A 121,896-nucleotide genomic window follows, 5' to 3' on the forward strand; every position below is an offset into this window, starting at 1 on the left:
TATGCCAATAAACTGGACAACCTAGAATAAATAAATAAATATCTAGAAACACACAATCTACCAAGATTGAATCATGAAAAAGAAAATCTGAAAGGACTGCTCACTAATGAGGAGATTGAATTAGTAATCAAAAACCTCCTAATAAAAGTCAAGGACTAGATGACTTCACAGGTTAATTCTACTAAACATTTAAATAAGAATTAGTACCAAATTCTTCTCAAACTCTTCCAAACTATAGAAAAGGAGGTAACTCTTCCAAAATCATTTTATCAGGCCAGCATTACCCTGATACTAAAACCAAACAAGGATGTAGAGGGCTCTCTGGGAAGGCTCATGGGCATTCCTTAATTATTGTCAGCTGAACCCAGTGGCGTCGGCAAAGCCACGCTGGGAACATGCCTTGCTAAAAGGGCAAGGGTGTTGTCAGCTTGACCTTCGTTTCAGCCCGTGGTGTGGGGAAGTGGTTTTGATATCTAAATCCAGCCTAGCACCAGGAATGCTCAGGGCCTACTCAAGAATGCATATAATCTCCTTTTGTCTTGCCTTTTGGTGAAACTTCCTGGTATTTGGGATATAAAATAAACTCGCTGGATTGGCTCTGGGTCACTGTCCCTGTCTCTCCATCAGAAGAGGACGGTGGTTCCACCCAGTCCCAGCTTTTTCCTTCTATCTCTGTGTCTTGTCTCTTTCTTTTATTTCTCAATCCCCAGCCGCCCCTACTCAGAAACTGGACCTGCTCTCTAGCCGCGCTGGACGCGGAAAGAGAAAAATACCTACACAAGGAAACCACAAGAAAAGAAAATAAGCCCTGGCCAGGTAGCTCAGTTGGTTAGCGCATCATCCTGATACACCACAGTTGTGGGGTTTGATCCCCCGTCAGGGCACATAGGAGAATCAACCAATGAATGCATAATTATATAAATGGAACAACAAATTGATCTCTCTCTCTCTCCAAAAAGAGAGATAATAAAAAGAAAAGGACAGGCCAGTATCCCTTATGTACTAGTATAGATGCAAAAATCCTCAACAAAATTTTAGCAAACTAAATTCATCAATATATTAAAAGGCTCATACACCATGATCAAATGGGATTTATTCCAGGGATGCAACATTGGTTTCACATCCACAAATCAATCAGTGTGATGCATCACATTAACAAAATGAAGCATAACAATCATATGTTCACCGTAGATGATTTGATGAACAAAATTCATTTGACAAAATTAAATATACTAGTACATTTATAATAAAAACTGTCAGCAAAGTGAGCACAGAGGAAACGTACCTCAATATAACAAAGGCCATACCTGGTATATGACAAGCCCATGGCTAACATTATACTTAGTGAAATGTTGAAAGCTTTTCCTCTAAGATCAGGAATAAGACAAGGATGCCCATTCTCACCACTTTTATTCAACACAGTCTTGAAAGTCCTAGCCAGAGCAAGAGGTACATGGAAAAGAAATAAAAGACATCCAGATAAGCAAGGAAGAAATAAAACATTTGCTACTTGCAGATGAGATGATATTATATATAGAAAACCCTAAAAACTCCACAAAAGATTGTTAAAAATTGTATTGAACTCAGTAGAGTTGCAGAATTTAAAATCAATCTACAAAAATCTGTTGCTTTTCTATACACTAATAAAATATTTTCAAATGGAGCAATTAAGGTTCTGGCAGGTATGGCTCAGTTGGTTGGACATCTTCCGGTGCACTGAAAGGTCGCCAGTTCGATTCCAGGTCAGGGCATGTGCCTGGGTTGCAGGCTCGATCCCTGGAGGCAGCCAATCCATGTTGTGCTCTCACATTGATGTTTCTCTTTCTCCCTCTCCCTTCCTCTCTCTAAAAAACTCTTTTTCCAGCTTCTCTAAAATCCTTTTGCTAAGTCCCAAAAATTAGAGGGAAAGGGTCAAACTCTTAACTCAAGATGTAAAATAGGACATGAGCTAGTGAGATAAGTCTTGTATACAGTGAATGGGAGAAGGATATATGAAACAAAGGAGGTTGAAAAAAACTCACCGTTAGGGTATGTGACATTATTATTAGAGTACAGATAAATTTAATTAAACATTTAGGATACCAATTATTACATTATTTATTTTCTGAAGGAAAGACTTAGTGGCTTAAATCAACATACATTTATTATCTTTAGTTTTTGTAGGTCAGAAATCTGGGTGAGACTTAGCCGAGTCCTCTGGTTCAGTTTCACTGAGAAGGTTGCAGTGATCTGGGGAGGGTCTGCTTCCATATTCACTCATGTGGTTATTAGTAGGAATCAGGTGCTCCTGGGTTGTTGGACTGAGGGCCTCAGTTCCTTGCTGACTATTGGCTGGACACCTTCCTTAGTTCCTTGCTATGTAGGCCTCTCCATGGGGTCACTCACAGCAGGCAGCCTGCTTCCCTCTGAGCAAGCAGGGAAGAGAGGAAGACAACAAGCAAGTCAGGAGTGTAACTGCACAGAAACCTTATTTTCTTTATTGTGACCTTTTATTTTGATTTTTTTTCCCCCTTGACTCAAACTGGCCTCACCTAGTTCCCTGACTCATCAACTCCCTCTCCCTTGCTGAGTCATTAAGCCCTCAGGACAATGAGGTTCTGGTCAGCACCCAGTAGTTGACCATAGAGAAAGAGATCCAGTCAAATCAGAGATAACACCTAAGCCTCAGTTGTGTTTCAGCTCCAGATTGACCCCACTGACCACATCTTTTTTTTTTTTTAATTTATTGTCTAAAGTTTTACATGTCTCCTTTTTCCCCAATTGACCCCCCACCCCCAGCCATTCCCACCCCGGGCAAGCCCCGACCGCCCCAGTCCGACCACATCCTTATGAAACCAGACGAAGCAACCTGATGTCAGGACCAGATGCAGTGATCAGCTACTCCCTACTCTAGTACTAACCAATCAGTGAAGACCACAACCCTGACCTTGACCCCTAACTCTCTTAGTCACTGGGATTCATTATTTTTCCCCTATGTAACCCATCTTCTTGAGGCCATCCCAGAGCCAGGTCTTTGAGCATGAGCTAGCTACCTGTGACTCTGGGCATGGTGCCATCTTTTAATAAATCCTTATTTTCTTGATTACAAACTCCTGTTTGTGTCTTAGTGGGCTTTAATGCGCCCAGGCAAACGGTTCCCTTTATTCTAGGGAACCAGGAACCAGAATTCCTTTTGACAACCCATCATTTCTGCCATATTCTGTCTGGTAGAAGGAAGAACCCAGGTCTAACCCACACTCAAGGTGAGTATTAACAGGGCACAAACACCAGGGGGCAGGCTCATTGGTGCCGTCTTAAAAGCTGCCTACCACGTGCAGCATAACCAGGGACCAACTTTCAAAATCAGAAATGTTTGGCAGATAAATGTTAATATCCAATATTAAGGAGGGTGTACATTTTTTTTTACCTCACCAGCACGTATTGAGTGTTTTTAAAAATTAAATTTATTGGGCTGACATGGTCAACATGAACATATAGGTTTCAGGTGTGGGTTTCCTTGTTATAAGATCTGTATATTGCACTGTGTGCCCACCACCCAACATTTGTATTGTGCTATGCTACAAAAAAATGGAAAGGGTCTTTAAAAATTGAAAAGATGATCTATGAAAAGTATATGGTGAAGGAGGGAAAAGATTGTAAAATAAAAACCAAGGACAAAGAAAAGAATGAGAAAATATCATACAAGGAAGGTACATGACTATAGAGTAGAATTTCCACTTAAGCATTAAAATGTTCTCAAAAGACCCAGGAGATAGGATGAGACAAATGAAATAGTTGCCATGATAAATGGCTTCTTAAAAACAAGTTACATTGTTTAATACATTTGACTGACCCATCTACCAAACAATACTTGCTAAGGGGACAAAGTAGTATCTAATACCTGAATGTGCCATTGTAAGGAACTTCTAGAGACAATTGGCCAAAGCTCCTTTATATTTCAAATGAGCAAACTGTATATTCAATAACTTTATTTTCTTAAAAGGAGGAGTCTAAATGGGAGAAGAAAAATCACAACCTTGGGGTAAATACTTTAGAAAAGGCTTTTTCCTAATCTAGGCAGGACCTGTGGTCTGGCTTCATCCTGTCTCTCAGGTCTCCTCTCTCGTCACTCACTGCTGGGCACATACTGCTTCAGCCACACTGGCCTCCAGGTCAGCAGAACACCAGTCCCGCCCCAAACCTCATTTCATCAGTTCCCGGTTCAAATGGACTTCCTTGACTGCTATCTATAATAGCAGAGACCTGCCCCTTCCTCTTACCTTGATTTTATTTTTCTTCATGGTAGTTACCACTTTCTGAAATTATATTATGCCTTTTCTTTTTGTTTTTTAATCATCACCCGAGGATATTTTTTCACATTGATAATTATTTACTTATTTTTAAATGTATTTTTACTAATGAGAGAGAATCATTGAGTTGGCTCCCTCCTGTATGCCTCCTACTGGGGATAGAGCCTACAACCCAGGCATGTATCCTGACGGGATAGGGAATCAAACCGTGACCTCCTGGTTCACAGGTAGATGCTCAACCATTAGAGAGAGTGTAAGGGCGGGAGTAGGAAAGGGAGAGAGAGAGAGAGAGAGAGAGAGAAACATCGAGGTGAGAGAGACCCATTGATTGGTTGCCTCCCATAAAGGCAGGACCAGGGCAGGGGAGGTAAGCGCCCTTGACCAGGAATGGGACCTGCGATGCTCTAACCACTGGGCTACCGGCCTGACTCCTCCACTGAGACAAAAGCTCTATGAATTAAAGGCCTTTAGCTAAGGGGACAAAGTAGTATCTGCTCTAGGACCTGGAAAAGCAAACCATTGCCTCTGGTCAATAGTATCCTTGAGTGAATGAAAGAGAAAATATAATAAGGGAAGCCCATAAAAACATGTCAGCAGCAATGCATAACAAAAAGGGCGAAAATGTGAAGAATAAGCAGTGACAATTGGGTAGAACTGTGCTAATACAAACTCGTGTAAATGGAGAGTTTTTATACTTATGTATAATATGTAATTCATTTTTAAAAAATCCTGAAAGACTCAAATGAGCGAATTTACTTGAAAATAGGACAATATACAAATCTTCCATCAACTCCCTTTTGCTCTAGATGCCGTGTGCTAACTTTTTGTGGAGTATTCACAGGGAGCCTGAGCTCATCCTCCTCCTTTTATAAAAAGGTATTCTTGTCGCTATTCGATTGGCTGTCCCTCCGAGAAACCCTATTTTCATTGGCCCCAACACCGGCCGTCACCGACTCGAGCACTCCCTCCATTGGTTCGCTCCGCAGACAGCTGCTGCCGGCCTGCTTTCCGGCTGGAGGCGTTTCCCCGATGACGTCAATGGCACCGCCCGCCCACATTCCAAAACCTGGGCCGACTGTCTGCGGCCCCAGCCTTTGGGGGGCGGGACGGGCGGAGAAAAAGACTTCTGATTGGGTAGGGAAGGCGAGATGCGTATCCTATTGGTCACTGCCCTGGAGGGAGGTGGAGTCGTAGGTGGGTCCTGGAGTCGAGCTGAGGAGCTCTGGGGAGACTCAAAGTTTGTGTCTGGAGCAGGAGTGGGAAGTGGGCTTATTGAGGAGGGGTTTTTCTGGCGTTGAGAGCCGTTCTCCTCCCTTCACTTTGGATGTACACCCAGCTTTAACCCCTTCAGCCTGCGGCCTGATCCCTCGGCTGCCTGTCTCCCCCGGGGGTTTTCAGATCTCCGAGCACACGGGACGGGAGCCCTGGGCAGTCCTCTCGGGCGGGGGAGCGGACGTTTCCTTCCTCAGTGCACAAGCTACACGCACACACGCCACACGCACTCACGCGCGCGGAGCCGGATCGCCCCCCGAGGCGCCCCAGCCAGCTCCCTCCTGCGCTCAGCATCCCCGGCCCGGCGCGCCTCGGACCACCATGGAGGTGCTGGAGAGCGGGGAGCAGAGCGCCCTGCAGTGGGACCGCAAGCTGAGCGAGCTGTCAGAGCCGGGGGACACCGAGGCTCTCATGTATCCCACGGTGAGGACGCGGCGGGGCAGGGAGGGCGGCCAAGGAGGGGGAGTGTTGTCATCGGAGGAACAGCTGGGGACCGGGCACTGGGATGGACATATTTGGGAAGAGGCTTGCCCAGAATGAAGAGATCTGGGGAGAGGCGTGGTGTGTGTGTGTGTGTGTGTGTGTGTGTGTGTGTGTGTGTGTGTGTGTTTTATCTGAACAGATAAAGGTGGTGGGCAGCTGGCCCTTTTAAACTTTCAATAGTAGTGATGACACTGTTGCTTTAGCAATTTGTACCACTCCCTCCCCAGGCCTTTTCACATCTGTAGTATGATTTCCTATTGCCATCAGTATTGTAAAGCGGGAGAAGGGTAAGGCGTTTTGAGGATAATGTACCTCTGTTTCAGTTAGATTTTTGTGGGAAGGTTTTTAAAATCTAGACAAAATAAAGTAGTGTTTCCTTTCCTTCGGTGTCATATTCTCTCTTTTCCTTTACTTATTAATATTTCAACAGGTACGTGTGTGTGTGTGTGTGTGTGTGTGTGTGTGTGTGTGTTGGAAAGGCCCTTGGCATTAGGAGAAAGATTGCTTTATTTGGCTCCTGCAACTGGACAGCCAAGAACTCTGCTTCCTCCCTCTTCAGAGGAAAGATCAGCGGAGGAGGGTGGAAAGTCTGAGGCAGTGGCATATTTCAGAAAGTCTTTGGAGAAGGTGGGACAACTCACCAGCTCCTGCCTCAGAGACCCCTTTGGGGATTAAGCTGTCACAGAACAAAGACATTCTTTGAAAGTTTTCAATTTTTTGGTATTAAATTTGAAAAATGAAATTTTGTTTTTAGCAGCCAACACTGGGACTTTTTGTGAGATCTTTGTTTTTTTATAAACACAGAAGTTTGTAATAGAGAAGGGAGAAGGGGAGAGGGGGAGAGGGGGAGAGGGGGAGAGGGGGAGAGAGAGAGAGAGAGAGAGAGAGAGAGAGAGAGAGAGAGAGAGAGAGAAAACAACACTAATGAGAAAATGAGAGGCTTGGTTATTTCCCCTTCATGATTCTTTTAATGGGGTCAGTGCCAGGATATTTGAAACTTTTGCAAAATGGCCTGTAGGCTCCACCTCTTTGGCCTTTGCCTCTGCCTGACATTATTTTGGGAAAAGGGACGAGGACTCCCTATGATTCCCACCAAAGCCTTAGTGGTGGCTGAGAATGACTTGTTTAAAAAATGCAGAGTGCAGGGCTGAGAAGGAATGGTAGCTCACAAGCCAGATGTGTAGTGTGGCCTGCCAGACAGCTCACCGAGCCGGTCCCTAGGAGACAGCGTGGGCCGCATTTGGATTGGGGGCCCAGATGTGCTTCCTGTTATCAGTACAGAACTTGGAGCACATTAGCCCTCAAAAATCTTCTGATAATTGGATGCTCCAGATGTTTCTCCTACATGGGCTGCATTTTAACCATTTGCGGAGGGTAGCTCTTCTCTTTTGTTCTTAAACTCACTGAAAATGTCTCATCCAGCAACTATAATGCCACAGCGCTGAGGTTGCCTTGAACTGCTGGGTGAATTCTGCACAGGCCTCCATATTTCCTTTCTTGGGCCCTGTGGCTTGCAATTGTGAGATCTCAGGCCAGGTTTTGAGATGCTCCCTGTGACTGTAACATTCAATCCGGGCAGCGCAGCTTAGACTGCCTCTAGCATCTTCATGCACTGTTTCAGGGACAGAGGCCCTTACATTCCTTTTGGTATTAAGGGCTCCATTTTCCTCTTCATTGTTATGAAGCAGTGATGTGTGATTATTTTTCTTCTGATTTCATTTTTTAAATGATTGGATGTCCACCACTGAAGGACACATCTCTCTTCTGGGGAGCTCACTCATATAAAATGCCACTCACGATTGCCTCAAGTCTTTGGCAACAAACCATGTATATGAATTAGTGTTGAAAGAGGTGTTGGATTTACTAGCACAGAGGACTGGATTATATTCCTTCTAAACTAAGGGGACTTTGGCAGAGATTTGAAAAGAGATAACTCCCTATCTGTTTCTTGAACTCTGTTGGGTATCCAGTTGCAGAGCTGGTTATTACGGCCATTTGTCTATAATGTGGAATGGACTGACCTCCAGGTAGAAGTAGGATGGCCTGATTATGCATTCATTCAAAGGTTTACTTGTTTTTTTTAATTAACAGTTACTGAATGTCTTCTGCATGCCAACACTGTTCTAAACAGTTTCGATACATCAGTGAATAAAAGGAGGCAATAAATTACTGATCTTGAGAAGCTTACATTCCAGTGTGTGTGTGTGTGTGTGTGTGTGTGTGTGTGTGTGTGTGTGTGTGTGTAGGGGAAGATAAACAAGTGACAGACATAATAAGTAAGTGAAATAGCATGTTTGGCAATATACGTACTATGGAAAAAGTAAAAGTAGAACAAGGTGAGGGAGATGGAGGAAGGGCAAAATATGATATTGAATTGAGCAATCAGAATAAGTGTCAGATATGAGGGGATCTGAACAAAGGCTTGAAGGAGGGAGAAAGTTATTTCAGTAGGATGAAGAGCAGAGCAAGGGCCCTAAGGTGGGAGTGCACCTGGTGTGAGCTTATGGTAACATCATTTTCTATTTTAGATTCCCCCCATTTTGGTCAATTATTTTCCCTGTTACGTGCAGGTAACTTCTGAGACACAGTGCCTGTGTTTGGAATGACCCAGTAAAACTCTTCAAGTTGAGTGGATTGGGCATTATACGTATAGGGATAGGAGAGCCTGCAGGGAGGGTAAGACAGATATAAATTAGGAAAGTGGCAAGATATGATAATAGCTACCATCTATTGAGTATTTATTATCTTAAAGGGAGGGCTGGCTTCGTGAGCCTGCTACCTGTGCAGCCCCACAGGCCCCTGCACCTGGTTTATGCTCTGCTGTCACTATCTTGCAATCCTTCATAGTTTCTGAATAACTTTCCATTTTGCATTGGGTCCCACAGATCATGAAGCTGGTTCTACTGAAAGGCATTGTATGCAATGCTTTTCAAAACATTATACCATTGAACCCTCTTAATGACCCAGTGAAAGAGTCATTTTTTGTTATTTTCATTTCACAATAAAGAAAACTGAGGCTTAGTGAGCTTAAGCGACTTGGTGAAAGGTCCCACAGCTAATTATTGACAGACCAGAATTTCAATTCAGGTCTGCCTGCCTTCAAATCCCAAGTTCTTGCTTACCATTTCATAGGAAGGAAGGGTCCAGAGTTAAACAGAAAGAACAGAGTCAGAGAGGTTGGGAGAAGATGCTGAGCCCAAACGCTGCTAATGTTTAACTGAGGTGGCGGTGCCAGTCACGAAGCCTTCCTAGCGTGATCACTCTGTTTGCTCTAAATAGGGATTTACTTACCACATGCATGATTGCTAATGCCCTGTTTTAGCAAACCCGTGACCAATCTGATTTTAAAAACATAGAAGGTTTAAGTTGCCTGAGGCTGGGGGTTTAAGGTCTCTCGGGCCTTCTGTGAGCCATCAGAAACGATGCTTTTCTCAATCATTTAGTCATGGAGAAGACTTCTTGGTCCAGGAAGGACATAGGCCCAAAGTCTACAAAATAATGAAGCACGAATAGAGTGAAAATGGACTTGCTTGTTGGATCCTGAATTATTAGGGATTTGGCCTTCCTCTTAAAGCTTAAAAAATAGTTACCTATACAGATGATGAAATATAGTACTTTTATGAACGTTACTTGGGGGCCCAGAGGTCAAGAGAGGGCGGGAGGGAGAAGGAGTTATGTACACTCTACCCCTTTGTACTGTTCAGGTTTTTAACCCCTGAATGGATTTAGAAAAGGACAAATGACAATTAAAAGGCACTACATAAAACTGGACTAGAGGTAATTTTAGCCTGAATTTCCTTGAGGGCAGAGGGAGATCTGGTGTGGTATTTACACTCAATACCACTCCAGTTGAGGGAGGCCGTGGGTGAAGAATAGAGAAGCAGGAGTGCTTGGTGGTGGGCTGGAGTCCTCAAGTGGGTTTGTATGATCAACTTCCTGATCTTGATAACTTTCTTATATCTAAGTTTAATGATCTGGAAACAGGAATTTTGTCAATTATTTTATTTTATTTTTTAAAGTATACAACAGGAACTACCAAGTCTTTGTAAAGATAATGACAAGTTCTGCTTGTTTTAAGTGCAAAATTCCTATGAGTCCAGTTCTTCGTAAAATGACTTAGTTGTTATACTACTTAAATTTTGCATCCAATTGGATCTTAAAGGGAAATGACTGATCCCAGGCGGTGCTAGGTGGGGGGGTTAAGGGGATGGTCAGCCTTCCTGGTGTCCGGATGTGAAGGTCATCTGGTTTCCACATCTATCACTGATTGCCAGGATGGAGGTGGCTCAGCTCACAGGCTGATGGTTTCCCCTTCCTCTCCGCTGGTCCCGAGACGGATAGGGCCCCAGTGGGACACTGAAGCTAGTCATTTGTTGTTTGTCTCCTGTTGTTGGCCCCTGGCGAGGTTCTGGGGGAAACCTGGGTCCTTGTGGCTTGAGAATATCATCACTTCTGGTCACCTGACCTCCCCAAACTGAATAGAGGTAACGATTTCCAGTAGGAGACAAAACTCGGAAGTGTAATTTGTCTTCAAGGCCCTCCTTTCACCTTTTTTCACCTTCATCTCTTCTGTGTTTCCTTTGTTTCTTGGACCCCAAGTGCTCACTGTAATAATGTTCTCTTTCCAATATTTCCTCTTAATTTTGCTCTCAGGAAATATTTGATAAGCTTACACTATTTAACAATTATTACTTCAAATCAAAAGGTTGAACCTCTAAATGGAGAATTTAAGGCACTAGTCAGGTAACAGGGGAGAAATATTTGGGGAGTTGGTGACGAACCCTCACGACCCCTCTTCTATTCCATACATGAGGCTGTTATCCATAAAGTAGTCTTTCACATGTGTTGCTTATTTATCTGTGTTCTAGAGGATTTTTATTGGCTTGGTGAGAAACCTGTGACCTATTATATTATTGTCTCTGAAATTGTTCTTATGCTGTTAACACGAGTTGGGGAAAGGTGGACTTGGGCACAGTCCTGAAAGATGGGAATATGGTACTTGCCTTCTTTCTTGAAAGATCCTGAGTGATAATATTCTATGCAGCTCTGATATGAAGTTGTTCTTGCAAGAGAAAGAAGACATTGCATGTTGATTAATAATTGAATTAAATTACAATGCTTGTAGCTGCAAGTAACTGAAAACTGATTGAGATTGCTTATATAGTAAGTAAATTATTATGTCATATTGCAAGAGGCCTAGAAGTATATCTACTTGTTTGGTCGATTCAACAACTCCTTAGTATCATCATGGACTCAGATTCCATCCATCTATATGCAAATGCCATTTTGGGGGCAACCTGAAGGCATCTCATATCCATGTAAGTTACAGGTGTTCAACTCAAAATGACAATATCCAGAGGAAAAGAGGTTGTATCTTCCTTGTGTTCCTTCTTATGGTGGAAGAAACTTTTTTCCGAAGCCCACCAGCTGATTTCTCTTTGAGCTTTATTGTCAAGGATTGGATCACATGACCATTCCTTAATCAATGACTGGAAAGGGATTTACATGATTGGCTTAGTCACATAGGGATGGAGGAGATATTGGAGGTTCAATCACCATGACCATTTATGATGACTATTAGTAAAATAGTCTGAGTTGGCAGGTTTTTTTTATTTTATTATTAAACTAAAAGATAGTGTTTGTTTAACCAATGGCTTTTTTATCATAAAGACGGGTAGCAAATAGAAAATATTTTAAAATCCACAATTAGCCTTAGGAGCAAATACTGTGCCACTTGCAAAGCTCTGATAACATTATTTAGCTGTGCTGATAGTATCCAATGAAAGAAGACTATAGAGAGGGCAATAGTCTCTGAAATGCATGCAAAGGTTATCCTGAAGGGAGTACTGCTGTGTTCCAATTCACTCACTAGGAAATCTAAAATTAACAATATTATCTGAACTCTGCATCAGAGCTGGAGGTAGCTAGCTGAGCCTGTCATCGTGCTCACCATGCAAGACAAGAGTGACTTGTACTGTTCCAGGTTTACACAAGCTCACATCAGCTGGTGGAAAGCTGAATGTCATTTTTCAAAGAAGCTGTTTTTCCAGTTGCTTATGGCTATTCAGATATTGAGAAGGGTGTGCCTCTTTGCAGGATGGCTCTGAGCTGTCTGCTGATTGCCTTGGGAAGATGGCCCTAGGCCTTCCTGGGCAGTTAGTAGGCGAAAGGGTATGTGTGAATGATTTTGTGAATGATGGAGTAGTGTCCACAGTCCCTGCCTCTGTAGAGTTACAATTGAAAAGAAATGATGAGACCCACCATGTTTGTGTCAACCTTGCGCCTATTGCTCCATCTCCGTGCTCACCACATGCTCACAGGCTCTTTCAAGTGAAATCCCAAGTGACCTCAAATTTTCCCTGAGTGGAATTGTCTAGGTTATCCATGAGGTACATAGGAGGTGATGAACCGTTTTATCTATGGAAAACCTGAAGCCCAGAGCAATAAAGAGGTTTGCTCAGCTGGAACACAAGTTCTTCTAGGACAGGAGACATGACCTTGTCTTTTCTATATTCCCACAATGCTTAACCAGGCACAGGGTGCTCAGAGATACATCATAACTGCTCGGTGCACTTTAAGTTGAGTGAGACAGTCTTGGAAAATGGATAACCTCGATGGCCTTTTTTATTAATATAGTTTTTAAACTGCATTCTTGTAACTGTTTCTGCAAATCTGAAATTTTAGTGACTTGGGTAATTCCATGTCAGAATCTTTCCTTGTTTAGTTGAGAGAACAAGTTCTCTGATGATCTTGGGCATATTGCCTCACCACTTTGCATCTCAGTTTCTTCACATGTCACTGTCTGGCCCATAGTAGACACACTTTTCTACCCTCTCCCCCAAGTCAGGTGTCTTTTCTCTGGGACCTCAGGAGTCTGACATCATTCAGAAAGCACAGGGACCTATAATTATTCTCTCTCGTGTATCTTCATTTCCTCTCCGCCCCAACTTCTACCTTCTGCTATAAACACAGGTCTCTGCCTTGAACACATGTTTGCCAGATGCCATTACTCCTTCTTGCTCATTTTTTCTCTCTTGTTTACTGCTAGCTTTCCTCAAACAAGTGGTCAATAGCTACAGCCTTCATTTCCTCACTTTCTACTTACTCCTGCATCCTGTTTTCTGGTTTCTACTGCTGCCAGAGGTGCTCCAACTTCTCCCTAACCGCCCAGTCCAGTCTTTTCTCTGTCCTTGCCTGCTAGGCCTCATGGAAATATTTGGCGATGCTGACCACCAGGTCACCTTGTAACTCATTCTTTGTCTTCCGTGACAATCTGGTGGGTTTAATTTTTCCTCCTTCACTGGCTTCCTGACCACCTGTTCAAATGTGAGCACTTGGTACTTGGCCTTCTGTAATCTCTGTACGCTCCCCTGGGCCCCTCTATCAACTTTAATGCAGGTGGTTCTCAGATCTTTATATCTATTATTTTCAGTTGATGGACAGTGGGAGATCTTTGGATCCAAGATTATATGACCCAAGATTCCTCTGGGCCCTCATTAGCTGCAGAACAGCTCTGGTTGTGTAACCCTTGAAACTTCATGATGCGTCACTCAGACTAAGAAGAGCTGTGGTACACTTTGATCCTCCTTATCACTGCACCCCATCTATCTCAAGGAATGTTAAATGACTCAGCTTTCCTGCAGTGTAAACCTGTGAGGAGCTCACGGGTCATTACTGGGACACAGCTGTTTCTAGAGTCAATGTCACCCATCAGATGCAGACTGTGTTTTGTCTGGCCTTGTGCTTATTCTTCGGCTGGGGAAACCCATTGTGCTGTTCCCCAGAGATATGTCTCATTTTTTCCCAGGACTATGAAGGTCAATGCAAAAGTCAGACATAACTTCTTAGATCATGTGCCATATATTCCTCTGGCGCGTTAACTGCTGGTGAGCTCAGTCACAATCGCCTCACTCTCTGAATTGCATGCATTTGAATTGCTCTATTCTGGAGTAATGTGTTAATCTAAACTTTACTGACATTACTTTCATTTTTTTTTTTTTAAGAATTGAGATGGGTTACTCTGAGCTACCCAAGTTTCTATGCCTGCTTCTTGTTAGTGGCTCTTGGAAGAGAGTTTTTCTTTAGAGAATAAAGCATTTTGATGTATGAGCTCATTATAGTACAAGTTACTTCATGTCCCCGGTCTCAGTGTCTCCATCTGTAAAATGCAGCATTTACATTACACAGTCCCAAAGGTCCTCTCACTCCCAGTTCCTGGTTGAGTTGTCATGCTCCTCTCCTGGAAAGTCTCTCATCTTAAAAAAAAAGGGCGATTTAAAACAACTGGATTCTGTTGATTGCCTATTTCATTGGGCAACTAATTGGCAGCTGTAGTTTTGCATTTTGCAGCTTCTGTTTTCTGACTTAAAACTGTGCCTCAGTAAAACCCAGACAAAATAAAGAATGGAAAAACAGAGAGGCACAGAGGTAGGAAACATATTTTTAACATCAGGGAAAAAAAAAAATCCCTTTTCAGACTTCTTGGCAAATAAGAGGAGTCTGGGGGGGGGGGGGGGGGAGAGGGGGTGGGGGGAAGTCCACAAACAGTTTCCTAGTTGTCTGAGTGGAAAATCCTGGTTTTGAATATTTCATATCTTGGAAATGTCTGAATAGTTTTTGTTTAAAGGGAAATTCCTTTTGGCTGAGAAAGAGCCTGCAGGATTCAAACTGATAGGGCGATGTTTTTAGAAAGCGTGGAGGAAATAAGGCTTTGTGGTAAAGGCTTCTCACTGGCCAATGGTATTAAACAGAAATTTAAATCCATGTTTACCAATCACAGTGTTTTAATGGTTCAGCCTTTAACTCCGGCGTTCTCGCTTCCTGTCTGTGCATCCTAGGGAAGCATCTCCCACCGCGGGTCTTTCCTCCAGTTTGAGAAACGTAATGAACGGCTTTTCCAAGCCTAGACATGGTCAAGGCAGGCAAATATACATTCTTGACCTTGTGGCTCTCCCAGTGGAGTGGGAAGGAAGATATGTAAACAAGCCATTAAATTATAATCATTAAATACCTGGTATACATTTCGCATTAGAGCGGTATTCAGAGTATTTCTGGAGCACAGAGAATGGAATGACAATTCTGAAGGAGATGGAGAATTGGGGAATACTTCACAAAGGAAGTGATATTTGCAGTGGGTCCTGAGGTTTAGATAGGAGTTCTCTAGGAAGTGGGAACAGCAGGTACAGAGTAGGAATGTCTAAAATATCTTGGTTGAGTCTGGAAAAATCCAAGTAGTTTTATGCAGGTAGAGAGCAGTGTGCTCTGTGGGGAGTTTTGGGAGACAGAACAAGATCAGAAAAAGTTTGCATGCTTTGTTAACCATTTGGACATTCTTTTGTGAGGAGTAGGGTGGAAGGCTTTTAAAGGGAGCGGGATGGGAGAAGAAATATGTTTTAGAAAGCAAACCCTAGTGGTTATGAAGGATGGATTGGAGGGCAGAATTAATGGCAACAAGATTATCTGCTGGTTGTTTCATCTGTGGAGTAGATACCAAGAAGGCCTGAACAAACAGGGAGGAGCACAGGAGCACAAGGAAGGGGTAAGGACTAGACTTGGAGGCTTAGTGACCCCAGGGGGGATGATCCAGAGATATGGGAGACTTCCTGTTTTTTGGCTTGGTAACTGAGCTGATGGTGCTGCCATAGACCTAGGGAGGAAATATTTAGAGGAGGAATGGGTTTGATGGGGGAAGATAATGAGTTCAGTTTTGGACATGGGGATTCTGATGTGTTCATCGAACATTCTGGTACCTAAAAGGCATTTGGAAATTTGTGTCTGGAGTTCTGGAGAAAGATCTGAACTGGAGATGTAGATTTGGGTGTTGCGAAGCTAATATCTCATACTAGAGGCCCGGTGCACGAAATTCGTGCACGGGCGTCCCTCAGCCCAACCAGCACCCTCTATAATCCAGGAGCTCTCAGGGGATGTCCTACTGATGGATTAGGCCCACTCCCTGTGCTTCTCTGCTCTCTGTGGGGCCTGGGGGCGTCGCCAACACCGACACACTAAGGAAGCCCCAAGCCCTGCTGTCTGGGCTCTGTCTGCGGGGCCTGGGGGTGTTCCCACCGCCACTGCCCACTAAGGAAGCCCCCAAGCCCTGCTGTCCAGGCTCTGTCTGCTGGTCCTGGGTCTTTCCCGCCGCCGCTGCCGCGCTAAGGAAGCCCCCATGCCCGGCTGTCTGGGCTCTGTCTGCTGGGCCTGGGGGTGTTCCCACTGCCTCTACACTAAAGAAGCTCCCAAACCCTGCTGTCCGGGCTCTGACTGCCGGGCCTGTGTGTGTCTTCCCTGCTACCGCTGTGCTAAGGAATCCCCCAAGCCCTGCTGTCCGGGATTTGTCTGCTGTGTCTGGGGGCGGTTCCAGCCTTGCTGCTTGGTCCCCACGAACCCCGGCGGGGCTGACAGGCCCAGACACTGCAAGAAGTAGTGGAGCAGGGAGGCTGGATCCGCCCCCTCTGGAGGCAGATCCAGCCTCGCTGCTCCAGCGGACAGGCCAGACACTCCAGCAGCAGGACTGAGGGGCCTGGGCGCCACCATCTTGTGGCTATGGGCGCCGACATTTTTTGTCGTGGTGTGATGGTTAATTTGCATATTACTCTATTATTAGATAGGATAAGATGGACCTGGGAGGTCAGGTTGAGAGTGAAGAGTGTGACAGAAAGGCTGAGGACTGAGCCCTGGGGGCACTTGAGGGGTTAGCTGGGGAATTGGAATCTGCAGATGGCCCTCAGAAAGAAACAGCTGGGAAGTCTGGATACTGAGATAGTATCAGGTGGACCCACTGGCCGCCAAAGATGAGTTTGATCACAGAGCCATCAACACTATTCAAATGACAGAAAAACAGGAAAAAACTCATTGGCCCTGTTTTTGTAAGACATACTAATGGGGGCAGGTAAGGACAAATGGTTGTGTAATAAGAATATGAGTCTGAGGATGTTCCAATGGAAGGAGCATTCAAATAAATGGTTTCAAAGAAAATGTGTAGCTACAAGCAGGACTTACAAAGGGGCCTCTGGTCAAGCCCCCTGCAGGCCTCCCCATACCCCCTGCGTGCTGGTGCTGGCTTCCACCTTTGCTCTCTGCTGCCCTGTCCCTGGGATGTTGCTTTTATCTCAAGTTTGCTCTGGCCCTGGGAGGTCAGGGACGGGCATAAGAGGAGGAGCTCTGCAGCCAGGGCTGAAGTGAGGGCCTAGGAAAGGGAGCTGGAGCGTAAGGAGAATGCTGCTTCCTGTCTGCCCAGGGAGGAGGCAGCTTCACCCCTGCGGTTCTGCTGTAGTGTTGGTTTTGTGATCTCTTGGCTGCCTGGAAATTAGGTTATTTCTTATCACATTATCCTATATAATAAAAGCCTAATATGCAAATTGTCTCCTTGGGTGGTCGTTCGACCGCTCACTATGACGTGCGCTGACCACCAGGGGGTGGCGCAGAACGTGGCATGTGTCGGTGACATGCTGCGACCTCTTGTTGGCTTCCTGGGGGTGGGGGTGACGGGGACGGAGGTGTGGTGAGAATGTGGGGTGTTCACCGAGCTCACTCTCACTCCCCCTGCTACCCTCCCCTGAGACGCCAGGGCTCGCGCGCTGGGGAAGCCCCGGTGCTCAGGTGCCAGGTGCCCACGAGGAGCCTGCCCCGCACCCGCGCGGCCTCTTTTGGGTGAGCCGGGCCTCTGCTGCCAGGACCACAGGGGCCGGTCGGGCTCCCCCTGGGTTCGTGCAGGAGCTGGTCTGTGAGGCCGGCCGGGAGAGAGCACGCTGCCTGCCCGGCTTTCATGTGGCACCGCTGGGTGGCCCAGAGGTCCATGCTGGACCCTGGCCCACAGCATCTGGCCGTGCTCACCGCATCTCCATGTGGTGACTCGGACGCTATGACTCAGGCGGAGTGGGGCGCATGGGAACCGGGGGCCCTGGTGCTGCCTGGGGCCCAGAGGTTAGCTGGGACCTGCCCTTCCACGCCAGATGCTCGTGCTTCGATTGCCGGCCAGGCCTCGGGACTGTACCCGTGTACCAATTTTGTGCACCGGGCCTCTAGTTTCAGTAATAAAATGTCTTGGGAGGTTGAAGCACCTATGTTACAAGCTTATAAATAAACTAGAGGCCCAGTGCATGAAATTCGTGCACTTAGGGGATCCCTCAGCCCGGCCTGTGCCCTCTCACAGTCCGGGAGCCCTCGAGTGATGTCCAACTGATGGCTTAGTACAGTGGTCGGCAAACTGCGGCTTGAGAGCCACATGTAGCTCGCGAGCCACGGTTTGCCGCTCTGTTGACTAATGAGTTTGCCGACCACTGGGATAGGGGCTTAATCACAAGGAACAACAACAGCCTGTAATTATTGGAATTGAGAGTCTAGGTCAGTGGTTGGCAAACTCATTAGTCAACAGAGCGGCAAACCGTGGCTCGCGAGCTGCATGTGGCTCACGAGCCGCAGTTTGCCGACCACTGGCTTAGTCAGTCAGACATCCTTAGCGCTGTTCCAGAGGTAGGAGAGGCTCCTGCCACCACCGCTGTGCTCTGCAGCTCTGAGCCTGGCTTCTGGCTGAGCGGTGCTCCCCCTGTGGGATTGGGCCGAAACCGGCTCTCCGACATTCCCTGAGGGGTCCTGGATTTCAAGAAAGTGCAGGCCACACCGAGGGACCCCACTGATGCATGATCAGAGCCAGGGAGAGACACGGCATGTTGGCCAGCCGCGGAGGCATTGTGGTAGGGCTCCAGGGCGTGTCCAGCCCGCTTCGCTCAGTCCTGATCTGCGGACCCCAGCAGTAAGCTAACCTACCAGTCGGAGCGTCTGCCCCCTGGTGGTCAGTGCACATCATAGTGACTAGTGGACCTGTGGACTATCTGCCCCCATTGAGCGGCCTTAGCATATCATTAGCATATTACGCTTTGATTGGTTGAACGGCCGACCAGTTGACTGGACACTTAACATATTAGACTTTTATTATTTAGGATAGACTTAATTTTTTAGAACAGTGTTAGGTTCACAGTGTTAGGTTAGAGCAGAATGGACAGAAAGTGTTCCCACGCGCTCCTTGTTCTCTCCTCTCCATGCACAGCCTCCTCCACCGGCTACATGCCACTGTTATACACTTTTGAGTTGTGGATTCATCAACTGGGGTTACCTGTGGCAGCTTTTGGTTTTAACTTTGCTTTTAAAAATTAGTCACAGACAAGCTTCCTTTTGTAGTCCAAGAAGACAAATTGGCCCACCAGTCTTAAACATATGTTTGTGTGTATAGGATTTTTTTTGTCTTGTTTTAATAAAAACTTATTTAAAACAATTTAGGAGCAGACCTATAGATTTCAGTAGAATACCATTAAAATGTTGAAATTTGGTGTAACTACCCCTCACCCTTGCTTTCCATTTACAAATGGCTTAGGCACTGGGCACTGTCCTTGGAAAGAAATGGATCAAGGGAGGGAAACGCTATATTTTTTGTAACCAAAGAACCCGAAGCCCATCTCTGTAGCTAGGACTTTTAACTTCCCAGCCTGAGACGGTATTCATTTCTGAGGCACTGCCAGGAGTTGTTTTTCTGGTTCTGCTCTGGATTTGCAAGTTTTCTTTCCAGGGTTCTCCTACAGCCCTGACCTACATTTGGGAGCAGCTGGAAAGCCTGGAGCTGCTTCGGGGCTGAGGGGGCCCCCCTGAGGGAACCACAACCATACTCAGAGGGAGTCAAACCCACAGGGCTTGGGCTCCAGGACATTGTGTCCTAACATGAGGCACCCAGCGACCCCAAGAATCAGTGCATTTTCATGTGTGATGGGTAAGACCCTGAGAATCAGTACATTTTCATGTGTGATGGGTAAGAGAGGCAGAAAAAAAGCAGCAAGTAAACCATTTGGTCTTTCAGCTGTGTTTACACAATAGAAACTTGAGGTGGGTTGAGACCAGCGTTTGCTTTTGATTTAAATACAGACTTCTAGGAGGAAACTGAAATTAAGCCAGGCCCAGCTGAGAGGTGGGTTGGTTGAGTGGATTGAGCATGATGAGTGTTTAGCTTTCTTATTCCGACCCTTCCTATTTCTGGTGTGGGAATCTGAATGTCCTGTGGTCTGCTGATGGCTCACTCACTGGGGGAGAGGGTTGGTAGTGAAAGGAATTTTAGAGACAAAAGAGGCAGCTTTAGGGAGTCTTAGAAATAAAGAGGGTCCATGGGAAAGAACAGGTTTTTCCTATTTGGAGGCCCCTTTCCAGGGGTCCCATTTGGGGACACCCTGCCCAGATGGAGTTTGTATATGCTTCCAATAAACGTCTACATTTTTATTAAAGAAATCTGTTAGTCCACGAATTTATTCTTCATCTTCCTTGGACAAGGACTCATGAGAAGAAGTCTGCACCCCCAAACCCTATGTTTCAGTAGGAAAGGCAGGCATTTTGGAGTCAGCACAAACTTCATAGGCCTTATTACTACGGCACATTATTTGTTCAGTGCTTTCCCAGCTCTGTCGGCATGGCACTCTTAGCAAATAATGATGTCTGCCTGGTGCACTGAAGTAACGGATGAGGCTGATCACAGCTCAGGGGCCCCGTTGGCTCCAGCCTCCACTGGGAGCACCCCATAGGCACACCCGGAAAGCTACCAGAAAAGTGCCATGCACATCATAAGTATCCAATAAAATATTTGATGTATGGCCCAGCCAGCGTGGCTCAGTGGTTGAGCGCCTACCTATGAACCAGGAGGTCACAGTTCGATTCCGTGATCAAGGCACATGCCTGGGTTGTAGGCTCGATCTCCAATATGGGGCCTGCAGGAGGCAGCTGATCAATGATTCTCTCTCATCATTGATATTTCTACCTCTCTCTCCCTCTCTCTTCTTCTCTGAAATCTATCTATCTATCTATCTATCTATCTATCTATCTATCTATCTATCTATCTATCATCTATCTATCTATCTATATTTTAATTTGATGAATGAATGGATGAATGGAACTCTGGGTTTACAATATGGTTCTGGCACTCCCTACTCTGGGTATCTTTCTGAGACTATTTCACAAGGCTGTGATAGAGGGCGAGTGACATGATGTAAATAGAGTGTCTGTCTCCATGTCTTGTCTATGGTCACTACCTAGGCGATATTAGGTCACTGCCCTCCGTTTTTCTACATCAGTAATTTCAGGGAAGCATATGAAGAAAATCCTTGCTGGATTCTAAACTTCAAGAAAAAAATTAGTGCTAGAATAAAGCCTCTCTAATTGTTTGTATTTATTTATTTTCTCCTGTTTTATTGAGATATAATTGACATATATCACAAATGGACAACATAATGATTTGATATTTGTGTATATTGTAAAATGATCACCACAATAAGTTTAGTTAATATCCACCACCTCACATAGTTATAATTTTTTCCGAATGATGAGAATTTTTAAGATCTGTTGTCTTAGAAGCTTCTAAATATGCAACACAGTGTTGTTAACCATAGTCATCATGTTATACATTTCACCCATAGGACTGATTTATCTTATAACTGGAAGTTTGTACCTTTTGACCACCCTAATTGTGACCAGACATTTAGGAGGGAAAATACCCCAAAAGTTCCCTTAGTTCCTCCCTGAATCTTTTTAGGTTTAAGGCCCGGTATTGATTTGCATGACCGGATTCACACTTCCATGTTTCAGGCACCTGCTTCTGCAGAATTGACATTCTTTGTAGGTTTTGACGGGGTGGGTTGGTGGCAGGTGTCACCAAGTCACAAGAGGGAAGGCAAAAAGAGGCAGCCTTTTCCCTGACCCTGTCATTCCCCGAAATAACCGTGTATGACTGGACATTGAGATCATTTACAGTGTTGTTCTAATATACATAGCATTTCTGGGGGTGACTGTGATAGGACTCCATTAACACAGGGGAGTGGGGAAGGAACTGTAAGTGAGGCCAGGACCAGCCCCAGTGGGCCCTCCCCACAGCATCCGGGAGAAGTGTGGAGGGCTCACTCTCGTCTGCTGTGACGCTCCCGTCCCCTGGGCCTTTCCAGCAGAGTAGCGTTGAGTGCTATTGATAGGCTGGAGCAAAAGGCACTTAACCCACAACACCCTCTCCTTCTGACCCATTCCCTGAACTACATTCAGCTTTTGACTTTCCAAAGTAGTCGATGTAAGTAGAGTTCAGTGAGACAACTACCCTGAGTCTGCTTTCTTGGGAAGCAGGGTTCTAAGTTGGTCTTCTCTGCCTTCCTTTTATCTGGACCAACCAGCATTCTATCTGCAGAAATTTCAGGAGTTCTAGCATGAGAATGGACCCCCTCCCATAATGCCTTCTGATTATTTTGGCAATTTCAGTTGGGGTTTGGGAGGGCACTGCTAGAAACCTGTGCCCAAATCTCCATCTTCTCCAGAAGTTGTGCATTATATTTCAAACAACAACAACAACAAAAAATCATTGCTGGTAATAGGATTGATTGTGAAAGAGACCTCCTTAGTGACAGAGGCTAACGAATTTGAATGTGTTACCCGGTCCTTCTCTATTAGCTACATTACTGCAAAACAGCTGGCAGCTCGGGGGACTGGTTAGCCCTTCATTGGTTTTTCATGAAATGCAGACGACTTCCCATGAAGTTTGTTCTATGATATTTGCCAACCAAAATAAAAGTATCCTGGTGGGTAGATTTTTTTTTTCTTCTCATTGCCCTTTTGAGAAACTGTTACCTGAACCAAATATGCTATTAGGAAAAAAAAAAAATCAAAACCAAGAACAAGAGTTTCAAGATTGCAAGTGTATATGTCACTTAGCTTGAAGTACAGTAATGGAAGCATTTAAGGACCTCCTTATCTTCTGAACCAAGAAGTCCTGAGCGGGGCCTCCCAAGACTGGTGTAGTGGTTGAACAGTGCCAGTGGGGCCCAGGATTGTCCCACCTTTTCATTCTGCCATCTTTAGCAGGTAGACCCTTGTCCTCATGGGCATTGCCTCATGACTGCAAAATGACTGCTTCACCTCCAGCATAACATCAGACTCCCCGGTACAAAGAAAGTGGGAGGGCAAAGCAGAGGGGGGTGGTACCTGTATTAGGAAAGCCAAGGCTTGCTCTGAGGTCCCCAGCAGAATTCCCCGTAGGTTTCACTGCTCACCCCTTGCCCCAAGAGAGGCCAGGAAGGCAGGTGTTTTAGCTGGATACTCTGCTACCCTGAACAAGATTGGCATATCTGAGAGTGAGGAGGGAGGGCAAGATGAATATGGAGTGGTCAAGCAGCAGTGTCTGCCACATTACAGAATACCATTTTCCCAAACTGGGAGAGCCATAGGTCAGGTGAGGACCTCAGAGATGGCCAAGCACAACCCATTCATATCACAGATAAGGGAACTATTTATTTCTTTTTACTTCTGCGCAGTGTGTCAAAACCCCAGTTGTACTTTTCAGCACTCCGGGGCTGGGCTGCTCATCCCCTGTGCCTGGAATGTGAGTGGGTTATAAGGAGGTCCCTTTCATTGGAGAGGAGCGTGGCAGGGACACAGGTGCTGTGTATATGGGAATCAAAAGGTCTGATTATGCTTTCTCAGGAAAAGCCGCTGGCCAACAATAATTCCTGGGCCGCCTCTGAGTTCAGAACCTGGAATCCGGCCTCCTGGAATGATCACAAAGGCTGTAGAAGGAAAACAGCCCTGCCCTTGAGGAGCCAAGCCTGGCAAGGCTGCCAGGACAATCGCATGCACGAGACAAAGCCGAGCCGCACGCAAACGGTGAAGAACGTCCAGGGCAGGCCCAGGAGCCAGGCTTGGAGGAATTGGCTTTGAGCAGGGATTTGTGAAGGTCTGTTATTTGGTGGAGAGCGATGGTGTTTAAAAGTTTGAGAGTAAGCAGCTTTGCTTGGTTGGAGCCGTTTAATAATACTGCCCTGAAACCTGGTGTGTTTTCTGTAGAAGAGCAGCCTAGAGCCGACCGTGTTAATGGACTCTTTGCTGTGTGCAGTGGAGGTATTACGTGAGCTGGCGTTCCTGGAACATGCCTGGACGACCACCAGCTCTGCACCAGCTTTCCCTTTGACCTTTTGATTTCAATCCTCTTATCCCCTCCCCTCATGTTCTAGGGTTGCCTGGAGCCCCGGCATTTTGTTTCTGTCCTTGCTTCTCGATCCTTCGTTGGGGGTCCAGCGGTCTCCTCAGTGCTGGCCCTGTGTGCCCGATAGCACTCTGAGGGCATTCTCCATCCTTGGCTCCGGGCCATGTGGTAGAAGAGGCAAAATTGAGGGGACCCTTGTCTCAGAGGCTCTTATACCTCACAGTGGACCAGGTGGAGATGTTTGATGGTGACAGTATCTAGGTGGCTTGGTTGGCTTGGGCTGCTTTCACAAAATATAAATTGGGTGGCCTAACAACAGACTTCTATTCCTGAGAGTGTGGAGACTGGGAAGTCCAAGATCAAAGTGCAGCAAATTCTGTTCCTGGTGAGAGCGCTCTTCCAGGCTTCTTGCTGTGTCCTCACATTGTGGGAAGAGAGAGAACAAGAGTGAGAGCGAGAGTGAGAGCAAGAGAGGACAAGCAAGCTCTGGTCTCTCTTCCTCTTCCATTAAGGGCACTAATCCTATCATGAGGGTCCCACCATTGTGACCTCATCTAATCCTAATGACCTCCCAAAGGTCCCATCTTTAAATACCATCCCATTGGGGATTAGGGTATTAACATATGAATTTTGGGGTGACACAATTCAGTTCATATCACTGGGTGTTCACTAGAGTTTCATGAGGCTTTCAAGGGACAAGTGGTAGTGGCCAGGGCAGTGTGCTTTCTGCTGGAAGAAACTGTGAGACTTGGAACCCTGTAGAGTGGTAGCTCTTATGCTGTGTCTGTGGATTCATGGGGGTCTGGGAACCCCCTGAAATGCTCTCCAGGATACTGACATGCAGAGCATGTGTGCATTTTCCTTACATTTTCAAAAGGTATTCATGGCCCCGAAGTGTTAAGAGGTAATGTCCTGGAGAGTGAACTTGTAACGTGGAGGCTGAGAGGGATCAGTTCTAAGCTGAGAGGGATCAGGTCTGTGCACAGTGGTGTCCACTGTGCGCATGAACAAGAACCCCCACCGGGGTGCTGTCCAACCCCCAGAGCATTCCAGAGAAGGCCTGCTCCCTCCTGCACTGGGCACTAACTACCCCCTGACCACTGACAGGTGAGCTTACACCTCCAAACTAAAGGGAGGGTTTCACTGGGATGCTGCCCCATGTGTCTCATAACCCTTTGTCTTTGTTTTTTTGTTGTTGTTTTTTGTTTGTTTGTTTTTTTAAACAAGCCCCTATTTTGGAGAATGCCTAAAAAATGAGTGGCTTACATCATAAGTCAAGAAACCATCTTGCTTATTAAAGACATTTCACAGTATTCTCAAGATTCTTATTCAAAGTAGGAAAAAGTTAAAGCCGTCTTCTCTTATCATTAGTGGAGGGCTCTGGTCCTCATGTTCATTCACAATAACAGCCAGGACTAAAGGGAAGCTCTCGCCCTGATTTTTCTACTACCTGGTCCTCCCACGTCAAGCATTTTGCTCTCCATCCATTTTGAATTTTCTTTGACCTTTAAATTATTTTTGAAACATAGAAAATATAAATTTTAAAAACATTGACCCTCCTAGAATCTGGGCTTAGCCTAGAGCTGGCCCACTCCTGACCCAGGCCCAGTCCCTAAAGGACCCAGAGCCATTTGCCAGGGTTCCGTTCCACTTTCCCACCGGGCCTTCCTTCTGGTCTTTTTCCTTTCCCTCCTTTTCCGTTCTGTCTTTTCACTCTCCTTCATCCTTCTTCTCGCCTGGGCCTTTCCCTTCCTCTCTGGCTGTGCTCTAACTCTGCCACTCTTTCTAGAGCTTTGCTCAGCCCTCAGTGTGAAGACTCCTAGACTCAGGGTTTGGAATCTGTTCTTAGATTCTCCTGCCTCTTTGCAAGGACTTGAGGTCCCCAGCCAATGATGGCATCCTGGAGGATGTCATATTAGGAGTGTGTGTTGCTAAGGGTCTTGGGAGGAGGGGGAGGGTTGGAAACTGCAGAATTTACTTTCCAAATGTAGGGAGTAGCTGGGGACTGAGGAGCATTCCCATTGGGCCAGCATGAAACACTGAGGACTTCTAGCCTCTTGTTTTACCAGTTCTGGAGTCTGCATGAGCCTGGTCCACTGGTTGGGGAAATCTAGATCTAGGTTTGTATGTACATGGGGTAAGCCCTGGGCACCAGCAACCCTTCCCGCCCCCTTTCTGCAGTCATGTTTCTCCAGAACTAGGGGTGTGACCCACCAGCCTGAGACCGTAACTGGGCATCTGGTCCCCTTCTTGGCTGACCCCAACCTCGAGTTGCTTTGGGCCAGATGAAACTCCTGGTACTCTGAAGGCACCTGCTGTGACCATCCCCAATGCCAAGAGCAATGGTTCTTAATCTTGGCTGCACATTATAATTACCGGGGAGCATAAGAAATATTGCTGCCTGGGTCCCAGCCCAAGAGGTTCTGATCTAATTGGTTCTGTGCCAGAAACAAATCAGTTTCACTAAAAGAGAGATGTTGACAGGAAGCCAGGAAGGCTGGTCAACAACCTTAATTGCTCTAACCACTCACCCTTTAGTTGTTTACATTGTTAGCTGAAGCAGCCTCCACCTTTGTTTGTCCCATGTAAGTTTCTGTTATTTCCTGCCTAAGGGCTACATGTATATTTCTGTTATCTTGACTAAGATGTTTTTCCCCAAAGCCTCAATAAAAGGGATGGCAGAGCCAGAGCAGTGAGTAGTTCTCCCACTAGAGGTGGACTACCGCCTGGCCCCCCATTTCGCCAAATTGAATTTCTTCAAGTCTCCATTCATTTGCGTGCGGCCCTTCTCCAGAACTCGAACCCTGAACTGGAACCCTGGACCACGCGGGACGTGGAAAGGGATTCCTACAGTTCTGGGATGAGGGCTGGGCAGCAGGAATTTTTAAGAGCTCCCCTAGTACTTCTAAAATGAAAACAAGCAGTGGGGGGATGAGGGGGCAATCAGGAGATAAGGACATGTGTAATACCTTAATCAATAAAGAAAAAAAATAAAAAAAATAAAATGAAAACAAGCTTGAAAACTACTGGCTTGGAGCTTTGCTACTCAGAGTGTGGTCCATGGACTGGCAACATCAGCATGCCTGGGAGTTGGTCACCGATGCAGAATCTCAGGCCCTACTCTCTCCAGACTATCTGAATAACAATCTGAAGATTAATAGCTCCCCCGCTGATTCCCAGGCACATTGAAGTTTGAGAAACACTGGTTGGGTGTCCTAGTGCCCATCCCATGAGGCTGATAGGACCCAATCCTGTCACACCTCACCAAGCACTGATGCCAGGTCAAGCTAGATGGAGCCCAAGAATCTGACTTCGCCCATGAATCCTTCTTGGAGGCCAGTTCTACATCTGATTAGGCTCCCTGCTCCCTCCCATTTTGGTCTAATCCCTCTAATATCTGTCTACTCGGAAGTCCCAGCATGTTTCGATGCCAGGATGTAAGGATCTGGGCAACCATCCTATTCTGTAAGCAGTGGCACTGGCAACAACTTGTGCTTTGGGATATCTTGGCCTGATGGCCTGACCTCGTAGTGCTTTGCCTAATCTTGACCCTGCAGTGTGGAAGTAGGAAAATCAGCTTAAAAACAAATTGTCATGAAAGATAGTTAATAAAACATGCTAGAGCTGGAACTCCTGGACCAGAGATGACAGGTGCAGAGTGTGGTGGTGTTCCTCCCTGCCCTCACCTGTAACAGACACCTCACTTTGAACCCAGCTCTCTCACCTTCTGAGCTCACACTGGACCCTACTTCCTCTCCCAATAGGGCACTCCAGGCAGACATTGCCAACTTGCTCAGCCTTTGTGCTTAAAGTACAACTTTTTTTTATTTATTTTCTTTTTTCCAGAGTAGCATCAGTTACTACTCATATTGTGATTCTAAAATTTTGTCGCAAAATTTCTGAGTTACCAAATAACTTCTGAGATGCCATCAGTGACATTGACCTCATTTCCCACTCCTGTACCTTTAGGCCCTCACAGGAACTGGTGAAATGAGCACACATGTCGCTGAGATTGTTATGCATTCTCCATTCCACAGGGAGTTCTCGAGCGACTTTAGGGGTCACAACTGAGTGGGGACCCAGCCCCTGCCTCCACTGATTCACCCTTGCTGCCCATCACTCAATGGCAATAATACTGGACTAATTCAGCTTCCTGTTCCCCAGTGTCACTGCCTGACCAGTGTCCTACACTCTTTTCCACTCTCCCTTATTGGAAAACAATGTGACCTGATTTACTATCTTAATGTAGCATCATGGCTGACCACTACCACCTTCCTAGACCACCTGCCTTCATGGCGACTTGAGCAGGCAGGTAAACCATAGGGAGGAGGAGGGACTGGAGAGACTGGGAGAGGTCAGGACCTGATTAGAGGAAGTAGCAGCCACTTGCTCAGCTGCAACAGACTCACCAGACAGGGATCTGACCCAGTGTTGGCAGATGATCTGGCTTTGAAAGATTTTGATGTAGATCTCTTGCTTTTAAAAGTTGCCTCCTAATGCCCCACCAATAAATTAAAGAATTAAAACATAAAGTTAGGTATCTTTATTTATAGCTAAATCGTGCTGTCCCCAAATTCACAGAAATCCAACAAATGCTCCAACCCACATAAGCTGTGCTGAGATTGTCCAGACTGAGGCATGGCTTTTCCGGGTTGTAGTTTATCTCTGTTTCATAAACACAGTGCTGCTTCTCCACCCGTCTGAAATGCTTCTGGAATTAGAACCAGAAATGGCACCAGGACATTTTTTTTTGCTTTGTCCTGACTGCTTTACAAGCTCATCTTTTCCATTGTTTAGTCAGTGTGAAGAGAGATTCTTCTCTCCAGCTTTGCCAGCTGTGAAGTGCTGCCTGATTATAAAAATGTGGCCAGAACATAGGTCATTTACATTCTTGGGGTTCCTTGAGCACAATGGTCTCTGATTTAAGTTTATGTACCCTGGCCTCATTTGCTTCATTTGTAAAGTGGAATGATAATACTCATTGATTTCAAGGAGTTACTATGAGGGTTAAATGAGGTTATTTATGTGGAATCACTTTAGAGAAAGTCAAGGGTCCTCCCTAATTGTAAAGTGTTACCTTCAAATTAAAAGGCACTGCTGGCCACTTCTTCTACATTTCTTAAAGAAAACAAAACAAGGTTTATTAGTGTTATTTCATATCATCTATCATCTCCCTATCTATCTATCTATCTATCTATCTATCTATCTATCTATCTATCTATCTATCATCTATCGTCTATCATCTTCAGCAAGAAATTAATACCCAGGCTTTTCTAATACTGATCCTAATTATTTGATTAGATACCCAGTGAGTCATTCCAAGGTTCTTCCCATAGTCACTATTTGCCATTCTTTTTCTGAACTGTAGGTGTTATCTGTCCCCACAACTTTATTTTGAAATTGTTGTGTTGTTGCATAACCATCATGTGTGTGCTCTGGGTCTCTGTGGGAACAGAAATGGACATGCTGCTGCCACTGACACATTCTGCTTCTGGATCTTCTGCCTTGAAAAAGCTAGGCCAGGTTTATTGCTAATCCTCCTCTTGCGAGGTTTGAGAAGACCGGCGAGGCCATTTCAGTGCAGCGTTCCACAGGAGATTGGCGGCAGTGTCATGGGGAGAAGGGAACTAAAGAGGATGGAGGGAGGCAGCTGGGCAGGGCCATGGACCAGTGTGCAAGCTCAGGGAGTGTCTAGATCTGAATCTCCCCTGCTGCAGCCTCGGTTCTGAAGGAATGAAGGCAAATCTTTCCAAGACCCGCCCTGCATCCTTTGCCCTTTGTGTTTGTGGGTGGTTGGTTGTGTGTTGGTATGCCTGCTGCATAGCTGTGGCATTCTTGCGTCCCCACCTTCTGACCTCTCCCACTCCCATTGGTCAGGGCTCTGGGAAGGAGGTGTATTCTCACCTATCCCTTTGCCTACACATTTGAATTACCTGCAGAGGCTTTTTTAAAGTACTGATGCTTGAGTCCCAGTCAAGACTGACTAAATCAAGATTTCTGGAGGTGGGGCAGAAGAATTTTTAAAATAGTCACCAGATTAGATTTGTACTTATAGGCTAGGTCTGGAATTTACTATGTAACACCTAAAAAAATAACACGGAGTAATGGATGGTTCGACAGATGGATGGCTTTGTGACAAGGCAAGAACAGTAGAATGTTAATGGTAGAATCGAGGTGGTTAGCATATAGTATTCATTATACTGTTCATCTTTGCTTTGATTTACATTTTTCAAATTAAAATGTTGGCCAAAAAACCCACACACACTTCTCCAGATGATTAATTTGGGGCTGACGCCATCTAAGGCTTAATGGTAGAGATGAATGGAGAGAGATGGCATCTGTACGGGAAAAGAGTGTCAGGTCAGCAGGTTTTAGCACATGCCTGGTGGCTGGGTGGCCATTGTATATTTAGGAAAAGGGGCCCCAAGAAAGCCCCAGAGAGAACGTGGGTGAGAGCAAACTCGTGGCTGATGAAATATCCACGTTAAACCCAAAACGTGATTAATTGGAATTCTGAATGCCATTCCTGTACATATTAGCACAGAAAAAAAAAAATAGATGTTTTTGAAAGACTGATTCTTTTGGAGAAACATCTGGTTATGACACATGGGAGCAGAATCTTGGGGCTGGAGAAACCACCGAGGGTCATCCAGTGCAGCCTCCCACTCATTGTCTTTCCCAGTGGCCTGCGCGAAGCTGTGCTTGATTTGTGCAGCTGGACAGAATGAGTCTAAGGTCACTGTTTTGAGGGTGACATCACTTTTCATTCCAGCTTATGAAGGGGTTTCCTAAGAGAAAAAAAAAAAAAGAAAAAGAAAAAAAAAGCTTGTTTGTGCAAGGCTTGATTGCCTTTCTTTTTCCTGCTATTTTAGAAGGGGTGTTGAAGCAATGGGAGATGAGGAGTGAGTGCCTCCAAGTAGTGTGTTGTATAGTTCTTACGCTTTTACTTCTCACTGAGCCACGCGGGTGTTGGTCCTGCCCGAAATGTGCAGAATGAAGTCTCTTTCTAACTTTCCTGCTCCCCAAAGTCTGTCTTGCTTTTAAGGAGTACCGAAGCAAAGAGCCTTCTGTCCTGCTTGCAGCTCTGGGGAACAAACGACAAAGGCCCTTTAAGGGAGGAAGAAGGATCAAGAGTCCTGCAGATGTGAGGTTCCAGTGTGTCAGCCAGGCCCCTGGGAGCTGCAGCCGGCTTGCTGCAGAGGCCTCGGCACAGGACTCATTTGTGGGTTCTCAAAAGGAAATACCCCGATTATGAGTAACTCGAAGCCCACTTCCCGGAGCTTCTTGGGCTCACAGAGAACTTACACAGTCTGTTCTTCTGAGTTTTTGGAGCTTTGATATAGATCAAACTTTTGCCTATTCTTTTCTCTTAAAACTAATACCCTTGTTGATCTTGATCTGCAACTTTTCTTTCAGTTTCTACATCTATAAAATGTGGAGAACTATCTCAGCCATTTCAGCTCTTATAATAACTGATTTATATAGTACTTTGCAGTTAACAAATTCCACTCATATTCATTATCTCCTTTGAGTTATACAATCTGAAAGGGTTTGAATATCTCAGGGCTGGATGCTGAAATGTCATCTCTTCTCATTCTGTAACCTTTCCTTGGGCAACTTCCTATAACTTCAATTACCATCTGCATTATGATAGGCCTATAATTTATATCTTTAGCCTGCATCCCTCTCAAAAACCTGATTATCCAGTTGCCATCTTGCTATCTCAATGAAATATATCAATGACTGAGCTTGTGATGTTTCTCTCTCCCAGGATCCACCCCAAACCTGTTCCCTCTCTCAGCGAATGGTGTAGTCATCCATCTATCCGGCCAGGTCAGGCACCTAGGAGCCATTCTTGACATCATCTTCTCCTTAAACTCTCATGTCTAATAAGTCACTCAGTCTTATGGACCTTTCTGCCTAAATATCTTGATTCTACCTACTTCTTTCCATCTTCTTGGCTGCCTCATTAGGACAAAGCTACCCCCATCTTTTGCCAAGACTACTGCAGTAACCTCCATCTCTTTTGTCCTCTTTCTCCTTACCATCATTCTCAAATTTGGGAGAAATCTTTTCAAAGTGCAAATCTGATTAGGTTACTGTCCTTCTTTAAATATCTCGATGGCTTTATATTGTTGTTATGAGAAAAACAGTCTCTGACAAGACCTACAGCTCCCCCTCTGGTTTGATCTTTATATCTGCTTCATCCATAAGAACTCCTTTTCCCTTTTATAAGGTCTTTAAATATATTCCTTCCTGCCACAGGGCCTTTGCATATGCTATTCCCTCTATCTGGAACTCGTTTCTTCCCCTCTCTCCTTTGTTGCTTACCCTTTAGATTGACTCAAGCCTTAAGGAAACTCTTCTTGCTCTTAGAAATCTGGGTACTTTTATTTCAGAGGGGTTATAACATTTTATATTTTATGTTTATTATTTTGTTTGATGGGCATTTTCTTTCCCTGTTAGTATAAGTTCCAACTGAGCAAGGATCTGCTTTTCACTACCGTTTTACCCCAGTACCCAGCACTCAGAAAAATTTGTTCCATGAATTAACCCAATGGGGTTTGGCAGGACTAGTCTTTTTATTCACATTTTTTTTTTTTTTACACAAGGATATTTTTATTTTAGGAAGGCAGATACTTGACATGATTTATTCATTATTTTGTACTGCAGATATTTCTCCCTCTAATTAGTTCCTTCTTTCACCATTTCTCATTCCCAATTGATTCCAACTTTGCAGCCAGAGTTAATAGCAGATGTTCTATAGTCAAGAAAGTAGTAGCATAGGCCCATTTGGCACCAGATATATTACTATGTCCGGAGGCTCAATATGATATACCTGAGACACCAGAATTGTCCGGTTATTTTTCCTAAAGCCATGCAGACAAAAAGTGAGCATGGCAAGACCCACATTCATTGTTAATCAATTATTCATACAGAGCTTCTAATTAATGACTCTTCTATCCATATACACAGTTAAACTCTCCAGTAGTTAACTATGCAAGTTTTCACAAGATTATCTAGCAATATAAAAACATTTAATGAGCTGGCATTATATGTTTGAAGGAGCACATCCGAACCATTGACTGTGCTGTCTAAAACTATTTATACAAGAGGTGCGCGCGCGCACACACACACACACACACACACACACACACCAACAGAAAACTGAAGAAACAGGCTAGTATGAAAGACTAAGATGGTTTGAAATCCCTCAACTAATGAGGGACTCAGTCATAGAGATCCCTATTCTCATTCATTTGTGTGTAGAAGACTTGGATTCTAAGGGGTGGAGACCCTGGCTATTTGAATCCACAAGCTCCCAGTGTGTGTATGCTCAAAGTTGATAAGCTTTGACTAATCAGTTAATACTGCTGCAAGGCACAGACAACAGTTTCCTAGACAGTGACCCACAGGTGCCTCTTCTCTTTACCACAGTGGATATCCATGTGTTCCTTGGGAGCCAGAAGGAAGCACAGCTAGACTAAGTTAGTTGACTGCATTCCCCAGAGCAAATAAGCAGCCAGAGGTCCTGGAGCCAGCCTCTGTCCTTTGTTGGTATTTGGGGTCGTTCCCCAAATCAAACAGGAGGACTCTGTTGCCAGAGTATCCATATGGGAGCGAGGTGGTGTAAAAACACTCCCTGTGTTGGCTGAGCCACAATGTATTTATTGATGACTGTTACGATACCTGGTTTTTAGTTCCATTAGATGACTATGGAATTCAGAACAAGAAATCTGCTCTTATTCTAGATTCATTGTTTGTTTTCTTATTAAGAAAAAAACTGTTATTACAGTATTGTTCATTACAAGAAGAATATTATCCCATTACAGAAACTGAAAAACTCACTATAACTGTTGTTAATTCCTGTTGCATTAGCATATACTTTTCTATGAAATTTCTTTTATTAGCCATCATTCATAGTTTTTATATCTTTTATGATAGACATTTTTCTTATTTTAATACTTATCTATTACTTTTTAATGCCAATACATTATTCATTTTGTGTATGTTTTATATGTCTTAACTAATATCCAAGTGTTAGAATTTTAGGTTATATTCCTTTTCTCTTTTAAATTGGTTGGCTTAAGTTTTAATTAATAATTTTAGAAAGGTAAAAAGAGCCAGAATATGCATAATAAGCATTCTGTGGCTCTTTGTGACTATCCAGGGAAGTCCAGATGAAGAGCAGAGGAACATATGATAAGCTGGTCTGCAATGGGAAGGAAGGAGACCTGAAGCAAGGTACTCTTATCAGAGAGACAGGCCTTGAGTTCTGTGAACATCCACTGGTGACAGCATTGCCACAGAGAGCGAGCTCCACGTGTCCACAGTCCCCTTATGTTCCCTGTAACAACTTATATGTTTTCCTTTAACTTTTTTATCTGTAAGTCAAATTCTGGGAATAAGTGGGCAACTTTAGGCTGTGTAGACTTGATTATTTTCTTTTAAATTTGTGTGCGTCACAGTGTTCCTGTTAATGTAATTCAGGAGCCACGATCATGCTGATATTAGAAGCATGCCATCCATGCGACTTTTGAAAGAGTATAAAGTAAGGGCAGTGTAGGTAGATGCATAACAGGTCTCCTATAAGCTGGAGAAATAGCCAGAGGAGGAATCTGTTCTTAGAACAAGGCACATGCTGCTGCTTCCAGACATTCTTTCTTGCTGGAGGATACAAAAGTGGTGTTTAACGGCCGCTGGCCCCACGCCTGCTCTCCAGCCTGTGGAATGTGCTCTGTCTGGGCCACACTCCCAGTCTTCAAGGCACTTACTGTGGGGAGGGGAGAAGCCAGCCCTCCAGGTCCTTGGCCGGAGCTTTTCCTGCCAGAAGAAGGAGTCTGTTTTGACTTTGGACTTCTCACCGAGCCCTACCCAGCTCCGTGAACTGTCCTGCTTACAGAAGGAGGCTCCTTTTTCTTTCTTACAGTTGCTGTTTCTTCTTTGAAAGTGCATCGGCCTGAGTGTGAAGTTAAGAATACAAAGTTTATTTATAAGAAACTTTGTTTGATGGAGAGGCATCACCCTGTCCTCCTGTTAAAGATGTGATGTGTATGGATTAGTTTCAATTTCTGTGGTTTCTGGCACATGCCAGCTGAGGTTGCCTCTCTGTGTTTTACGTAAGAAGAAGAGAGAGAAAAAATTTTAGAACAAAATATCTTACATTTTGGGATTCTATTTGGGCAGTTGAAGTGGGAATGTGTTCTTCTGTCCTCATATCAATACTACTACTACTACTAATAATAATAACTTTTGTGAATTGTTCCCTTTAACTCTCTGAGTTAGGTACTGTGCTATCTTTGGCCCCATTTTGCAGGTGAGGAAACTGAGCTTGAAGGTGTTAAGTAACTTGTTCTGTTCATCAGTGATAGATGTCCCAGCGAAGGCAGCCTGAATCCAGAGCTGGATGAGCCTTTAATGCCCACATGATAGTGCCTTCAGGGGCAGTTGGAGGAACTTATTAGGTAAATGGGGATGTCCAAAGGTTTATGGGCATTTTACTTCTTAGGTTGTGGCTAGTTTGTAATCTCCGCCCCCCCCCCCCCGCCCTGACCTTTTTCTTTTGAAAAATTTCAGACTTGGAAGAAGTTGTAAAAGTAGTATAATGAAGACATATCCTTCATTGAAATTCACCAATTGTTAATATTTTACCATATTAGCTTATTTCTCTCTTTCTGTGTGTGTTTTGTTTTGCTGACCCTTTAAAAGTTAGTCGAGACATGACATTTAATCTCTAAACACTTTAGCTAGTATCCTTGAAGAATAAATACATAATCCTGAATGACCTCAATAAAAGTCATATTGCTCAAAAATATTTAACATTGATGCACTGCTATTTTCGAATATGTCCCTGTTCAAATTGCCCCAGTTGTCCCTAAAATGCCCTTTGTAGCCGTATTTTAAAAAATCCAGTATCCGGTGAAAGAGCAAACATTGTTTTTATGATTTGGGATCATGATAGCATGCACATTCTCTCTCAGACTAAGAACAGTTTGCTTTGGCTTAACAAGGAAGACCAGGGATCTTGCTGTGGTTCCAGATTTTCCTTTCCCTCCTCACTAAGCAGCCCCACAAATGTCCTTATTTGACACATTGTTTTACCGGGCACCATATAGTCTTTCTTCCTTCTCACTCTTCCACTCTACTTTTTTCTTGTTTCTTGTTTCTCCTTTTTTCTTTCCTCATTCTCTTTTTTCCCTTCTCCTTTCTCCCTACTCCCCCCCTCCCCCCCAACTGTCTCCCTGTAATATACACAGGCATGTTCTCATACACGGTAATTATTTTATGCTTTAACTTGGAAACCGATGGTATGGCAGGTGGCAGCTGCCAGGTTGGATTCATTTATGGGTTGGGACAGAGACCATGTGATGGGGTTGAGAGGGATGTATGGGGGGACTGACCTAATGTAAATCCTGTTGAAGGAGGCTCAGAGAAACCAATAAATTTCTGTTGTTTATAAGCTACTCTATGTTATTTTTTTATCGCTGCCCAAGTGGACTGAGACCGTGCTAAAGGTTAAGACTTCCTGCCCTAGGCTAGGAGGCTAGATTCAGTGGCTTGATCTCCCAATTGCCAATTTGGCATAAATATCAGCACTTTCCAGGAATATGTTTCTGCTGAAAATAGATTGTGATAAATTCTTATTTTGCTCTTCCTCAGATCAGATCATGTTAAGTGGAGTGAGACTTATGGTCAGTTCACTTGACCTTAGAAGAGAGCAGACTTGTGCCCAGGCTTCGCATCTTTCAGATGGGAACCCCTGGCTTCCTGTTCTGCTCTTTGCTCCTGGTATGGGCCATGCTCCATCTCTAAGACTGTTTAATCTGTGCTTTCTGGGGCCAGGGTTCTTTGTATGGTGGCCTAAGGAAGTATTCCAGAAGAACCACTAACCTTGGCCTCATGGATGTTTAGTCTCAATACACCTGTGTGTTTGTTACAGGTACAATGTTCTTGTGCCTGATGCTTCAGAAGAAAGTTCAGTATTCAGTACGTCAGAGTTTGGCACAAGGAAAGGTTTATTGATCAAGAAGGCCCAGCTTGAGAAGACAGGAGACCTAATCCTCCAATGTATCTTAAGAGAGTCTGGAATTCAGGTGTCTTTTATTGTCAAGGGAAGGGAGAAGCGACAAGGCAAGGGATGGGTGTGAGCCTAAGACAGGTAGGTGTCAGAAAGAGATTCAAGCTGGAATTTCTAAATCCCTTTGTTCTTGGTTGGTCCTTGACCCCTGATGATCTGAGTTCAGTTCTGGAGACTCCTGTAAATCTTTGAAAAACAGCCATTACTTTGTGCATGTTTCCCCACCTCTTTGCTGACAAGGGTTGCTCAAGCTCAAGCAAAATTTCACTAGTTAATTAGCATATCTATAGCAGGAGTTATCCGTTGCAGGGTATCAGAAAAAAAGCATTTCTATTACAGGTTCTCTTAATATTTTAATAATAATATTCTAATAGTTCAGAAGTAGATCCCAAAGCCTCAAAGTTAGGTGGCTTTGATAGTTGATTTCATTTAATTTTTCTAGAGAGGGGGAAATCAAATGCTTAAACTGGCAGAACTCCACATTTTTTCTCTTTTTTAGCTTTTGTCTCTTGTAATGAGTGTAAGTAGGTTTGTGTGTATGATGTGTGTTTGAGAGAGGGAGGGAGGAGAATGGAATTTCTACTTATAGGAAAACTGTTAGTTACTTGAAGGAGGGTGATTATTGCAGTTGGCAGCTGTTTGAATAGTTGTGGGCACTGCCCACCATTGTGCCTCTTGACCTAACTGGTTTTGGAGATCTCTGGATTTCAAGTGTCTTTACATGGGCAGTTTCCTCATCTATCTTGTTTCCCCCATTGGACAGTCTCTGTAATAGACATAGACCTGTAGTGGAACTAAAATCACTAGTGGTTTGTGATTTTCTATGATCTGAAGTAAAGGGTAGGATTTGAAGAATTTGGAAGCAGTTTGTCCAGAGAATTCAGGTCTGGCTACTTTGCACATCACAGCTGTCAACCTCCTTCCCTCCCTGCAGGTAGGAAGCTCAGAGAAAACCTTTACCCAAGTGATCTGGTTTTTCTTGATGGCTTAAAATTCTTGTATTTGATGGATCCATAGCCTCAGGTGCTTCAGACCTGTGCTGAGTGTGGGAAAGTAAACATCTGAGGAAAACATTCCCCTCTCAAAAAGCATGATTGATTTGTTGTGACAAGTGTTTGGGAAGCCAGGGTATAGATTTGTTGGTAGATTAAGTGAAGGTTGGTTTTTTTTTAACTAGAGGCCCAGTGCACGAAATTTGTGCACGGGGGTGGGGGGTAGGGGGGGGGGGCGGCGGGTGTGTCTCTCAGCCCAGCCTGCACCCTCTCCAGTGTGGGACCCCTCGGGGGATGTCTGACTGCTGGTTTAGTCTCACAATCTGGGACTGCTGGCTCATAACCGCTTGCCTGCCTGCCTGCCTCATTGCCCCTAACTGCTTCTGCCTGCTAGTCTGATCACCCCCTAACCACTCCCCTGCCAGCCTGATTGATGCCTAACTGCTCCCCTGCCAGCCCGATTGCCCCTAACTACCCTCCCCTGCCGGCCTGGTCGCCCCCAACTGTGCTCCCCTGCAGGCCTGGTCCCCCACAACTGCCCTCCCCTGCAGGCCTGGTCACCCCCAACTGTCCTCCCCTGCAGGCCTGGTCACCCCAACTGCCCTCTTCTGCCAGCCTGGTCACCCCTAACTGCCCTCCCCTGCTGGCCTGATCGCCCACAACTGCCCTCCCCTGCTGGCCATCTTGTGACCATCTTGTGTCCACATGGGGGCAGTCATCTTGTGTGTTGGAATGATGGTCAATTTGCATATTACCTCTTTATTATATAGGATATTGTAATTTTAAAGGAGATAAGGGGGACTATGTTTCTGCTGAAAATAGATTGTGATAAGTTCTTATTTTGGTGTTACCATTTTTCTTTCCTTTTGTTTCTTCAACAGATATGCCAAACACTGAATAAAATAGGCTTAAAAAAACAAACCAAACAAAATAACCCCAAAACACCAAGGGTTATAAAACAAATCAAGTAACACCTAAACATAATTATTCTTGTATCAGAAATTTAGGTAGGAGGATTTTAAATGATCCAGGGAAAAATCTAGGTAAGCTCCATGGCCAAAGACTCTAATATAAATACAGGAGTGGGCAAAAGTAGATTTCCAGTTGTAAGTATGTGAAACATTGAATTTATCCTTGTATTATTATTTATTAATTATTGAATTATTTTCCATATGAACAACTATAAACCTACTTTCGCCCATCTCTGTGTAGTTCATGAAGCAGGAAGTTAGGAAAAAAAATAAATTCAATCTATAAAGAACAGGAAAAATAACACAAAGATAGGGAAAGCGACACCAGAGAGTGACTGGAAAATTCTCTGGTATGCTCAGATTTCAAAAGAATGTATCCGATGATAGAAGGATTGATACTTATTGTAAGACAAGTACAAAAAGTCTCACGAGTTGTTAAAGTATAAGGAATATCAAAGTGAAGTATGGGTTACCAGAAAAGTAGAGTGAGGTGAGTACAGTATAGATATTTGAAAAGTGAAAAATTTTACACGAATACCTGGTAAATGTCTAGAAGTGATTATTACACACATCCTTTGTGGGAGGAAGCAAGCAGTGCTGGCTAAGTGGTAGCATGGGTTTGCCAAGACGTAGACGAGACAATGTGAGTCTGGTTTAGAGCCAAAGGAGAGGGCAGGCTTTAGGAGGGCTGATTCTGTCATCTTTCTTATCAGCAAATTGGAAGGTGACATGGACCATGTACGCACCAAGGCTTTTGTTGGGGTGGAAAGTTCTGGATTAAGAAGGAGAGTAAAGGAGGTGGTGGTGTGAAAGGGGCAGGAAGGAAAGAGAAATGGAGGAATTGAAGATTCAAGGCTGAGTGGGGTGGGCATTCATATGTCAGAATTAGTCTTCAAATCCCCTTGCTAGCTAGGATCATGAGGTGAGAGCATATATGTAATGTATGTGAGTGCTGGTGGATGTTGAGGGTGGAAGGGGGTGAGAATTCACTTATTGAATAGATATTTATGGAGTACCTGCTTTGTGCCAGCTACTATATTCCGGGTGCTGGAGCTGACATGCTGGTGAGGGAGATGGAAAACAAACACACATGGATGAAATTTCTCAGGAGATGACTGTTATAGAGAGTAGTAAAACTGGTGGATGGCTCAAGGACTTAGGATGGTCAGGGAAGTCATCTGCTGTTGTGGCATTTACACCTGAAGGCAGTGTAGGTGACGGAGCACGCACCCAGATGTGTGTGTGTTTGTTGGGGGGGAGGCGGGGGGAAGTGGCTCCGGAAGTGTGTGCTGGTGCATGGGGAGCAGTAGGAGGCCAGGAGTGCCTCATGCCTGGAGCAGAGTGAGCGAGGGAAAGAGGGGACACATGAAGCTAGAAGAAGGTCGAGGGTAGAGGGCAGAGCAAGGAGGGTCTGGGAGCCAGCTGCTCACCGGATGAGATTCGGGATTTTAAGCAGAGGAGCAACATGATCTGAGAATACTCAAGGTCCTTCTTTATGGCAGTCTTCAGAGAAGTTCCAGAGTCAGTACCGCAGTCATCCAGCCAAAGTGATAAGGGGACAGCTTGTAGTGTCCCTATGTTGAGCCTGGTTTTGAATTTTAAAACCTTCAAGTTCCCTTTCAATGTGGGCATTCTCTGATTCTTCCCCCTGGGAGGACAAGAGTTTCCTGACTTGGGCCCTGACTCTCGGTGGGATGGCAGATGGGGAAAGAGAGCAGGGTGTGGATGTGAGTGGGGGCAACAGGGAGGACAAATGGAGGGCTGGAGGCAGGTTCACAGAGACATGGGAACAGTTTGAGTTCCCAGGAAAGGGATTCTGTGGTTCAGAAAAGTTAGGGAGTCAGGCATAGAGGGGAGGGCCAGCTGAGCAGTGGGGCAGGAGGAGGGTAGCATCATAAGATCAGGTGACAGAGTCTTGGACCGTGTACTGGGGAAGTGGGAGTTGGGAGGGGGTCCTTTAGCAAAGGCTGAGCCTGAGAATTTCCAGCGACAGAGTAGAGACAGTGGTCAAGGTGATCATTGACAGGCCTGTGAAGTGTGCCCCTGGGCAAGATAAGAAAGAGCTTCAAATGAACAACATAGACTGATGAACAAGAACAGACCCAGAAACAAGGAGGCATGGATCAGACTGTCGGGCCTCAGAGGGAGGGTAGGGGAGGGTGGGGGTAAAGGGGAGAGATCAACCAAAGGACTTGTGTGCATGCATATGAGCCTAACCAGTGGTTAAGGACAACAGGGGGGTGGGGGCATGCGTGGGGAGGGGGGTGGGATGGGAATGGGAGGATGAGGACAAATATGTGATACCTTAATCAATAAAAAAATAAATTAATTAAAGAAAAAAAGAGCTGGAGCTCAGGAGAATTGGAAACAGCTATGTTTAAGGAAAGCCAGTTGTCAACTGCACAGCAACATTGCTCTGGCACATACTTGCGGTTCATTCTGTTCTGGTGAAAATGTGAGAGATGTGACCTCTGTCCTGACAACAGATTACTGGTTCACTGAGTCTTCTGTGTGTGTTGCAATTTATGTTAAATTAATCTAAAGAGGATAATAAAGGTTTATGTGTGTGAGGAAGGAAGGAAGGAAGGAAGGAAGGAAGGAAGGAAGGAAGGAAGGAAGGAAGGAAGGAAGGAAGGAAGGAAGGAAGGAAGGAAGGAAGGAAGGAAGGAAGGAAGGAAGGAAGGAAGGAAGGAAGGAAGGAAGGAAGGAAGGAAGGAAGGAAGGAAGGAAGGAAGGAAGGAAGGAAGGAAGGAAGGAAGGAAGGAAGGAAGGAAGGAAGGAAGGGCTTCATTTCTCCAGGGACCAGCATACCCAGGGGTCTGGTGCAGCGAGGGGGAGATGTGGTAATGGGACTGGGGAGTGACTTAGGAACACCATAGCAAGAGTGGGGGCCTGCTTCCCAGAAGGGGGTGCCCTGAGTGTCCTGTTATTGTGGAGGGGGGAAAAAAGACCTCCCCCAGAGCGGGAAAAGAGGGGAAAGGCTGAGATTCCTCCAGTTTTGGGGCCCATGAGTGAGGGAATGACAGTTGACTCAACCAGAGAGAATCAGACTCAGCTTTGCTTTGGCTGTAAGGGAGGGTCCCCGTGGGGTGTTTCCCCCGGTTGTAATTCACAGAACACGCACTTTTCCCCAGATTGCTGCTTCCTGATACCCTGGCCTGATCTCAGGGACACTGCACTCATTCACTTAAACTGTGAACACTGGAGTCCAAAATGTTAAAAATGTCTTATCTCTCCTCTCCAGTTTATAAATAATTTGGAAGAAGGAAGTGAATTTAATACAGAACATAAAGATTTAATGTAAAAATGGAAGTTTCTTACTAAAACAGATTTTAAGGCCACATTTTTTTTTTGAGTAAAAGAAAATATTCAAGTTTAGGTTTAAAATAATGAATAAGATTATATTTATTGTTAATTTGAATAGAACACATTTGACTTTAGTAGAGGTTGTGTTGTGGTAAAACTCTTTGCAAGTATACACAATTAGCCCGTGGCACTTTTGTGAATTTCCGATGGTTCCCCTCCGAATGTCTTCAGGTGTGCTTCAGGGTTAGAGATAATTGGTCCAATTATGACTTTAATTGGATAATTCCAGGCTAATGTACCACTAATCCTAAGCATCTTATATTCCTGCTTCTCTCTTCTTCCTCTACGTCATGGAAAAGCTTTGGCCAAAATTAATAAAATTCCAGTTTTTTGTGCAGACTTGCAAGTTTGCACAAGTCTCTTTTATTCTTTTTCACACACTGTCCCCCCCCATACATATGTATATTTATTTATATCCACTGTATTTTAAGCTTGCAATCTCGTGAGAAGTCTATGTTATGAGCTCAGCACTTATTATTCTATTTCATAGAGACAGTGCTATGTAATGGGAAATTCATAAACTTATGTGATCACACCGATGGTGGTTTAAATTCTAGCTCCAGCACCTTCAAATCATGTGACCTTGGCAAGTTACTTAACCTCTCTGAGCCTCAGTGTACTGCTGTATAAAATGGGTCTAATCATACTCACTAATGTGGTTGGAGAATTCACAATATAATGTGTATAAAGAACCTGGTAAAGTGCCTTTACAAGTGGAGGTTCATCTTCCTGTTGTTTTTGTTAGAGAACTACAATTGGGATATGAAATAATGGGAATTTTAAAAACTAGGGAAGAGGAACATGGAAGAGAAAGAAAGAGAAGGGAGTTAAAGTGAAAAATTATTGAACTAAGTGAGTATTTTATCATTCAATTTTCTGTTGTGTGATAAAATATTGGCAAGCTTGGTAATAAAATTTCTTTAAATTTTCTAAATATCATACTCTCTTTCCTCATTGGATGGTAAAGGATGTAATTTACCTAGAATAATTTAAGTTGGTCTTTATGACTTTGATTTTCATCATGATTTCATTTACCTTACTTAGTTTGTAGACTGTTTGAGAAATCATTGGTCTAATTCCCTGTCTTCAAGGAATTAAATGTCATTCAGACATATGATCACCAAAAAGTTTTTGAAAATGGTGTATGAGTTTTTGCTGACAAATTAATGACTTTAATTAAAACATACAACCATTTATTTATTTATGTAGCCCACAATTCTATGGACCAGCAATGTGAAAGCAGCTCAGATGGATCCTACTTCTGCTGGGTTCACTCATGAGTCTGTGGCCAGTTGTTGGTTAGCTAGAAAGCTCTTCTTCTGGAGGATGGCTGGCGATCAGCTGGAGTGAAAGAGGAAGGGAGTGGTTGGGGTGCTGGACCTCGGGTCTCTCATCATCCAACAGGCCAGCCCTGGCTTGTTCACAGAGTAGCTCAAGTTTCTCAGAGGAAGATTGGAAGTGCCAGACTCTTGAGTCAAGTCCATTTTCAGAACTTGGACAGTGTCACTTCCACCACATTCTCTTGGTCAAAGCAACTCAAAAGGCCATCCCAGAATCAGAGAGCAGAGAATTGGAGACCATCTCTTCATGGGAGGAACTGCATAGTACTTAGGATGTTTTTTGCAACCTTCCCAGATGAGGACTATACAATCTTCATTGATAAGTCAATTCTAGTTCTTGATGTCTAGTTCCTTTCTCAAGTCTGCCATAGTGCTTTAATTTTGTCCCCATCACCCGCCCATGAATTGCTGTTCTGAAGACTGAAAAGAGGTGTTAAAGGTATTACTTCCATTATATTGTAGCCAGAGCTCAAGTTTGTAAAGTGCAGGCACTAAAAGTTAACCCTGACCTGCTGGACTTTCCTTGGATTTCACCCCTGACCAGATCCACTCACCCGTATCTAAGCAGTGGCCAGGCAGAGTGGGGAAGTGTCAGCTGGATGACCTTGCTGGAGGCTGCTCAGGTGGCCTCAGCTCAAGAGCTGCTCTTTTATTGTCGTCTGACACAGAAGGTGTGTGGGAAAAAGAGCCCCCCTCCTCGCCCCCTTAATGAACTGGATCACTTGGAACATTGCATTGTAGCACATGCTAAGCAGAAGAGTTAGTTCCTTAAATAGAATTATTTTGTACTCTTTTTAGTCCATCAGATGGTCTCAAGCTGCTGGGTTTGTTTAAGTAGCTAAGGATTTTTTTCTGATCATTTTGAGGGAGTGGAAATTTCAATCATTTCCCCCAGATACCAGATTTGCGATCTCAGTGGTTTGTCTCTAAGTCCCAAACTCAATGGGATTCTTTTTTAAAAAACATGCATGCTCTTCTAGCTGTTAGTCTGTTAGCCATACCCTTGGCCTTGTATGCCTGGGTAACAGGAACTCCCTGAAGTGTCTTTTGGCCTATAAATTCTAAACTCAACTATATTCCCACTAACCCCAGGGAACTGCATGAGCAAGGAAGGAAGAGGAGGGGTCAGGGAACTGCCTACTTCCCTTAGTGACCATGGAGGGTAGGTACAGTGATGGCCTGGGTTTAGGAAAAAACTAGAAAGTGATTGTTCAATTTAGCAGACCTCAAAACTTCAGTGAGTCAGGTCTAGTATGCAAGATGCTAGACATGATGCCTCCACCTTCGGGGAGGAGATGCTGTACTTTGATGATTATTTCACCCCAGGTGACAGCAAAAATCAGTAAGGGCTTATCTGAAGTATTTTTGCTTATTGACAAATTAATACCTTGGCAGAGTCAAGAGGTACAGGCCCCTGCATTTACCACTCTTCTTTTATACCTGATCGTCTTTCTACAGGTATGTTCTTGGAGAAAACTTGAGGAACAGGTAAATTGAATGGAGGGAGTAGGAATTATTTGAATTAGCAAAATATTCTTCACATTATAAAAATGAAGAAAAAATATCCATCTTCTCTTGAGTCTAAGGGTTCTTTATTAGTTGAGGGAATGGCTTGGCTGTTTCGGTTGCAGGTGCTGTATTTTTTTTTCTGGTGGGAGGTAGTCAGCGCTGAATTGAGATTTCAGTGTGAAGGGTGACCTGCAGTCCTGTAACTAAACTAAGGTGACCAGATCGTCCCAAGAATAGGGACTTTTTAAAAACGCTGTGGGACGCGGGACAAATTGTTAAAAAATCGGGACTGTCCCACCAAAAGCGGGACGATCTGGTCACCTTAAACTAGGCAGCCCTGTGGATGGACAGGATACTGTGCAGAGGGCAGAGAAAGCGACGGGGCGTGCCTTTCACCTATGTATACAGCATATACTCGGCTTCTGCAGTGTGTAGGTACTGTGTTAAATCCTGTGTCACATCCCTGAAGAGCAGGAAATAGACAGATAAAAATGCACCAAGTAAGTGATAAAGGCAGTCATAGAAGTAATAATCAGGGGCTCCGGGTGCATTTTGGGTATATAGCGAGCGAGATGACTTACTAGGTGAGTGGGAAAAGGCCCGATAGGAAGTTTTCTAGGTGGAAAAGGCAGAAAAATGGAATTCTGGGCTGTAAGCCTCTTGTGTCTAAAGACAGGGACGTGTGATGAGCACTGTCTGCTTGGGGAAGTCCACGTGGCTATGTCTGGCTAGACAACAGTTGGAGCTGTGTGAGTGCAGAAGGAGGAAGAAAGGAAGACAGAACATTTTGAGAATTTTAATGTACATCAGGGGGCACTGGATTAAATTCACACACTGTGTTTTGAGAACGGCCTCTGTTTTACAAATGAAGCGTTGTTCATAAAACAGCTTTTCACAACTGGGTTAATTGAAATTTGCCATTTTCCTGCAAACCACAGATTCCTTTTCCTAGAAAAAGGTGAACAGATTCACTGAGCCCTGGGGAATGTTGTTCCACCTGTTTGAATGGTCTGAAAATGGTCTGTGTGTACGGATCATAACATTCAGAATCTGGATTGTGAGATGCTGGTTAAAATAAAATAACTAGCATGGTTATTTGGAGCTGTTTCAATATGGCATTTCTGGGCTTTGGCTTCTCAAAAAATATTCAGCCCGGCACTCTGATGGATTCTCAGGGCCCCAGAGATGGAAAATGTAGAGTGAAATGGCAGTCGGAAAGGGGCGAGGTGGGCTTGAGAGAGCTCAGTTTTGATTTGGAGGAAATTTGAAAGATGTTTTATATGAAAAACTAGAGGCCCGATGCCTGATATTTGTGCAAGAGTAGCCCCTTCCTTCCCCCGGTTGCCGGCACCGGCTTACTTCGCAGTCCTGGCTTCGTCCGGAAAGTCGTCCAGAAGGATGTCCGGTCTAATTAAAATATTATGCTTTTATTATTATAGATGTCAATTATATAGAAATTGTACTCTACTAGTTGTACATTACACATTTGACACAATCACTGCCTTTTAATTTCATTTCCACTTACTTACAAACAAGAAACAACTACTTATAAAATAATTATAAGGCCTTTTGGGTCTTTTCTGATTTGAAGTTTTACATTCCCAAGGGGAATTGACTATTCAGTCTTGCCAACAAATACACGACATCTGTTAGCATTTGGTGGCAGCAGAATCTGAGTCCTGGAATCATATGTTTGGTTAGTATTTGAAGTATCAAATGAGGAATGATTTCAAGTGGACTCTAAGGAACCCAGTGAAAGAAGAGAAATTTTACTTGCAACAAGAATAACTAAGGTTTGAATTCCTAGAAACACTCCCTGTGTGACCTTGGGGATGTTATTTAATCTTTCTAAAATTTCAGTTTCTACCTTCCTCTGGTACCTGCCGCTTTGAGTGGGGTTTCAGTTTTATCTGTCACATTTCAGTTCTTTTTTTGAAAATCTGAGGCCAACATAGCAGGTTTACATTGTAAGAGTCTGGGTCGTGGGCTCAAGGCTATCTGTTAAATTATTTTCTGAATTAATCTTTAGTTCAGATTTTTTCCAATTAGGACAACTTTTTCTTTTGTTAATTCTTACCCAAGGATATTTTTTCCATTGATATTTAGAGAGAGTGGAAGGGAGGGGGAGAGATGTGAGAGACACATGGATTGGTTGCCTTCTGCTCGCACCCCAAACTGGGCCGGGGATCGAACCTGCAACCCAGATACAGGCCCTTAACCAGGAATTGAAGCCTTGACTCTTCAGTGGGTGGGCCCATGCTGTAACCACTGACCAAGACCGGCCAGGGCTAGAACAACATTTTAATCACAACTTATAACAAAGGGCCAGGTGCCCTTACACAGATTTCTGGGCTCGGTGAGTATTTTTGAACCTGATGTTTGTGTTGGCTTGAGGGGCTAAATGGGAAATGAGTGAGGTGGCAGTCCTGAGAACGAATCATAGACTCACCATTGTCACACTTATCCTGTGGTCCTTAGCAAACCAGGCTTCACCCTGTTTCTCTCCGCCAGACCTCTGCTGCTTGCTTCTGAAAGGAAATGTCTGTGAAAGCACGCTTTTTCCATGGCTGTCTGATGGCTTCCTACTCTATGAAGGTGGAAAATGGGCAGGGACTTCTAGAGGATTTCTAATGATGGAGGGGCAGTGTGAGTGCCAGTCTCTTACAAAAGGCTCTGCTGGGACAGTAGAGGTAGGAAGGTGATTTATTATGGCCATCGATTATGTTCCTCTAAATGTAGGTGAAAACGCTGGAGGAATGGTGTCTCTGCCTGTGGCTGTGTCAGAAGAAGGCTGCGTTTTAGGGTTCTTTTTATGTGAAACAAGAGCCCAGGTCCCAGTGGAGAGAGCAGGGTGGGAGGCTCCACATCACCGTTGCTGGCTCACTGCAGTTTTAGAGCGGGACACCTCGGAGCAGGGTTGCCAAGTCTGGACTCTCCGTGACTAAGTGTTGACTGACTAAGTATGCCTGTGCTTAGGCAATGTCTGCAATTTTCTTCCTCCTCTTTTGTAGGTTGAGCAATAGTCCTGGCCTGCTTAAGACTGAGGTGTTTTTCTAAATGCAGGACTTTCAGTGCTAAAACATCCGAGGCAAACTGGGGCACTTGGTCCCCCCCCCTTCCAGCCCCACTGCCTGTCTCTTCTCTCTCTTGCCTCCTCCCCACAGCAAGGTGCACATCCCAAACTCCTTTATTCACGGTTCCAGGTAAACCCTACTTGGTGGATCTGGGAGCTTGGCAAAACAAAACAATCGGGTTCTAAAGATAGGGGTTGCTCCTTAAGTAGCTCAGACCTGAGGTATAACTGTCCTTGTAGCGGGTGACACCACCCTGCAAGGCCCCTGATTATTCCCTTTGCTGAACGTTTGTGAGACTAGAAAGCAGGGGCATTGCAGTTAGAACAGGGAGTAAAGAGGCACCTCTGAGATGACGGAGCCACAGCCCCTCCTGGCTCCACTCCCACTTCCCCTGGGTAGCTGGGCTGTTCTACCTGGAGGAGCAGGCATCTTGTGAACTGTGGATTATGCTCCTTGATTGATTACTGGTCTTTTCAGGAAAAATGACATACGATTGTAGTAAAATGAAATAAACATGGAAATCTTACACTTTCATCCCCAGTGATCCTTAAATGCTATGGGTCATTTCACAATTTTAGTTATCATGGTCAACATAAGAAACATCCAAAATCTGTAGAAAATTGTCATATATATATATATATATATATATATATATATATATATATATAATATGCTAAGTGTCCGACCGGCCGCTATGATGTGCACTGACCACCGGGGGCAGATGCTCAACGCAGGAGCTGCCGTGAAGTATACTGGCCATTTACAGAGAAACGGCACCACAGACCTGGCACCCACAAAGCAACATTTGGCTTCCTCCAGGTGGGACACAGGCCCTGCCACCACCCTGGAGCGACACCCCACCAAATTGCAGGTGATGCTGATGCTGCTGAGACCCCATTGCACAAAATGTGGCCCACAGCCCAGCCCAGCCAGGAAACGGTCCCTGTGGGTGCTGGTAATGATGCCTAGCGACTAGCCTCCTTGGAGTTTCTTCAGCCCAGGAACACGACTTGCTTTATAGCCAGGTGCAAACATTTCACACTTTAACCAAATGTCTGTGAAGTGTTTTCCCGTGCCTCATCTCATTTGATCCTCACAGAAGTCCTGGAGTTGGTAGATAGGAGACTCGGTGGAATCCTATTTTCTTTTCATTAGCTGGAAAATGCAGATTTAGAAAGTTTAGAAACTTGACCCGACTGAAAAGAACTAAGAAATGGTGGACCTTGAAAATGACTTCAGGTTTTCTCACTGCGCAGAATATAGTCAAACACAGCTGCAGTTAAATATTTTACCCTTTGTTCTCCCTGCGTGAGCTACAATAAAATGTGCTTTGTTTTGATATTTACTGCTGTATTGCCGACAGTTATCTGAAAAAGAAGTTGGGGTGCTTCACTGGGCTGGAAAAAGTTTAGCTACATCAGAAAGCAGGTCTACTTAAGCAAGTTTATCTATATATATAAAGCTCTTGCTGGTGTCAATTGCACGCGTGTGTTTCCATCTGTCATTGTCGATCGTGAATTTGGTTGACACTTCTATTATGGAGAAAGGGTGAATAGTGATATTAAAATATTTCTTCTAATTAATTTCCTTTCAATGTGCACAAATTCGTGCACCGGGCCTCTAGTAAGATTATGAGTTTATTTGAGCCAAATTGGTGAGATTGCTGGAATAACAGTTTTGCAGTTTCTGTTAAGCATTTGGAATTAAAGATGGAATTATGGAAGATTACATGAAGGTGGGAGAAAACAAGGCAGGGATTGGATTACAGGAAAGTTAACAAGATTATGTTTTTTGTTTTAAATTATCTTTATTCTTTCTTGTGCTTTTTTGAGGGTGATTACACCTTTGAGGGGTATTACTTCTGGCATTTCAAAGGTATGTCTAACCTAGATGCACAAGAGCAATAGACAGGGCTGGCTTAAAAACCTTTCACTAATGAAGTTATAGGTCTGGGGCTTGACCACCCACCATGATCTGACCAGGGAGGAATTTATGATCAGATCATGCTGTGAAGTTACTTTCCCTAGAACTCCTTTTTGTCCACATCGGTTTAGTTATCCCTCATGCACAGCGAGAACAAATCCAACTTGTATCTCAAGATCAAAGGGCAGAATTCCAGGTATGCCTGTGGAACTTCAGAATCCCAGACAGAACCCTGTGCCAGGGCCACTCAAGGTTTTGATTTTCTCTCTATTAAGAGTGACTAGATTTTTTTTCTCCTTACGATTCATCATAAAAAGTTTCATTTATTCTTCCCTCTTTGCTGTTCACAAGTCCCTGCTCCTTTTTCCTCCGGGCAAAGTTACAAGACTGTGTGATATTGCTGGGCTGTGTGAAAACTCATGATCATATCAGCATCAAGGGGTTGCCTGGAAACCATCATGAAAACAGGATTAAGTAAAGCATGTTTTTCTCTATTACAGCTGCTTTCTGATGAAGACGTGATGTTAGAAATAGCTCAGTGTCCTTCATGGCTTAAAACACACAGGTGAAGAAAGCATTTTACAACAGAGAGAAAATGATTTATCCATAGTCACTTTCCCAGATGGTCATCACCAACCCAAATGTCTGCTCCTCCATAGCTGCACACACCTCCCTTTCAGGAGGGTCATGTGTTGGGGATTTCTGGCCCTTTTTAAGAACATTAACATAAACCAACAGCAAACCTCAGACATTATTATTCATCCATCAATCCAGGAGGACTTCAGCGAGACTGGAGTGTGTGTAGAGAAGTTAGAAGACTGTCGCAGTAATTTGGTCATGAAGAAGGAATGTGGAGTTGCAATTAGCTAAGTGATAAGCAGGTTTCCAACAAAACACCACCAGGGCTAGTCTCACTGTAAATCAACTGCAGTGAGTTCCAGAAAACTAAATCTCTAATTCTGAACCTTGTTGTCTCCCAGAAATATATCAGTATGGAGTCATCAGGAAGTATAAATTGTGCCCTAGTCAGTTTGGCTTAGTGGGTAGAGTGTCAGCCTGTGGACTGAAGGGTTCCGGGTTTGATTCTGGTCAAGGGCACATGCCCGGGTTGCTGGCTCGATTCCTAGTAGGGGGTGTGTAGGAGGCAGCCAATCAATGATTCTCTCTCATCATTGATGTTTCTATCTCTCTCCCTCTCCCTTCCTCTCTGAAATCAATAAAAATATATTTTTAAAAAAGTACAAATTGAGAGGACATATTCCATGATTGACATATTATTAAACTCCTCCTAGAATAAGACAGATAGGTAAATGAACGATTACGGCTGGTTTGGGGCCAGAGGAGAAAAAGGAATCAGGAACACCTAAGAGTCAGTAAGTCAGCAAAAATACTTACTGACTATTTCGGCCTCCTAGGTGTGGTGGTGGGCGGGGTGGGGTGAGGTGGCTGTGGAACAATGAGCCAGATGACAGTCCCAGTATAGTCCAGTGAGGGGGCCAGAGGTCAGGCAATTAAAGGTGGAACAGATAAATAATTTCAGATAATAGTAAATGCCATGAAGGTTATAAAATAGGGTCCATGACTAGAGTTGGAAACATAGGCACTGCCTTTCTGAGGTGAGGGGCTGAGAATCGGAGGGCCTGGGAGTGACGTCATACCAGTGTGGGGAAGTAGGGGAAGGAGGCTGAGTACATGATAGTGGAAATCAAAACAGGAAAGGACCTTTAGTATTGGATGGTACATCAGATCCATATTAGGGAGTTCACTTTCAAGTTTCTCAGAAAAGTGAATCAAACCTCATTAGTCCTCCCGGTAGTTTTAATTACCTTTGGGCTGGTTGCCAACATAGCTTTAGTCATAAAGTTGACAATAAGGACTTTATGAATGGTAGCAGTTATTTTCCATTTAAAGTTGTATTTTTAAACCATGAAAATACATTACCTACGTTGGAGAAATACAAAAACTTCTGTATTTTCACTAACCGAGAGACACTATTATCTATTTCGTATATTCCTTCCAACCCTCTTTCATGTATATGGTTTTAGACAGTTAACAGGTAGTTCTTTAAATGCATAACAGGTATTTTCCCACACTTCCTGAAATTTGTATTTTGTACTTACAAATTTTAGTGACTAAACATAATCAGTTCTCTGTTTGGAGATAGCTATGTCCTATAAAGTTCCGTGAACACTGAATTAGTGAATACTGAATCATTGCCCATAGAGGAAGTAGGTTCCTGTGGGCCTCTGGTCACAACATTTGCTTCAACCAATCAATACACAACCTTGTTTTATGTGTGTTTCTGTTTAAAGACACCTTATTTAACATATTTTGTTGATTTATTGACATTGAACTCATGCCAACATCCCTATAGCTCATGCCTGAACCAAACTTACCTAACACAGATTTTCTCCATGGGGCACAGCACAGCTTTCTTGCGCTTAAGAGTACTAGCCAGCCCTTCAGCACAATGCTTGGGGGTCATTTTAAACAGCAAACTCACCAACACCAAGTGCAAAAATGTGAAAAGTGTGGCAGTAAATGGACCATGAAGAGGACACTTGTTTGCAATAGGAGTTCTGGAACAAGAAGGCAGAGGGTCACCTCGTTCAAGCTCAGCTGAGAGCCTGCACTTCAGGAAACTCAGAGTTTTGTTGCTCTGCGTATTTGCGAGTTACTGAGAAAGCATCGCAAGTATTGATATCGAGGTTACAAACATAACAAGTAGGTGAATTTGCACATAGGGAATCCACATATAATGAGAATTGGTTATTCTATTGCTCTTCTACTGGCTGGCTATGCCATGATGAACTGAGCCCTGAGTGGCTCACTTTGGAAGGGGACACAGACACATTTCTACTCTGGTGTCTGTGGAACCTCCACAGTTCATCTTCACTCCCCACCCCAAACAAACAGTCCTGAAAAAAGCACTCCCTTTTTGTGGTGACATTTGAGGTGAGGAAATAGCCCAGAAGCCGGGGAGGTGAGAAACAGCCCTGTGGGTCTCAGTCATCTCAGTTGGGGATCAGGGTAATGATCCCACCTTATGTTTATAAGGGCTTTAGCATTTGCAAAGTTCTTTGATATGGTCTATGTCATCTGATCTTTATAATGACCCAGTGAAGGAGATGGACTTGTTACCTTTATTTTACCAGAAAAAGACACAAATATGAATTGAGGGTAAGCTTATCTGACTTTACCTATCTTTCTGAAATTACTATCAGGTATTTTTGTCCCCAGCAGAGGCCCAGAGAGTGAGTCTTGGTTTTCTCTTTGAAGAATGAGAACAGATGTTCATTCGAAAACACAGAACCTCTCATATGCCCACATACATGACAACAGTCACCCACATTTTAACCATGAAGGTTCAAGAGGCCTATGGCTTTCACAGTCAGAGGGACTCATTTTGATTTCGTGGCTCTGTCTCTCCCTCAGCTGTGCAACTTCGGCCAAGTTATAGAACTTCTCTGGGCCTGCAATTTTTCATTGGTATAATGGGGATCATAATACGACTTAATACATATATTTGTTGTGAAGATTTCATGAAACAATATCCTTAGCCACTTCCCTCATCCAACCTCCGGTGATAAGAACTATGTTGATAAGGAGCTTACCAATAATTCTTAGAGAAAAATCAATAAGTAATCTTGTTAGTGACCTTTGTTTCCTAGCAACTCTGCCTGGAGATGACCCCCTCTGCCCCAATACCACTATTATCGAATAAATGGTGTGCATCGGCTTCTGCATCAGTGAATGTCTAAGTGAATGTCACGGTTTATTTCAGTTTTCCATTAGCACATTATTTACCCCTAGTGGAAAAAAACATAAATGTTTCAAAATAAACATTAATGACGTCTCCTTTAGATCCCCCCACCCCCCAATCTTGGCTGGGATGTTGACAAACTTTATGTACGCATTAGCTGTTGAATAAAGTGATGGAAGAGACTTGCTATACAGACCCAGGTCAAATAAGTGGTGTGGAAGAGGCCATTATGACACTGGTACCCATTTTACTGATGGGAAAAGTGAAATATAAGGAAATGACTTGTACAATAAGATCGTCAAACTAGATATAGCCTTCCCAAGCAGCTAACCTTTGAATTACTAGGACTGAAGGAAGTATGAAAAGGTTCCTTTTCTCCTGATAATTTTGCAATTAAAGGAGAATATGTGGGTCCTTTATCAAATGATTTGAGATTCAGTTTATGCCTACACAATAAAGTTTCCAGCATGTTCTTTTTTTTTTTTTTAACAGATGACATTAGCAGATGAAACCCAACTGCTAGAGTGCTCTTAGAGGGTCACTGTAAACCTCACAGTGGCAGGGATGATGGGGTCAGTAATCTGAACGTTCAACTTCAGGTCCAACTGTTTCTTTCTGAACTTTCTTTCTGACTGTTTCCTTCTGAACTTTGATAGCTGGTATCTGCTTGAAGGAAAACAACATCTGTTTTTGTTGGGTTGGCCTTTGAGATTACTCTGAGACTAGTGACCTCTGGACCCTGATGTGAGCGATAGGTCCAGTTCTCAACTAGAAAAAGGGATGCCTTTATGTATAACTTGCTTTGGACTTTTCCCATTCTCATGTGAATGTTCCATTATATTTCTAATGACTCATACACTGCCATCCTTAACAAAACTGACATGGGCAATTCCCAGGGATCGTCGATGGCTTTCATTGTCATCACCAGAACTCATTTGAGTGGCCACTCGCCCATCATGTTGTGCCGGTCACAGAACAAAGGCGACAACATGCATCTAGAATATCTCCTAGGAGCTTGTGGTTTAAGACAGATGATGGATGGGGATGGTCAACTTATTTTCACGAGGCTATTTTTTAGTAAAACACTAATACTTGTGCTTGTGGATTTAATAGGAAAATTCAAACTGGAGAATTCTTGTGTTGAGCCCAGCACACATTTGAATAGCCAGGGGGGCCTCCTAAGAGGTTAATATTTACCTCTACTGATTCATGCTGGCCAAGGCAAATAAATATTTGATTTCCTCCTTTCACTTGCCATGGGTATCTGATAGTGAGAAGTCAATAGGGAGATGGCACTTAGACACTAAATTCTATGACATTTGTTTTTCCCCAACTTTATAGAGTATACTTATAGGAAATAGGAAAGGAGCAGGTCAGTTTTGGACCCCACCATGGTGCTACTTTGGCTATTAGCTAGATGAAGCTTAGACACTAGCTGAGAAAAATAGGTTGACCATGAATTGAGTTTTGGAATAATATATCAATAAAATATACCATTAATATTATATAATACTAGAGGCCCGGTGCACAAAATTCGTGCATGGAGGGGGGTTGTCCCTCAGCCCAGCCTGTACCCTCTCCAATATGGGACCCCTCAAGAGATGTCCAACTGCCCGTTTAGGCCCGATCCCACCAGGATCGGGCCTAAACGGGCAGTCGGACATCCCTCTCACAATCCAGGACTGCTGGCTCCCAACTGCTTGCCTACCTGCCTTCCTGATTGCCCCTAACCGCTTCTGCCTGCCAGCCTGATCACCCCCTAACCACTCTGCTGCCAGCCTGTTTGCCCCCAACTTCCCTCCTCTGCCAGCCTGGTCACCCCTAACTGCCCTCTCCTGCAGGGTTGATCACCTCCAACTGCCCTCCCTTGCAGGCCTGGTCCTTCTCAATTGCCCTCCCTTGCAGGCTGGGTGCCTCCCAACTGCCCTCTCCTGCTGGCCATCTTGTGGTGAACATCTTGTGTCCACATGGGGGCAGGATCTTTGACCACATGGGGGCAGCTATATTGTGTGTTGCAGTGATAATCAATCTGCATATTACTCTTTTATTAGATAGGATAGAGGCCTGGTACAGGGGTGGGGTCAAGCTGGTTTGCCCTGAAGGGTGTCCCGGATCAGGTGGAGGTTCCCTTGGGGCGTGGGGCGGCCTGAGGGAGGGGCCTGTGGTGGTTTGCAGGCTGGCCACACCCCCTGGCAACCCAAGCGGAGGCCCTGGTATCTGGAATTTATTTTCCTTCCACAATTGAAACTTTGTAGCCTGGAGCGGAGCCAAGCCTGGGGCTCCCTCCGAGGCCGGCAGCCATTTCTGTTGGGGTTATAATTGAAACTTTGTTGCCTTAAGCAGGTGGGCCCGGCCAGGGTGTGTGGAAAGCTTTGCTTCCCCTGTTGCCAGTGGCAACCCTGGCCTGCTCTCTCAAGCTCCGTTCTGCCGCCATTTGTTTGAATTTGTTTACCTTCTATAATTGAAACTTTGTAGCTTGAGTGGAGGCTTAGGCCTGGCAAGGGGAGGCGGAAAGCTTGGCTCCCTCTGTTACCTAGGAAACCTTGCTCTCTCTGGCTGTAGCCATCTTGGTTTGGGTTAATTTGCATGCTTGCTCTGATTGAATGGTGGGCGTGGCTTTGTGGGCGTGGCTTGTGGTTGTGTCAGAGGTATGGTCAATTTGCATAATTGTCTATTATTAGGTAGGATATTATAATAAACATCATATTTATATAGTATACTACTAATATTAGTAAAATAATTTAGTACCGCCTCAATAATGGACTAGTAAGCATGTTTTAGGCAGTCCCAGGAGGCCATGAGCTTCTTACAGCCTCTCTGTGTCTCTGGAATTCAGCAGTTTTCTGACACATAGTGAATTCTTAATATCTTACGTGAGTCAAAGCCCAGGAGATCAGAGAACATGGGTAAGACACAGGAGCACAGAGGCCTAAAGACAGTGAATGAAGCAAAAAGTGTTATCTTGTAAGGCCCCCGTTATGAGGCCTGGGAGAGGAACTTTTGAGGTTGGATAGGGGAGTACCTTGTTCATCCACTCAGCTAGAAACCAGAGCAGGAGGACCTGGAGGGAGGCTCCAGGGCCAGAAAGGTGCCAACTCAAATGCAAGTGGTGCCAGAGGGAGACTGGCACAGTGTGAACCTCCTGCAGAGACAGGGCCGGGAAGGAAGCGGATGTGGAGAGCAGTGTTCCAGGAGCGGCACCAGCCAAGCCAGGCTGTGACTGGCCTTTAGTTAAGTCAGAATGTGTCCTATGTAAATGCATCTGCCTTCATTCCAAAAAGTGCTCCTCCTTCTTCCCCTTAGTTTTCTTGTAAAAGTTTCTTAAAAAAAAAAAAAAAATCAACTTGGTCTTGGCCAGACTATCAGGAAAAAGATTTATGCAAACATAGATCTGTGCTCTGGGAAGCCAGGTATGAAGTCACAGCTGCCATCTTAGCTCCACTTCCCAGGAGAGAATAGAGGAAGGTGAGGCCAAGCATCAGGTTTAAGAAACAGGTGGAATGCCTCAGATACATCAGGGGTGGGGGTAGGAGGGGTGGGTGGTCAGGACCACACTTCCATGTTTGAGACTGATTGCAAGGCTCACAGACCCTCCAGATCTGCATCTATCCTCAGGATTAATGTTCCCTCCACATTAGCATCCTCAGTGTGGACAAGAAGAGTGTGGGCAAGAGAATGGGCAGATGCATGGCCAGTTGGTGGGTATATTAGTGTCCTGTTGCTGCATAAATTACCACAACTGAGTGGCGTCAAACAAGAACCTCTCTGACATCTAGTGGCGTCAGACCCACTCAGGATAATCTCCCTTTTGGTGAATTCAAAGTGAATGCACGCGGGATCTCAATGCATTATCTCACGGTGTCCCTGGGTCAGGAATCTGGCCACAGCTTACCTGGCTCCTCTGCTCAGGGTCTCCGTCACCGCCCTGCAGTCAGGTGTCAGGCGCACAGAGTTGGCAGAATTCAGTTTCTGAGGAACGCTGGGGGGCCTGCTTCTTCCAGCAGACAGGAGGAGAATCTCCCTGACGTCTAGATCTTCTGTGAAAGGGCTCACCCGCTTAGATCAGACCCACTCAGGATAACCTCCTTTTCGATGAACTCACAGTCAATGGAGTTGGGACCTTTATTATTTCTGTAAGATTGCCTTCATCATAATATAATCTGGCACTCATCGGAATGCAGCCCTGGTCCTAGGTCGTACAGGTCACACTCAAGGGGATCTTAGGGTGTGTCCCCATCATGCCGACAACCAAAACTGCTACCAAATGTTTCTAAAAGCAAAAGAAGCTGACTTTCAGTATGAAGACGCAGCTGGATCATGAGGAATCTTGATGACCACCTAGAATCTTGGGGTCATCTTAGAATTCAGCTTACTACAGTGGGTGAGAGAAAGCGAGTGGCTGGTGCTAGTCTGTTCTCTCCGTTTAACAGACTGTAATTTGGGAAGGGAGCAGGGGAGTTGGAGTGCAGGATCAAAGGTATTATTTTACGTATTTGTGGCTGGTGGCCCCAAGTCATGAGAGACCAGCAACCACCCCTGAATACAATCTAAGGATAAAAGCATAATTGTAGTGGTCAAGGACGGAAATTCTGATTTATAAAGAAAAAGCGTTATTGATCGTGCAGTTGTTGGGAGACCAGTCAGGGCCCACCCTTGTGGGGAGAGGGTGAAGGAAGGGGAGATTGTTTCTAGCATTTTCAATTCTATTGCGTCCAGAGTTCCTGACTGAAACTGTTTGTGAAGACAAACCCTGCACGTCCACTGGCAGCTACCTGGCTTGCTGGAGAAAGGCCCAGGTGATGTGGGTCCTAATTGCTGTCAACGTGGAGGACAAAATGAGAGAGGTGATTTCTGTCCATTTAACATTTAAAGCTTCAGGGGAAAATGGGGTGTAATTGTCCTGCGAAACCTGTCTTTAAGCCTGCACCTGCCCATAGATTATTATTATGTATTTGTGTTTTGTGTTTCTTTTAATTATCATGAGTGAAAAATAGAATATCCATCTTCTGGGCAGAAAATGTCTCTATTCAGCAATCCTCACTGTTCTTTGTTCCCTGGGGACTATGTAAACCAGATCTCACTTAATTTGATTAAATGGAGTCTGTGTTTGTTTTTTTTAAAAAAACAACAACAAAAAACAACAAGTGCTTCTCTCCCCCTCTCCGCCCTCCCCCCCCATTATAAACCTGTAGGTTTTTATTGTAGAAAATATTAATAATAAGAATAAAAAAACACATCTGTTACACTATGAAGAAGTGCTATAAACCCTTTTTTTTTTGCTAGATATCCCTCTTTAAATTTCTACGTAATAGCATTTGTAGACAGTTCTTTACTTGATAATTGAAAATATAGGGAATTCAGTTTTTATAATATATTTCCACTTTGATGTAGAATGTGAAAATTTTATTGTGATGTCTGTTGTGAACATTGATTAACAAATAGCTTTCTACCATAACATTTTAAATAGCAAGTAGCTATTTAAAATGTTATGGTAGAAAGCTATTTGTTAATCAATGTAATTTATGGAGATTATCTTATATGGGCTATTTTAAGTTTCAAATAGATAAACAACAGCTATCAAGTCAGGGGGATCCACCTTCGATCAGTAAACTTTTCTAAGTACTAGCCATGATCTTGTTGTTTTCACCCACTGCTCACTTCATTTATCTCCATCTGTCTGGTGCTGTAATGTCGTCGGTGCAGTGTTTGCTGCCTGCACAGGCAAAACTTGTGCTTTCTGTTTACTTTTCCCCTGGTCTGTTCCCAAGGCTACGTGTAAGAGTTTTTAAATACCTCTTTTGTGAGCTAGAAGCCCTAACAAACAAACCACTTCGTTGAGACTGGAGTATTAGCACTGGCACAACTTACTAATTTTACTGCGCGTTGCAGACATCACGAGTCAGCTCAGCGAGGTGGTCCAGCTGCCCCTTGGTTTTCCACACAGACTCTGTGTACGGCTTTGTGAGTTGCTGTTTTTCTTTCCCTTTCCCTTCTAAATGGGCTGCTGGTGGCAAAAATCTGTTTAAACAAAGGTGAGGAAAGGATCACTTTATTACAAGCCCAGAACTTTAAAAGTTAGTTAGAGGTTTAACCTATTAGAAACCCAAGCTTTGCAAATGTTGAAAGTATTAGGATTAATGGGGAAAGGGGCACTCAGATATTGGTGGATCTTAGGCAGTGGAGGGGATATAATTCAGTGACTCGGGTGGCCACTAAGAGAATTTTTTGACAGTGCCGTGTTTCTCACGAATAATGAAAACAGACCCATGGAAAGAACCTGAGTTAACATAGAGATTCCTCACGATCCAGCCGAGTCTACTTAATTGAAAGTTAGCTTCTTTTGCTTTTAGAAACACATGGTAGCATTTTTGGTTGTCAGCATGATAGGGAGGGGAAACTACAAGCATTTAGTGCATAGGATCCTGTAGTGGGCAGGACAATCCCAATCAATGAAGAAGCTTTTTACCTACAATGATAATCTTTTTACCTCAGCCCACATGGTCTGGTTGAGACTTTTTAACCACTTCAGAACTGTTGGTTTCTTCTAAGGAATGAAGCAGAAAACATGAAACTATGGCCAGGAATTTTTCTGGGCCTTCATGGAATTGTCTACTAGTAGTCCCCTCTCTCTCCTTCATTTCTCGTGGAGATTCTGCATAGCTAAGGCTAGAAGGATTTGGGTCCATGTAAGTGGTACAGATCAGGGGGAAACACATAACACTTTTTAAGTCTGATATTTCTCTCCATCTATACTTGGCCTGCAAAATTGAGTCTTCTCCCTCTCTTCTCATAAAATCCTGTCAGGTTGTTTGTCTCATAGACCAGCTGTTCAAAGGCAGAGACCAGCCAGTACTATCCAGCTGTTAGCTCAGCCACCCTTAGGGGAATTAGTTCTTTGCCAAAAGAGCCTCAGAAAAGGCTAGAGAGGGAGTTTCAGGGAACATTGACTCAGGCTTAAGATTTGTTTTCAGGCTATTTTATTCCCTTAGGCTTCCTACATGATAACTGGTCTCAGAATGTCAGAGCTGTAGTGGCTTTGGGAGACCAACTGGTTCTACTCTTCTATGTTATATTCTAAGGAGAGAGACTCGGGTTCCATGACTTGCCCAAGGTTACAGAGCCAAGTGTGAAAGAGGTAGGTCCTAATCCAAACCTTTTTCTTTCCAAATGGAGCATTCTTTCTACTACAATAGCAGCTGCCCTGTTGACTTCTTATTTATTAATGAAGCTTTGCTGACTTTCTTTCCAAAATATTCCCCACCCACACCAAGGCATTGCATCATTATTATATTCAAACCGTATGTAATTTCTGAGACCATTGGCTTCATGGGTAACTGAAAAGAATCTTTTATGACCAGAAGGCAACTGCTCCATATTTATGACGCAATTAGCAGTTATCCACACTGTCTAATCATGAAAAAAAGTAGAAGCATTGTTCTAAGTTGTTTTTTGGGAGAAAAAATGCCCAATTAAGCTGTTTGGTAACAAGTTGTAACAGGTGGTGTTTGCACCTGTTTCTCAGAGGGACTGCAGAATAGTTTCAGTTTGCTTATTCTCATAACAGCTCTGAGGTCACTAGGTTCTATTTATGGTCTTTTGCAGAAAGAGAAGATTATGGCCTCTTCCCCCCCCCCCCCACCTTTCTTAGACATTCTCCAACTCTTCCAAGTTCAAATGAAGAGGAAGGGCAGGGATGTAGCTAGATGATAGGGACTATCTGGTGGCAAAAACACCGAGAGATATACCTTTTGGAGCACCTGGGGTCCACTTCCAGAGAAAGACTTGAGAACCTGAAAATGTTAGTCAGTTGGGGAAAATTTTCCTGGCTGCTGCTTAGTTAGGGTCAGGAATCCTTGAGCATGTCCAGGACATTCTCTCACAACTACACTGCTCAATTTTTCTTCCTTTCTGTTGGTGCTCTGTCATGAACTCTCAACTGCTACTGGGTGATGATCTCATTCTTCTTACCTTGGGTTTTCTGTTTTTTGTTTGTGTTTTGTCAAGGGTGCCACCAAAGTGGAAAATTGGTAATCCAGTTTGGCTGTGACCAGTTATCTTATAAAAATTTGAGTGAGAGGTTTTCATAAAAATTATTATTGCTGGTCAAAATGAAAGGGCACTGAGAAACATATGGGTATGATGGTGGTGTTGATGATCTGTGGAGGACTTGCAGGGAATAGGAGAGGTGTCTTGAGTCTGGAGATATGGGCCTGGTTTTCAAAAGGGGAAAAGGGAGGTTTATCAATTATGAATTGATGAACTGAACATTGAGCCCTTTGGTAAGCAAATGGGCAAACTAGAATCTAGAAAGAGATCACTAAGAATAAAAGGCATTTAATGAGCCTCATTCTCCTGTGTAGTGTTACTAGGCTGAAAGATCAGAGAAATGCTTAATAATTTGCCCCAGTTTCAGCTAGGCATGTAGTAAAAACAGTAAAACAGCTAACATTTATTCCTCTCTTAGTGAAAGGAATTGTTTTAAGTGAATAGAGATCAGGCTATCTATGTATTCATTTGATCTTCACAACAGTTTTGAAGGCAGATTGTGTTTTTCCTAATTTCAGATGGAGGGGAGAGTGTTAGTGATTTGCCCAAGGTTACTGCTAATAGTTACAGAGCTGATCCAGAACATACATCTTCTAACTAATGAATCCAGTGCATAAAACACTCCTTCAGGTGGTTCAGATCCTCTGGTGTGTTTGAGCAGGCCAGTGTTCCAGAGGGGTGGGGCATGCATGTGAGATCTTACAGAGCAAAAGTCTAGGTGGCTTTAAGCCAGAACCTGACAGGGCGAATGGCATAGGGTTTTGCAATCTGTGGGATCCCTGTTGCTCTTATCTAGGGGTGAAAGGGTGCCTCCTGGCAGTGAGTCACTCCCTGTTAATTTAAACAACAAGGCAGACAGAGCCTGGCCCGGTGTAAAGCACTCTTCCTTTTCCCTGGAAGATGAGGTTATCTCAGTAATAATGATGACATAGCTGGCTCGTAAATAAAGGAAGGGTTTTGAGGGAGTATGCCATTTTTTGTTCCTGAAAACTTTATGGCTCCTATAATTTTTTTTTTTTTATACCTGACATCTTGCGCATCGGGTCTGGACTTGGAAATAGGATTGTTGTACATTGCAGAACATATGTCCTATTCAGGGAGTTCTGTGGAGGAAATCCTCCGTTTGGTGATCTTTATGTTTGGTCACCATCTTTCTTGTTACAGAATCTACAGTGTAAAGCGGTTAACCCTCAGCTCTTTGATTTCATGGACTGTCCTGGACCTTGGTTTCCTCAAATTAGAATGACCGGGTAGGCCCACATGATGTCCAACGTTTCTTCAAGTTTCACCAGTCTGTGGTTGGGAGCCTGTTATTGTAATCAGAAATATAATCAGAAGTTTTCTCAGAATGGCAAAATACCCCGTTTCAGTTATTTTAGGGAACAAACAAAGACCACCTTAGCTCATGCCTTCCTTGAAGGATATGAGGGCATGCCCTGATTGTCTCCTGGGTGCTTCTTCCTTAATCTCATGACTGATTTGTTTGAATGACACAAAACAAGGAATTTTTTAAAATATCAAATGTTAAGCTAAGAAGAACTGCTACAGACCATTCAGAATTAGATTGCATTTGGGGAAAGTGTATTGTTACCTGTTTCAATGATGAAAAAGTATGTCATTTAAAGGGAATTAGTATTGGTGCATTTCCTGTGAACAAAATGTCATATGTAAAAATTCCTATTTACATAAATAAATTAGGGGTGACTCTTTTTACAACAAATATATCCTACCAGTGGATTTATAATAGGGGTTCCTTTAAATAAGCATCCCCAAATGCCATTATAATTTGATCAGCCTATTTCACATACTTCTTTTACAAAGAAAGGTGCATCTGGATACCACAAAGTATGTATGTTTTGAAATAAGGCTCTTTAAAAAACAATTTCTGCTACTGTTTTTGAAATTTCAGTAAAGCAGGTATCACTTAAAAAACAAAACACAAAACCCTCCAAACCTCTTGTGTAATGGAGTTCCCAGCTTCTGCCCCAAATTTCTTTATTTAGAGAAATAGGTAATGCACCTGTATTTTGGTACTAGAAACAAATTAGGTCTCCTTGAAATTTTACTGTAATTGGGTTTGACTTTGAGCCATTTTTTTTCCTAGTGGTTTTGACAAAGCCACCATTTCCCTCCTGGTGGGCACCTGGCCATTTTCTGTGTGTAAGTGTGTAGGGCACATGCACGCAGGGCACATATAAGGTGGAAGAACCCCTCCAGTCTAAGCTTTCTTCTCCTTGAAGGGAGACCTCATTCCTTTCTCCTCCCTCTTTCCTCCTCTTTCCTCCTCTTCCTTCTTCCTCCCTCCTCCCTCCTTCCTCCTTCCTCCTTCTTCCTCCCTCTTGCCTAATACAGACAAGCTGTTTTTTGCTGGAGGGAAACCTTGGTTTCTAAAGTGAATTTGAGGCCTGCCCTCTAAATTATTTCTCTGCATTTCTTTGCGGCTTTAGGGGTGGTCAGTTTGTCCCCACCACATCCCCTCCCTCCATGACTCCAGTCTCTGGAGCGTTCTGTGCTCTGGGCAAGGCTCCTAGCTGCGATTTTTCACTAAAAACCTCCTTCCCTTCTGCCTGAGAGCGAAGCATCAGCCAGAGGCCAGCAGCCAAGGCAGCCGTTTCCAGGCAGCGGGCCTAGAGAATGGGGTCTTTGTGGGGCGCAGACAGCGGAGCCTGGCAGGCCTTGGGTCCCCACTCTTGCAGGGGGTCCCCTGGCTCTGCTTTCTGAACCCCTCACCTCCTGCCCTCAGCCTGCTTCACTGCTGGGCAGAGTAGCAGGGGACAAAGCTAAAAACCCCAAGAAGCAGCAAGAGGGCGTTTCCCCCTGCTTTTCCAAAGTTGGAAAGCTTTTCCATGTTACATTGCTTGCAACATTTCAGAAAATTATAGGGTGTGAGAGCTGAATGGGTTGTTAGCAGTGACCTATCACTATTTGTGTGTTATTACTATTCCCCCTGCGGGGAGTATTTAACTGGGGATCCATGGAATCCTCCTCTGCCGACCACGGGCAGGCTTCAGGGAGTGGGTGCCAGCCCGTGTTTGTGTGTAGTGCCTGTGGGTACATTTTGGGTGGAAACGTTCTTTAGATTCTCAAAAGGGTCCACATTAAAAAAAAAAAAGGTGAGAAACTACTGATTAAGTCTAAAGTGCACGCTATCACTCCGAGAGAGAGAGAGAGAGAGAGAGAGAGAGAGAGAGAGAGAGAGAGAGTTTTACAGACAAGGAAACAGTCCAGAAGAGGTGGAGTGACAGCGTGTGAAGGGCAGGACCGGATTCGCTCTCCCGTCCTTGCTCTGGTCCAGCACTCTTCACTTAGCTCCAGCACAAAAGATGCCTGTGGGCCCACCCTGGGAGGGCAAAATGGCTTTGAACATGCTCTATGAGCACGTTGGTCCATAGGGGAACAGGACATCCCTTTCAGGTAACTCATGGAGCACGGTGCCTTGCTCGGAGTAGCTGCTCACTACACGTGTTGAGTGAGCGGACCTCAGGAGCAGAACAAGGAAGAGAGCTTAGTAACTTCATGCAACCAGTTGTTCGAGCTCAGGAATTATGAAGCCTTCATTTTCCTCCTACTTTATTTCCCCTGCCTTACCCCCATGGCCTGTGTTCTTGGGCCAACGGTTAGCAGCAGGTGGCGGCCCAGAACATACACCACTCTTTCCTTGCAAGCTCCTCTGGCAGCTAGTTAATGAGCTTCAAGCACAAGTGTGAATGCTTCAGAGCCATGGCGGTTTGTTATGAAGGAACTTATATGAGGTTAACAATGTCTCCTACTCATCTATCTGATTTGTAGATTTGGATAAACACTGTAGACAACTGATAGCACTTATTTATCATTGTTGGGAGGCCCAGGCTCTAATTCCCATTTGTTTTCTGTTTGGCTGGGATGCTGTAGAATGATAATGGAAACGAGATAGTTGATGAGCGCAGACCATCTATGATCTGTGCCAGGCTCAGAGGGGGTGGGGAAAATGTTGACATCTGGGTTATAGTTTATAAGGCCTGATGACAAAAGATTTTAGTTGGCTATGAAAGGAACATCAAGGAAAAGTAAAAACATCAAATTAAGTAACTCTTCTTTGAAGGGCTGGAGTTGGTCAGGGAAGTAAAAGATCAATTAAATGTGTCTGTCTAGGATGACTGAAAAGAAATAGATTTGTTGGTCTGATCGATGTTTCTCTGTCTCTGGATCTGTTTTTGTTCATCGGTTTATGTTGTTCATTATATTCCATAAATGAGTGAGATCATGTGATATTTATCTTTCTCTGACTGGCTTAAATCAAACCTCAGAGGGAAGGTAGGGGAGGGTGGGGGTAACGGGGAGAGATCAACCAAAGGACTTGTATGCATGCATATAAGCCTAACCAATGGACACAGACAACAGGGGGGTGAGGGCATGAGTGGGGGGGGGGGTATGGGGGGTAATGGGGGAATAAGGACACATATGTAATACCTTAATCAATAAAGAAATTAAAAAAAAAGAAATAGATTTGTTTTGTCTTAGTTTCCTGATGGGTAGAAAGGAAAATGAAAGGATGTTCTAGGAAGAACAGTGTGCAGGTAGAAAATGCCAACATTTCATTGCTTTAATTGTGACATGGTTTTGTGTTTTTAAAGAGCTTTTAAAAATGATTGCTGTGTCAGTGAAGTGTTAATTGCATTACATGTTATTTAATTTAATCCTCACAGCAGGAAGCTGGTGCTATTGTTATCCTCACTTTACAGGGAGGGATTATCTGAGGTTTTGAGAACTGAAGGCGCTTGTGCAGGTCTGCACAGGGCTGTCTGGTTCCACAACTATATTGTCAGACTGTCATAAGGAACTCCTTATGGGTTGGAATGAAAGTATCTTGTATGAGAATACAGTAAAGGGAGACAAGACTTTGCAGGACATTTGGGGCCAGGTTGGAAGGTGTTATATGTTGGGTATTTTGTAATTGGGAGACAAGACCTCAACACAGATTCTTTTTTCTTTTCTTTTTATTTTTTGTTAATCCTCACACAAGGATATTTTCCCATTGATTTATAGAAAGAGTGGGAGAGAGAGGGAAAGAGAGAGAGAAACATTGATGTTAGAGAAACACATCAATTTGTTGCCTCCTGCACGCACCCCGGCCAGGGTCTGGGCCAGGGAGGATCCTGCAACCAAGGTATGTGCCCTTGACCAGAATCGAACCTGGGAACCTTGGTCCGCAGGCCAATGCTCTATCCACTGAGCCAATCTGGCTAGGGCTCGACACAGATTATTAAAGGAAGTTGCCAAGCATCTTCCCTGCGGTGAGGGAGGAACGTTCATGTCACAAGGCAGAGGTTTAACCCTGTCAGGAGGTTTCTTTCAACCTGGAGATTCTGTACCATTACTTTGAACCCTTTGGCAGACCCATGCACTAGGGGCAAGTAAAGATTTTCATCCTTGTTGCCAATGTTCCATGGAAGTGATACCAGGAGCCTCTCCATCTAACACCCCTCTGGCGTGTTTCTACACTTTGAATGTGGAAGACTGTGTGTGAATTAGTGAGTGGATGGGCTGTCAATAAGTCCTTCTTCTTCTTTTTCTTTTTCTTTTGTTAATCCTCACCTGAAGATGTTTTTTCCATTGATTTTTAGTGGAAGGGAGGAGGGAGGAGAGGGAGAGGGAGAAGGAGAGAGAGGGAGGGAGGGAGAGAGACAGAGAGAGAGACAGAGAGAGAGAGATCAAAGTGAGAGAGACACATCAATGGGTTGCCTCCTGCATGTGCCCCAACTGGGGCTGGGGCTCAAACCTGCAGCTCAGGTACGTGCCCTTGACCAGAATTGAACCTGTGACCCTTCAATGCATGGGCAGATGTTCTAATCATGTAGCAACACTGGCCATGGCTTTTTTTTTTTTTTTTAACTCTAGTGTCCACTGTGCGTCAACTTTAGAACTTGACTTAAATGAAGCAGCATGCTGTGGTAGACAGTGCATGGGCTTTGGAATTGGCTAGACTTGGGGTGGAATCTCAACAGCTGTGAAACCCCAATCCTGGGCAATGTACCTATCTACTCCTGAGCCCCAGTTTCCCCATATATAAATGGGACATATCTACCTTATAGGAAAGTACCTAGCTCATTTTCTGAAAGTCTAACATGTTCAAGCATTTAGTTCATCAGGTGAGTCCAGCACCCGATTCTATCAAGATCATCAAAGACTAGCATCATGGTTTATACTTGTTAGAACATCTCCATGCATTTGGATTGTGAAGCTCAAATACTTCTTTCTTGGAGAAACAATGTGAAAAAGTTCAGTCAATCTGAAATAAGTGGACCGTTGTTCAAGGTCTGTCTCTCTCTTTTTTTGTTTTTTTTTTACAATATTTTTTATTGATTTCAAAAAGGAAGGGAGAGGGAGAGAGAGATAGAAATGTCAATGATGAGTGAGAATCATCGATCAGCCGCCTCCTGCACACCCCCCACTGGGGATCAAGCCCACAACCCAGGCATGTTCCCTTGATCAGAATCGAACCCGTGACCCTTCAGTCCGCAGGCCGATGTTCTATCCACTGAGCCAAACCAGCTAGGGCCAAGGTCTGTCTCTTAATAGTAGGTGACAGAGATCTTGGACAATGGTATTGTTGTGAGCATTAATGGGTGGGAAAGCTAAGAAATTAAAGTGAACATTAGACTCACTGGTGGTGGTGCCTTAATATACTAGATGCCTTTGGCCAACTAAGTCAACCTTTAAAACTTGTAACACTGTAAAACTTGACTATTAGGCAGAATGGTGAAATGCTATTGTGGCCATGTTCTTGAAAGAGCAACTAAAATTGCTTAGCCCTTGGGTTCACATGAGTAATCCTTTGCTAACATGTGTTCACTTTGCTCCTTTCTCTGGTGTTTGGGCTCCAAGACCATAGGCCCCTCTCTCACTGGCTGACATTAAGGATGGGCCAGTTCTGGCCTGCCCTGCACCAGCAGTGGGATGTTGACCTGTCTGCTGAGCCCTGGAGCCCGCAGCTGTCAAGGAAGCCCAGCTGAGGCTGGGAACTACTCAGTGCTCACCATTTTGCCAAGTTCCTAGGTGTGCAGGGTGGTTAGGCACAGCTGGTCCCTTCTTCTGAGGAGGTTCTTTAACAGAGGAGAGTTTATCAGAATGCATTTGATAACAACTCTGAGTTCTTCAGGATTGATCATCATTTAGGGCTAAATGGTTTGGTAAGATGATAATTACTACAAAATCCAAAGTAGGGGATTCAGGGATGGTTGGCAGAGTTTGAGAAGGTTTATTATTGGTTATCCAGGGATGTTCATGGAAACATTCATTAGTGCCGCACCCGAGAAAGAAAACTGTCAGCAGAGTAGCCCAACCTGGCAACTTCCATGGGAAAGCGGGCCATCAAAGGGAGCCTTGTCTCAGGACAGAGTGGATTCCAGAGGTGTAGCAGGGCCAACACAGCTGGCCAGAGTCGACATTGCAGCTCAAGGGACAGAACTGTGGTTTGGAAATGCAGGGACTGTGAGTTCAACTCTTGCTTTTGCATTTTACATTCTACGATTTATTTCTCTTTCATTACCTTAACTTTGGTCTTGAAAGGAACTCTGTCAGGTACCTGCAGAATATTTACCATCAGGCCTCCAGTAAATTTGTCTTTGGGGAGCTGTTTAGGGAATCAGAACAGGTTATCCTGGAGTCAAGGAAACCTGTGTTCTGATCTTAGCCTGAAGCTGTTCTGCTCCTCGCTACAGCCTATCAGCATCCCGGGGGGCTTCTTAGAAAAGCAGAACCTCAGGCCCACTAGACTTGGGAGTCTGCATCTATGTCTTAAGATCCCTGGGCGATTCATAGCACATAATGTTGGTGAGCTCAGGGAAGGCATGGGCTTTTTCTATCTTCTTATTTGTTGTTTTGTATCTCCAGTGTCTATTTAAAGTCTAGCATGTGTGGCTGCTAAATACATGACTCTTCCTCTGACTTGGGCACATCTGAACTTCTAGGGACTTTGTAAACTTCTAGGAACTTCACTGGACAGTGCGGTGGGGAGTGGGGAGTGGAGGTGGGGCCAACCTTCAGAGGTTCAGAAATTGAAGTGAGCATTAGAATCACTGGTGGTGGTGCCTTAATATAGATGCCTTTGGCCAACTAAGTAAAAATCTCTGAAGGTGGGTCACAGGATTGGTACTTTAAAAAAATTTCCCTTCCTGTTCAAGAATGTTTACTACAGTATCATATAGAATAATAAAATCTTTACATACTCCTCCAGAAGAAATGGGTAGATACAATGGAATACAATTCAGAGGTTTAAATGAATGAAATAGAACTACATGTATAAACATGAATAAATCTAAAAAAAAGTTTTTGGAGAGAATAAAGTTGCAGAAGGATGTGTGAAGTACAGTACTACTTATTAAAGTTTAAAAAAGTTCATATGTGCACCATGGAAACATATACATGCAGTAAAAGTGTGGATGGGAATGATAAACACCAAGTTTATGGTAGTAGTTAACTTTGAGAGGGAAGAAGAGGATTGAGTGGGAGTTTTATAGTCCTTTCATGTTTTATTTCTTTAAAAAAAGAGTGAGGAAAAAAGGTTGCAGCAGCAAACATGAAAAAATAAGGTGTTTCCCCCCCCCCCCCAAAAGGAATGAATACCTGGTTATTTGTGGTATTAGACTCTACAGCAGCGGTTCATCCCTGGAGAACCGCTAGCAGGGTCGCCTAAGACCATCGGAAAACACAGATATTTACATTACAATTCATAACAGTAGCAAAATTACAGTTGTGAAGTAGCAACGAAAATAATTTTATGGTTGGGGGTCACCACAACATGAGGAACTGTATTAAAGGGTCGCGGCATTAAAAAGGTTGACAACCACTGGTCTAGAAGGACGTCCAGAAGGACATCTGGTCTAATTAGCATATTACACTTTTATTATTATAGATTATTCCTGTATCATCTTCATGGTATGGTGGAGGCTAGACAGTTGGTGGTGTTGGAAATGGGGGATAAAAACAAATTAAGGAAAAAATGTAGATGAACAAAGCCCAGGTGGTGGGGAGAATAGAGGGGTGCTGCCTTTGATGCCTTTGAACTTGGCACTTCGCTATTCACAACAGGACAGCTATTTTAAAATCTTCCCAGTGCAGATCGTGGTAGGGAGTTACAGTGATGGCCCCTGTGAGTCATGCTGACACTCTCTTGCAGTGTGACTTTGCCATTCCTTCATTGAGAGGTGGAATCTATTTTCCTACCCTCTGAATCTGGGCTGGCCGTGTTACTCGCCTTTACCAAAAGAATGTGGAGGGAGGGATGATGTGTGACTTCTGAGGTCATTCAGCTTTGTTTTGCTCCCTCCTGGAACATTTCTACCACCATGTGAGCAATTCCAGCCTGAGAAAGCCTCTTTGAGCAAAAAGCCCAGGTGTCCACTGTCCTGGCCCAGCCCAGCCCCCAGCCAACCTTCTAGCTCACTATGGTTCTATCACGGAACCCAGAAGAAATCAGCTCACCCACCCAGTCGACTCACCAAGTGGTGAGAAATAATAAACTGTGGCATTTTAAGCCACTGAACTTTGGGGTAGTATGCTGTGCAGCCATAGATAACTGGACATTGTATCACAGTGACTTCGATTAAAGCTCTGGATGATATATTTGCTTTCAAATTCGTGTGTAAATATCAGATCATGGTACAGAGAAACTGAGTTCTTCCTCCTGTGTTTCTTGCAGCACTTCTCAGAACTTCTGGATGAGTTTTCCCAGAACGTCTTGGGTCAGCTGCTGAACGACCCTTTCCTCTCAGAGAAGAGCGTGTCGATGGAGGTGGAGCCATCGCCAACATCCCCAGCACCTCTCATCCAGGCCGAGCACAGCTATTCTCTGAGTGAGGAGCCGCGGGCCCAGTCACCGTTCACCCATGTTACCAACAGTGACAGCTTCAATGATGGTAAACTCAGAGCAGGGGCCTTGGCACCTTTGACTCGGAGCAACTTGAGGGTGTGGAGTGTGGGTTATAGTACTGTCAGCACCCGCGGTAGCCACATCTTACTCTGTGTGCAGCTTTGTGCTTGGGTTGTGGGGAAATGCAGAGAGACACAGGGCACATTTCTCTACCCCTGCCTGTGTTCTCTGGGAACGTGCTATAACTAAATGATAGTAATTGCTTTCTGTGATCCCGTGGATTGGGCAGCAAAGCATCCTTTTACAAACCAGGATGGCCTATCTGGTTGATAATTCCATCAATTCCATTGTTTCAAGAGTCCAAGGCCTTTCTAAAGTTTTACATATGTCTCCTTTTGCCCTGCTTGACGCCCCCCCCCCCCGCCCCGCCCCAGCCATTCCCACCCCAGGCAAGCCCCCACTGCCCCAGTGTCGGTGTCCATTGGTTATGCTAATATGCATGCAGACAAGTCCTTTGGTTGCTCTCTAACCGCCCCCCTCCCCTGCTATTTGTCTCTGGATCTATTCTTGATCATCAAATTATGTTGATCATTATATCCCACATATGAGTGAAATCATGTGATATTTATCTTTCTCCGACTGGCTTATTTCGCTTAGCATAATGCTCCATGTCATCCTTTTATGAGAAAGAGTTTTTATGACTACTCTTCTCCATAGAAGCTTCTTGGGCATCCTCTTCGTCCACTTCCAGCATGTTCTTTTGAGCCCCATGTATATGAGATCTTGGTGATCATTCCTAGACTTCCTTGATGGTGACCCTTTCATATCCATCATCAATGCCATTGGGATGGTCTTTGTTGAAGGTCTTGTTTTTCTGGTCTCATAGAGTAAGAAGACCATTACTCTATAGGCCTTTAATTGGTACATGCCTTATCTTCCAGACTCTCTAAGGTATATATACCTTTTATAATTAATTTTCTATGTTTTGTTTTCTCAGAAGTATAACCAGCTATTTCAGTACTTTTAAGTAAATTTTAAAAACTGTATTCTCTAATCCTAGTTCAGCATATACCCTCTTTTCACGGGAGGATGGTGTGGAGGGGAATGCTTACTAACGCCACCTCCTCTGGCTTGACCTTGACCTGGGGTTCCTCCCCTCCTCATACCACTGAACATATGGCAGAATCTTTGGAAAGTGACTCCCTACAGAACAAGTTCCCCCATGCTCCCCTTTGGTTAAAGGCAAATACCTGTATCTACTTCTTCAAATAGGGGGTTACCTTTGTGGCGAAATCCTTCCTCCAGGAGGGGTTCCAAGATCTACCACTGGCCTCTGGAAGAACCGACGCTGGGCAGTAAAACATGATTTCTTGGGATAGAGAATGCTGTAGGTTTTTTCTTTTTCATCTCAGATACGTTCTTCCTTTGACTAGAGGTGTACTGATCAGCAGTCTAGGAAATCTGACTATATCCTCAGGGAAGGGAATGCCCCAAATCTGTGAGTGGATTCTTTCTTGGCTGGACCCTGCTGGAACCTTGACTATGTGCTCAGATTTTTCCTGGAAAGAGGTTAGGTCCATGATGACTTAATCCTTCTCTGTAGTTGTGTACTTTCAGGAGAATGGGGTGAGAGGAGGTCTCTTGCGAGGTGGGGGAAGAAGAAATAGAACTAAAATAATTTGAGATGTGGAGTTGTAGTGAGGGTAAAATGAGCTGATATATTTAAAGAACTTAGGACAATACCCACTATATAGCATTTCAGTTAATCAATATTTTCCTTCCTTCTCTCCTCTTTCTTCTTCTGTTGTGGAGTTGCTATAATTGTTGTTCTTTCTTCTTTTTCCTTCTTTTCCTCCTTCTTCTGCTTCTTTTGCTTCTCCTCTTTTTCCTCCCTTTCTCCTGCTCTCTCTCTTCCTCCTCCCTCAATTCTTATTAAATCACTTTAAGGAGTGACCTGAATTCAGACTCAGGAATGTGCTTGGTCTCTGTTGTGACTGAATACTCCTCATTTGTATCACTACATGGAGGAGAATTATAGGGAGTCAACCTTCTCCTGAGTTTCAGCTTAGATAAATTCATGCAATGCTTGCCTTCGTTTTATTATTTTAAGAATGAACTTTAACATTAGATGAAAGGTACGAATGTCCTTTAGATTTGTTCCCATCCTGAGGTTCTGTGTGGGTGTGGTTTCATTCGTACCTGCCTTTGCTCATGGTTTCTCCCCATACTTGCTTTTCTGCTTTGCCTGTTATTTCTACAATCTTTTTAAGCCTCTGTTTTAAGCCCTACTTCCTTTGTGGAAGTCATTTCCATGACCTCTTGTATTAGTTATTTATTGCTGTGTAATAAACCTCCCAATATTAATGGCTGAAAACAATAATTATCATTTATTGCCTCTCATTATTTCTGTGGATTTTAGAATTCAGGAGTGGCTCACTTAGGTGGTTCTCATTCAGGATCACCCATGAGTTTGAAATTAGATGTTGGCCAAGCCTACAGCCATCTGAAGAGTTCTCCAGGTTTAGAAGGTCTACTTCCAAGGAGGCTCACTCACATAGCTGGTAGTTTGATGCTGGTAAATTGGTTCCTGTCCCTGGGCTTCTTGAGAGTCATCACAGCATGACAGCTGGCTTCCCAAAGAATGAGGGGTGCACTGGTGGTCTAGTGGGGAGCACAGCCACCTTCCCAAGAGTGAGGAATCTGAGAGACCAAGGCTGGAGCTGAGGTACCTTTTCTGACCTAGCCCTGGAAATTTTCTGTCAGCTCCATAGGGCAGTCCTGATTCATTGTGGCAGGAGGCCACAAAGGATGTGAATGCCAGAAGGGTAGGAAACCTCGGGGATATCTCAGAAGCTGACTACCACACTTCTTGCAGTGATGTCTGTAAAGTGATTTCTTCTGGGTCTGAACTCCTTTAGCACATATTATCTGTGCCTTACAGTGTAGCTTTTCATCCCTCTAGTGGTTCTGGACTTGTTAAGGACAAAGGTATGCAAGACACCTACTCTGCTCTCTCATGCACTGCTTGCTCCCTGACCGTGCCAACCCACTGGGCTACATGTATTTGATTAGGTGCAGTGTCTTCAATAGAATCAGTGCCAGGTAGAGGTGGGTGTTTTATTAATGCTTTATGATTCATTTTTAAATTTCACTCCAAAGCTATTTATTGAGTATCTATCTTGTGTTTAACCTGCCAGGGACTTTTCTAAGCATTAGTGAGTAAAGGAGTAAATATAATTTACTAGTATAAAGATCTCTGCTCCATAGAATTTACATTCTATGATGTGAGGTGAGGAATAGAGAATAAGAAAAATTAAAAGTAAGACATACAGTATAATAGATGATGATCAGTGATATCCAGAAAAACAATTTGGAAAAAGGGATAGGTAGTTCCTGTGTTGGGGGTGTATATGTCTTAGTCCATTCAAGCTGCTATAACAAAATACCACAGCCTGGGTACCTATAAACAATAGAAATTTATTTCTCACTGTTCTGGAGGCTGGAGGTCTGAGATCAGGGTTTCAGGAGGGTTGGGTGAGGGCCCTCTTCTGGTTGCAGACTTCAAATTCTATTCTCACTTGGCAGAAGGAGCTCTGGAGCTCTGTGGGTCTCTTTCTTAAGGCACTAATCTCATTCTGACCCTCACGACCTAAGCAGCTCCCAAAGGCCCCACTTCCTGCTACCATCACCTTGGTGGTTATGATTTCAATATATTAATTTTGAGGGACACAAACATTCAAATGATAGCAGGGGTGTGTTGAAATTTTAAATAGGATAATTGGGGAAGGTCTTTCTTGGAAGGTAACATTTGAGCAAAGATCAGCAGGAGATGCAGGAAAGAACTAACCGTGAGGCTCAAGGAAAGGCCTCTTGGCAAAGGAAACAGCAAGTACAATACTTAAATTGTATTCAGATAATTAACATCTGTGCAATTAGCCATTCTGCAGCCCTTGCCATTCTGGAATATGCAGATTAGAGATGACCTAACCGATCTAGCAAACTAACTATCCCCTTCAAGTCTACATGCTTGTTGAACACCTACTGTGTGTCAGGTACCAACCTAGATTCTTATGGGATGCAACAGTAACATTTAGATCTTCCCTGTGTGTAGCTCAGAGCCTCATGGAAATGCCAGGTACCCACACACTTAATCAGATGTGAATAATGTCCCAGGAGGAAATGAAGCTTTGAAAATAGAGAGGAGAGAGCACATTGAAGTTGCCTAAATGAGGCAGAATTTATCTGGGCCTTGAAGTGGTGAGTAGAGTTAAAACCCTGGTGATGGTAAAAGATCCCTGGTGAAATGAATGAAAATAAGCAGATTTCTGAAAGTTCAGGGTCCCTTTCTCTTCTGTGATAACACTATTATTATTATAATTATTATTATTATTATTCTGTGGCTATTTCACAAGCTTTAATGCAGTGAAGGGTTTGGAGAATATAATTAAAATTTTTTTTTTATTTTTCAGCTATAGTTGATATACAATATAATATGAGTTTCAGGTGGACTATCTCTTTGTTTTTAAATTCTAATCAATATAAATGCAAGGTAATGGAACTCTGCGTGCCACCTTTGTGAACGGCTCAGTGTGAGGAGAAATAATCAGCCCATCTTTTCCAGGAAGCCTGTCTAATCATTAGGCCAAAGCACACATCCTTCAGTTCCACCAATCAGCCCCATGCTCTATTTATAGATCCAGTGTTGCAATAGGTTGTGCTAGTACTTTGCTGAGAACAGGTACAGCATGTCAGATATATTTTGTACAGTTTCTGACCCCCAGTTCATCTTCATTATTTGCCAGTTTCCCTCTGAGTAAAACCTACCTTCCTATGCCTGCAAAAGCACTTTTATTAGTAGGGATAACAACCATGGAAAGGAACCATTTGGGTGTGTGAGTCAGGCAGTGGGCATGAATGGATGGGGAACTTGCTCAGGACAGCTTGGTCTAGGTCTTAGCTTCAGTTGTTTTTCTGCATTTTGTGGATGGCCAAATTTTTGGGAACCGAATTATTTTATTCATTTGAACCCCATTCTACATCCCCCTTAAGGGAGGATCAGTCCACAAGGATCCCTCTCGATCCAAGTGCTCTGTCAGGCAGATCACTTACCTGTTGGAGGAGGAGGATGGTTCCTTAGGCAACACTTAAAAACTGCTGTTCCCACTAAAGTTCACATTCTTCACCTCTTGCATTGGGAAAACAGCTTAAGAAAAACTAGGAGTTCTTGTTTCTAGTGATGATAGTGCGTATTTCATCACAACTAGGAAAGCCTGTGAATCAGATCATCTTGTCTAATTTTACTTAGATTAAAGGCAATCTATATATATAAAAGCCTAATATGCAAAGTGTCTCCTCAGGAGTTCCACCAACCAGGAGTTCGAGCCCTCGCTATGACGTGTGCTGACCACCAGGGGATGGTGTGGAATGAAGGAAGGCCCTGGCTGGCAGCTGGCAGGGGCTAGGACCTTACCCGTGCACGAATTTCATGCATTGGGCCTCTACTTCTTTTATAATTGCTTCTAAGCCTGAAGCAAAGTGATAAGATAAAGTTTGAGTAGAGACTCTCTCCAAGTTGATAAGGATTTTTCTCTTTCTTTTTCCTCCCTCTTCCTCTTCTTTCCACCCTGTCTTTCTCTCTCCCACTCTAACCATTCTTTCTTTCCTTTCTTCCTTCATTGTTCTTTCTCTGCTAACTCTCCCTTCTTCCTCTCCCTCTCTCCTTGAACCCTAAGCCATTTATACAGGGCATTAAATATATGAGATGTTCATACCCTACTATCTCATCATGGACACCAGATGGACTGTAGACCCCTAAAATAGTATACAAAATTTTGGGCAATCAACATGTGTCAGTTTTTCTGTTGAGAACATATTATAACTTTTTTTTTCAGATCTCAAAAAAGTCTGAACAAACAAACAAAAAAAAGCTGGGAAACACTGGTCTAAGATTACATAGGAGTCATCTGTCTTCAGAGCTAAATTTGTAGACTTTTCTGAAACACTCGAGCTAAAGAACTTCATGTGGTTCAGCAACCACAGGAGCCAGTCCTAGGAATGTGGGCCCGGCCTTCAAAAGTACCAGAAAGACACCCTGCATCCAGCCCAACCCTTTCTCCCCGTGATTATGGCTGTTAACCAGATGCTAGGCAGGGTTTTCTGTTTGGGGAAAAAAAGGAAGTTATAAAGAGATAAGCAGAAACATCCAAGTAAAATGTAAAATGTCTGTGGCTATTTCTATGCTTTGATTGAGGAATACAAGCTTATATTTGAATGACCAAGTCTTGCGTCTCACCACGAGTTACTCTATCTTACTCATGTTTCTTTGTAATTAAATAGGGAGGCTAGGTATTCATTTGCTTTGCTCCTTAATTGCAGTCTTCTTTCTAAGGAGAAAACATAGTAGTGCTGAACTAAGGCTGTTTGGAGAGAACTAGACATGGTCCCTATACTCCCAGATGATACAAGAACAAAGTTAGAAAATATATAAAATATCAACAGACTCAGCATAACATATACTAATACAGAAGTGGTCTAGTACAGTATTTGTACCATGCACAAGTCAAGGTAACTTTATTTGGGGTGGGATAAGGGACTGTAACTGTGGCTGTTTCAGGTCTAAAGAGGTAGGATCAGGGACATAAATAATCACCATCTTCCTTCTGATTAAGCTAGTCAGGTTTCTAGCAGGGGCTATGGGTGACGGGGTAGGCTGGCTTAGTATAGATAAACTAAATTTATGGAGCTATTTTCACATGTGGGAATGAAAACAGACTACTGTGCGCTACAGATGAGCAATGCTGCTGGTATGAGGTAGCCTGGGGGAAATGGGACCGTCTGCTGGAGGCAGTGAGTGACTCAACGTTGGTTGGGCAACAAGGCCTTAGGACAGTGGGATGAAGGTTTTGGGAGACTAGAAAACAATGTCTCCTGGCTGATGATGGCAGAGCAGGGGAAGTGTACATGGCTGTAGTAATGCCAGGGAAAATGGGAAGGTGTATAGCATGCGTGACAAAGAAAACAGTGGGTTTTGAAATGTTTAAATGAAACCCAGGGCAGAATTTGCACACGATAGAGTATGCTGAGGACGGGGTAGAGGTGAGTCATAATGACGTAGGTTTCCAGTCTGCAGTGTTGGAGATGCTTGATGTTGAAATGTCCCAAGGAAGTGGGACCTGAGGGACAGTCAAAGAGGAGTGATGAAGAGCTGTATCTTCACCGTGTTTAGTTTGAGCCACCAACAAGAGCATTAGTCTGAGCCATCTTAGTTAGAGGAGGTAGATTCGGCACGGGGGTGAGGGGTGGGGTGGGGGGTGGGTGGGAGTGTGGGGGGGAAGCTGTCGGAGGGAGCGGGGGGAGAAAGATGTGCAAGTCCTTTGCTTACCGAGAGTACTGGGTCCTCTGACACGGATGGCTGAAGAAAGAACCTGTTGGGTTAAACAGCCCAAGCTTGTGATATATGCTTTTTTGTTATCCATTTTGGCGTTGCCTTTTATTTTCTTTTTCCAATAGGTAAAAAGGATAATAATGCTTCTCCTTTAAAAAAAAAAATGAAATGACTTCTTTGTCTGCCTAGCCATTGCAATGCTGGACTAGTATAAGAAAGCAATGTTTTCATCTATCTAGCAATTAAAATTACTTTGGAAATTCATGAGTGAGAATCATAACTTCAGAAAAAAATGTTTATTGCTAAATGAATCTTTTGAAGTCAATCCTCTGCCCCACAGATATTTAATTCATACTATAACCACTGTATCTGCAGGAGGACCTGAGGTGCTAAAAGCAGAGCATGGTCAGAATATAGCGGTTCATCTCTAGAGTTAAATTGCCTGGATTTGAATCTGGGCTCTGCCTCTTAGGAATGGTGGGATCTTGGGCAAGTTGCTTAACTCTTGTGCCTCGCTTTTCTAATCTTTAAAATGGGAATAATAACACTTTCCTCATACTGTTGTAGAAATTAATAATTAATAGTTAATAACATGTATTAAGTAAGCATTTAGAAGAGTGACTGGCAATTAGTAAGCACTAAATAAATATTAGACATGTTTTGTTATGCTGCAGAATATTAGAAATTTGTTTATTGTGCCATGAGAGGAAAAAGGTTGACAATCGCTGGTCTAATACATGGAAACATTTTTTTTTAATTTCTTTATTGATTAAGGTGTCACATATTTGTCCTCATCCCCCCATTCCCATCCCACACCCCTCCCCATGGATGCCCCAACCCCCTGTTGAACTTAACCATTGGTTAGGCTCATATGCATGCACACAAGACCTTTGGTTGATCTCTCCCCCCTCCCCCCACCCTCCCCTATCCTCCCTCTGAGGCCCGATAGTCCGATCGATGCCTCCTTGTTTCTGGTTCTGTTCTTGTTCATCAGTCTATGTTGTTCATCATTTCCCCTAGATGAGCGAAATCATGTGTCACTAGAGATATACTTATAAGAATTGAATGTGCGACGAGCAATAATAGTTATGCTGACAGGCAGATGAATCAGTCTGTAGTGAGTTTCTTTCTGGACCAACAGTTCTTTTGAGACCCAATATCAATGTCCACCAGTTCCTTATGAGTACATGTTGGCACTGACCCCTCAGCTCTGGATGGTGGACAAATGGTGGTAATGCAGGTCCGACTCCCTCTGGTTTGGTCTCGGCCGGACCCAGGGGCATGGCTTCACCCGGATCCAGGGGCCCACGGCCTCACCCGGACCCGGGACCCAGCCTCACCCGGAACCAGGGGCACACGGCCTCGCCCAGACCCAGGATTCAGCTTCACCCGGACCCAGGGGCGCATGGCCTCACCCGGACCCAGGGGTGCGTGGCCTCTCCAGGGCCTGGGACCCAGCCTCACCCGGATCCAGGGGCACACGGCCTCGCCTGGACCCGGGATCTAGCTTCCCCCGGACCCAGGGGCACGTGGCCTCACCCGGACCCAGGGGCCCACGGCCTCACCCGGACCCGGGACCCAGGCTCACCCGGATCCAGGGGCCCACAGCCTCACCCGGACCTGGGGCCAGGCTCACCCGGATCCAGGGGCCCACGGCCTCACCCAGACCCGGGACCCAGGCTCACCCGGATCCAGGGGCCCACGGCCTCACCCGGACCCGGGACCCAGCCTCACCCGGAACCAGGGGCACACGGCCTCGCCCAGACCCAGGATTCAGCTTCACCTGGACCCAGGGGCGCATGGCCTCACCCGGACCCAGGGGTGCGTGGCCTCTCCAGGGCCTGGGACCCAGCCTCACCCGGATCCAGGGGCACACGGCCTCGCCCGGACCCGGGATCTAGCTTCCCCCGGACCCAGGGGCACGTGGCCTCACCCGGACCCAGGGGCGCGTGGCCTCTCCCAGACCCAGGGTCGCGTGGCCTCACCCGGATCCAGGGGCCCACGGCCTCACCCAGACCCGGGACCCAGGCTCACCCGGATCCAGGGGCCCACGGCCTCAACCGGACCCGGGACCCAGGCTCACCCGGATCCAGGGGCCCACGGCCTCACCCAGACCCGGGACCCAGGCTCACCCGGATCCAGGGGCCCACGGCCTCACCCGGACCCGGGACCCAGCCTCACCCGGAACCAGGGGCACACGGCCTCGCCCAGACCCAGGATTCAGCTTCACCTGGACCCAGGGGCGCATGGCCTCACCCGGACCCAGGGGTGCGTGGCCTCTCCAGGGCCTGGGACCCAGCCTCACCCGGATCCAGGGGCACACGGCCTCGCCCGGACCCGGGATCTAGCTTCCCCCGGACCCAGGGGCACGTGGCCTCACCCGGACCCAGGGGCGCGTGGCCTCTCCCAGACCCAGGGTCGCGTGGCCTCACCCGGATCCAGGGGCCCACGGCCTCACCCAGACCCGGGACCCAGGCTCACCCGGATCCAGGGGCCCACGGCCTCAACCGGACCCGGGACCCAGGCTCACCCGGATCCAGGGGCCCACGGACTCACCCGGACCCGGGGCCAGGCTCACCCGGATCCAGGGGCCCACGGCCTCACCCAGACCCGGGACCCAGGCTCACCCGGATCCAGGGGCCCACGGCCTCACCCGGACCCGGGACCCAGCCTCACCCGGATCCAGGGGCACACGGCCTCGCCCAGACCCAGGATTCAGCTTCACCTGGACCCAGGGGCGCATGGCCTCACCCGGACCCAGGGGCGCGTGGCCTCTCCTGGGCCTGGGGCCCAGCCTCACCCGAATCCAGGGGCACACGGCCTCGCCCGGACCCGGGATCTAGCTTCCCCCGGACCCAGGGGCATGTGGCCTCACCCGGACCCAGGGGCGCGTGGCCTCACCCGGATCCAGGGGCCCACGGCCTCACCCAGACCCGGGACCCAGGCTCACCCGGATCCAGGGGCACACGGCCTCCATGGAAACATTTAGAATGGGCTGGGCATAGTGAGCACTCAGAATGTTTTAGCTATTATTGGTTTGTCTTAACCTGGAGTTTTTCACCTTGTGGAGATTAGATTAGAAATCTATATAAAATAAGGTAAGCAGCATCGAAAGAACCAATATTTCACCTTTTGTAGTGGCTAATTATGGGCTCAAGATAACATTAGTGGAAGAATAATCACTCTTGGTTACAGCTGTATTTAACCATTGACATCTTCCTGAAAAGCAATATACTAGAGTGGCCACGAGCACAGGCTGTACATGTGGTTTGCCTTAGTGTGAATTCAGGGCTGCCATGTACCAGCTGCATAACTTTGGGTGAGTTATTTAATCTCTTTGTTGTCTGTAAAGTGGGGGTAATAGTAGCACCTGCTTTACACCGTTACTCTTAGGATCAAATGAATTAAAATATGTAAAGCACTTAGAAGAATATTTAGCACCTAGTAAATACTCACAGTTAAGTGTTTACTATTTTTACCCTGTCCTGCCACTCACTGCTGAAGGTTATTTCAGTGTTAAGTCACCCAAGGAGGGGACTACAGGGAGACAGGCCTCTTACTTCCATTTGAATGTGTAGTGGGCTGTAGTTTCATATGATTCCGACACATTCCGCTGAATTCTTGCCCTCTTCCAGCCTCTAGAACCCAGCCTTACCATTTTTCCTTGAAGAGATTTTTACATCAAAAACTGATCAAGATTTGATGACTCCTTTGAAAAATTTCAAAGAGCAAACAGTTATCAAATGCTGAGGGACTTAGATGAGACATATTTGTTTAATTTGTAAAAAGTTTCTTTTCACTTTAGACATGTTATATAAATAGCAAATGGATATTTATGTGTGTATATCTTATAAGTGGTACTTATCACATGTGATTTCTCTTTTTTAGAATGCACACACACTATACGTATACACATATGTATACGCGCGCACATGTATATACACGTATCCTAATATATAAAATCCCAGGGTCCGTAACGTCCAAAACGACTGAAGGCTCAACCAACCGGAAGTCAGTCCTACAGTCAGTGCTAGGTTGCCGTGGCAACCTAGCACTGACTACCGATGCTGTGGGCGCAGAGACTCAGCACTGACTGCCGAGGGGGCTGAGGATCAGGCCTGGAGAGAGGCCTGGGGAAAGAGAGGCAGGGTCTGATTTTCAGCCTCTGTGGCAGCTGTTGATCTTTCTCTCTGGACTTCACCAGCAGCCCTGCCTCTGTTTCTCTCTGGGCCTCTGCTGGGGCTGCTGATCAGTCCTGCCTCTCTGATGAGGCCCAGAGATAGGCCAAGAGATGCTGACTGGCATGGAAACCAACCAATCAGAACCAAATCTGGGTGAACTGCAAGGAGCCAATGGCTGCCTAGGAGGCAGAGCTTTTGACACTGACTGGCATAGAAACCAACCAATCAGAACCTAATCTAGGCAGAACCTAAGGTGGGGGCTGAGGAGGGGTTTTAAGGGCAACACCTGTTTGGTGTAAGGTGTAAGAAAGCAGTTCAATTTTTTAATGACCAGTTTGGCAGTATAGTGCATATGGCTGGCTATTAGTCCAGATATAGGGATTATGTATTTTTGTCTGCCAAGAGCCTGTCCTCCTGCTGAAAAAGCCACCCCCCCGCCCCCATTTAAGCAATCCCATTCTATATCATCTATCTATACTAGTAAAAGGGTAATATGCTAATTAGACCGGGTCAACCAGCCATCTTCTGGACCCGTCTGACTTCCTTCCAGACAAAGTCATGGTGGTGAGGACCAAGGCAGAGAGGGCAGTTGGGGGCGAGATCAGGCCAGCAGGGGAGGGCAGTTGGTGGTGAGATCAGGCTGGCAGGGGAGGGCAGTTAGGGGCAATCAGGCAGGCAGGCAGAGGGGATAGGGGCAATCAGGCAGACAGGCAGAGAAGGTTAGGGGTGATCAGGCAGGCAGGCAGAGGCAGTTAGGGGCAATCAGGCAGGCAGGCAGGTGAGCGGTTAGGAGCCAGTGGTCCCAGATTGCGAGAGGGTTGTCCGACTGTCCCCCAAGGGGTCCCTGATTGGAGAGGGTGCAGGCTGGGCTGATGGACCCCCCCCCCCCTACACACACACCTGTGCATGAATTTTGTGCACTGGGCCACTAGTATACACATAATAACATACATATATAGTATAACATTTATACATATACCATGTGTTCCTAATTTAGAGTTGCATCTTTTTTCCCCCTCTTCTTATTTATGCAGAACAAATGGAAATGATTGAGGACTTGCATTTTGGTGTTGCCTCCACATTGGCTTAGATTTCACGTCTTCTTCAGCTCCTCTACTCACCCTGCTGTGTGAATGCCCCTGGTGTCCAGCCCCATGGCTCACGCTGCTCCATTTTGTCCTTGGTTGTGGAGGACTTGCTCATCATCATGTGACAGTGGCTTGTTTTTATTTTCTTGCTGATAGCTGAGTGGTGATGCTGAGGAAATGTGCCGGCTGATTCTGACCTCTGACAGGAAGCTGTTTAAATGAAATCAGATGACAGGCAGGGGTTCTTCTTACTCCCCACTGTGTGCACTACTGACCTTATTGGGTGATATTCTCCTTCTGCAATGAAACTTAAAAGGCGTTTAAACACAATTTATCTGAGCTTCAAGCTTTAGAAATTAGAGGGTGTAGTATATGTGTTGACATTTGCTTTTGTACTTTAGCAAATAACCCAAACCTCTAAGGATAAGTCCAGTTCTAAGCCATGGTGGTCTTGCTGATCTTTTTTGCCAAACAATAAAAATAAGGTTGGGTGGAAAATTATAATACATGTTCTACTCATTCGCTTTTACTCTATCCTTTGTTAACCTCATACCTCATAGGTTACATTTGTCATGTTGTTTTCTCTGATTTGATATTTATTTCCACTGAAGGACAGAGTACAAGCCAACACCCAGTAGTTCAGAATGAAAGCCCTTTTCTCCAATTCCAACTGCCACTGGAATGCTGAGGGATTTAGATGAGGCATACTTATTTAATTTACAAAAAGTTTGTTCTCACCAGGTTTCTTACTGGCTGATTTTCTTCTCATTTGTTCTGTGACATAACGGGTAGGCCTAATGAGTCAGTCGAAAAATATGAATTGATATGGTTCACAATTGATGGTTTAGAGGAATTATTATGGAAATGAGGTATAATTATTTGGTTGCAATAGGTTCTGATGTAATGATTTAATTTCTTGTATATATATTCAATTATATTGTATCAACTAGCTATGTTACTTCATAATAAAAAATGCAAAACGTACTAGCTTTAATAACAATCATTTATTATTATAGCTCACATGTCTGAGCCTTGGCTGGAGGCTGGCTGATTTGGTGGTGGTGAGGGGCAACTGAGTGATTTTGCTGGATGTACTCACATGTCTAACGCCAGCTGAGAGTTGGCTGATGTTAGCCAGGCTTATTTGGGGGTAACTCTCTTTTGTGTGTCTGTCATCCTCCTGGGATCAATAGATTTTTCTAACACATCCTTCTCATATGATGGCAAAAGTACAAGTGTGTAACTCCAGCTGTGCAAATGCATTTGTTGTTGTTGTTGTTGTTATTATTATTATTTTGTTAATCCTTATCTGAGGATATTTTTTCCATTGATTTTTGGAGTGGGAGAAAGGGAGGGAAGGAGAGCGACTGAGAGAGAGAGGGAAACCATCAATGTGAGAGAGATACATCGATTGGTTGGTTGCCATCTGCACATGCCCCTACTGGGGCTGGGGATCGAACTTGCAACCCAGGTATAGGCTGTTGACCAGGAATGACTCTTTTGTGTGTGGGCTGACACTCTATCCACTGAGACACACTGGTCAGGACTGTAAATGCATTGTAAGGCTCCACTTGTGTTAGGAAGCTAATATCCCATTGGCCAATTCAAATTGCATGGCCAGTCCCAAGATGGGTATTAGTCCACAGTAGGAGGGTACTACAAAATACATGGCAAAGGACATGGATAGCTGGAGGATTGAAGAACTGGAGCCACTATTGCAATTTATTGCATATATATATTAAGGTACTCATTGACTCTTGTTAATTCAAAAGATGCTGAATGGACCTTGAGCCACTGGGGCTTCTATCTAATAATTACCATCCTAAAGCATAAAGTAGTACAGGAAGAAGCAGGCCATCCCCATGTGTGAACATCCACATGCAATGTATTCTCAGTATAGGCAATTTAGAAACAGCATAAAATTTAAAGACAAAAATGTCACATGTGTTCTGAGTTATTCTCCAGAGATATGCTTTCGGCATATTTCCTTTAGTCTTTTTTTCTATTATTTTCTTCATTAATAGTATACAAATTAATATCCAGGTTTGTTTCTTAATATTTTATTATAAATCTTTGCCATGTTATTAAAAAGGTTTGATGTATGTAATGCTATTGGATATATAAATATTCCATTGTATGGGTGTGCCATAATTCGTTAACCTTGCCCTTGCTCTTTAATGTTTTGGTCATTTTCAGTGTTTTGTGATTAAAAATAATGCTGTCGTGAGCCTATTTGTGCACAAATATTTGTCTGCATGTTTAGCTGTTTCCTTAATGGCAAGAGTACTGGCTGGGTGTGCAGAGATCTGGGTCCCGCATAATTTGCACTGTGTTTGCATGTCAGTTTCCTCACCTATAAAGTGATATATTTGCACTTGATGGTCATAAACTTCTAACTCAAAAAGTGTCTTCCAAGTAGAGGCCTAAATTACTCTAGCGGAGTGGAGGCATGAAGGCAGGGCCAGTTGTTTGTCCTCAAAAAAGCTCAGGGGAGGAGAGGCAGCTTCCTCTGCTTCCCCCTGGAGAGAGTTCAGTTGTGTTTGAGGAAGTTTTGTTTTTTAGTTCAAGTATCATGATTTGTCCTTCACTCTCCCTCTCTGATAGAGCAATGACTTTATATAGATAAATTTATTTTAAAACAGGGGTACAGGACACTGAACATTGAGAATGTAAACTGTCTTGACCGATTTTATGAATGTGTGCACTTTGAGAATGGCTTAGTGCGATTGGAGGAACCAATTTCATTACCTGTCTTCATTTTGTCATAACTTGGTATTTGCTTTTTGTGTTTATATTTGCCTTTTCTCATGTTTGCCTTGTGACTTAACTTTCATCACAGTTACCATAACTTCATGGCCTGGGGATCTGGCCTTGCCATACAATTTCCTGATAATTGCATGGGACCTTTTTCTCAGGGATGTCACCTGACCGTTAATTTTAATATACACTGAGGCTATATATTTCATTATACTGTCTCTTTCAGCTAAATATTGCTCGGTGTGGACAGAGGAGACACCCACATGCTGAATGGAGAAAGTGTGATCTCTGCTCTCTCTCCGTCTCTCCCACCCTTCCCCACATCTGTCTTCACTGTCTCTTCCCTGCAGGTGACCGTCTCCTTCCTAAGCTCCTTTTGGGAGCGGCGTTGGCGTCTGCTGGCTCCTCATGCAGCTGCTTCTCTGAGCTGAGCTGGGCGCCCATCTGGCCAGCAGAAATCTGTGTCAAGTACAGTGTGGTCTCCCTCCTCAGGCTGCCATCAAAGGCCCTTTGTTCCCTCCCCTCCCCCTCTGCCAGGATGTGGCACTCGCCCCAGAAAGATGGAAATTCCCCCATCACCCCACCACACTCAGCAGCATTCTAGAGCTAGCCCTGAAAGCAAACCGTCTTCTTGCCCTCTTCATTTTACTCCAGGAACTAAATTGGGGCTGGGATAATTAAGTCAATTATAATTTGGCTTTAGGGGGCAGATCATTTTCCTTTGTGAATGGGAATCTCACTCTTTCCTGTGTTGGAAGGGAAGTTGCTTATGAAATACCATTTCATAATTGTAAACTTTAGTTTTTAGCTTCGGTGCCCGCTCTTCCCACCCTGGCAGTAGTGGGTGATTTCCTTGTGCTTTTTCACGAGAAACCTTGAGTCCAGTTCTTGAGTATAAAATCATTTCATAATGTGAGCCCTGAATGGTCACATTATGTTGCGTAAGTGTTTAAATACTTCATGAGGCCAGGAGCATATCTCTGCTTTATTTTCTCCTCATTTTAGTAAAACTGGGATTAGGTAAGGAATGCTGATTCTGGAGAATCCCTCACTTGTTTTTTCTTGTTCTGCACCTGTTTGCAATCTCCTTGTTTTCCTTTCCTGCTCTCCCAGGGCTGTGCTGAGGCAGGCAGTAGGTCTGAAACACGGTGCTGTGCGGGGTCCTCGGAGCGTGGGAGTTAAGTGGGAGAGGAGCTGCTGTCTGCTCTGTCGTGCTGCTTTGTTGCTACCTCCAGGCCTTGTCATGATCATGAAAGCCAGTAGCAAGCCAAGACTCAAGACTCGCCAAGACCCAACCTTTTTGTCTGGATGCGTATGTACTCCGTTTCGGCAAGGGCCAGGCATTTGTGACTCACTCTGGTTTCCCAGAGGGCTAGTAAAGTTCTGGACGTCTAAGTCTGGTTTAAAGCATAAGTGGGTTTGTGGGAAAACAAAAGACAGAGACTGAGAAGAAAGAAAAAAGAAAAAAGAAGAAAACAAATAACTGTCCATTGGGAGAAGGCTAGAGATACTCCTGACCATTGTCTGCAGTCCTCTCTCTTGAGACCCTGGTGGCCAACCATTTGCCTCTTTTTATTATTGTTTTTAAATGTGCTTATTTATTTATTTTTTAAATAGATAACACATTAACTTGGTTTGAAAACCAAAAAGTATAAAACATAACACATTGAAATTCCCCCTCCTATTCTCTTTCCCATCCTCCCAGCTTCCTTCCTGCCTGTACAGGTAGCCAAGATTCTTTCTTAGGCGTATGACACTCACGTGAATGCAAGTATGGATTCTTACTTTGCCATTGGTTGCTCTATCCATGTATTTTCTCTCTCACACTCTATTGTATTTCCTTTTATTCTACTCTCAATCATTCTTTGTTGGAGCCTTTTTTTTTTTTTTTTTTGAGGAGAAAAATGAGTGGTCCTTTGTTTTACTTATGCCTGATGCCCTGAGCCAGTTCACAGGTGTGCTTGTCTTTTCCCCACAGATGAAGTGGAGAGTGAGAAATGGTACCTGTCTGCCGAATTTCCTTCAACCACCATCAAGACCGAGCCGATTACGGAGGAGTCACCCCCAGGACTTGTTCCCTCTGTCACTCTGACCATCACAGCCATCTCCACCCCGTTTGAAAAGGAGGAACCTCCTCAGGAAATGAATACTGGGGTATACTCAATTGTCTTCCATATAAACAAATGAGATCAAAAGACTTAGCTTCTCATTCTCTAATAAGGCATTTAATCTGTTTGGAGCTAGTGGCTGTATATGTCTAAGGATAGCTAACTATGTCTGTCTGTCTGTATGTATGTATCAAGGATATGTTGATTTGGTGTCAGCATTGATTATATAATTTCCTTTAAAGGCATTGTCCAGAAAAATTGGTAGCAAGTATGATTTATTTTTTCTATGATTGCTATTACAAAATAAACCAACAGATGGATATCCATGGTAAATAAGGAAATTCTCCATGTATTGATTTTTAAGGCAGTGGAAAGGTCCTGGTTAAGATGATGGGGCAGTTTGTGGCTTACAGAGCCATGGTGATTGGGAATGGTAGTGCCTGTGTAATAGTTTACTTTCCTACTGCAATGCTGAGTTGCAATGGCTCAATTCTTGGATCACACACCTGCCAATTCTTATAGTGTTGCCCATGGAAAGCATAAGAAATTGGGAATTTCTTCCTTGCTCGATTCATGCCGACAGCAGGTAGAATTTCACCTTCTCCCTGGGTATTTCCAGTGTCTGCCAATAGACCAGAATCATAACTTGTGCATCTTCTTACAGATGTTAGAGCAAGACCTAACTTTCCTTAACTTAAAGTCTCAGGTGAAAAACAATGACTCCGCTGACATTCTTTAAGTTAGATCTCCTCTGAGCAAAGTGTAGTCGTTTACCTGTTCAGGACAAGGTGGGACAGAGCAGTAGCACCACCCCCACTTGGCTGCCCGCTCATTCTCAGTGCGCTTTACATTCCATGTATGAGAAGACGGGGAGTAGGCAGAGTATCTGCAACTGCCCTCGAGAGCTCCTTGCTCAGTAGCTACCTGAGTCTCCTCACTGGATGGGGCTCCTGGCTGTAGACTTTAGTTCAGTTGGTTTCAAGTAGCTAGAAAGGTCAGGGTCATGGCCTTGCTCCCTGTGCATGGACCAGATACCTTTTCTCTTTTTCCTACAGAATAGTTCATGGGTAGATGTTGCCAGTCAGCCGGCAGCCTGGAGAGAATGAATGAGGGTGGTTCACCCAGCGCTTACTCTGCATGAACTAGTGCAGGCCTGTGGCTTGTTAAAATGTTCTCAGACTATTTTGTGATAAGATGCATTTCTATTCCCATAAAAACAGTAGAAGAAGGACTAGTAAGTGAGCCCTGGGCTTTTAATTTGAGGATTCTGAGGGTTCCATCTGCTGGAATGCCAGGTTTGGCAGTGAGGGGGTGGGTGTTAAGGCTAAACCAGCTCCCTGGCAAAGTCACCTGTGTTCAGCCGGCTCCGGAGATGCGGGGCTGCCCCTCAGAGAAAGACGCAGATGACAAATAGCTCCCTTGGGTGTTTCATCGAGGTTGTTACTGGTTTTTAAAAACTGTGTTTGAAATTCTTCCTTTAGGTTGATTCCTCGTGCCAGACAGTCATCCCTAAGATTAAGCTGGAGCCTCACGAAGTGGATCAGTTCCTAAACTTCTCTCCCAAAGAAGGTCTGTCTCCTCTCCCGGGCGGGCCCCTTCCGTTTGGTGCAGGTCGGAAGAGAAAGGCAATGTGGGAGCAAGTGCTGGGGCCAGTCGGTCCCAAAGCCATAGCTTGCTTCATGAACTAGCTTTGTTCTTAAAAACCTTGAATCTAAATACAAATTTTGAAAGCTGCATTTTATTTTTTTCATATATGTACAGGCTTCACTTCCCCCTAAATCTTTTACGGTACTTGGACTCCTCGGGTACTTGGACTACTCGCTAGGGTGAATTTTCAAAACCTCTCTAGCCGGCTGTGACTTGGATGGAGAGGAACGAGAGCCCGGGGGCCTGCAGCCGTCCTGGTGGGAACCTGTGCACACAGCCAGCTCCCATGGGGAGTGGTGATCATAGAGACAGAGAAGCAGACATCCCCAGTCACCCACCGACACAGCTCTAGTCAAAACGCTTCGTGGAGTGAATTCAGTGTGTCTGTCGGATCAATCACTGTCTTCAAGGTGGCTTTGGGATGACAGCAGTTGCACGGAGCCTGCTCACTGTCTGTAATGGTCGTGCACCTCATGGGCTTCTTGTCACCTATTCAGAACTTAGCATCACACTTGACGTTGTCATAGTTTCACGTTTTTCTGCCCCCTGTCAGTTTCTTTCTGAGGTCCCCCTCTTGTTCCCACAGGAAGCCCATAGTTAGGAATCCTGACCGCAGGCCCTGAGTCGCATCGAGATTAGTGAAGGTCTCTCTGACTTGTTTATTCAGACCCTCCTGCAGGTCCTGCTCTTCTTAATTCTGGGCCTCCAGCTATGCTGTGACCTCCTTTTTATTATTCAAGGCTAGTGCATCAGTGTGGTCAGCAGATAAGCAATTCATATATGCGCTTGCCATAGAAGAGGTATGCGTGCTGTGGTACATATGTAATGTGTAGATGAGCAGTTCTCATGGACACACAGGCCTCCCTCATTCCACTAGAAACTAAGTTAGGATTTGATTGCGACCATTTAATCAGGGTAATAATGCGTTTGCCTTTATTATCAATTTAAAAAAGATTAAATTTTAAAACGTAATAATGTTGGCTAGAGTCCATATTGAGACAGTATTTCTTTGCACCGGGTGATATACTAGTACATTTGTACCTTTCAGCTTTAGATACGGCTGTTTTCTTCATTTTTATGATTCCGATTATTATTATCAAATACATGTTGCTGTTTTCATTTCTGTTGCAGTCTGCTTCAGAAAGTGTGGTAACTACTAGCGCGTCCCAGGGTGGCCTCGGAATCCGGGTCACTGGAGGAGAGGTGTCTCCAGAGTAAATAGCAGCCCTTCCTCGTTAGCCTGACAAACAGATCAGGAAATCCAATATCCTTGAAGGCCTCCCAGCTTCCAGGCAGAGCCGCTGATGCCCCAGCCCTTTCAGTAACCTGAGAGCTGCATTTCAAATGGTATTTAGAAACCTGATGCTAAGGCACCTGTGGCCAAGTCAGTAACTCTTCACGGGTAGGAAAGAGGAAATTCACGTTTGCTTCCCTTTTCCTGTCTTGTTTTGTTTGTTTGTTTGTTTGTTTGTTTGTTGGCACCCTCTGTTTAGAAAGGAGAAAAGTATTAGAATAATTTGGGCTGTGCCAAGTAAAAGGGACAGTTAGCGCGAGGAACTCCTGGCTGGTCCTCCAGAATGTCACACACAGCCCCTAGTCTGCTCTGGTTTTTGTTGTTGTTTGTTTGCTTACAGGCACTTTACAGTGCTTTTTTAGATGCATTATTGGAAGGTGAACTGAGGCACGTTATGCATTTTGAGTTTATTTTGAGTAAAGTTGATGGGCCCGGGCAGCACCAAACCGGAAGCGGTCAGAAGTGCTGCACGAACGGGCTGGGAGACTCCCAGCGAAGGGGCAGAGCGAAGGGCTGAGCAGGTTGTTGCCGGCTGTAGCTGCAGCCTCGCTGGCTGTTTGTGGTGGGTGTCCCCAGGTTTCAGTTTGGTAACCCTGAAGCGTTTGCGGGCTTGGCTCTGGGCTGCTTACGTAGGCCGCAGGCCGCCACAGCACTGGAGGCACCTCGGAATAACGGCCTCCTTGTTGAGTTCATTTAACACCATCAAGTGCCATAGGTATTCAAGGCGCTGGGAAAACCATGGCTCACACACCCAGGACTCCTTTCTGGGTGAGCACATGGTGAAGGTGCATACCTACCCTCCTTAGCTGCCTGGAACTGTTGGCAGGGGAGTTGGCAATAGAGGTATGTAGGCTTGTTCTAGAATATTCTTTAGCTCTAAGAGCGCCTATAGACACTAAAAAGCCCAGGGAACTCTTTGGCAGAGAAAAGGGGAAGCATCTAGCAAAAAGTAGCGTGTAAGAAAAAGAGAAAAGAAGGGTTAGGATGAGAGAGAGAATAAGAGAGAGAAAAAAATGTGGGCTGTGAATGGAGATGGGACCCCCGTGGCCGAAAGGGGTGGCTGAGTGGGCCCTGACTTAAGCCTCTCCCTCAGACATTCAGGTATTTCAGTGGGAGAATGAGCCGCCCGGTTGCTGCTTGCCACTCCAAAGGGTGGGGCCGTTTATCTTAGGCCCTTTCCACCGACAGTGCATCAGGCCTTCTCTATTTGAAGAGGAGGAGAAGGCTGAGGCCTTCCCATGGCCCTGGTGATGTAAGAAATGTCCAAACTGTGAAGAATTTTTGTAAGGTGTTTTTTTTGTTGTTGTTGTTTTTTTTTTGAGCCAAACTGATGACAATTGCCAGGAAAGAAATCTCAACAGATTGAGAAAATGCTCCAGAGAATTGCACCTTATTTTATACATTAGAATCAAAGGAGGAGACGGAAGGAGGGTTACATGAAATCCATTGCTGCTAGAATAAGGCAGTGGGAAAAAGCGAAGCGGGGAAATCTCTGGGATTTGGTCAAAGGCAACGTGGAGGAACTCACTTCTTTTACATTGGTGGGTACAGGATGGTTAATAATTAACGTATGGGGGGAACAAGATAGCACTGAGGGTTCTGTGGTCTTGGCTCTGGTGTGGGTGGTTGTGCCCTCAAGGCATAAGCAAAGGAGATTACGCTGACATTTCAAAGATATGTTATCCGAGCTGCATAAGAACAGTGGGCAGAGCTCCCTTAAGATAAAGACTGACCTTTGCTAAGGAAGCTGTAGGCCTGGGAGGTGAAGGCGTACCAGGCCCGCCCAGTCAGGAATTTACGGTCAGACCATCCTGTGCGGTTACTTTTGGTCACTGGGCTGGGCAGGCCTGCCATGTGGCCCCCGAGCTTGCCGGGTTTGTTGAACGTCCCCTTTTTGTTTACAGCCCCTGGCAGTCCTCTGGCCAAGCCAGCCTCAGTGTGTGTGAGGCACCCAGCACCGGGCGGGGTTCAGAGCCCCTGTGCTAGGGACTGTGGTGGCCCCAGGAGGGGTGTGAGGTGACAGGCTGACCAAGGTTGTGTCCCTTGGCTCAATAACTGCAGCTGGCACAGCGGGAAGGTCCACCATTCAGACAAAAGAGGGAGACCCCAGAGCTCGCCTGTCAGGTTGCACTGAGAGTGGATTCTCTCTTCCCGAGCCCATCCATCTGATACTGACCCAGGCTCCCGGGCCCCAGGAGGGTGCGTGTGCCTCCTTGAAGATGGGGGACTTTGCAGGAGAAAGCCCCTCCGCCCCATTTATTTTCCAGTGCCTACCTGTCCACAGATGGATTTAGTACTTTCGAATGAAGAGTGCCTGGCATCTCACCTGCGGGCCTACTGTGCACATTCCTCCAGAGACAAATGAGCTTTCCTCAAACCCTCATGGGCTCCCAGGGTTTGCTCTTTAAAAAAAAAAAAAGATTATAATACATTTACAAGGTTTACAAATCCAACTATAAAAATGATACAAAATGAATACAGCGAAAAATTATGCCAGCGCTTTCCCCATCACCCCTGCCATGAGGTCATCATTCGTTTAGTTTCTTCTTTATTTTCCAGTGTTTCTTTATGCAGATACAGCAAATATAACTCTGTATTCTCTTTTCTCCTTTTTCATATGAAAGGAGGGCTACTTTATATACTCTTTGCACCTTGGTTTCCCCCCCACCCCCTTGAACAATACGTCTTGGAGATCTTTCTATATCAACTCGGGCAGATCCTCACTGCTTTGTTCAGTCGCCCCACGTCCCGCTGTGCGGATGTGTAGGTTGTTTAGCTGCCGAAAATCCTGCTTGGCTGCTGTCTGATGTGTGGAACCTGCTTTCCGTTCCTCAGCCTCCGTGGACCACCTGCACCTGCCGCCCACCCCTCCCAGCAGCCACAGCAGTGACTCAGAGGGCAGCCTGAGCCCCAACCCGCGCCTGCACCCCTTCGGCCTGCCTCAGACCCACAGCCCAGCCAGAGCGGTGCCGCGGGCCCCCTCGGCCCTCTCCAGTTCCCCGCTTCTCACAGCGCCTCATGTAAGTCTTCGCCCGTCTTGGGACACGAGCTCTTTGCATTCTGTCATCTGGCCCTTCACCCAGAGTGGCTGCCATTCGAGGCCACGTGATTAGTATTCTGGTAAGAAAGTTCTAGGTCTAAAGCAGGGTGATAATCATACAGAACATTTTAAGGTACGGCTCGTCATCTTACCTGGTTCTCTTCCTGTGCACGCCTCCCATTTTGTTCCTGTGTTTATTTTACATGGCGATGGCATGAGGAATACAAGTGCGTTGTTTTTCTCCTCCGAATCATCTCACACATGTTTACATCCATGTAGGACAGGTGATCCTTACGACCTGCAGTAGGAAATGCTCTTGTTTTTAAATAAGCAATCTTTGGTGAACTTAAAAATCTCTCAGGGATTAAATGCTTTGGTGTCTAAAGCTTAAAAAGGTAGTTTAACCTTTTTTCCCCTCTGGCACTCCTTTTAACTCAGAGACAAGTTAGAAGTCATGGCACCATTCATCCTTAGTATGTATAAGGGTGCCGTTTTCCAAATAAAAAATGGGGGTAGATCATTAACTTCTTATTGTACTGAGGAATTAATTGGTTTCCATTAATTCTTAAACATTATCATCAGTTTATTGAACTTATAATATCAAATAAAGAAATTTGAATGAAATCGGATAATTAAAAATTCTGTAAAAATTGCTTATCAACAAAATTTTGAAAATTTGCATTTAGTCCCAGTAAGTTCTCTGGCCGGCCACATCCTCTTATATCACCATGACTAAGGACAAGGGAATGAACTCTTTCCACCCTGTCTTGACGTTCTCAACTCTAAGCTGACCCCTTCGGTTACAAGCACAGCTTTCATCCTCTGTACTGTGTGTCCCCCCACAGCTTGTCCATTCTTCACGTTCATGGAGGAGATCCTCCAGTGCCCTTCTCCACACCAGGTGTGTTTCCCTGTTGCTGTCAAGCCCTCTGCATTAGCTCCACCCTCTGCAGTTGCAAGAACTCCTTTCCCACTCTAGGCAGAGGAGCATCATTACTTTTCAAAGTACTGCCTTTTGCTTGGACCGGCCCCCTCTCTTGAGACATCACCCCTTACCTTCAGGAGGCCCAATTCAAGGGGGCCCAATTCCCTCCCACCCTATGCCTTCCCTTATCATGCAAACTCATATAAGTTATATTTCTCCCACCCTATGCCCAATTCCCTCCCACCCTATGCCTTCCCTTATCATGCAAACTCATATAAGTTATATTTCTCCAACGTTTTTAATTTTCCTTGAGTTCGTTTTACAGTTCAGCATTGAAGCGCTCTCATCCTTTCCTATGTATCAGTGCAGTCTCAGTCTTGATCTGAAGCTCCTGGAGAGATGGAGTTGTTTTGAGTCCTCCGTGGCATTTAACACAGAGCAAGCACATAGAGACTCAGTTTGGCTAATTATAAACACGTTGTTCTATTATGGGTTAAATGAGATGAGCGACAGTTCTCATCCTCAACTGATGGACCATCTGGGACTGTAACTGAAGTCAGAAACTTCATGGAACGTGCCCATGGGTGTAGCCCCGGAGCCCGGCCCCTTAGCAGTGAGCGGAGGACTAGAAGCGGCCCCTGGTGTGTAGAGAGCATCTCAGAGAACTGCATCTGCAGGAGCACAGCAAAACTCTCTCACAAGTAGCTCCACGCGCATCCTCGTCACCTCAAGGCCGAGCAATCTCCAGGGATGTGTGAAATGAATCCTGTCCTTTACTTTGGACATTGTAGCTGGTGGGGTGCTTTCTGGGAAATACTGGGGGAGGTCTCCTGACCTTTCCCTTGAATTATAATCCTTGGGTTATAACACTCAGACGAGTCTTCTTTCTTTCTTTCTTTCTTTCTTTCTTTCTTTCTTTCTTTCTTTCTTTCTTTCTTTCTTTCTTTCTTTCTTTCTTCCTTTCTTCCTTTCTTCCTTTCTTCCTTTCTTCCTTTCTTCCTTTCTTCCTTTCTTCCTTCCTTCCTTCCTTCCTTCCTTCCTTCCTTCCTTCCTTCCTTCCTTCCTTCCTTCCTTCCTTTTCTCCTCCTCCTCCTCCTTCTTCTTCTTCTTCTTCTTCTTCTTCTTCTTCTTCTTCTTCTTCTTCTTCTTCTTCTTCTTCTTCTTCTTCTTCTTCTTCTTTTTAAAAATGATTTTAGAGAGGAAGGGAGAGGGAGAGAGAGACAAATCAATGATGAGAGAGAACCATGGATCGGCTCCCTCCTCCACACCCCACACTGGGGATTGAGCCCACAACCTGGGCATGTGCCCTGACCAGGAATTGAGCTGTGACCTCCTGGTTCATAGGTCGATGCTCAACCACTGAGCCACGCCAGCCTGGCTCTTCTCCATTTCTGCTACCACTTCAAAGTACCTGCTCCTCACCAAGAACAGATGGGGCAGCCTTTTCTCTCGGCTGTTCGAGAGGATCTTATAACAGCCTTCTCACCCCTCTGTGCCCAGCTGTCCCTCTCTGACCCCCTTCTGTTCCTGTGTTTGCGCAGAAACTGCAGGGCTCAGGCCCATTGGTCCTGACAGAGGAGGAGAAGAGGACACTGGTCGCCGAGGGCTATCCCATCCCCACCAAGCTGCCCCTGACAAAATCAGAGGAGAAGGCCCTGAAGAAAATCCGCAGGAAAATCAAGAACAAGGTGAGCCCTTCAGATCTAGGTACTTCCGTGAGCAAAGACCAGAAGCAGAATCGAGCCCACGTGCCTTCCCTCCCTCCCTCCCATCGCCAGCACTGGCCCATCCCATTGTGGGGCCGAGACTCAGCCTTCCCTTCCCTCCCTGGGCCAGGAGCAGTGGGAGCGTGGTCACCTCCTGCCCCTGTCTTCCCCCAGCCCCGCCCTCCATCCTCTGGGTCAGTGGACTCCCCATTCGGGTGTGCACATGCTTGGTGCCCAAGATGATTCATTCAGGGGTGGGAGGAAATTGTTAGAACATGAATGTAAATCATTTTTAAAAAATCAGCCTTTGAAATGTCTGTTTTATGATGTACACAATATTTCCCTCTAGTAGGCCTGTCTGTAATTTATTTATTTATAATAAAATTTTATTTTTCAATTACAGTTTATATTCCATAATATTTTGTATTATTTTCAGGTGTATAGCATAGGGGTTAGACAATCAGACACTTTACAAAGTGTTTCCTCCAATATTTCCAGTACCCACCTGGCACCATACATAGTTGTTACCCTGTTATTGATTATATTTCCTGGGCTGTACTTTACCAGTATATCCCCATGACTGTTTATAGCTACCAATCTATACTCGTCAATTACTTCACCTACTTCCCCCAGTCTGCCTGTACTTTATAAATAAATATAAATACTCATGGGTGCTTACTTATTCTTTTTTTTAAATATTGTGGTTGTTTTGTTTTGTTTTTTTAATTAAAAAAATTCTGCAGACCATGGTTCTGTGTTAAAGGAATGAGGAGTGGCCACAAAAGTGAGCAGGGCTTTCGTGATTTCTGTGCTAGCAGCCTCCTCTCTTCCTTTGACACGACTGGCTTTCTGATATAACTGGAGCTTAATCCTTTCCCCCCCTTTATGTCCTAGATTTCTGCGCAGGAGAGTAGGAGGAAGAAGAAGGAGTACATGGACAGCCTGGAGAAAAAGTAGGTCCCTGCCAGACTGTTGCGTCTCTTGGGCAGTATGCACAGAGGAGTGGGGGTGTGCAGAGCTGAGTCCTGCCCGCTGCCCATGGGAACTCCTTGCTTCATCAGCTGGGTTTCGCCTGACACCTAGTGGTTTTCAAAGGCAAAGCTTATATAATGGCAAGAAGCAAAAGTACACTCAATCTTTTATTTAAATTAAATTTATTGGGGTGACATTGGTTAATAAGATTATGTTTCCAGTATGCAATTCAACAATACATATCTGTACATTGCATTGTGTGCCCACCACCCAAAGTCCAATCTTCTTCCATCACTATTTGTTTAAAGCGCTCTCCCCTTTACGAACCCCCACCCCCTTCCCTCTGGGAACCACCATACTGTGGGCTGTGTCTGTGTCTTTTGTTTGTTTGTTTTTCTTGTGCTCATTTGTTGCTTTCAGTTTTATATCCCACAGAGGAGTGAAGTCACACAGTTCTTAACTTTTTCTGTTGGACTTATTTCACTTAGCATGATATTCTCAAGGTCTGTCCAGGCACGCGATCTTAGTAGGATTTGGACCACATCTGTTTCCAACCAAAGATCTTCGAGTCCCTGAAGGCTTCCTTTTAAATAAGTACAGATATTCACAGTCATGCCCCCTGGAACAGCCAAAGGGAGCAGAGCTGATTAATCAGAGCCACGCCCTAGGGAAAGCAGGAGATGGAACGTATGGTTGGCCTTGTTATTTCCTGCCCACTGTAAGTCAGGCGACAGGCAAGAGGATTTTCACAACACTTGAAGGCAGCCTTTGCTCTTCTGAAAAGCCTGGAATTTCAGAAGGGCTGTTAGAAAGTATATTAAATACAATTCTGCACTGGCCCTAGAAAACAGTTCTCTAGCCAACAAGCTAACCTCGCTTTTAGATGGGAATGAGTCCCCAGACCCAGAAACGAATCTTCATGTGTACCTGGGGGAAGGAGTGGCCAGTGAATCCTGGCTGGTTCTTGAAGTTTCTACTGAAAGTTAGTTTTCCTTAAGTAGTCCCATTCTGTCCCATCATTTCTGTAGGCATCCAGAGGCAAGAAGTTTGTATGAAAATCTCTTTTTTGTCTCTTTGGGGCACGCATGCTCCAGCGCCCGGATTCCTTTTCTTGAGGTCCTGGGTTCCTCTCCTCCCCTTTTGCCCTGCCCTAAGCCTGTTGGCTTCCGATGAGTCCTTCTGGCCAGGAGTACAGCTGACAGCACCCAGAGCCCTTAGTCCAGAGAGAGAAGTGTGATGGGCATTGAGAGCGGTAGGGAAGAGGTGAGAGAAAACAAGGTTGCAATACCCGAGGAGAAGTTCACATTTTGTACCATCCTGTTCATTTTTTATTACTGAGGCACTTGTTACTAAACTCTTTCTATTTTTTTTCTTCTGTCTTCTCACCCTTCTTTCCAATTCAGGTTGTCCATGCTCTTTCCCTCACCTTCCTGGGGTAGCTGGTACTCCATCTTCTTTCTCTGCTCCCAGGTACCTCCACCTGAGCTCCTGGCTCAGCGTTGCTCTACTGATCAAATGAATTTGCTTCTTTCTGTTCCCTGTTCAGGGTGGAGTCTTGTTCAACGGAGAACTTGGAGCTTCGGAAGAAGGTCGAAGTTCTGGAGAACACCAACAGGTAAGTGTTGCTGGAGTGAGGAGCTAGTTGAACTGCCTGATGGAAAGTGGGCAGAAGGGAGCAGATAGATCCAGGACCAGGGCTGGAAGGAAAGTGGAGGAGATCACATTGAAGCTATAGTTGTATCAGGATGCTCAGGACGGCTGTACCCTACCACACATAGAGTCATATGTATACATGAAATGCACACATGTGTGTGTGGGGTGTTTCTCTCTTTTCCGCGTCCAGCACGGAAAAGGAAACAGGTCAGGTTCCTGAGTGGAGGAGCTGGGGATTAAGAAATTAAAGAAAGAAAGAGACCAAGATGCAGAAATAGATTCATAAAGCTGGGAGCTAGGTGGGACGCCATCCTCTCTGATGGAGAGGCAGCGAGGACCCTGAGCCACGCAGCAGGTTTATTTTATAGGATCAAAGCAGCTTATTTGCATTCTTAAGTAGGCCCTAGCATTACTGGATTTACATATCTAGACCAGCCCCTGATGACACCTGGACAAAGATAAGAAGTCAGAACTGAATAACACCCTCCGCCTTCTTGGGGGGCGGGGGGATGTAACCGGGGACACGACTCTGCCAGTGCCTCGGGCTCAGCTGACAATTTAAAGAAATGTCCATGTGCCTTCCCAGGGGGCCCTCTACACATGTGCACACATACATACAATCATACACGCAGAGACACACATGTGCATGCACAAATAACACATGCACCACATACATTAATACATATATGTGCACACATACATGAGATCGTATACAAATAAACATGCACACATGTGCACACACCCATGTACCTGCATGTTCTTTACCTTTTCTAAAACACGTGGGACTGATGAAGACACTGATTCTGACAAGGGCTATGATTAAGGGGTTAAGGAGAGGCTTGGAGGAGAATAGTCAATAAGCTTGATTCTCCTGAAAAGGTCATCAAACTTTAGAGGTGGACAAAGAGGCACTGGCCATTTCATTGTCACCCAAATTTAGTAATAAATGGTCTTTATTATTGGGGGTGGGAGGAGGAGATCAAATTTGTTTTTTAATTACTGTTTTAAAAATTAATTATCTAACTAATTACATTTCAAGCCCATTTTGAAATATAACTAAAGGACAGAATGAGTTAATGGGTTTCTCTAGGACTCCCTGTGCCAGGCGTACTTTCAGCACTTTATAGATATTAACTCATTTAACCTTCCAACAGCCCCATAGGTCCTATTACTATCATGATACAGAGGAGGTAACTCAGAAAGGTTAGGTGATTTGCTCATGGTCACCCAGTAAATGCTAGAGCTGCATTTGAATGCAGACAATCTGACGCTTACGTAGGAGGACCACACTGAGCTTTAGCCCTGGGTCATATGCATGAAAAAGGGGCTGAAGTCTAGGTTTAAGAAATGGGCACTTGGGGCGTTTCAAACAGAATGCGTGTTTGTGTGTGTACATTGTGTATACCTATGCTTTGAGAGTAAGGGGATTCGTTACAGAATCCTGTTGATCTTTGTTGTTAAAGATCTGACAATTCAAGCAGAGAAAAAGTGACTTTTAGGTAAGCAACGTGTTAATCATTTTAAGGCTTAGCATTAATGCCTTCTAACAATTTTGCAAATGCTAAAGTGCGGGGGCCTGATGCGGCGGGGGCCAGACATGGCGGGGATCTCCCTTTTCCGCGTCCCGCGCAGAAAGAGAGATGAACGAACCGGTTCTAAGTGGAGGCGGGCAGGGATTGAGAAATATTAGAAATAAAGAGAGGAGACACAGAGATAGATTTGAAAGCTGGGGCTGGGTGGATCTTTCTGTGCCTGGCTGAGGCCACAGAACAGATCCAGACTGCAAAGCTGAGGCTTTATTTATAATCAGGGACAAACAAGGCAATTAACAATGTTCTTGTAAGTTTCACTTGTTTTGGCAGCACTTGCTGCCCCTCCCACAGCCCACTAGCTACCCAGGAAGGATCTAGGGATCAGTTACAGGATTAGGCTTAATTATGCTGGGAGAGGTCTGCCTTCCAAATGAACTTGTTTGTGACCCTGCCACAGGTCAGTCAGAGGCTTAACCCTATAACCGCTCCCTACACTAAAGGATCAGGTTAAATCTACATGCCTGTCATTTGATAATAGCATCAAGTCATGGTTTGTTGCTCAAACAGCAGACTGATTAATCGTAAGTTAAAATTACCAGGAGGGGGAATAATGGACACTGTGAACCCACTGAACTTCCCTCTGTATTTCTGGGAACGCACACTCATATGGCAGAGCAGGGCAGTGGCCTCAAGTGCTCTGTAGACAGACACCAGAAGTAACTAACCGTCACTGGCTCCGCTCACTGGCTCCGCGTGGCTCACCTTGACCCCCTGGGGCAAAGGAGATGCTCCAATACCACTTTAGTTTCACCGTCACCGTTGGCCATTAGTCTCCTGAGGCTTCATTCTTTCTTTTCTCCACCCTCACTCCTGCTGGAGTTGTTCTCTGGATCCTGACCCTCCCTACCAGGGTCTGTATCCAACTCTTTAGCATCAGGAGCAGGTAGGAATTCACACGCCCGCCCTGTTCTAGCACTTCCTGTCATGGAAGTCTGGTATTTCTGAGTGGGACAAGTCCAGGCCATGAACTTATGAAAGAGGACGAGGAATCTATATAAGATAACCTTGGCGTTTGTCTGGGGGCTTCGCATATTATACCTTCTAACAGCCACACGGGGGCAGCAGAGGCACAGCACGAGCTGTGCTGCGAGCAGAGCAGTGGGTTTTTGTGATAAAGGGTCATCTCTCCTTCCCTCTCCAGGCTGACCGTAAAACAACAAAACCACACTTGGCCATCGTAGAAAAAACAAGAAAATGTAGTCAATTGTTTTATTACAACCTTTTTACCCAAACATATATTTACGTTTTGGAATATTTTATACATTTTATAAATTTGCAATATTTTATACATGGATGCATTTCTATTGTACACACTCTTTTGTTAAGAAGATTTTCCATTTAACAAAATATGATGGCCATATTTTTAAATCAATGAACATATTTCTACAAAATCCTTATTTCTATAAGATTTGGTAAAGAGCTACCATCTGAGGAACGTTGGCACTTCTGATTCCATGGAATAGCAACCTGCGTTTTGCCAATTGTTTTTAAATAATGGTTGTAGCTATGTTTATATGATATTAAAGATCACATAACATGAGGTATGGGAACTTATGGCATATTTGAGCATGGGGTCTGCATAGCTCATGTTATTCTCTGAGAGTCAGCGATGGGTTTCCTTCTGTCTTCTTTACTGGGTGGAGCCTTTCTGAGCCATTCAGCCTGCTGGGCTCTCCCCTGGGAAAACCACCTCCTGTCCATGGTCTCTGCTCTGACTCGAAGGAGCCTTCACTGGGACTCCCCCCACCTAGGCCCTGTGTGCTCTCCTTGCATGTCTTCTCCCCCCAAGACTTACCTTTCCTGGTAGACAAACCTTTTATGGTGATGACGGCTGACAGCTGATTGATCTGCCGTCTTCCCACAGATAATCTTGCCAGGGAGCTCCTAGGGTTGTCGTTTCTAAGTCCAGCAGCTTACAATGTGTTTTGACTCAAGAGGTCAGGAAATGAAAGCAGAGCTGCTCTTGATGCCACAGGGATGCGGGCCTGCGTTCCCTCTGACTTCTCTCCCATTTCCCCGCTCCCTGCCAAGGCCTCCCTTGCTCCAAGGGCACTGCACTAGCCAGTGTGACTGTGATGTGAACGTGACAGTCTCCTGCCCTCCACCAGGCCTGCGGAGTTGGTGTTTGGGGTGTGTGGTAAGGGGAGACTTTTGGACCCTTTCCTCACGTCACATCGTGTGGGTGACCCTGTGTTTGGAATAAGCACAGGGCTGGCCTCATGAACACACACCTGTGTTTGCGTTCTGTGTATGCTTCTTGTGGCATTGTCCTTTGGAGGTAGCTGGACAGAAGTAGAGGTGACTGCTGAGTGACTGGGAACCTGGGTCACCAGAAGTGGGCTGGGACACCTTGGGTGCCATTGTTTCCTGTGATAGGACATGGTGGGAAAGGTGAATGAGAATTTCATCATTGACCAAATTAAAGAAAAAATTATACCTCTTTCATGATACGAAAACCAGACAACCAATGGGTCTGGGCTGCCTGTCACTATTTGAGCCAATTCAGCAGAGACAGGGTTGAATCATATATGAGCGTTTATTCCAGTAATGCCAGCAGGGTGGGAGAGCAGCAGGTCATCCACAAAAATGTGCTCTCCCCGCTCCCCCCCCCCCCCCCCCAATAAGCCAGCTGCTTATATTGGGTAGAAGGACAAAGATTACAAGGGGAAGTGGGCAAAAGGAATAGGAATGGGCATGCAAAATGGGTGTGATGGTTACAGTTTTACAGGCAATGTGGGCTGGGGTTTTGCAAAGGGCTTGGAGTTTGCAAAGGGCTGGCACCTCTGGTTTCTGCAACCAGGTTGTTAATCTTTCCATGATAATAGGCAGCTCCCTATGGGGAGGAGGGGCAGCATTTCCAAGTGAGCTCCCAGGTACCGAATACAACTCCCAGCCAGGTTACACTGAGCTTTCTTAAATCAGAACAAAACACTCAGGCTTAACAGGGCATGGTTAATATTTCTTATTTTATTTCTTCTTTTTTAAATTTCTTTATTGATTAAGGTATCACATATTTGTCCTCATCCCCCCCATTCCCATCCCAAACCCCTCCTTACCTATGCCCCCACCCCCCTGTTGTCCATGACGTTGGTTAGGCTTATATGCATGCATACAAGTCCTTTGGTTGACCTCTCCCCTTTTCCCCCACCCTCCCCTACCTTCCCTCTGAGGTTTGACAGTTTATTTTATTTCTTATAACTGATAGCTAGTCCCCACTATTCTATTTCTGCCTCTAACATTACTATTTCTGTGCTGCACTCCACAAGGGACTTTTCCATCCAGATGAAAATGAGTGCTCAGATTAGAGTCGGTTCTGAATCTTTTGGTTTATACCGTCCTCAGCAGCAGCCACCTAGCATAGTATAGGTTTCTAGGTGAAAAGGCTCTATTAGCTGAGCTCAGAACCGGGTAAGGATGGGGACAGAGAGGAGATGAGGTCCTCTAAACCCTTCTGCAGCCTTCCCCCGGGGCCTCTGGAGCCGAGCTGAGACGGTGTGGAAGCACCTTCGCACTTCTGCTGAGGCGGTCCAGTAATTGCGCGTCCTCAGGAAATGTGTGAGATGAGAGAGCGTTTCCCAGGGGGCCTCCTTCCCACGCTCAATCAGGAAATGCATTTTCACTTACAAAGTGCAGGCGGGACCCGTGTATATCACTCCCCAGCTCCAAGTTGCAGGCTCTCTGGCCCTGCCCTGGTCTCATTCCTGAGAAATCCTGTGTTTCCCCTTCATATTCTTCTGCACAAGTGATGCACACACCGCCCAGCCCAGCAGTTTTCGGGATTTGTGACTCAGTTTGTTCTATTCGTTTTTTTATTTTGCTGGGAGTCCCCCTCCTGGAGCTCTGGTTTGTAGAATCACAGGAGCTTAGATTTCAGTTGTAGTTTAGAGATCATCTTATTTAACTTCTAATCACTTCATTTCTCAGAAGGGGAAACTGAGGCCCAGTGAGGTTAAGACCATCCAGACATTTAGAGGTAGAATGGGGTTCACTCAGCTACTTACCTTGGTTTCTGGTCTGCTGTGCCCCTTTCTCCTTTGAGGACACTGCCCTTCCGAAGCACAGGGCCAAGTTTAGACCTGAACAAGAAGGCCTTGCTTTCGAGGACCCTGGCTCTCCTCTAGCCACACCCCTCTGACAGGATGAGTGATCAGCAGGACCAAGGGGATGTGTCTATCCAGAGCTGTACCCCTTCAGACCATACCCTGGTACCTGGGACCCTGGAATTCCCTGCTCCAAGGGTCTTAGTCCATTTCCAGGGCCTGTGTGGATCTCTCCTCAAACAAAATCTGTTCTATGAAGGGCTGACCAGGACATCAGAAGGTGATGTCCATTAAGCCAATGGGTGACTAAATGCCGCTCTTTGTGAGCACTGAGTATGGAGTTTGAACCTTGGCAGTGTGTGCCTGGAATCCTGCACTGTGTGTCAGATCTGGGGTTGCATTTGGTCTGATTTACAGAAGTCATGAGATTCCTCGGTCAGAGACAAAGGACTTTATTACTCCCAGCACAGCAGCAGCATGAGCATCAATTCTCCTTGCCCCCACGTTCCACGATGAATCTGGGTAGATGCAGTGTTCTCAGCAGGTTTCTGTACACAGCTAAGAAACTCTGAGCTTGGGGAATCCACTGCTTTTATAGCAGGCAGTAAATAAGCCCACTTTTCTGCTCAGGGGGAGGCATTACCTCATCTCTCAAGGTTACCAGCTTCATAAATAACCCATGTTGTGTCCCATGGAAAAGCACAGTCAGGGCCTTACAGTCATGGCATAGTCAGTACAACATGTAGGAGCATGAGAGACCCAAGGAAGACTATGCCTCCTGGCTGTTGTGGGGCACAACCAGAGATGAGAAGTGGAGGGGAGCAGGCTGTAGCCAGGAGTATGCTGCCCTTACCACTGCTTTTTGGCAAGGAACCCTGGGAGCCCAAGAATTCTAAACCTGGCCTTGGAGGGAGGTGGAAGAAGCAGGTGTTGGGGGCACCTGAAGGCAGAGTTTGCCTGGCTTGGGGTAGGTTGGATGAGTCTCATTTCTACTCTTTCCCCAGACCTCATGGGAACCCTGCTTGTCCTGACATATATCTCTGTTGTTATCAGAAATAAGAATTCCTCAATTTTTCCTTGTGACCTTCATACTAGGTATAGTCCTCTCTGTCCAACGCTACTTTTCTTGTTCTTTAAAAGTATGTCTATGAAGAGGGCCTAGTCTGAAGCTCCCAGCACAGCAAGTAATTGGGAACCACAAGTTCATTCTTCTTCCCCTGTCTTGGTTTCTGACTCCAGTGGGAAATTAGGCACTTGAACGTTCAAAGTATAACGTACAATAACGTTATGACTATTCTCTCTCTCTGTAAGTTAAGGAAGCAGAAAAAAAACAAAATTAAACCAAATACAAAGAAAACACATGAGTCTGTTGATACATTTCCCAGTTATTATAAGATTGTGTCTCACACTGTCGCTACTTTTGAATGTTTTGCCCAGTTTCCTTTGATACGCCCCCCAAGATACAGGGTGATGCTTTATTTTGGGCAAGACTGGCATCTTCTTTCAACTGCTCTTTTGCAAGGAACTGTATGAGGACAGCCTCTAGGCTTATTTTTATACCTCATCACAGGACAAAAATCCACATTTTCGGTTTGCGTGTTGGACACTCCGATTTAACAAGTTGTGTGAAATCTCTTGGCCCAGATAAACGTTTGCTAAGAGTACTCCTTTCTCTAAATTAAGACCTTACTCCCAGAAGCCCACGAATTCATTAAGCCATAATTAGCCATGATCACCGATGATACGGAATATAGTGATCCAGGAGAAGTTATATTGAGCTTTGGGACGCACTTTTGGGTCTGCCCTCTGGTTTGTTTTATAGCTTTTTGTTTTAAAATAGATCTTTCATTCATCTGGTGGCTGCGGTTTCTCTATCTAGCCCTTCATGCAAGCAGGGTCCCAGTGTCACCTGTGCTGGTTGTGGCCCTGTCCCGGGGACTTCTGGGAGAGTGCCACCTACCCCAGAGCACGCCAGTTAGGAGGGCCCAGGCGTTCCCGTAAAGAGGCCCGGCTTCGTCTGTCACCATGGAGAGACACTGCAAGCACTCTTCAAAGGGGTGCTGCTTCAGCACACCCAGGGTCCCCCAGAAGGGCTCCTCTCACCACTCTGTCAGCTGATGAAGTCAAGGGAATTAACTTCGACCAGCGGCCTAAACTTGGGACTTTCATAGTTACCAGAGGAAAGGCACAGAGCAGTGGCACTGAGATCTAAGCTCAGGGAGCCTATTTCCCCCTCCCCGCCCCCCCCCCCCCCCCACACACACACACACAGTGACTGTACCAGCTTAGCCATCCTGAAGCCCTCACTTCAGCTCTTCCGGGGGCCACAGAGAGATGGGTCGTCTAGTTTCCGTTTCTATCAACGAAGCCCAGGTTTGAGTCCCAGACGCCGGAGGCAGGGCGTGGAGGCAGGGTGTGGAGCACCGGGGAGACTTACCTGTCTCTTGCATCTTATCTTGGTCTATCCAGACAAGTGCCTCGAAGTGTGTCGTGGGCCCTTGTTGTTTATATTCGTGTCATGGTCACTGGAACTTGGTTAGTACATGTCTCATTGCCACGGGCTGGGCTTTATTGTGGCTCTTCTAAGTGCGGCTTGGTCCCTGTATATAGTAACCTTCCGTTATCTATCGGTGGACTCATCTCTTGGTTGGGCTCTTGCTGATATGATATTAATATCACTGGATTTAAGGAAATCTACTTTGCTAATCAGTATTTTGGAGGCTAATTTTATGAGGTTCTAGACTGGGGTACCAAGTTGTTGGAAGCACACGGGGTGTGGAGTCAGGTTTTGGTTTCCATCTTAGGTCTTCCATTTACTAGTTCTGTGTCTTTGAGACAATTGCTTGGTATTTCCGCCTGTGAAGTTTCCAGAACTCCTTTGCTGTTGGTTTTCTCTCCTTATGATGAAAATGAGTGTTGTATGAATGGATATGAATTTCCTTGACTTTATCAGACCACAGAAGTCTACCGAGATGTTCGGGGTGGGTGAGCTAACCCACTTTCCTTGGGGGGAACCACTCCTGGCTGCTGATGGGTGTGGCCTTCGCAGCCCATCACTTCCACCATCCGTTGGGGTCACCTTCGCCAGTCGCAGTGAGGAGCAGCAGCAAACAGCCGTTATAAGTCACTGTTGCTCTCCACCAAAATTTCAAACTAAAGTATCTCTTTTAACCCTTTGCACTTGCTTGCTTTTTTCTCGATTCCTTTATTCTAATGCTAACCGTGTCGAGTCACACTCGACATCCGAGTGCAAAAGGTTAAACCACGTGTTTGCTCATCTTAAAGAGTTGGATTATAAACTGTTGGAAGCCAGGGACCACTATCCACCCCGTCTCACTGGCAGTGGATTTGAGTGTAATTGAGTCTGGAGAGGACGTGCAGACAGATGCCAAGAAGGGGCAACCCGAACCGTGGGCAGGCGCCTTCTCTGCTTGCCCAGCCAGCCTGAGGCGGTCCTTCTCCCCAACCTGCAGCACGTGGCCCAGGCGTTGTGCCATTGGGGTTCAGGCGTGTCAGGCCTGCGAGCGGTCTGTTTGTAGGGGGGACCGTGGAGCCTCCTGGGAGACTTCCTTCTAGGCCTCACGATCTCAGCCAGATATGGAAAGGGAAGCGTGATTTCGAGGATTGGATAGACTTGGTTTTCTCGGTGGTTCACGTTCTGAAGTCTGGGCAGGAGCAGGGGATGGGCAGGGAGGAGGTGTGGGAAGGTTGTGGGTGAATAGGGACAATTGGTAAAAACGGAAATGGTGGTCTCACTTTACAAACACCTTAAGACTTTAGAGCAAAGTAAATGGCTTCGGCACCACCGGGAAAGCTGCCGTCTTGCAGAAGCCTGGATGGAGAAACGTCCCTCACTGTGCGCAGAGCACAGCTGAATTTGGGCGCCTCGGCTGCCAGCAGGAGCACCTGAGGAGCGGAGGTGCCCAGCAAAGGTGGCAGCCGTCACTCACAGATGTGGCTCGTCAGCAGGCAGCCCAGGAAACAGGGAGGCCCCTTGCCATAGTTTAGCTGGCAGCAACCGCCTTATTACCTGGTGCCACGGGAGGTGCTGGAATACAAGAAAAAAAAAGAGGGTTTGTGCACGTGGGCCATCCGGGTCTTTTCTGTGTGCTCACCTGTCTGTCTGCCCCAGGACTTCCAGAAAACATCAGAGAGAACCCAGCGGCGCTTTGGGGCTGGCACAGATGGTGGTTACTAACATGCGTGCTCCTGCCGGCCCCAGCTCAGCTCTGCAAAGGAGAGCTCGCCAGGAAGTGGGTGTGCAGTCGGTCACTCAGCTCTCAGTTTAGGAAAGGCAGCCGCGCAGGGGAAAGGGGGGGCGCTCTTGGGTGGTGCTGGGAGAAGAGAGAAAAAGGGCGGTGAGGAAAAATACTTGCTGCGTCCTGTGATCATTTAGTTGCAAATGTTTTCTTTCTTCCAGCCTTACGAGGTATAGTTAACACATGAAATTGTAAGATATTTAAAGAGCACAGCGTGATGATTTGAAATACATAAACACTGTGAAAGGAATTCCCACACTGAGTTAATACATCTAATACCTCACATATTTACCTTTTTATTTTTAATTTTTTTTTTTGGTCAGAACATTAAAGTTTTCCTCTCGTAGCAAATTTCAATTACACAGTACGGTGTTATCACTATAGTCACCATGCTGGACATTAGATCCTTAGACCTTATTAATCTTACAGCTGGTAGTTTGTACCCTTTTACCAACCTCTCCCTGTTCTCTCCACCTCCTAGCCCCAGACAACCACTTTTCACTTTCCTACTCTGTTTTTCTGAGTTTGACTTTTTTAAAAATGTTATTTTACATATTCCTGGTATTTGTCTTTCTCCGCCTGGCTTATTTCACTTAGCACAGTGCCCTCCAAGGTCACTTATGTTGTCACAAACAACAGGATATCTTTAAGTAGAATTTAAGGCAATCATGCTACCAGTATTTCTCAGCTGTGAGTAACGTACAGAACACTTTCAAAGACTGAATCAGGTCTCAACTACGTGTGATTTTATTTCTAGATAACCACAAAGCAACACATTTACAACTAAGTCCTTAAAATTTCCACATAAAAGAATTTCAATGAATGATATTAATTAATGGGATGAATGACTTTGTTTTGCTTGAGTCAAAATCATGGCACAGGGTAAAAGTACAGTGTCGTTGGGACCATACACAGATATTTGGGTTCAGCAAGACTCCCCTGCATGTGCTCAGGGTGGCTCCCATCTGCCGCCACTCTTAGCCATTTAACTGCGGAAAGCAGTATTGCCCTATAGCCAGCTCGTTCTTACCTGGTTTACACCCAGGAGACACCTTTCAGTGGCACTTGCCGGGAGATGCTGCAACCCCTGGGCCCCCGGCCTGCCCTTCAGGCCCCTGAAAGTTATTCAGGAGATAGACGGCACCAAGGGGCAGCTTACCTGTGAAGGCTTAGTGTTTCCCAGTGAACTCGTCCGGCTTTCTCAAGTCACATCACAGCGTGAAACTCTTTGAGACTCAAGGAAAAGCATCTGCTTGTAAAATCTTTCCACTTTGCCTTGCGCATTGGGCTTGGGGAAGAGGGGAAGAGCTCCTGTAAAATTCATCTCTGAGGCTCTGATTCAGGAGGGTGTGTTGTGAACTCCTTGCCTGCGGCGTGCCGTGTTCGGGGTTTGCCAGGAATTTCACCACCTGCTCTCTCTGTGATCCGAAGGTCCTCAGAGCAGAACAGACGATTCTCATCCCAAGCCCTCCCCTCTAGTAAGATTATGCACGGTCCGGTTTTGGGGGTAGGACACTCCTTTTGCTCCTGCTCCCTGTCTCTTCCGAGAGAAAGATCAGAGCCCGTGTTGGAGGCTGGTTCCGAGAGCCTGGCTCTGAGCCGTGGGCCGGGGAGCAGGCTGCTTGACTCTCATGCTCTGGCTTCCCCTTTGGCTGTGGCGGTGCCCCGAGCCTCCCGAGGCCTCGGGCTGCAGGTGCGCGCTGTGTGCTGGTTTGCCCCCGTTCTCTCTTTCTTCAAGTCTCCGCCGAGGGCGGCTCTGTGAGAGCAGCGTCCTCTCCAGTCAGGGCCGCCGCCTCTGCTCACTCCTCCCATGTTCTCTGCTGGGCATTTCCCTCCTCTCTTTGCTTTTCTCCTTTCTCACACCTCTTCGGTGTTTCTCTTCTTTGGGCAGATGAATTCCCTGTGTCACCATCACCAGCCGGTCAGGATGGTCTTTCTGCTTTTCCCCCAATGGCTGACCCACAGTCCTGAGGCATCAGGGATGATTGGGGGGGGCGGGGGGGGGGGGCGTTCACCTCTTAGAACAGCCCAAAACTGGGCAGCTGTGGAAGCGACTGATTTGAGCCCCAGGAGGCTCTGTAGCAGCGGCCCTGGAAGGCACTGGTGTCCCCTGTTCTTCCATGGGGGGCTGTCCCTGCGCTCTTTCTTCCAATTCGGACACGAAGCCACGGCGCCTGCCCTGGAGCTGGGGGCAGACCCCCACGGCCTGTGTCATCTCTGAGGCCCCTCGTGGTTCTGTTCCTTTACCCGCAGGGCTCTCCTCCAGCAACTGCAGAAGCTGCAGACTCTGGTGATGGGCAAGGTTTCTCGCACTTGCAAGTTGGCCGGCACGCAGACGGGCACCTGCCTCATGGTGAGTTTCCCGAAGGGACACGCCATAACCGCCCGCCCACTCCCCGTCTGCCACGTCCAGGGGCCGTGGGGCCGGACGGACCGCGCAGCGCGGGCCTGGTCCGGCTGCTGGGCCTCCCCGTGCTGCGGGCGGAAAGGCGTGCTCGGTGGACCTTGGAGTTGACACCCCCGTGTTCTCCCTCGCCGGCAGGTGGTTGTGCTGTGCTTTGCCGTGGCGTTCGGCAGCTTCTTTCAGGGCTATGGGCCCTATCCTTCTGCCACCAAGATGGCCCTGCCCAGCCAGCATTCCATGCCGGAGCCGTACACCGCCTCCGTGGGTAAGGCCGCACTCAGCACGCGGGGAGGGTCTCCGTTTCATTCCTCTGGAGCTTTCTGGAAGCTCACCTTTCTGAAGGGGGTCTTATCTGAACCTCTGATTTTAAAAACGTGATGGAAGTGTAGCTTCTCCCCTGAAGGGCGGGAAGGGGCGGGGGGCGGGGGTCATGCCCCCTTGCTGGGTTTCCCCTTGTGCCCCTCCCCCATTGGGCTGAGGCACCGCTGGGAATTCTGTACAAGTCAGCGGAGCACACATTACAACCACGGCTCCGACTATGTTCCCTGGCAAATTGTCAGCTGCCCAGCCCAGGGGGCTGTGCTGTGCCCTCGTGGTGTCTCCCTAACACCCGGTACTTTGCTTTGCCCTCAGTGAGATCCAGGAACCTGCTCATCTACGAGGAGCATTCTCCCCTGGAGGAGCCGTCCAGCCCGGCCTCGGCCGGGGAGCTTGGCCGCTGGGACAGAGGCTCCTCCCTGCTCAGGGCGTCGGGGCTGGAGTCCAGGCCGGACGTGGATCTTCCCCATTTCATTATCTCGAACGAGAGCAGCCTGGAGAAGTCAGTGCTGTGGGAGCTCCAGCAGCACCTGTGAGTCCGGGACACAGACGGCTCTCCTCCGCTGCACTGGTCAGGGTCAGGGGTCAGCAGCCTCGACTGCGGGCGGAGACTCTCTCATAGGCCTAGTCAGTCCATCTGCTCTTTCAGGACCGATTTCTGGAGGGTGTACTGTTTGCCAGTAGCTGCCCTTGGTGGAGATGGGAAAAGACCCCCCTGTCTGCTATGTCACTGGGGAGCTGGCAGCGCTGGCTCCACGATGTGGGGGAAGGGCTTGCCCCCCTTCCTCACTCTCTCCTCGTCCCCCCAAAGCCGCGTGAGTAAACACACAGTCAGTCCCAGAAGGACGTTTGCCATGCAAATGCAGCCCAAGACACCTTCTCTAGCTTCCTTCCAGCTAACATATATGTTATGCTATCTGTCATTATCTAAGTAAACATGCATGAGTTGTAATTACATATTTCTATTGAGGGCACCATTGAAGAGACACTGTGCATGTTCGTGCTTCCGTATTGAAAGTAGCACATTTGGCTCCAGTTCTCCATGAGTTGTTGCCCTTAGTCACGGAGAAACGTCCCTTTGTAAACGTAAAGGCTCACAGGGGTGCCAGGTGTTGTTGTGTGAGGGGCGGTGCCTGGGATGGCAGACGGCACAGGAGGGGTCTGCATGCGCACTCCGGGTTGCGTGGTGTGGTTGGGGAAGGAGCTGAATGGCCTCTGCCCCGCGCCTCCCAGAAATGACGCTATTCCAATGGGTGCGGAGAGATTCCGTTTCTAATTCTTCAGCTTTCTCCCCCTAACGCTGCGGGAAGGTTCCTGATGACATATACCTTTACAGATTTACATCACACCTGCATATTTAACGTGTCCTGGCACTTAACCCTTTAAGCACTAAGCAAATATGATACATAAATCTCATTAATTACTTTAAGAGGTTATTATTATTCCACTATCGAGAAATTGTAGGGCTGTGGAGACTCAACTGCTTGAGTATTTGGTTCCTGACACAAGTCGCCTCCCCTCTTAGCTCAGCTATCCAGGCCCGATTGAAATATGCTTGTTTGGGATGTCACCTGGGCATAGGCCTGCCTATTCCTCCTTCGAGTGCCTAGGACTCTCCGGGCTGTTACACAATCCTATATAATAAAGAGCTAATATGCTAATTAGACTGGGTGGCAGAACGACCTTCTGGAATGACCAGTGTGGGGGGAAGGGGCGGGGCCACGGGGCAGCAAGGCAGCCTGGGCTGCGAGGGCCGAGCCCCTTGCATGAATTTCGTGCATCGGGCCTCTAGTTTAATAATAATGTAGTTATTTTCTGTTGTATATTTATTGTTATTTCCAGTTACTTATTTAGGGGCTTTAGGGGGTCTTTATTGGGATTATATGCTATGCTAGAACAGGGATCAGCTTTATCCTTCTGTTTTGTCCTCAGTCAATACAGTACTTTAAAGGGCCCTCAATAAATGCAGCACTTTAAAGCAATGTACAACAGATCAGTCTGAAACTGCCATCTTTAGTCTCTGGGCGGGGGGTATCTCCCCTTGGGAGGGGATGGGTGAAGGTGGTGACGAGGACAGTGGCCAGGCTGGTAGTGGGAGACTTTGGGAACGGAGAGTTGCTGCTGGGTGGGAAGGAACAGGGGCACGCTTGGGCCAGCCTGCAAAGTTGTAGTCAGGGACTGATCCTGTCTCCAACCCAGCGTGGCTGAGACTGCTTTTCCTCTCGATGCCTTCACAGGGTCAGCGCCAAACTGGAGGGGAATGAAACACTAAAAGTGGTCGAACTCGACAGGAGAGTGAACGCCACCTTCTGAGAGGCGTCTCCACCACCCTCCCTCTCTTGGCTCTGCTTTTACTTCCCAAACCACCTTTGTTTTAAGCTTTTCCTTATTCCCACCCAACACGGATGAAGACATGGACGAGCAGTCGTGGCTTTGGCTGGGAGGACAGCCTGCGATTTCCACCTGCGGTGAGAGCCCTCCCCCTGCAGCCCCGAGGCCCTCCCTGCAAGGGGAGCCGGCATCTCTCCCTCCCCTTCGCTCCCTGCCTTAGGAAGTTACGGTGGGGTCAGGCGTGGGAAGGTGGGCTTGTACCTACCGGGAGTGCTGAAAATCGACAGCCTGCTTCTCACCTGGGGGTGTGACCACCTCTTGGAAGAAGACGACTCTTCTTCATTGGAGACCCCACGCTCTGGCCACAAAGAGCTCAGGATGCCTGTTGGGATCTGGCGAAGCAGTGACTGATGTCCCGCCTCCCTCAGCCTGGTCTCCCGTGTGTCCGCCCCGTCAGCCCTGGAAGTGCCAGTGTGTCCAGTGAGCGCCCCACCACTCTGCTCTGTCCAAGCCCTCCAGCCCTCGCCTGTGGTCCTCGCTCTGGGCCAGGGCCCCTCACATTCTCAGGCCGCAAGTGCAATGCCTGAAGGAATCAGGCTTCTCTACTCCAGGCGAACCTGCCCGTCTTGTTGCTTGTAGGACTTCCCCATGACCTGTGTCCCCTCACCCATAGATCCGCCTCCTGGCTTCTCCTCCCCGTTTGTAAATAGTATTTATTAGCTTGCGAGGCTTCCCGCTAGCAACCGTTGAAGAGATCCTCCCGCCAAGCCTGCACAGTCTTGGGTTGGACTTGGGCGCGAGGAGGGCAGCCTCGGCTCTGGGGTTCCCAGTCCTCCAGGCCCTGTTTCATTTCCTTTCCTCCTCCTTGTCCCTGGAGGCCTATCACTGTGGGTGGGAAATCCCTGTAAGCATGTTCTCCCTAAGAATGGACTCCGAGGAAAGATGGCTCGAGCTTGTGATCTGTGGCCAGGCGCTTTGTTGTCCTGTGCCCAGAGCGGAGCAGGGCGGGCCTGTCCGGACAACAGGCGTGTCGGACAACCTTGCTAGCATGTCTCTCCACACCTGCTCCTGGTCCCTCCCCCCCACCTCCCCCTACCCCCACTTTTACCCCCCTCTTCTGCCTCAACACAGGGGTTGGGCCTGAGGTCTGCTCCTGGGTCGGAGCAGGTGACATTGTTATCTACAGTCTTACCTTTTATAGTCAGGTTTGGCTACTTCGCAGCTCACCCAAAGAGACGTAACCCCCACAACCTACTTTTATTTTATTTTTTAATGATTAAAGTAACTTTTGTAGTTTTTAAAAAAATCTCTCCTCTTTCATACAGATAAGACAAGAAGTTGCCTTTTTATTGTATAATGTAGAAAGTTTGCCTTAAGTGTTTTTCCCTACTTGTAAAAGAATTAGCTTACATTTTGTATTTTGTTTTTAGTAGAAGCTGAGGGGCCTTTAGCTTTAACTCCTTTCTCTCTCTCTCTCTCTCTCTCTCTCTCTCTCTCTCTCTCTCTCTCTCTCTCTCTCTCTCTCTCTCTCTGTTTTCCACATTGTCATTGGAACCTGTACTTAAAAGGGATCAAGCCCACAGCTGGGCCTTTTCCCTATCCCGTACAGGATTTGGTGTCATTAGCATTGGCCATCATATCTCATAAGCAGATCTGTTTGTCCAGGTACATCTGGGGCTCAGTGCCAGGGACTCCTGAGTGTCCCTGCTGTGATGGAGAGTGTTCCAGACTGGGGGATGGCCAAGTTCATCTTCTCCGCAGTGTGTGAACGCGGGGTCACGACTGCAGTGGTCCTGATGGCCTTGCCGGCCCTCAGCACCGTTCTCGCTGCCCCTTACACTGGCCAGGGAGGGCTGGGACCCTCTGGGCTGTGCCTCCGGCTCCAGCTTCTCTCTACTCCCTTCTCTCCTTCTCTTCTGCTCTGGATCCTCCGGGCCTGGCTGGTGTCTGGTAACTGTGGCCCACCACCTACCCATCCCTCTCTGTAAAATGTCATGTAATGATCAGTCATAGGCAGCCTGGCCGAGGGGGGGGGGGCGGGGGAGGGAAAAGGATTAACTCAAATAGTATTTGGATGATGCAAAAGGAAAGGTTCATAGTTGCGGGCAGAAGTGTGAGAGTGGCTCAGCCCACCCACCTCTCGCACCAGCACCAGATGGGGTTTTAAGGCTCCTAAAGTAGCAGCGTGGGGCACCTGCTTGTGTGAGGGAGGAGGGCGAGGGGAAGGGGCGGCACACGGGAGCCTGCCCTGAGAGCCTCGAGGATTGCATTCTCTCCCTTGCCCACCCCTGCTTGACATCACTCTCGCCAGTGCACAGGTCATGCGTCATAGAGATGTAACCTGAAACCTATGCGATCTGATTAACCAATGTCACCCCAATAAATTTAATAAAAATAAATGAAAACAAATGGCTACACACTCTCCCCAAACCTCTGTCCAGCAGGGTATTCTCTCTGAGAAACCGTTCTTCTGATGAGAATCTGTATCTATAGACAGGGGACATCAGCTGAGAGCTCAAATGGCCATTTTAAGGGGTTCCAAGAGCTAATATTGCTGTTGTGTTGAGAAAAACCTCTGCCGTCCACTCCCTGCTTTGGGGAGTAAAGGAAATGAAACACGCTTTTCGGAGGATGTAATGGGGTCAGGAGACAAGAGGAGTTGGATAATAGTGGATGGGTCCCAAATAATTCATGGCTGTGTGCACGTTTCTGTCCCGGGTTAAGCCCAGTTGTTTCCCCCACAGAGTGGTCCGCAGACTGGTCAGTCCCTGGTGAGCCCTGGCGATTTCAAATAGTGGTGAGCGTTGGCTTCCAAATTTCAGTTTTGGAAAACAGGACACTGTTAGTGCAACCATAAACCACAGAGAGCAAATACCTCACTTGTATAGATGTTAATTCTATTTCTCATCATGCAAGCAGCTTTTCCTCTTCCCTTTCTTTGATTACCCCCATTGAAGGAGATTGTTACAAACAATCAGAGAACAAGTACCTGTTTCCTGGATGAGACCCCAGTGACCCACACTCCCCAGCGTGATTCTCGACTTTGCACTCAGAAACGGATACCGGAAATGAGAGGCCTGGGTGCGGGTTTTGGGAAGGAATCGCTGCAGAGTGCTGAGACCTGGGGCCTCATGCACATGAAATGTTCTAGGAACGTCTCAGCTGAACTGTGTTGCTCCTTCAGGGCAGCAGGCGGGGTGAGGTTCGGCCCCAGTGCAGGCACAATGAGATGACCTGTTGGTTTATACCAGTGGCTTTGATTTGGAGACCTGATTGGTGGATTGTCAAAGCAGCTTTTAGCTCAAGTTACTTACCAGCCAATTATAAATACCATGTTTTTTAATTCCTAAATCTCTCAGTGTAGCCTGGATGCCAAAAGAGGGCTGTGACTCTCATGTGCCCATGGAATAGGAGTATTGATTGGTTCGTCTCTATTCAGGCAGCGAGTCGGAATCCAGAATTTTTGTCCCAAGTGTTTTATGAAGAACTGCCAGCACTACATGGCTCCTTCCTCTCATGTCCTCAGACCGAGCAAAACCACAAAGACTGGACCCGCCTCTCAGGGCCCGCTCCTCTGAACACACCTGTCCCGTGAGCGTGCGTTTGAGCACGCTGCACAAAGAGACATCCTGAGAGGAGGTGGACCATCCACGCTGGCCTTGCCGACATGGGGAGGCTGGAGATGGGGAGGAGGCTTGCAGCCTCCCTGGCGGCCAGAAGGCACTCACTTGGTTCTGTTGAGCCCAGTCTTTGAGAACCTCTATTAGACATCAGCATGCCTGCTTGCAGAGCCTGCAGACGGTGTGACCGTTAGCAGGTGGTGCTCCAGTGATAGTCATTTTATTTGAGTGCTTTTTAGTGGAGACAATTAGGAAAAATATGATAGGATACCCCCAACCCCCGAGGGCAGTATAGGAGAGAGCAGGGGGCTGTGAAATGGGGGCAGTGAAGGAGCCAGAGACAGATTTTAGATTTTTCTTTCATTCATTCATTCATTCATTCATCATTCCTCCCTTCCTGAAGAACAGAGCTGCATGAGGCCCTGGGGAGTGAGGGAGGCTAGGAAAGATCATTAATCAGCTATTCAAACACACAAGTGCTAGGCTTCTTATTCTCTCTCTCTCTCTCTCTCTCTCACACACACACACACACACACACACACACACACACACACATTCCTTCCTTGTCTTAAGACACTCGTTTGTGCCTTACATGTGCCTTATAGATGAGCCCAGGATTACTGAGGACTCTCATCCTTGGGAGATTTTATATATAGCTTTGTAGTACTAGATTGAAGTGTGGGTGGGAGAAATAACTTTTTCTAAAGGCTCAAAAAGGGTTTCCTAAAAGTGAGCAATAACCAGATTTGTACATCAGCAGAAAAGAGGCAGAGTTATGTCCATTAGAAAATTCCATTTTGTAGAGGTGCAATTATATCCAAAAATGGCCAGCCGGGATTAAAGGTATTATAAATCCATATAGCAGAACATTTTTCTCGATGCGAAGGAACCTGGCCCATTTGGGGATTAATGCGCGATGCCTCCACGGCCAAAGGGTCAGCACTTAGCGCAGGCAAAATCCACGGGTTGTTTCCTTTGGTCATTTTGGGCGGCCTGAACTTCAGAAATGCTTTCTTTTCTCTTGGATTCGAGAAGGAAGGGAAGAAATATTTCTTGAGCACTTAACAAGTGCTGGGTGCTGTGCTAAATAAGCTTTAAGTCTTTTCATTTTATAGACGGAGTAAACAAGGGTAACTGGTTACTCTGAGCTGGATAAACAGCTAAGGGGTATTGGAAGTGCATCAGTTTGAGCAGATTCCGTGGTGTGAACACTGTAAACATGGACCTTCAACCTACACTGCTTAGAAAATATCTCTTTCGGATAAAACGCTTTGTGAATCTGTGGAAAACACCAGCACTCTGACAAATTGTGAGTGACCCTTTTTAAACGACGCTGAGCAGACCCTGAACTGTATAGCTTTCATGACTGTGCTGACAGCTGGGCTTCTCTCGTTTGTAACAGTTTATAAGACCAGCGGTGTTAAAGTCTAAAGACATTGCAAGTCTATTATCTGTTGTATCGTGCTGTTCTTTTCAATGACTTTTTATTCTTTATCATAGCGAAGTAAATACCAAAAAATATAAATGCTTTGTAACTTGTACTTAGTTTGGGGGGAAAAAAACGAAATTGTTATGCTTTTTGTATTTCCATTTCTTGCAAATAAAAATATTTTTTTTTCTTACATAGTAAATTGTTGTCCAGTCTCTAAAACCCCGGTAATCTGGTTTTAAGAGCAGTGGTTTGGGTGAGCGTGGATTTGCATGTGTGTGCCCACCCATTCTTTTCTGCTGATCTAGTTGAGCTGAAAGAAGCCTCGAGCAGCATTCTGAATGGGGTCTAGTGCTGAATCCAAGGCTCGGTTGGAGGCATATGGAGAAACGCAATTGTTTTCTCAGCCAGTCACAGGAAGAAAAACAGGATTCTCTAGAGATGTCTAGCCTGTGTGCTATTTCCGTTGTCTCCTCTTACCTATTCCCTAACCAGATTTCAGAAGTCTGTGCATCGGAATATGCTTTCCCGGTTCAGATACTTGAGAACGAGGGCGTGGACTTGAGCCAGAAGAGAAGGGCCCTTCATCATACGAACTTGAAGAGGATCCCTGCCACAGATTCATGCTCCAGAAATTCTGATGAAATGGTGGGTAAAGGTCAGAGTACTCAAGCAAAAGCATCTTATCCCGCTGCAATCTGTGCATTTACTAGTGGGTTTAATCTTCTCCACTCAGAGGGAGTGGGGCTCCATCTAGCCTCAGGAAGGGTACCCAGGATGTCAGAGACCAAAGCCATGGACCGCGTTTACCTGGAAACCAGAAAAACCAACAACATTTTTTTGTTTCTGAGCAGCATGCCTAACCCTGCTTTGGGTTCCCGGTGCATTAGTTTCCCCGCTGCCTTTCCCCTCTGAGCACCTTGACCTTCTCTTCTTCTGTTCCTACACAGGGGCCTTTTCCTGCGGAGGCGTTAGTAAGACGTCCATCTCATTCTTTCCTACATTGGGAACCCATTATGGAAGCCTTCCCTTGTCATGCTGATATCTATCCAGTGATGTGCGGAGGGGGCAAATACTGCCAAATACTCTGTATTAGTCATGCCTTTATATTTCCTGTATTTCTGCTGCTTTGGCATCTGGGGCCTTGATGATCCAGGAAGGACTGTCCCTCTAGCCAGTTCCTAGAGAGAACAAAGGACTTGC

The 121,896-nt window shown here is 45.6% G+C and overlaps 1 protein-coding gene across 1 annotated transcript; it reads left to right on the forward strand.

The window, feature by feature from the left end:
• The first annotated feature begins 5,496 nt into the window (after positions 1-5,496).
• On the forward strand, positions 5,497-120,888 carry CREB3L2 (cAMP responsive element binding protein 3 like 2). The gene is made up of 12 exons (XM_079786206.1): positions 5,497-5,984; positions 71,775-71,991; positions 89,334-89,509; positions 90,945-91,032; positions 95,240-95,424; positions 97,911-98,057; positions 98,970-99,028; positions 100,594-100,662; positions 112,845-112,944; positions 113,134-113,260; positions 113,629-113,845; positions 115,551-120,888. The coding sequence occupies exons 1-12, from the start codon at positions 5,883-5,885 to the stop codon at positions 115,624-115,626; spliced, it is 1,563 nt and encodes a 520-aa protein (XP_079642332.1). The 5' UTR covers positions 5,497-5,882; the 3' UTR covers positions 115,627-120,888.
• Positions 120,889-121,896: the final 1,008 nt, after the last annotated feature.

The sequence above is a fragment of the Cnephaeus nilssonii genome (assembly GCF_951640355.1).
Source record: "Cnephaeus nilssonii genome assembly, chromosome: 12".
NCBI classification, from domain to species: domain Eukaryota; kingdom Metazoa; phylum Chordata; class Mammalia; order Chiroptera; family Vespertilionidae; genus Cnephaeus; species Cnephaeus nilssonii.

Coding starts and splice junctions, on each gene's coding strand:
- CREB3L2 (XM_079786206.1), top strand. CDS start 5,883: ATGGAGGTGCTGGAGAGCGGGGAGCAGAGCGCCCTGCAGTGGGACCGC. Junction 99,029..100,593: donor ATGGACAGCCTGGAGAAAAA/GTAGGTCCCTGC, acceptor TTCCCTGTTCAG/GGTGGAGTCTTGTTCAACGG. Junction 100,663..112,844: donor GTTCTGGAGAACACCAACAG/GTAAGTGTTGCT, acceptor CTTTACCCGCAG/GGCTCTCCTCCAGCAACTGC.